The 143020-nt window shown below is 43.7% G+C and overlaps 6 protein-coding genes across 6 annotated transcripts in view; 5 read left to right on the top strand and 1 right to left on the bottom strand.

Annotated features, from left to right (window-relative positions):
• Window positions 1–2501: 2501 nt before the first annotated feature.
• CWF19L2 (CWF19 like cell cycle control factor 2) lies at window positions 2502–82253 on the top strand. Its single transcript, XM_081197625.1, has 18 exons — window positions 2502–2723; window positions 12391–12501; window positions 13966–14082; window positions 16552–16665; window positions 21772–21891; window positions 23344–23428; window positions 33424–33539; window positions 34622–35424; window positions 40920–41016; window positions 41380–41472; window positions 57914–58036; window positions 58802–58939; window positions 63834–64046; window positions 69162–69278; window positions 75609–75764; window positions 77705–77785; window positions 79705–79806; window positions 80463–82253. Exons 1-18 carry the CDS (start codon window positions 2640–2642, stop codon window positions 80601–80603), a joined length of 2811 nt encoding a protein of 936 aa, XP_081053751.1. The 5' UTR covers window positions 2502–2639; the 3' UTR covers window positions 80604–82253.
• An 18783-nt stretch (window positions 82254–101036) lies between these two features.
• On the top strand, window positions 101037–105543 carry LOC308588970 (vitelline membrane outer layer protein 1-like). Its single transcript, XM_081197729.1, has 3 exons — window positions 101037–101210; window positions 103170–103273; window positions 104460–105543. The coding sequence occupies exons 1-3, from the start codon at window positions 101040–101042 to the stop codon at window positions 104752–104754; spliced, it is 570 nt and encodes a 189-aa protein (XP_081053855.1). The 5' UTR covers window positions 101037–101039; the 3' UTR covers window positions 104755–105543.
• Window positions 105544–109483: 3940 nt separating this feature from the next.
• Window positions 109484–111911, bottom strand: LOC308589268 (vitelline membrane outer layer protein 1-like). The gene is made up of 3 exons (XM_081198175.1): window positions 111693–111911; window positions 110655–110749; window positions 109484–109843 (listed from the first exon to the last, which is right to left on the bottom strand). The coding sequence occupies exons 1-3, from the start codon at window positions 111861–111863 to the stop codon at window positions 109549–109551; spliced, it is 561 nt and encodes a 186-aa protein (XP_081054301.1). The 5' UTR covers window positions 111864–111911; the 3' UTR covers window positions 109484–109548.
• Window positions 111912–115368: 3457 nt separating this feature from the next.
• Window positions 115369–118881, top strand: LOC308588981 (vitelline membrane outer layer protein 1-like). The gene is made up of 3 exons (XM_081197740.1): window positions 115369–115552; window positions 117549–117652; window positions 118431–118881. The coding sequence occupies exons 1-3, from the start codon at window positions 115382–115384 to the stop codon at window positions 118723–118725; spliced, it is 570 nt and encodes a 189-aa protein (XP_081053866.1). The 5' UTR covers window positions 115369–115381; the 3' UTR covers window positions 118726–118881.
• Window positions 118882–130460: 11579 nt separating this feature from the next.
• Window positions 130461–135295, top strand: LOC308588968 (vitelline membrane outer layer protein 1-like). The gene is made up of 3 exons (XM_081197727.1): window positions 130461–130988; window positions 134011–134105; window positions 134924–135295. Exons 1-3 carry the CDS (start codon window positions 130779–130781, stop codon window positions 135216–135218), a joined length of 600 nt encoding a protein of 199 aa, XP_081053853.1. The 5' UTR covers window positions 130461–130778; the 3' UTR covers window positions 135219–135295.
• A 927-nt stretch (window positions 135296–136222) lies between these two features.
• LOC308588547 (uncharacterized protein) overlaps window positions 136223–143020 on the top strand; it is a 7770-nt gene continuing 972 nt past the window's right edge. Inside the window, exons 1-5 of the mRNA XM_081196957.1 lie at window positions 136223–136427; window positions 137065–137159; window positions 138018–138285; window positions 139893–140147; window positions 141732–141826. Of these exons, the coding sequence (XP_081053083.1) occupies window positions 136254–136427; window positions 137065–137159; window positions 138018–138285; window positions 139893–140147; window positions 141732–141826 (887 nt within the window). The 5' untranslated portion in view covers window positions 136223–136253. The remainder of the gene's footprint in view (window positions 136428–137064; window positions 137160–138017; window positions 138286–139892; window positions 140148–141731; window positions 141827–143020) is intronic.

Consider the following 143020-nt stretch of genomic DNA (forward strand, 5'->3'; position numbering starts at 1 on the left):
AGCAAAGGTGAGCAAAACGTCACCCTCTTGTAAACATGAATCTATACTTAGGCAAGATTTTTAAAGCAGGCAGTTGAAATAATGCCCTCTCCCTCCCCTTTATCTTTTTTTTATTATTAAAAATGCTTTTCCTATGGTTATTAGAGAGCCTGAGGGAGGACTTGCAGGACATTTTTCCCCTTCAAAAATGACATAAGTAGGATTAACCACCTCACACTTTGACAATGCCCTTTATATTGTTTTAGAAACGCAATAGGTGGGATAAATATTTGAGTGAGAGCAATCCTATTACAAGCCTGGGCCAGCTCCTCTTAAACCTTCATCATGTTGCTGATTATTGAGGCAACTACAGTATTTGTAATTACAAGAGGGCACTGCAACAAAATATGCTTCTGTTTTGGGCTCCTACCAGCCAGCTCTGCAGCCTTCATGTTTTTTTCTTTTCTATTCCCTGCCTCCATTTTTTTTGTCCCCCACTCCAACAGTTAGCTGGCATTCCATGACACTGAGCATGCACAGTCCTCATTGGGCTATTTGGGGGCTACCCCTTCCTTTTAGGATTTCCTCCATGTTGGAACTAAAGCATTATCCTGGAAAAAACTGACAAGTGGGGTGCTACAGGGTTCTGTCCTGGGCCCATTGTTGTTCAAGATCTTTGTAAATGTCTTGGATGAAGGAATTGAGGGGATGGTCATCAAATCTGCAGATGACACTGTTATACAGTGTCCAGTTCTGGGCACCACAATTTATGAAGGATGTTGACAAGCTGGAATGTATCCAAGCCTTATGAGGAACAGCTGAGTATGTTAAGCCTGGAAAAGAAGAGACTGAGGGGAGATATGATAGCCATCTTCAAATATCTGAAGGGCTGTCACAAGGACGATGGAACAAGCTTGTTTTCTCCTGCTCTGGAGGGTAGGACTCAAACCAATGGCTTCAAGTTACAAGGAAGGAGATTCTGACTAAACATCAGGAAGAACTTTCTGGTAATAAGAGCTGTTCCACGTTGGACTGGTCTCCCTCGGGAGGTTGTGGACTCTCCTTCATTGGACGCTTTTAAGCAGAGGTTGAGCAGCCATCTGTCATGTATGATCTATTTGAGATTCCTAGCATTGCAAGATATTGGACTACATGACTCTTGAGGTCCCTTCCAACTCTACAATTCAATGATTCCATGATCAATGCTTGCAATAAGTTACCTGAATCAGTGGAGGGCGATAGAAAGAAAACCTGGCCAACTCAGAACCACACCTCTAAGGAACAACTTGGATTTGAAAGTAAAGTATGTGTGGCTGCGATGGAATGGTATATAATTAGCCCTGTTACATTATCTGGGTCTCAGATGCCTAATCCAACTTCTGTGCCCACCCCCTTGTGATTAGGTGTCTAAGAGGAAATCGTTTTTAAAATATGCAGTGGGAAGCAACTTCAACGTGTAATGTTACGTGTCTAAGGGTGTTTGAAGAGAAGACAAGCATCACAAGAAAATGTCAAGGGGGAAACCTAGCTTAAATATCTTGAAAGTTAACCTTTAAGGACACACACTGTAGAAACTGCTACCCTTTCAGGGGGCACTCAAGGGCACACAGTACCGACACCTCTTTTGTTGTTGTTAAAAAGTTTGGCACTTACTGCAACAACTTCATGGTGAGTACTGGCATCTATTTTTCTAGAAAATCTTTCAAATTATTTAAGCTAGATTCCACCCACCCACCGACATTTTCTTGTGAAGCTTGTCTTCTCTTCAAACATCCTTATGTTAATAACAGCCCTGCAAGTTAGGTGAAGAGGGAGTAACAGGTCCAGTATCCCCTAGTGAGCTTCATGGTTGAAGTGGGGTTTTGAATCTACATCGCCTCAGTCTTGGTCCAACATTGGGTGGGATGTTTTCAATGCATTTCACTTCTCCTTGGCTTTATCGTACAGTGGTACCTCGGGTTAAGTACTTAATTCGTTCCGGAGGTCCGTTCTTAACCTGAAACTGTTCTTAACCTGAAGCACCACTTTAGCTAATGAGGCCTCCTGCTACTGCTGCGCCCCCGGAACACGATTTCTGTTCTCATCCTGAAGCAAAGTTCTTAACATGAAGCACTATTTCTGGATTAGTGGAGTCTGTAACCTGAAGCGTATGTAACCCGAGGTACCACTGTATTTATGTGAGGTTGGTTTTTTTGGGTTGCAAGTTGCTTTGGGTTTTGCCTTGTGCAAGAAAAAAAAGCGACTAACAAACGTAACAAATAGTAATGAGTAAATAATGCCGCTGAGATGATCTCCCTCTCTTTCTTTTTAAAGAGAAAGGAAAACAGTAACTCCCTAATGAAGCCTTGGGCTGTTTCCTTCATTTGACCAAGGCTGGTGGCGCCTCTGCATCCAGCTGCTGGACGGCATCAGTTCGAACGCTGCCCTTCAGGCAACCAGGAAAAAGGGGCTCCATGGCAACGCCTAGGAACACTGAGCACGCGCGAGAAGCAGGAGGAGGAGACCATTGACGTAACCTTTCGCTCCTCCCTCCGTCCCTCGCAGTTTTTTTTACGTCGCTTCTTTACATGCTTGCGCACGCGTACTAGCGCGGGGTGCAGGACCCGGAAAGAGGGGCCAGTTTGCTTTACGGCGGCGCTCGGCGTTTTCCCTTAACAAGCATGGCGTCCGGGTTTGAAAGCGAGAGGACTCTGGCGGCGCGCAAGGAAGAGAGGCGCCGCCACCGCGAGGCGCTGCTACAGCAGGTGACGGACCGGCTCGGCTTGTCAGCCCGTTGCTGGGCCCTGTTCTCACCCCACTTCCGAAGGAACCCTCCTTCTCCTCCTCTCTTTCTCTCTTCCCTCCGCCCCCATCCAAGCGTCGACGGGACGTTTTTCACCCCTTTTTGTCTTCATTGTGTAAATAACATGAGGTTCTCGCTCCCCTACCCCCCTTCAGCCCTTGTTTTGAATCGCGCCCCCCCCCCCCCCAGGTAATAGGGCCATTTCCCTATTTCGGAACAGCTGCTCTCTGCAACGGCAGGACATGTTTAAATTCCTCTGTGATTGCAGGAAGTATCCCCGAGAACTCTGGGAAATGTAGTTCTCGGAGTTGGGCTAAGGACCTCTGCGCGGTAGTTCTGAGCACCCTTCCCAGGAGTCCTTGGGTGAGGAGGTGGGAGAGGAGCAATTGCAGTTAAAACTAGTGACAAGCCAATGCGGGTTTATCTTTTTTGGGGGCTGCCCTCTTACATTTAGGACATCTTCATGAGGACGTTTGTCTCCATCTATGAATCCTTAGGTCTTATATTTTTTTAAGTTGAATTCAGGAAGCACCCTTCATCCGAAGATCACAGGGCCGGGATATACGTTTATCGCCTGCGCATTTATCAGCTGAACTTCTATGGTTTCTGTGTATGCATTTCCACCTAAAGTCATACCTCAGGTTGAAGTAGCTTCGGGATAAGTATTTTCGGGTTGCACGCTGCGGTGACCCGGAAGTAATGGAGCGTGTTACTTCAGGGTTTCGCCGCTCGCGCATGCGCAGACAATCAAAATGACGTCACGCGCATGCGTGGAAGCAGCAAATCACGACCTCCGGACGCAAGTTGCGTTCGCTTCTGCATGCGAACGGGGCTCTGGAACGTACTACTGTACTAGGGGTCAACCGGTCCTAAGAGTTGCTTTGTACATCACAAAGCTTTCCTACACAAAAGTTACTTGTGTGAAAGAAATTGTTTGTAAATCCCCCCCCCCCCGCTCATAATTTTGTCCAGTGTGGTGAATGCACGTGCACCAAATAGATGAATTGTGTGTTAAGGATTGTTAGGAAAGGGATTAAAAACAAAGCTACCGATGTCATAATGCCACCATGCACATCTATGTTGTGACTGAACTTGAAGTGCTGTGTACAGTACTAGTTTCCACACCTTAAAAAGGAAGCTGGAGGGCTGGAAAATGTTAAGAAAAGCACAAGTAATATGAGGATAGCTTTGGTTGATTGTCGGTTGGTTCTGTGGGATTTATCCTTTGGGGGAGATATTCAGTAGAGATTGATCTTGTCATACATTCTGTTTCACATCTATATGAAGCTGTTGGGAGGCGAATCTGGGGGTGATGACATCCAACTTCGTTATAATTATTTATATTTATTACTTGCTTTACTCATAAAAGTGACTCAAAATGACTTACAGCACAGTATTACTGCTAGAACCATTTAAAAGAAGCAAGCCAATGAAAAGGCTTTAAAAAATCTATTCCAATAAAAGAGAGGTCTTATGGAACCTGCCCCATTAAAAGAGGTCACAGGTTCTTGAGACCCTTCAAATAAGGGTGAAAAGTCCAGGTAAAAAGAAAAAGTTTTGCCAGGTGCCTAAAAATTAATCAAAATGGTGATCCTCCCTGAATCATAGAATCATAGAGTTGGAAGAGACCACAAGAGCCATTGAGTCCAACCCCCTGCCAAGCAGGAAACACCATCAGAGCACTCCTGACATATGGTTGTCAAGCCTCTGCTTAAAGACCTCCAAAGAAGGAGACTCCACCACACTCCTTGGCAGCAAATTCCACTGTCGAACAGCTCTTACTGTCAGGAAGTTCTTCCTAATGTTTAGGTGGAATCTTCTTTCTTGTAGTTTGGATCCATTGCTCCGTGTCCGCTTCTCTGGAGCAGCAGAAAACAACCTTTCTCCCTCCTCTATGTGACATCCTTTTATATATTTGAACATGGCTATCATATCACCCCTTAACCTCCTCTTCTCCAGGCTAAACATGCCCAGCTCCCTTAGCCGTTCCTCATAAGGCATCCCTGGGTGGAGCATTCCCCATAAGTGGGGAGCTACCACTGAAAAGGACCAGTCTTGTGTTTCCAGCTTCTGACCTCTTGTTGATGGGGACCATGGTGATGGGTCTCAGATGATAGTTGCAGATGACCTCTGTGGGGCACAAGCCTGGGCTGCCCATATGACAAGTCCCCACCCTTTCGGCCTTGGTGATGTGCAAAGGAAAGCAGAGCAATACATTTGGCTCTAGCTTGACTGCAGGAATTGTTGGAAGGAGGCATACAAGGCGCCATCCAACCATCTTAGGGACTCCACTCTGGAATTGTGTAGGGTTTACTTCTTAGCTTTTTCTTCTCCTGAAGATGTCCTGAAAGGCAGCAGCTACAGATTTTTCCTCAGGGTTTGCTCCCAAAGCCTTTCTCATGAATCGAGTTTAGCCGCAAAGCAGTGGAGTGTATAGGATTACAGTGGTAGAAAAGGCACTCCCAAGTTGAGTTCTCCTTCTCTTCCACAACATATTGGATTATTTACTCCATGTTGTGATAGCACATGTTTTCCCCATTCCTGCTAGTGGCAGCCCATGGCGTGAAGAGAAATAAAATATCATGATTTGGGATAAGTGATGCTACATGTTAGTGGGAAAACACGATGCAAGGATGCTGTCTTCAGAAAAGGTCCCCTGACTGCTGTAACCCATAGTTGTGCTCTTAAAAGCAACAGTTTTCTTGGTTTGTTTTTTCTCGTTTAAATGATGGCAGTATGCAAAACACACGATCCAAGCAGCTTTGTTCAAATGGCCTTCATACCTGATAAATGCAAGGTGGCATGGGGCTGAATACTGAAGTTTGCTAGGGATGTTGCAACATGGCAGATTAAAAAATCCTTTAGTGCAGATTGCCTTTCTGCCTTGGGGAAAGGCTATTTAGAACAGAGTTTCTACCCTGGAGAAGATCAGAATGTGTGAAAGAGAAAGTGACAATGCTTGGTTGTGTTTAGCTCATTGGTTTGGATTGGGGCATCAAAATAGAGACTGGTTTAGTAGAATTGCAATTACCAGAGTATTTTTTGAAAACAGTTGTGATGCCTGAGGGATGTCATCATGGGTGCATCAGCTGGTGCTGTCAGACACTTTCAGCACCTGTACTAGTATTTCTGAAGGCATCTGATTACTGTGGAAACAAATGCAATGACCAGGTTTAATTTTGAATTGACATTTCATACAAAAATAAAAAAATAGCTGTGTAGGATCTGCTTTAGCCTGTTAGACAGGAAATCATGAGATTAGTACTTGTGTGTATTTTCTTGGAGGTAATCTCCATAGAGCTCAGTCAACCTGACTCTCATGTATTGTGCATAATATTGTAGAATTTAACAAATAATTAAGTTATTAGTATTAAATATAAAAGTAACAAAACAGACTTAAAGCACCTGGGGTTTATTTATTAGAACTGAATTCCAATTATTCAGTAATTAAAAGGTTCCTGTTTGACAGTCCAAGTCACTATGTTTTCTCCTTCTGCCTATCCTTTGTAGATTTGCTTATGAATTCTATATATGATCTGTGTTTGAGAAGATGTGATGTATTTGCACTTAATTTTTATTTACATTGTAACTGAACTATGGTGTGAGCAGGCAATGGCTTAGATCTCAAGATCTATTAGTTATTTGTGGCTGAGAGGGATTTGACTTCTGTTTTGGCTTAAACGTTTCCCCCCCACCTGCCATGGCCTTACAGGATATACCATTTTTAAGAGCGAGAGGAGTTTTAAAAGCAGTTTGTTTGATATGGTGTGGCATCACAATAACCCTGTAAATCATTGTTTTTAAATGCTACTGGTCCTCTCGGAGCCCTTTGTATCTCAGCCAGTGTTGCAGCAGATAGAAATTGTAGTGTATTTTACTGTTCCTTCAAGTGCATTAGAAATTCTTTTTCTATCCTGCTTGTGAAAAATGTGAGGTTTAGCAATGCTTCTGAGAACTATGTCAACTCTCTCAGGAATATAGCTATAATTTTATGAAAAATGCCTCTCACTCCATAGAGATATTGGAGCTTTTGTGCAGGATTTAATAGACCATAATATTCCTTTGCCAAATGGTGGTGAAATGGTGATTTTCACTGAAATTTCATAGAGAAGGGGTTTTGAAAGCATTTTTAAAAGTGTCCTTTTGTCTCCATCTTTGTTAGATTCGTTCTGTTTACGCAAGAACTTTCTAGAGTGGCTTCTATATTCATTTGCAGAGGTGAACATAGTCAAATAGTTAACATTTTGTCCTCCAAATAATGGAATATAATGGTGTTCCATTTTCTGGGTTTTTTTGCTTTTAAAATGTACTAGTTTTTCCACCTGCCTGCACAGTGGGGTTTCTAGAGTCTCTTCTTCCTCCAGGAGAGGAGGACAGTGATTTATGGGCTTTGGCGCTGCCTGCAAGGCAGGGAGGGGGAAAAAGTATGGTCAGAGCCATCAGAGATGGAGATGAGCACACAGGACATGTCAGAGGAAAAAGGCTGTTCAGGTGAGTGACAGGCTAGTCAAATCCCTGCCATCCCTCTCACCTCTCTGTCTCCTAGAGCCAAGAGGGGCCTGAAGAGGGAAGAGCAGCGAGGGCTTCCATTTAGGAGAAGTCTCAGGTTGCTTGCGCGCACCCCGACAGATGAGAGTGCAGAAGTTGGAGGGGAATGTGGTCCCACTGTTGCAGCAACTGCTCTGTAGTTACCACTCACTATACCGAGAAGACATCTTATTCCCAACCCTCCAATTATTACAAAGCAAACTTTGGGTGTACAAAAATTCATAGGGTGGAATACAACATTGTACTCTTCTCATTGTTCTGTCTGCGCAAGCACTGCAGCTTGCCAGATGGAATGAGTCCTCTCTCTCCCTGCTTACGTGCTATTCTAGGGTTTCTCCAAGCCCCCACAAGCCAATTTTGGTGTGTGAGGGGAGGAAAGCCCCATTGCGCAAGTGGAAGTCCTTGCACAGAGCTTCCACTGATGTGGCTGGTTAGGTGAATCTCGCTCATGGCAGCAATTAAGCATAATTTATAGGCAGCCTATTTATCCACTTCCACCTAGGGCAATTTAGTATTAAACAAGTGTTAGCAATTTCACTCCTTCGATGCTGCAGATGAGATTGTTGTAAATCACATGCCTGTCTGGGACAAGTGTGGGAAACAGAAGACAGTCTTATGTCTTCCTCTGTAATGTACTTTCACTTTTATTTGTTCTGTTTGTTCTCTCGGAGCTGGAGAGAACGGACACTATTATGCTTTTGTCTGTACATAGTGTGTAAATAAACAGTAGATTAGCTCTATGATGTCTCACTCTTCTTGCTGAGGAAGTGCCAGAAGCTTAGTGTGCATATATCATTCTGATGTATGTTCTGATGTATGTCATTCTGAAGCACACTGGAAGAGAAGGGAGATGCCTTTTCCAGAGCTGCGGGTACCGGAGGACCACTCTCTTTCCATCTCTCACCCAGATAGGACTGCACAGAAAGCCCACAATTTACACACATTTAACTTGTGTACATTCAGCTTTACGTGCATGGTAAAAGATAAAATTAAAAAGGGGGTGGAAAATGGGATGTTCTGAGGAAAATGGCTTTGGCAGTCCCACCCACCATTGAACCCAGTGTGTTTTGACTATACACGATTTTGACTTTAGGCGCAATCCTTGGAATGTAACCCCTACGTAAACTGCTGGCTTCCTGTGATCTATACCTGTTCAGTTTCTCATGGAGTGGCATTCAGCATTATTGAAATACATTTTTTTTAAAGCTAGTAGTTGATCTTTTATCAGCATAAGTGACTGGATAGGTACTGAAATATACACTTTCGTAGCCAAAGCACGAAATATGGTTGGTTTATGCCAAAGGTTATATAGCTGATCATGGTTCTTGCAATGTGAGGTTGTGTTGTCATGAACTTTGAAGATTATGTTGTGAAAATAGTGAGTCAGGAGCTGGAATTCATTGACACATTCCAGACATGACCTTCTGTTATCTTGGTATGTCCTCTCAGAAAGTGTTTAAGAATCTCTAGAGGCCATTCCACTTATTCAACAGCAAACCTAGCTACTAGAAGTTCCTGTTGATACATTTGTGCATTTGTGTGCGCACATCTGTGAGGTGCATTTAAAGCTTTAGACTTCCTATTGTGCCTGGAACAATAGAAGTTAAATGCAGCCAGGCTCATGACATGAGGCAAAATTACTGGAAGGTATAAATTAATCTGTAAGGGCAAAAGGAAAATTGGCAGGTATTTCTGCGGTATTGGACAGCACTAATGAGCTCTGGCTTAGAATGAAAAGCTTGCACCGGGTGAGAGTTGAAAAATGTGAAGTAATTAGGCTTGGCTTTTGTACCACAGGAAAGAAACCAGCAACTAGCAGGGGGATTTAATTATAAAATACAGAAGGGAAGAAAGAGATTGATGTCAGTAAGCTTTGTGTGATTGTATTAGGCTAATGGAACAAGAGGTCACTGCCTGATTTTTGTTTCTGCTTTAGTCTGGACGAAAAAAGTTTTCAAGGGGCTAGTTTAAATGAAAGTGTAACAGACCTGGATGTGGGACTGATGGAATACTGTAATTTAGGAATGAAACATGTATAATGCAGCCATAAAAGGTAAAGGGACCCCTGACCATTAGGTCCAGTCGTGACCGACTCTGGGGTTGTGGCGCTCATATTGCTTTATTGGCCGAGGGAGCTGGCGTACAGCTTCCGGGTCATGTGGCCAGCAGGACTAAGCCGCTTCTGGCGAACCAGAGCAGTGCACGGAAACACCGTTTACCTTCCCGCCGGAGCGGTACCTATTTATCTACTTGCACTTTGATGTGCTTTCGAACTGCTAGGTGGGCAGGAGCTGGGACCGAGCAACGGGAGCTTACCCCGTTGCGGGGATTCGAACCGCTGGCCTTCTGATCGGCAAGTCCTAGGCTCTGTGGTTTAACCCACAATGCAGCCATAGTGGCCTCCAAATGTTGTTGGACTACAGCTGTCATCCTCCTTGACCATTGACCTTCTCGACTGGGCTGATGGGAGTAGGAGCCTAATATCATCTAGAGCAGTGTTTCCCAACCACTGTTCCACGGCACACTAGTGTGCCGCGAGATGTTGCCTGGTGTGCCGCGAGATGTTGCCTGGAGGGAGGCGGGCGAGGCGGGCGGCGAGAGGCGGGGCGGCGGCGGCGAGGAGAGGCTGCCCAGCGCGGGGCTCTCGCCGTCTGCCTGCCTGGCTGCCTGCGAGCTCGGCGGGCAGCGCCTCCGTCCGCAGCGCCCGCCTCGCGGCTCTCATTCCCTGCCCCTGCCAAAGCTCACCCAGCCAAGCCGCGCTCTCCTTCCTGCCTCGCTTTGCTGCCTCCTCCCCCCCCACCCCCAAAGCTTGGAGGTTCCCCGGCAAGGGGGAGGGAAAAAATTGAAACTTACACTTTCGTGCGTCCCTCCCGGCGTGACGCTGCGCGCTGACGTCACGGGGCTGTAATGGTGGTGTGCCTCGAGATTTTTTTCATCAAACAAGTGTGCCTTTGCCCAAAAAAGGTTGGGAAACACTGATCTAGAGGGCACTAGGTAGACAACATCAACATCCATCAACTACACCCACACTCACTTATGGACTCACTGTTAAGACCGTGTTCATGGAAGACAATCTTACTTGGCTACGAGTGATCGCCAAAGAAGAATAAAGATTCTATGATTCTATGATTCTATGATTCTATGATTCTATTCTATGATTCTATGATTCTATGATTCTATGATTCTATGATTCTATGAGTAGGTAGAGAAAGCGCTGTAGTACACAGTTCTGCGATTAACACCTGAACTATGTTTTTGGCCTGGCATTAATTTCAATGAAATATCCCTGAGTGACCAAGCTTGTAATTGGTAGCTCCCACATATCCTCCTCCCCACCCCCATCCCGGTTACTTCTAGTAATATAAACCACTTGGTCACACCATTGCTTTTTCCAGCCTGTGCTCAGCTAATTTAATGAGGCAGGGAGATTTGTAGTACAGTGATGTCGCCTCACATATTTTGCATTACTGGATATCTTTTGTGGGGTGGGGAGAGGAGGCAACAGCATAGGGCTGTTTGTTGGAGGAGGAGGAGCTATACATCACCAGTATCATCTAGTCTGGCCTGAAACCTGGTGACCAAATCTTTGCTAGCAAATCCTCCTGAGTCCTGAGGGTGTGTGTATTTGTGATGGGCACAGAGTTACTTGAGGTACAAGATTAGTTGGTGGCTTTAAGGATGGCACCTGATTTGATCAGGATGTCTGGTGTGATTTCCTTGTTGCCATTGTCCCACCACTGCCTTTCCTTACCCTTCTTCAGGAAGTCAGCCTGAAGACGTGATGGCAAAAATTGGGCAGGGCATGCCTCCATCCTTCTTGGGCGTGTCTGCTTCTAACCTTACCTTTCTGCTTTGGGTGAGAAAGTATGGGAGCGCTTCTAAATGCATCCTACTGATCATGCCTAGAAGTCCCTTTCCAACCTTTGTGCTAAAGATGTGAAGGTTGGGTGTGTCGGGGGTAGCATACACTGAGATGTTGTAGGTTTAGCTTGCCCTGAGCCCCCAACACACGCCTAGCCCTTGTGCATTCAGACTGAATCTCTAAAGAGGGCACTTGTATTGCGGCATGTATAACCCCTGCTATCCATTTGGTAAAGGTTTTGTAGATAGCAATAGTGCTGATTTACATTGCTGTTAGAAAGACCTAGATCAGCCTACAGCCCCAGTGCAGCACTGCAGGTTGTAATGTTGCACTGGTACAGTGGTACCTCGGTTTACAAACACCTCGGGTTACAAACACTTTGGGTTACAGACTCCGCTAACCTGGAAGTAGTACCTTGGGTTAAGAACTTTGTCCCAGGATGAGAACAGAAATCGTGCGGTGGCGGCACAGCGGCAGCAGGAGGCCCCATTAGCTAAAGTGGTACCTCAGGTTAAGAATGGTTTCAAGTTAAGAACGGACCTCCGGAACGAATTAAGTTCGTAACCAGAGGTACCACTGTACCTATAGTACCCCAGAGGTACTATAGCAGTGTCTGTACTCTGTTGTAGGCATTTATTTTTCAGTGCAGTAGCTCACAGGACCAGATAGCGAACTTTTGTGAAAGCTTTTGTAAAATGAGTGAGGAGGTAACGTGGTGGAAGTTAGTGCCATTTTATCATTCCTTGGTTGAGTGAGTGAAGTGATGACCCAATAAATCATTGTTCTTTGGCTGATAAGCCACCAGGTGCTCTGCTTGTTCCACTGCATCCACTCTCTAACACTTTGCTTATGTTGCAAAAAAAGAAAATGGGGAAATTTATACATATTTTGCACTTATGCTCAAACTCTGCTTTTAATATGGGCCCGGAATCTTTAAAGTGTTGCAGGATGACTTAATTATGTTTTTGTTATAATAGACTAGATTGGGAATTCAGTTTTTGCTTGTGTGGTCAGATATAACGTTACTTTTCAGATCTTAGTCCAGCTTTCAGTGAAGAAGCAATGACTGTAATTCTTCTATTTTTACAAAGCCGTTATCGCTATTCTGATGCACCAGTGGTCTGTCAAATTAAAGTAACAAAGTTGCATACTTGCCCAGAATTAGAGTACTGTATTTCACCAAAGTGAAGTTGATTTTTCTCCTTTTCTCTTAATTAAGGCAAAAGTAGATTATGAAAAAGAAGAGCGACGCAAAGAACTGAAGCGACTGCGAGGGGAGGATACATGGATGCTGTCTGATGTGAATGAACGTTTAGAGGAATTGGGAAAGGTGATGTTTGTCACACCAACTGATAAATACTTGTGATTAATGTGTAATGACTATGCTAAAGCAGCATCATATAAAATGATGCTGTTTTTGGCATTGCGGTTGTATTCATTTGTTCTGTAAAAAGGCTTTCACTTGTTCCTGTTGCAAAGGTATGCAGATAGGTAACAATGGTTTAAAGGCAAATATCAAACGTGCTTAACTGTCTGTTTCCTGATAGGTAACCAACTAAAACTAAAATATACCACCTGCTGAAATTCTCAGTGACTTCAGGATGAAAAAGAAAGTTTCACTAGATTTCAAATTAAAACACCAACAGTATAATAATAGTAAAAACAATGGATCAAAAAGTTCTTGGCTAATGCCAAAACAAGCATCACTTACATAAGAGGCTCTCTATTCATTATTGTCTATTATATCTCTGAAGCCAGAGGCAACTGGGGAAGGCCATCTGAAGAAGATATTAAGGACCATGTGATTCATATAGGAGAAGTTGGAGGCTTCTTTAACCAGTAGATTAATATTTTAAACAAATCTTCTGCAAGATCCTTTTCTGTGATCTTTGGGTATTTCCATTTACAGGATGTATGTAACTGTTTTTAAATGGGTTGCTTGTATATACCTGCATGAGCTTTAAGACTGACACCTGAACCCCCAAGATCTCCTGGATTGAAGTTTCCCGCTTCAACGGAACATGTGTATAATTTCTCACAGAAGGCAGCTGTGGACTCTCTTATAGCTTCTCGTTTAACTTTTCAAAACTGTGTTAATCTCTGCTAATCTAATCTGGGATACGATTCAGGAAATCTCATCATAACAATTTGAAGCTTCTGGAAAAATGGTTGCACAGCACTGGCTACAACTTATATCAACATACAGTGGGACCTTGGTTCTCAAACTTATTCTGTTCCGGAAGGCCGTTCCAAAACCAGAGCGTTCCAAAACCCAAGGCGCGCTTTCCCATAGAAGATAATGCAAGATGGATTAATCCGTTCCAGATTTTTAAGAACAACCCCTAAAACAGCAATTTAACATGAATTTTACTATCTAATGAGACCGTTGATCCATAAAACGAAAGCAATAAAGAATGTACTGCAGTCACACAGTCAGTCAATCAGTAGCTGAACTGGGTTCCACACAGTCACAAAAACAAAAAGAGCCGCAGAAATAAAAACGCAAAATAAATAGCAAAAACAGACAAATCCCAGTGTAACACTCAAAACGGAAGTGTGTAACTCAAAACGGAGCACATTCGGCTTCTGAAAAAAGTTCGCAAACTGGAACACTTACTTCCAGGTTTGCAGCGTTCAGGTTCCAAGTTATTTGAGTACCAAGGCGTTTGAGAACCAAGGTACCACTATGTATGTTTATTTCACATGTAGATTCATATTGCTATTTCATAAAATCAGGTGTGCCTTATTCCTTCAAGTCTTGTAGCCTGACGTGTTGATATCGGTGTTTCTTTAGGAACATTCTGTTACCAAAAAGAAGAAAAAGGAGAAGCGTTCAAAAAAACATAAAAAAGAAAAGAAGAGCAAGAAGCATAAAGTTGAAAAAAACAATGATTCATCGGATAGCACCTCTGTAAGTTTTAATAATCTGAGTCAGCAGTAGGTCGAAAGCTATTGCCACCAGTATTTGACATTGTCGCTCATATATTTTTTATGTACTTCTAAAGGACAAATATGTTGTAACTTTAAAGTACTATTGCCAGTACAATACAACATAAATCCCTTTTAAAACAAAGAGTGTCGATTCAGTCTCTGCAGTAACTGGATAGCATCTGAATTAAGGCGAGGGCCAGTACCGGTAGCATTTTGGTGTCTCCTAAAAATCTTAATCTCTTGGGCCTTTGCTGGGCATTGATACCAATTGGGTGCAATAAGCATATCTGTTTGGGCTTAAAGTTGGCTGCAATTTTTTATTTTGTAAGAAAGTTTTAATGCGATCTTAATGTATTTTTCTACACCAAGAGAGCACTTTCTCTGTTGTCATTATAAATCCTCTCAAACTCAACACTAGTGGCAGATACAATTTGTTCAGCGAATTGACAGAAAGTTGAGTTCACAGCAGTACATCATCAAGTTAGCACTCATTCCTGCTCACATTTGCGGGTGTTTCTGGAAGAAGCAGAAATAAGAGGCAAATTCCTCACTGTCTCTCTCATCACATCTCTGTAGTAGCCTCAGCACAGATGTCAGTTAGCCATTAGATATGTTGTCCTGCCAGGCAGAATGATGATGGTGGTGCTTTTAGTGGGATGCTTGGGGAAGGAAAATATTTTTTCAAATTTATTGCTTCTACCGATGCATTTTCAGTGGCTGTGATCTGTGCCATAGTGCTGCTCAGGGGAAACATCATACAAAATTAAAGCATGTGTTTTGCATGTGCAAGGTTCTAGGTTCAGTTCTTGGTATCTCTAGTTAATGAACCTCAAGTAAGCAGAAGACTATTGAAGAACTACTGCCAGTCAGACTCCATTATACTTGGCTAGTTTCACCACTGGTTTGACTTTGTGTAAGGCAACTCCTTATATCTGATGGCCAGGATGTTTTCTCTTAGTCTGTGAATTTACTTTGACCTGGTCTTATTTCAGTGTTTAGGTTCTTCTCATATAAAATCAGGGGTTGAATCAACAATGCGGTTATATTTGTAGTGTTTTAATTCAGTACTTCTGAATTAAATTTTCACAGTTTTTTTTTAAAGCCCATTAAATATAAAATGTAACATGAATCAGGAACTATGGAGAGACCTGGTCTTATTAGAGATATTGGATTCCTAGAATCATAGAATCATAGAGTTGGAATAGACCACAAGGGCCATCGAGTCCAACCCCCTGCCAAGCAGGAAACACCATCAGAGCACTCCTGACATATGGTTGTCAAGCCTCTGCTTAAAGACCTTCAAAGAAGGAGACTCCACCACACTCCTTGGCAGCAAATTCCACTGTCGAACAGCTCTTACTGTCAGGAAGTTCTTCCTAATGTTTAGGTGGAATCTTCTTTCTTGTAGTTTGGATCCATTGCTCCGTGTCCGCTTCTCTGGAGCAGCAGAAAACAACTGTCTCATTACATATGCTAATCATCTGCATACTATCCCTTGCTTTTTCCTGTAGCACTAATTTCAGTCGTCAGCAGGTTTACCATACCCATTGAGTCCATCACCCATCTTCTCCTACCCTCCTGAGAAAAACCCCACCCCACCCTCCCACTATATATAAGGGTCTGGTGACTTCTGTTTCAGTGTATCTGAAGAAGTGTGCATGCACACGAAAGCTCATACCAAGAACAAACTTAGTTGGTCTCTAAGGTGCTACTGGACATTTTTTAAAAAATGTATTTCGACATTTTAAAAAACATCAGTATAAAACTGTAGCATCAAAGATATGCAAAGCACAAAAACATGTTCTTAAAACTCGAAAGACTGAGAAAATTAAAAGGGCTTCACATGATAGCAAAAAGACTGCAGTGTAGGTTTCTCTCCTGAATGCCTTCTTAATTCTGCCCCATCTCATTTAAAAGAAAAGAATTGAAATGCAGTATTAATGTTGCCTTTTCTCTCCTCACCCCCATTCTATAGTGCTATAAACCCAGTTTTGTAAGAATCAAATGATGCTGGGAAAACCTGCCTCATTTTTAAGAGGTCATTTTAATACAGGGGAAATATACATACATCATTATTCTTTGAAACAGTGGGTTCAAGGTTCAACAGTCTGCAATCTTATTTAGCGTTGTATCAATAGTGATGGCATCCAAGCTAATAAATTGGTCCTGCTTTTCTTTTTGAAGAAAATTGCTTTAATGCATCTCAGCCATTCCTGACTCAGACACCTTTTATCTGCATGTCTCCTGCTCGTGAATGCATGTAATGCCACCCCAATTCTATTAATTTGAAATTTCTTTCTACTTCCCTTTTTCTTCATGACATAAGGTAGCCCTCTGAAAGTCTGTCACTATTTATTTTTTTTTAAACTGGACTGATTTTAAAGGCATAAGACCTTTCAGTCCTCTACTAATTTTCGATTTACTCCCCGCCTCCCCAATTTGTCTTTAGGATTCATCAGAGGAATGGGTGGAGGCTTCAGTTTCACAGTCTTCGAACACAGAAAAGGCCTGGAACGTGAGCAAGAAAAAATCAGATGATGCAGGAAGTCCCAAGGCAGTTCAGGTAAGCACCTGTGGTTAACTGTTCTGAAGTATTTAGGATTTCTTTTAAGACTTAAGGCTGAAACAGGTGGTGGTTTTCTTAACTTTCAGGGGAGTGGAGAGTTGTTTTGGATTGGAGAGTAGGGATTTTAATGCTTTTCTTCATGGCACTCATCCAGCTTATATTATCCATCCAGGAGCTGCACTCAAGGAATAAGGCAGGGAACCCACATACTTTTCGCTGCAGCTATGAGCAGGTTAGAAAGGTGATGGCTTAAATCAAGAAAACGTCGCGGGAGAGCAGACGGCTCAGTCCCTCCCTTTGGACTACCCCTGAGTTTCTTTCTTTATTAATTAAATTTCTATCCTGCCCTTTCTCTCAAAGCAGCCTATGGTTGGTATAATTAAAAATAAAATACAGACGTGTTTAAAGCATTTACAAACAGTTGCACATTGTCTCAGCTAGCTAGTAATTTCAAGCTAGCCGCCAAATGCCTGGTTAAACAAGAATCATAGAATTGTTGATTGGAAGGGATCCTGAATTAATAATGTAGGGGACAGGTGTACCTTACCAGGGTGGGTGTTCCACAAAGGGGGGGGGGGCTGCCATGCAAGTGTAAACTTTTTCTTAGCTGAATAATTTTCTGACCAGTTATATAATTATTAGAGTTATTTCTATGCAGTAGAAAAATATCTAGTAGACCGGCCTAATTGACTCGAATGAATTTACCGTATTTTTCGCCCTACTTTTTCCCCTCCAAAAATGAAGGGGAAATGTGTGTGCGTCCTATGGGGCGAATGCAGGCTTTCGCTGAAAGTTCCCACCGGGCGCCGCAGGCTTGCGGATAGCTGCCCTAAGCCCGGGGTGCACAGCGGGCTATAGCGTCGCGCTCCTCGGGCTTCAGATAGCAGCAAGCTCCAGGAGCGATGGCGAGGTTGAGCGGACTCGTTCTGGGGGCTGGGGTCGGGGGAAGCTCGGGCTTCCCCCGCCTCCACCCCGGCAAGCTCCGGGAGCGATGACGAGGTGGAGCGCAACCTTGCCTTCGCTCCCGGACCCCCAGCCCCGAGGCTAAAAACGAAGCCAAGACAGCTAGCGGGATCCATCCCGCTCGCTGTCATGGCTTCTTTGCTCTTTGAGGCTCGGGGGGGAAATAATTTTTTTTCTTTATTGCCCCCCCCAAATAACTGCGCCCTATGGGCCGGTGCGCCCTATAGGGCAAAAAATACGGTAATATTTCTGAAACAAAAATTTGTATCCTGTGCAAGTGTTTTGTTTATAGATTAATACTGATTGCATGGAAGTTTCATGCTCACTATGATAATGCTTTATTTTTAATCTGCAAGCTGCTCTGGGTGCATTTAGGGTGAAGAGGAGGGCAAAAATGCTTCAAATCTACAATATTTGAGCCTGTGTGGGTTTCCTAACTGTTGACTCCTATTCTAGCCCTCCTAATCATACTACGAATTAGGTATTCCATTTTGCTGACGTACCCTTGAGGAATTGAATATGAGATATGTCAAGAAATCAGTGAGACAGGAAGAGAACAGCTGAAAAATTCTGTGTGCCGGTCTAATTTAAAAAAGAATTTGGCTGGTTATAAAGCTACTTGAATGCTAATATGTGCTTTCTGGAATTCATATACACACGCAAACTTTATTTTTATGAAGTGAACGTTCTGTTTTCCTAAACCTGTATTACAGTTTTTTAGGTTGCTTGTTCATCTATTTGTCCACATTATAATAATTAGAACATGTTTTAAAGAAGTCAGTTTATTTATTACTTCATGGCGAGAGGAAAAAGATGTTGGGGAGAAACAAGTGGGCCTTATTCACTTATGCATTGGGATCGTGATAGCACCCGAGGCAGTACAACATTCTGCTCAGGCAGCCATGTGCTTCACCAAAGTTTAGAAAGAGGTGGATCTGTTTTCAAACGCTTTATTTCTGGTTGATTCAACAGAAGTGTGGCAGCATTTCTCCAGTGATTAGGACTGTGAATGCACTGTGGTTAAATGTCCACATGCTGTCTTGGTTTTCTTTCATGTCACATGCCTTTGCATGTGACATTGATTACATGCAATCCTTCATGGATCCAATCACATGGATCCTTCATGGATCATTGCCTTGTCGTGGTGAAGGGGCTTGAATAACTCAAGAGAAGCTCTGAGCTATACTGTGCAGGGCCACCCAAGACGGACAGGTCATAGTGGAGAGTTTTGACTAAACGTGAATCACCTGGATCAGGAACCGGCAAGCCACTCCAGTATCCCTGCCAAGAAAACTCCATGGACAAAAACAGTAAGGAAATCAGCCCTGAGTGCTCACTGGAAGGACAGATCCTGAAGCTGAGACTCCAGTACTTTGGCCACCTCATGAGAAGAGAAGACTCCCTGGAAAAGACCCTGATGTTGGGAAAGATTGAGGACACAAGGAGAAGGGGACGACAGAGGACGAGATGGTTGGATAGTGTTCTTGAAGCTACTAACATGAGTTTGACCAAACTGCGGGAGGCAGTGGAAGACAGGAGTGCCTGGCATGCTCTGGTCCATGGGGTCACGAAGAGTCGGACACAACTAAACGACCAAACAACCAACAAGAACTATCTGCTGTCCATTCTTGCTCCTGGGTCTTTTGGGGGACATAATTGCTCTCTAAGTTTCTCTGCTGCTTTATCATGTGAAGTTTTCACTCAAAGTTTGCTAATTTATATGAATTTTTATTCCCCTAGGCACTTGTGGCTAGTGGTTGATGATTCTCTTTCTATAATTTCAAATGCTCTTTCTGGCTTCACTGATCAGGACAGGCTGTAAAGGTTGAGTTTTGACAACTAAGCAAAAATCTTCAGTCCAGGGGTTCACCCAAGCACTTGTTGGTCTGCAAATTCACACCAAGCTGATTCTCTGCAATTAAATTGTGCAGTGCATCCTCAATAGTTCATAATTAATCAGTTGGTCTAGGATCTAGGGGTCTTAGTAGACCCCAAGCTTAACATGAGTCAACAGTGTGATGCAGCAGTAAAAGAAGCTAATGCTGTTCTAGGTTGCATCAACAGAAGTCTAGTGTCCAGATCAAGGGAAGTAATACCACTGTATTCTGCCGTGGTCAGACCACACCTGTAATACTGTGTCCAGTTCTGGGCACCACACTTTATGAAGGAGGTTGACAAGTTGGAATGTGTGCAGAGGAGGGCAAACAAGATGATGATCAAGGTTCTGGAAACCAAGGAATGGCTAAAAGAGCTGGGTATGTTTAGCCTGGAAAAGAGGATACTCAGAGGAGATATGATAGCTGTCTTCAAATATCTGAAGGGCTGTCACAAGGAAGAGGGAGCAAGCTGCTCCAGAGAGTAGGACTCAAACCAATGGCTTCAAGTTACAAGAAATAAGATTTTGACTAAACATCAGGAAGAACTTTCTGCTGTTAAGAGCTGTTTGACCATTGAACAGACTTCCTTGGGAGGTTGTGGATTATCCTTCCTTGGTGGTTTTGAAGCAGAGATTGGATGGCTGTCTGCGATCTAGTCCAGCCCCCCTGCAATGCAAGAATATCAGCTAAAGCATCCATGACAGATGGCATCCAGCCTCTGCTTCAAAACCTTTGAGAGAGGAAACTGGTTTCCATAAGAAACTGACACTGCCTTTTGGAGAAAAGAACAAATGCCTTGACTCAGCTGGGGAACATTCCTGCAGAGCTTGCAAGATTTTGGAACTCAAGTTAAAATATTTGTTTTGGCAAGTTTTAGAGCAGGCTAGGGTTATTTCATTCTGTAGTATGGTTTTTTGATTCTGGATTGATTGCTTTTATGCTTGTTGTGTTGTGATGCCAACCACACCAAGCTTTTGCAAAAATTGAAATGTTAATTACAGTAACAAGTGGGAGTAGGGGAAGTATAGATACTGAAACTCTATCTAAATGTAACATTTGCCTAAGGATGGAGACAGATCCAGGTTAGCAGCTGGATTTTATATTTTCAGAATTGGGCTCAATTGTTGATCCTCCATTTTTGAAAATGTAAATTCTAGTAACTAATTCAGATTTGTTGCCAGCAATCTTTGGGGCAGTTCTAGGTGAAATACCACACCTGCATAGCATCTAGTAGACTGTAATTTGAATGTCTCCTATCTCCTCTCATATTCCATCTTAAGGTGGCCACTAAATGCACCCTCCATGGTTTCAACATCAGCCAGCTTTTCTCCTCTTCCCTCTCACAACATCTTCTGAGAGTCCAAAAAGCTTGCACACAATTTTGTGACAAGAAGATTTTCCTAATAGAGGTATTGCCATAATGTGGATTTACATTTTATTGTAAATCCCAATGCATTCTTGCTGCACCTTCCCTGTTCTTCCTACTTGCTGCCCCCCTCTGTGTCAGGAGTGCATCATTTTGTCTGTCTGGTGTGGCAGGTGCTACTGTACAGCTGCCAGTATCATCCCATTCATTTTATTTTTGTCCTAGGCTTCTGAAATTGCTTTTCTTGAAAGGCCTTCAACCCGGCCCTTGACACTGTAGATACAATTTTGTGCTTCCAAATGAAGGCGCAGATAAATATGTACACTAATTGGAACCACTTAATGGTCCATCTGATGTCTGGGCACAGTTTTGAGTAGCTACGTGTCATGAGAGCTATGTAGTGCACCTGTGACCCATGATGGATGATGCATCTGCCAAATTGGCCTGGACACATACTGAAGCTGTGTGCAAAGAGAGCCATCTATTTTTCAGCACTCTTGGGTTTAGGGGTATGCAAATTCTCCTGGAGGAATGAGTCACAAAATATAAGACCCAAATGGAGGAAATGAAAAATCCATATTATTAATCTTGATAGGAATTTGCATATGTTCTCACTCCCACATGTACCACCACACAGAAACACACACACACACAATATGTTAAAAAGTATGAAAACAAAGAATATTAGAGGAATCTTGTCTATGAATTCTCATAAGACCTTTTAATGAAATTCCTATTTTACGTGTACCAAAAAAAAGTATTCAAAGTATCGACCGAGCATTCTGATTTCAACATCACTAAGTTTGGCTTTGACTCCCCCAAAAAAGTCTCAGACTAGGTCATTACTGAATTTGAGTTGGTCATAATGTGCAATAAATTATCTTGTTTTATTTACAGAGGGATGAGTGGATGTCCTTGGATTTTATGTCTGTGAAAACATTGTCTTCAGCAGCATTGAAGGCTGAAAAGCAAATGGAAAAATTACTGGAGAAACAGAAAGCACAAGAAGATCAACAGGTATGTTAGGTTCTTAACTAGTGTAGTGCTATGAGAAATTAGTAATTGTAGTAAGCTTACGGTACTTATTAGCTGCCTTAAACAAAAATTGGATTTCTTCAAGTAGCAGCCTTCTGTTTTGGGACTTTAGCTTTTTTTTATTGAACATCAGCATCAGGCATTGCTCTGCAAAATAAGTCATTGGTTCTTTGATTAACGTTCAGTAGACAATTTTGGCAGGCAACCTTTTTACTTCTTAATATGTTTAAAACAACTCCCCACGGGCCCTAAACAAACTTGTCCAACAATCCTGATTTGTTCTATATTGGGTTTCCATTTTGGTGTCTAAAACATATCAGTCATGTGGTAAGAATATTAGCAAAGCACTCTATCATTTATATCAAGATAGTTTAAGTAAACCAATTCTTCATTTACCTTTTATTTGAATCTTCGATACTGCAAAGAAGTGATTGGATCACCCCCACCCTTATTTAATGCATTACAAGTTTGATGAAGCTAAAGCACTCTCCATTTTCAGTTCAGTTAGGGAATTTTATATTTTTTAAATGCTATTGATATTTTTGAATAAATTAAGAATCTTTATTGTTTAAAGTCACAGGCTATCACAATATAAGTACAGCAAACAATCATTTCAACTCATTAAAAGAAAATGCAATAAATAAAGGTAACAAAACACACACACACAAAGGAAAAATAGAAAACAGAAAAATAGTATTCTCCCCAATATAGATCATATGTAGAGTAAGGTCTATAGGTATTTAAAAATGCCATCAAACAAAAGGACACCCCAGCTACCCACTTCCAGGGTTTTTGAATCCTGGTTCATATTTTTTTAGCTGCAAGAGCAAATTTTGTTTTTTTGGGTGGTAGTGAACACATATGTGCAGACAAGCAAAATACATATCTGGTCCAGGAGGGCTCAATATGACAGGCACCAAAGGACACAATTAAGGAATTTGTGCCTATGGTGCTCATATAAAAGACCACTTAGTAGCAGTAGTGGCTGGCAGGGTGGTGGGGTTGGGTGGGGGTCTCACAACTTCCAAACATGTTTTCCGCTTACTGGGAGTGTGAGGGGCAAGAGACCAGGAAGCTTGACACAGTTTGGGTATGGCAATGGAGCCTGTCTTCAGTTTCTTCTTACCACACATGCACCGCCTAACTTCTCCCCCTCTCCCTCCTGGTAAGCATCAGTGGTGCGTGGTGTTGAGAAGCCGGGAAGGCAACTGGTAGCTGCTGCTTAGTAAGTAATGGGAGGCATCCTCAACCTCGCTAGACTTCATATTTTTGCAGCCACATATTTTTAAAAGCCAAAGCACAGCATTTATTGAAAAAATCTGATGCTCCATACAGAATTATTTAAGATGCAGCTAGTATCGAAGTGTGCTTGGTATGGGGGTGAAGGGGGCTTCCACAAAGCTGCCGTTGATCTTGTTTCTGTTTTGTAAAAAGGCCATTCTTTCTGAAAGAGAGCTCAACCCCTACTGGAAAGATGGAGGCACAGGCTTGCCAACGCAAGAGAGCACATCAACAAAAGGTAACATCTTTTTATGCAAGTTATAGGGCAGCTCTGTTTCTCTTCTCTGCAACCTCTTATCCATGCTAAAAGAAAACCAAATATTTGCATGCAGATTCTACTACTACGATCTCTGGATTAAAATCTTAGCACATAGCCTTGCAGAATATATTTTTAAAACCTTGAGTGGCTTGACCTTCAGTTTGTACAGCGGAATTCTTCCTTGTGAACTAATTAAAACAGAAAACCTGATTGCGTTAGGACATGATGAACTGTTGTCATCTCATTTGGTCTTTCATTCCATTATACACATTGTAGCTTTAAAATATTCAGCCGCTGAACTCTGTGAGTCCCATTTTCAGTGAAGTGAAATTGGGATGCAGTTGGTGAAGAATATTATTTATGTAACCTTTCCCCCCACTTCACTTCTTCCTCAAGGGTTTGTGGTAAGAGCAGATGAGGGAAAAAATGTACTTTTCAACACATTGTATCCACTTTATAAAATTGTACAAACAGTTGTGTTTTGGATGTTAGAGATTGTCGTATGAAAGTTATTCCTCTGCCCTTTTAGAAAGACTTAAGAGGAACAAATCCCATCTACCTATTATACCATCAAGAGAAATGTTTCGATATTTCGGTTCTGTGTATGTCCTATTAAAGAGCCTTCTTTGCTTGGAGGTGAAGAGAGGTGGAATAAACTACCAAGGTATCCTTCTGGGGTGGCGGTCTGAGTTAGGGGAGGGTGGTTCCAGTCCTTTGCAGTGGTTCCAGTCCTACTTGGATAGTCGTTTCCAGAGGGTGATGCTTGGGGAGTGCTCTTCGACCTCGTGGAATCCTGAATGTGGAGTTCTTCCAGGTTCTATTTATCCCCCATGCTGTTTAACATCTACATGAAACCGCCGGGTGGGGTAACCTGGAGTTTTGGAGTGCATTGTCAGCAATATGCCAATGACACACAGCTCTGCTTCCCCTTTACACATCTGCAGGTGAGGCAGTGGATGTGCTGGACCGTTGTCTTGCCTTGGTAATGGACTAGATAAGAGGCACTAAACTCAAGCTCAATCTAGATAAGATTGAGGCACTGTTGGTGGGTGGTTGCCTAGACTGAATGAATAGGAGGTTGCCTGCTTTTGATGGGGTTACTCTCCCTCTGAAGGAGTGGGTACGTAATTTGGGGGTGCTTCTGGATCCTTGGCTGTTGCTTGAGGCTCAGGTGGTCTCAGGAGTGCAGAGTGCCTTCCATCAACTTTGGCTGATGGCCCAGCGGTGCCCCTATCTGGACAGGGATAGCTTAACTTCTGTTGTCAATGTTCTGGTAACCTCTAGGTTAGATTACCACAACATATACGTAGGGCTGCCTCTGAAGGTGGTTCAGAAATTTCAACTGGTGCATAATTTGGTGGCTGCAGTGTCTGACAGTTAGATTCTGGTCTGAATTCAAAGTGCTGATTTTGACCTATAAAGCCTTACGCAGTTCAGGACCGAAGTATCTCAAGGGCCACCTCTCTCCATATGAACTGATCTGGACTCTGCAATCATCATCAGAGATCGTTCCTTGCGTGCCTCCTCTATAAGAGGTCCGGAGGGTGGCAACACAAGAGGGGGGCCTTTTCTGTGGTGGCTCCCCGTTTGTGTAGCCCAAAACATTTGGAGGGCACCAGGTTGGCAAAGGCTGTGATAGAGCCAAATACTTCAGACTAAGAACTGCATTTGGGAAAGTAAGTAAGCAAGGGACATATTTTGGCAATTCAAGTTTAAATGGTTTAGATGTACATCTATAGAAAGAGGAATGTATGAAATAACCCTCATGCTTCCGAACCCAAAGGGTGCTCATCAATGGTTCCTCTTCATCCTGGAGAAGAGTGACTAGTGGGGTGCCACAGGGTTCTGTTTTGGGCCCGGTCTTATTCAACATCTTTATCAACGACTTGGATGATGGACTCAAGGGCATCCTGATCAAATTTGCAGATGACACCTGTCAGGGGTTTAGGTGCAGAGGCACGGGCAAGGGAGGAAACAGAGAGCGAAGGGGAGGAGACAGAGGAAAGGATGAGTGATGACGACGACCCGAGATCTCCCAGTCTTTCCAGTGAATCAGAGGATTCACAGAAAGGAGCACCAGTGGCCAGGGCAAGGGGGGCGTCTAGGGAGGCACCCCAGGAAGATAGAGCCAGAGGAGACTCAGGGGGGAGCAGCTGGAAATCGGGACCAGCGTCACCGCCAGGAAGCAGGGAAGAGGAAAGGAGCCAGGAGGGAAGCGCTGGCAGCTCACCACAGGAGGGAGGGCAGGAGTCAGGAGTGGCCACACCTCCATCGGGGAGCGAAGAAACGGTTAAGAGGAAAGTGGAAGGTTGGGCGCGCGCGCCAAGTTCAAATGCAGAGGAAGGCGGCGCAGTGAGCAGCCCCGAAAGGGAACCGGGTCCTAAAGCCCGGCGCAAGGAGGCAGAAGGGTCTGGGTCAGCGTCAGAAGAATCCCGGAAGGAAGAAGCCCCGGGGGGTAGAGGGACCCAGAGGAGGACAGTCAGGAGGAAAAGGTGGAGCAAGGCTAGGATATTAAGTTGGTGCGCACGGGGCGGAGACTCAGACGGAGCCTCGCCGATCTAGCTAGTAGACGTAGAGTTGCAGACAGCAGCGTGAGAATGGAAACTGTAATTCAATAAAGACTTTTACTTAATGACCGCTGGCTAGCGTGATCCTCTGTGAGCTAGGATCTTGAAGCAGCTCTGACAGTAGGCTCCGTCACTACATTGTGGGCATCTGCAGCCTCGAGGAGAGGAGAGAAACAGGCGCCCACTAGCGAGCTCACGAACGGCAGGAGACATGACGGCTGAGCAGCAGATAGAGGACCTCAGAAAAGCAGTGGCACAACTGAACGCCGAGGTTCTCGCATCCAGGAAGAGAGAGGACGAGGCAGCTGCCGCCTGCAGGGATCTCCAGGTCAGGTTAGACGTACTGGCAAAGCAACCACCCCGGCAGGAGGGAATTGGGTTGGCGAGACGGACAGGCGGGCTGCTCTCTCACTTCGATGGGAACCTGCAACGGTATCCCAACTTTAGAGCCGACGTACTGTGCGCACTGCAACTGTTGCATAAAGACTTTAGAGATGAACAGGAGAGAGTGGGGTTCATCATGTCCCATCTGCATGGGGAGGCGAAAGCATGGTTGCGCAATTTATGGAGAGATAACGATCCGGCGCTCCAGAATGCGGATGCCTTTATTAAAGCGATGGATGGGTGTTTCTTATCAAGTATTGACATTGATCTTGCACGGAAGGAGGTGCATGGGCTGAGACAAGGGAGGGCCAGCGTCAGACAGTATCATGCACGCTTTTTCGCCTTGGTCAGCGCCCTGGAATGGGACAGAGATTCGGCTCCTGTAAGAGACCTCTTTTGGGAGGGACTGCACAACTCGATTAAAGATGAGATAGCGAGGGGGGAGAGACCCCGAACCACCCAGGAGGTCGTTCAGAGGGCACTGGCCGTGGGGGTGAGGCTGGAAGGACGTCCGTGGAGCAAGGACGAAGGACGTGGAGGGCGCGAACCAGCCGGGGGCCCCTCCTTCTTTCCCAGAGAAGCAGCGCGAACGCAATCCACGCCTCCGCCAGGAGGAGGAGCCGAACCTATGGAGGTTGGAGGTGCAAGGGCTCAGTCAGCAACCAGAGCCCTAGCACCGGCAGCAGTGAAGGCGAAGCCTCCTAGAGGGACCAGGAAGTGTTACGTCTGTGAGCAGCCAGGGCATATGGCGAAAGAGTGTCCCCAGAGGCCCCACAAGCTTACTGCAGCCTCAGCAATGGTGACTGCAGCAACGCAGCAGGGAGGACCACAGCAGGGAAACGACAATGTCTGGCTGGAGGAAGAGGCACTGGGGCCCAGCCAGACGTGTTAGTGACGCAGTCCCCAGAAATTTTACAGCCAGTGAACCCCCTCCCGCCCAAACCAGTAGTGAGGCTCACAGCATCTCTCCAGCTGCCCAATGGAATCACCATGGACGTGCCAATCACCATCGACTCCGGCAGCAACGCGGACTTTATAGGGCAGGAATTTGTCGACAGGCACGCTGTGCAGTTGCTGCCGGCCACACTGCCCCTGCAGGTTGTCACAGTGGATGGCAGGGAGCTGCTAGGGGGGCAAGTGGTGAAGCAGACGCCACCAATGGTGATGCGACTTGGGAATCACAGGGAAGTCATCAGCTTCAACGTCACTCAACTGTCTGACACGCCCATTGTATTGGGTATGAGTTGGCTGGACAAGCACAGCCCAACGATGGCTTGGTTCCAGAGGCAGCTGGTCTTCGGCTCTTCCTTTTGTGCTGAACACTGCATCGTACCCAGGCAGGAAGGAGAGGAAGAGGAGTCACAGCTGCTGCTAGGCACGCTGCAAGCGATTCCCCACAAGTACGCAGAATTTCTGGAAGTTTTCTGCGAGAAGGAGGCGGACAGGCTACCCCCTCACAGACCATATGACTGCAAAATTGACCTGCTGCCGGGGGCGGCGCTGCCTAAAGGGAAGCTGTATTCCATGTCTGAGGACGAACTGCAGGAACTCAAAGACTTCATCGATCATAATTTGGAGCGCGGTTTCATCCGGGAGTCTAAGGCAGTGGGGGGCAGTCCTGTATTCTTTGTTAAGAAGCGAGACACGCCCCAAAAAAGACTCGTAGTGGATTACAGGATTTTGAACAGTGTGACCAAGCCGTCGGACTTCCCCATGCCCCGCATCGACGACCTCCTGGCGAAGGTACGGAAAGGAAAGGTGTTCACCAAGTTGGACCTGCGGGGGGCGTACAACCTCATTCGCATGCGGGAAGGTGATGAGTGGAAGACAGCCATGTTCACGCCACTGGGTACCTACGAATACAGAGTTATGCCTTTTGGACTACAAAATGGCGCTCACGTTTTTCAAGCATTTATGCATCACGTGTTGGCGGGACTTCTCTACAAGACGTGCGTCTGTTTCTTGGATGACATCCTGATCTTTTCGGAGTCGCAGCAAGAACATGACAAGCACGTCAAGGAAGTGCTGGGCAGGCTAAGGCAACACAGGCTCTACGCCAAGCTGGAGAAGTGCCAATTTGACGTGCCGGAGGTGGATTTTCTGGGCTACAAGCTGTCTGCCAAGGGGCTCGCCATGGACAGCGCCAAGGTTCGAGCGGTGTTGGATTGGAAGAGCCCACGCAACCGGAAGGAGGTCCAACGGTTTGTCGGCTTTGCGAACTTCTATCGCAAGTTTATCAAGGGCTTCGCGATGCAGACGGCGGCCATCACTGACACCCTTAGCTCCAAGAAGAAGAAGTTCATCTGGACAGAGCAGGCGGAGCAGTCCTTTCAGGCCCTCAAGCGTCTCTTCGCGTCGGAAGAGCAGCTGCTTCATGTCAACCCCAGCATGCCGATGAGGGTGGAGACAGACGCTTCGGACAGAGCAGTGGGGGCGGTCCTGCTGCAGAAGGACCCGCAGGGCGTGTGGCGGCCGGGAGCGTTTTACTCCAGGAAGCTCAGCAAGTCCGAGCAGAACTACACCATATGGGACAGGGAGTTGCTGGCCATTTATGCAGCGTTCAAGGCGTGGAGGCACTTTCTGATCGGCGCCAAGCACACGGTGCAGGTTTGCACGGACCACAAGAATCTGGAACACTGGCGCACGGCACAGTTCCTGAACCAGAGGCAGATACGTTGGGCTGAGTTCTTTGCGGACTTCGACTTCCGAATAGAGTATGTCCCGGGGGACACCAACATCATGGCAGACGCTCTCTCCCGCAAGCCACAGTATCTGGAGGACGCAACACCAGCGGCCGCCATGCACATCTTTGCACCGACAGTGTGGGCGTGCGCCGCGGCGACCGTGGACCTAGAGGCGGTGCGGCGAGCGTTGCAGGGGGACTCCTTCGCACAAACGAAGATGGCAGAGGTGCGAGAGGGCAAGGCAGCGGCCGACGGTTTCCAGCTACGAGATGGCTTGCTCATCCGTAAAGGGGCCATCTACGTGCCGGGTGACGAACTTCGAGCCAAGGTGCTACAGCAGCTGCACGACGCACCCACGGCCGGGCACTTTGGCAAGGAGAAGACGGTGGAATTAGTAGCCAGGGATTTCTGGTGGCCTGGAATGAGAGGGGAGGTCGCAGACTACGTAGCGAGGTGTGACACCTGCCAGAGGGCAAAGCCGGTGCACAAACCGCCGGCTGGACTGTTGGAGCCGCTGCAAACTCCGGTCGAACCTTGGGAAAGGGTGGCTCTGGACTTTGTCACGGATCTGCCCAGCTCAAGGGGCAAGACGGCAGTGTTGGTGGTGGTGGACCTGTTCTCCAAGATGGCGCATTTCATTCCGTGTGCTAAGGTGGCCACGGCGGAGCAAACCGCCAAACTGTTCATAGACCACGTGTTCAAGGTTCACGGTCTGCCACGGTCTATTCTGTCCGACCGCGGGCGGCAGTTCATCTCGAACTTCTGGCAGAAACTGATGGGCTTCCTAAACGTCAAGATCAATCTGGCGTCGGCGAGACACCCGCAGACCAACGGGCAAGCGGAGCGAGCCAATGCCATCATGCAGCAGTACCTGAGATGTTATGCAAACCAACAGCCTGCGACGTGGGTGGATTACCTGCCGCTTGCAGAGTTTGCCTACAACAACACGAAGCACGTATCCACGGGCGTCACGCCGTTCTTCGCCAACAACGGGCGGCACCCTAGAACCTTCCCGGGACTGGAATGCAGGGGAGAAGGGGAGCCGCAGTCAGCAGATGCGTTCGCGTCGGAGCTGCAGGAAGTCCACGATCAGCTGCGGCGCCACCTGGAGCTGGCTAAACACGCATACAAGGTACAAGCGGACAAACACAGAAGGGTTGGCGAAGAGCTCCACGTGGGAGACTGGGTCTGGTTAGCAGCCCACGCAGTGCCGGCCAGGTCGTTGGCCAAGAAGAAACTAGGGCATAAACAACTGGGGCCCTACCAAGTCGAAGAGCAGGTCAACCCGGTGGCTTTCAGGCTGGCGCTTCCGGAGGGTTCCAGAATGCATCCGGTGTTCCACAGATCGGTGCTCACTCCCTACAAGGCACCGCACAGGTTCCAGGAACCCGGAACGGCGCCGAGTCCGCTCAGAGAAGGAACGGGGCACGCGGGAGTGGCACAGGAGGAGCGCATCAACGAAGTCACGGAGATTTTGGACTCCAGATGGGGGGAAGAGGGAGTAGAATACTTTCTCGCCAGGGAGGGCACCCCGGCCAGTGCGAACAGCTGGGTGCCGGGCTACGCTTTAGACGAACCTCTGCTCAAAGACGAGTTTCATGCCCTCTTCCCACATAGACCTATGCCAGCAGACTTTTTCGACGACTGGCTTTTCACGCCCACGCTTTCGGACAGCACGTTCAGGGGGTTCGACTCGGACGAGGAACCAACACGAGACGTCCGTTCCCCGGAGGGGTCACCCTCGGGATCTGTCTCAGAACCCTCGTATTGGTGGGACGATAGGCCGGAGGAGCAGTTCCGCAGGAAGTGGCTGGACTGTTCCGGCCGAGCAACGCCGCCTGGAGGAAGTGCGGGAGAGACGGACATGGACATTTTCGGGGACGACCCTGGTTTCGAGCACGGCGGCACAGAGATGGAAGAGGAGGTGACTGTCGTCAACGAGAGCAGAGAGGAAGACCTGGAAGAGTTCCGCTGGAGGCCTGCCACGGGAAGCGACCGATATCCGACGTTCGTCCCTTTGCAACAGCAGCCCCCAGCTCCAGCACCGGAAGGAGGGGAGGGGGGACTGGGGGGCTTCGAGGGGGGGATGGATGTCAGGGGTTTAGGTGCAGAGGCACGGGCAAGGGAGGAAACAGAGAGCGAAGGGGAGGAGACAGAGGAAAGGATGAGTGATGACGACGACCCGAGATCTCCCAGTCTTTCCAGTGAATCAGAGGATTCACAGAAAGGAGCACCAGTGGCCAGGGCAAGGGGGGCGTCTAGGGAGGCACCCCAGGAAGATAGAGCCAGAGGAGACTCAGGGGGGAGCAGCTGGAAATCGGGACCAGCGTCACCGCCAGGAAGCAGGGAAGAGGAAAGGAGCCAGGAGGGAAGCGCTGGCAGCTCACCACAGGAGGGAGGGCAGGAGTCAGGAGTGGCCACACCTCCATCGGGGAGCGAAGAAACGGTTAAGAGGAAAGTGGAAGGTTGGGCGCGCGCGCCAAGTTCAAATGCAGAGGAAGGCGGCGCAGTGAGCAGCCCCGAAAGGGAACCGGGTCCTAAAGCCCGGCGCAAGGAGGCAGAAGGGTCTGGGTCAGCGTCAGAAGAATCCCGGAAGGAAGAAGCCCCGGGGGGTAGAGGGACCCAGAGGAGGACAGTCAGGAGGAAAAGGTGGAGCAAGGCTAGGATATTAAGTTGGTGCGCACGGGGCGGAGACTCAGACGGAGCCTCGCCGATCTAGCTAGTAGACGTAGAGTTGCAGACAGCAGCGTGAGAATGGAAACTGTAATTCAATAAAGACTTTTACTTAATGACCGCTGGCTAGCGTGATCCTCTGTGAGCTAGGATCTTGAAGCAGCTCTGACATACTCTTATTCAACATCTTTATCAACGACTTGGATGATGGACTCAAGGGCATCCTGATCAAATTTGCAGATGACACCAAACTGGGAGGGGTGGCTAACACCCCAGAGGACAGGATCACACTTCAAAATGACCTTGACAGATTAGAGAACTGGGCCAAAACAAACAAGATGAATTTTAACAGGGAGAAATGTAAAGTATTGCACTTGGGCAAAAAAAATGAGAGGCACAAATACAAGATGGGTGACACCTGGCTTGAGAGCAGTACATGTGAAAAGGATCTAGGAGTCTTGGTTGACCACAAACTTGACATGAGCCAACAGTGTGACGCGGCAGCTAAAAAAGCCAATGCAATTCTGGGCTGCATCAATAGGAGTATAGCATCTAGATCAAGGGAAGTAATAGTGCCACTGTATTCTGCTCTGGTCAGACCTCACCTGGAGTACTGTGTCCAGTTCTGGGCACCACAGTTCAAGAAGGACACTGACAAACTGGAACGTGTCCAGAGGAGGGCAACCAAAATGGTCAAAGGCCTGGAAACGATGCCTTATGAGGAACGGCTAAGGGAGCTGGGCATGTTCAGCCTGGAGAAGAGGAGGTTAAGGGGTGATATGATAGCCATGTTCAAATATATAAAAGGATGTCACATAGAGGAGGGAGAAAGGTTGTTTTCTGCTGCCCCAGAGAAGCGGACACGGAGCAATGGATCCAAACTACAAGAAAGAAGATTCCACCTAAACATTAGGAAGAACTTCCTGACAGTAAGAGCTGTTCGCAGTGGTGTAGCGTGGGGGGTGCAGGGGGGCCCGGCCGCACCGGGCGCAACATCTGGGGTTAGGGCAAATCCACGGGTTAGGGGGCGCAAATCCACGGGTTAGGGGGCGCAAATTACTTGCCTTGCCCCGGGTGCTGACAACCCACGCTACGCCACTGGCTGTTCGACATTGGAATTTGCTGCCAAGGAGTGTGGTGGAGTCTCCTTCTTTGGGGGTCTTTAAGCAGAGGCTTGACAACCATGTCAGGAGTGCTCTGATGGTGTTTCCTGCTTGGCAGGGGGTTGGACTCGATGGCCCTTGTGGTCTATTCCAACTCTGATTCTATGATTCCTTTATGAATGCTGCTTTATCTGTGATAATGAGTTTGCTTTCTATAGATTCCCTTTCCACATTCCCAGTTTCTCAAGCAGAAACTGAATAACAATCTTCTTTCGGAGCCTGTTCTCTGAATTTGCTAGAATAATGATTGGCAAGAAGATGGGGAGCCTGTTAATTCTGCTCTCGACACATTTGAAATAGGACTAATATTAAAGCGAGTTGGGCTGTGTTTCCAAATAAGTGTAAGAACATGAGCTCAGAATGGAGTCGTGCCAGTGTGAAGTATATTTCTGGCAGAGCTAGCATATGTTACGTCTATGACGCACGACATATGTAGTTAGTGATAAGGTTATGATGTTAACTTGTAGTATGCAAATATCCCAATTAATTGCTTTCTTTTGTAGTGACAGCAGTCGAAGATGGTGGGTTAAGTTGGCTGAAGAAATCCTACCAAAGAATGAAGGAGCAGTCTGAGAGAGAGAAACGGGATTTGGAAGATATTGTGGCTGAAAGATATGGTGTAAGTTCTGGAAGCGTACTATTTCCCCCTACCATAAAATATTAGTGCAGTGGAAAAACGTTGTTCCCTCGTAAAGCAGCAATAAGTAAATCTACCTTGTCTCAAGCAAAAAAGAAGGAAAGAAAGAAAGAAAGGACCAATGCAATCCAATCTTAATTCATATGGTTTCAGTAGATATTGATGTAGATATAAAATTATAATTTATAATTGGACTCACAGGTATAGGTCCAATTCTATAAAAGTAAGTAAACACTTGGTTTGTGATAACATATAGTTTATGTTTGGTAGTGTTCACTTCATGGCTGCTGTCCAGCTGTGCGTGCATTAGTCAGAGCTGTGCAAGTGTAATCCTGTGCACAGAGTAGTCTATCTGTATTGGGCCACACATTTCCTCCAGTATCTCTAAATGGTTTCCAGTGTATCAAGATCAGTACATTGAAAACCAACACTTAGGATTGAATCCAGTGCGGCACTAAGTAACCATCCCATTAGTGCAAGGATTTGTGCTTGTGCAATGAGACCTGCCCCCGCTCCCCAACACTCAGCCAGCTCGCCTGTGTCTGCCCAAATTTGCTTCCGAGGATTAGGCAAACGCTCATATTAGAGAAACAACCACATCTGGTGCTGGTGGGTGGAATAGAGGGAGTGGAAGTCCTATTGTGCAAGTGTACATCCTTTCAGTGATGGGACAATTACTTAGTGCTGCCTTGGATGCAAGTCTTAGCATTGTAGAGGCAGCTCACAGATATGGCTAGGAGTGATAGAGAGACCAAGACGTGAATCCAGACTTAGAATGGACCCATTGAAATTGATGGGGTATAAGTTAGTCATGACCTAGTCCTATTGATTTCAGCTGGGTTTTTTGTAAGCATAACAAAGTCTGGATTCAGCCCCATGGAGTTAGCTTTGGAATATCTCCTGTTAAAACCAGTGGGGGGGATTGTTAGCAGACTTATATAGCTTGTGTGTCCATTTCAAACATAGTTTGTTTAAGAATGGACCACGCTCTTTTCATCATGCAGTTATGTTCTCAATTGCTGCTTTATGCTAAAATGTCATATGCTTTCCCTTCTTTCTTGCAGTCAATGGAGCTATTTCAGTCAAGACTTGAAGAAGCCGAAAAAGCAGTAGCCCCCCAGAAAGCTTATTATAGGAGAGGCTGGCAGAAATGTAAATATTCTAGAAATGAATGTAGTACAAGACAGGAGGAGGAAAAAGGGGAGCAAGAGCAAAGCAGTATAGAAAAACGTGCAGTGAAAGAACAACTGGAGGAGAGATTTAATAAAGAATATTCTCCAGAACAGAGAAGTTACAGGAGAGACAGACCAACAGAAGATAGAGAACCGAGGCATAGCAATAAAGCCTTTCCCTATAGAACTGCAAAGGAGTCTTATCAGATAAGAAATTATGATAAACCTTTTTCAAGCCCTTTCAAAGCTGCATTCTTGAAACCTAATGATGATGGGGACCAAGGCAGCAGGCTGCAGAGTCCTGCATCCCAATTACTTACTCCTAGTTCGATGAGTCGTGGTTTCAGAAAGCCTGGCTATAGCGATGATGCTACCCCAAGATGGCGCAAAGCACAGCCCAAGGAAGAGGATGCAAGAGCCACCCTGGATGAAAACCCACTAAAAACTGAAATGGCTGTTACCCATAGAGAGAAAGATTCAAGAAATAAACAAGAAGAGATACCAAAAGGTGCCGTTCCAAGATGGCGCAAAGCACAACCCAAGGAAGAAGAAGCAAGACCCACCCTTGATGAAAACTTGTTAAATACTGAAATGGCTGTTACCAGTAGGGAGAAAGATTCAAGAGAGAAACAGGAGGAGATCCCCAGAGGTGCTGTACCAAAAAAGGAGCCATTGGACAGCAAATCGTCTATCGGGTATTTAATTTAATTTTATTTTGTATTGGCTATTTTTGCTTGAGGTTTACTTTTTAGGATTGCAACCTTTTCGTTGCTGTTGATCATCACTTTCCTGCCTACATCCTGGTTAAGTACATGCCACGAGGCTTGTGTAATTTTAAAGAAAATAAACATTTTTTTAAAAAAGCTGGTGCTCAAATCAGCCTGAAAACAACTTCCCGTTTATCTGGAAGCCCTTCCCTCTAATTCATGGAGCTCTGTAGTTACTCAGTGGCAAGAGAAACATGCACTGCATTTGCTCAGGGGAACTTTAATCTATTTTTCAAATTCTGTAAGTTGAGAGCTGGCCTCGAAAGCAAATGAAGCCTTGCAATTAAACAAAAGGGTATCTGAAATTATGCTCTGTGTGCCTGGTGGGATTAGGCTTCCATCTCGGCCCACCTACCATCCACACATATGTCAATATTTGTTGCAGAGACTATCACTGTTATATACCACCCTTCATCCGATGATCACAGGGTATCTTACAGTATAAAGCCTAAACTCATAAAGGTGCCTGGTTACTTGAATAGAAAGGATGGGGGAGAGGAAACGTCAAAGGGGGCACCGGAAATAGTTCATTTAGTCCAACGTGTCCCTGAAGAATCACTTGACTTAATCTGAATGGGTTTAAACCACTACCCTCTTAATATGTGTTGCAAGACTTGAAACACATTGGACTAAATCCTGTTTGGTGCTCTTTGGAGCTCTTTTCTGTCTCCTGCCCCCTGGTCCTTGGATAAAACATAAGAGATGTAAAAAGTTGTAGGAGGCACAAAACAAATACCGAGGGTATGATGCTAGTGGGTGCTGTTTAGCTCTGAACTTTTTCTTTGGGAAAAATCCACAGAATCTTTTAAGTTAAAAAGCTATTAGCCTTGGTATAAACTTTATCTCTTAGTAGTATGTTGATTTCATTTGTATGCAGACAACATGCTTTTCTTTTCAGCTTGGATGGCAATTGAGTGTGTCTGTACATTGCGAAATAGTTTTTGGTTTTTTTAGTATTCTGCCCAAGAGAAGGGATGTGGAGCAAAGTGTTTCTGATTCTTCAGGGTGAATGGCACTACCTAGATGCGAAGTTGATGATACCACTTACTTGAAATACTTGGAAGACTGAAACACTTTGTGCTACATTTACGATGCACATTTAGACAAACCTGAGTTGAGTGGATTCACTTTCTAACCTCTTTCTCCCAAGCATTTGCATTTCCTGTACAAAGAACTTTTAAGTCTGGAGAAACACGAACTTCCTAGAATCATAGAATCTTAGAGTTGGAAGGGACCACGAGGGTCATCTAGTCCAACCTCCTGCAATGCAGGAATCTCAGCTAAAGCATCCATGACAGATGGCCATCCAACCTCTGCTTAAGAAGCTCCAAGGAAGAAGAGTCCACCACTTCTTATGGGAGTCTCTTCCACTGCTGAACAGCTCTTACTCTCAGAAAGTTTTGCAACTTGAAGCCATTGGTTCAAGTCCTACCCTCCAGAGCAGAAGAAAACAAGCATGCTCCCTCTTCCATGTGGCAGCCCTTAAGATATTTGAAGACAGCTATCATACCTCCTCTCAGTCTCTTTTTTTCCAGGCTAAACATACACAGCTCCTTCAACCGCTCCTCATAAGGCTTAGTTTCCAGACTCTTGATCATCTTGGTTGCCCTCCTCTGCACATGTTCCAGCTTGTCAACATCCTTCTTAAATTGTGGTGCCCAGCATTGGACCCAGTATTCCAAGTGTGGTTTGACCAAAGCAGAATAGATCTGGACACTATACTTCTGTTGATGCAGCTTAGAATTGCTGCTGCATCACACTGTTGACTCATCTTAAGCTTGTGGTCCACCAAAACCCCTAGATCTTTTTCACATGTACTGTGCTAGTAACCCAGATGTCCTCCACCCTATATTTGTGCATCTGGTTCTTCCTGCCTAGGTGCAAAACCTTACATTTGTCCCTATTGAAATTCATTTTGTTAGTTTGCGCCCAGTTCTCCAGTCTGTTAAGGTCATTCTGAATTCTGATTCTGCCTTCTGTAGCATTAGCTACCCCTCCCAGTTTGGTGTCATCTGCAAATTTGATGAGCATCCCCTCAATTCCTTCATCCAATTTATTTATAAAGACATTGAACAGCAATGGGCCTAGGACAACCCTGCGGCACCCCACTTGTCACTTTTTTCTGGGATGATGAGGGACCATTTATGACTACTCTTTGGGTTTGGTCAGTCAACCAGCTACAAATCCACCTAACAGTTACCTCGTTCAACCCACATTTTATCAGCTTCCTCGCGAGAATATCATGGGGGACTTTGTCAAAAGCCTTACTGAAATCAAGATACACTATGGCCACAGCATTTCTCTGATCTACCAAGTTTGTAATTCCATCAAAAAAATAAATCAGATTGGTCTGGCATGACTTATTTTTGAGAGACTCATGCTGGATCTTAGTAATCACAGCATCCTTTTCTAAATGCTCTCAGACCAACTGTTGGATTATCTATTTTAGGACCTTCCCTGGTATCAATGTCAAGCTCACCGATCACTAGTTACCTGGGTTTTCCTTGAAGATGGGGACAACATTTGCCTGCCTCCAGTCTGTAGGAACCTCACCTGTTCTCCAAGAATTCTCAAAGATAATAGACAAAGGCTCTGAAATTACATCTGCAAGCTCCTAGAATCATAGAATCATAGAGTTGGAAGAGACCACAAGGGCCATCGAGTCCAACCCCCTGCCAAGCAGGAAACACCATCAGAGCACTCCTGACATATGGTTGTCAAGCCTCTGCTTAAAGACCTCCAAAGAAGAAGATTCCACCACACTCCTTGGCAGCAAATTCCACTGTCGAACAGCTCTTACTGTCAGGAAGTTCTTCCTAATGTTTAGGTGGAATCTTCTTTCTTGTAGTTTGGATCCATTGCTCCGTGTCCGCTTCTCTGGAGCAGCAGAAAACAACCTTTCTCCCTCCTCTATGTGACATCCTTTTATATATTTGAACATGGCTATCATATCACCCCTTAACCTCCTCTTCTCCAGGCTAAACATGCCCAGCTCCCTTAGCCGTTCCTCATAAGGCATCGTTTCCAGGCCTTTGACCATTTTGGTTGCCCTCCTCTGGACACGTTCCAGTTTGTCAGTGTCCTTCTTGAACTGTGGTGCCCAGAACTGGACACAGTACTCCAGGTGAGGTCTGACCAGAGCAGAATACAGTGGCACTATTACTTCCCTTGATCTAGATGCTATATTCCTATTGATGCAGCCCAGAATTGCATTGGCTTTTTTAGCTGCCGCGTCACACTGTTGGCTCATGTCAAGTTTGTGGTCAACCAAGACTCCTAGATCCTTTTCACACGTACTGCTCTCAAGCCAGGTGTCCCCCATCTTGTATTTGTGCCTCTCATTTTTTTTTGCCCAGGTGCAATACTTTACATTTCTCCCTGTTAAAATTCATCTTGTTTGTTTCTGCCCAGTTCTCTAATCTGTCAAGGTCGTTTTGAAGTGTGATCCTGTCCTCTGGGGTGTTAGCCACCCCTCCCAGTTTGGTGTCATCTGCAAATTTGATCAGGATGCCCTTGAGTCCATCATCCAAGTCGTTGATAAAGATGGTGAATAAGACCGGGCCCAAGACAACCCTGTGGCACCCCACTACTCCTTTATTACCCTTGGATTCAGCTCATCAGGCCCTTGAGATTTCAATTCATTTAAAGTAGCTAGATGTTCCCTTACTACATCTTCTATCTTGGGCTGCAGCTCCCTATTTACATCATTTATTCTTTTGTCCTAGCTCCTCTGGTCTACTCCTCCTCCCAGAATCAGTGTCCAAGGTTGAGAGCATGGAAGCAATTTTGCAACTCTAATGACAAAGTGTGTTTTGTGACTGTCTTACTTCTGTGCATCACATTCCTCCAGGGTTAGACTCTTGCAATGGGCAATCTTTATCCACCCGGGGGGGGGGGGCACCCAAACTATCTTGGTGCTCAGTCTCAGCCAACTCAGCTCTCTATCAAGTAACTCTGCATGTTGTCCTGGTGCTTGAGGTGTGGCTAGGCAGGACTCAAGTTGCTGCACCCTCACTTCCAGCAAGACAACCAGCTTCCACTTGCTACAATTGTGTTGTTGCTTGTTCTCTGGCAGAAGGACAAACATGGCACAAGGGTTACAGGTCACTTCAGCAGCTCCCTCACCCTCCATGTCTCTGGTCCTATGCACACCAAGAGACAGTACTCTGGGCCTCCCCCACTAAACGCCCTTGCAAACGCCCCTGTTTGCGAGGTCTGTTTGTGAGCTCCCAGGATCTGCACTGAGCTAAGTTTGCTGCTGGTTGCTAACTCCTCCCTTAGCCTGGGAGTTAGGAGTACAACTTGCAATGTACTGGGTAACCCACTAGAAATGCATTGGACTTGGCCTCGAGGCGTTGGCAAAAATGATGTGTCCTTGCTTAAATTTAATTACAGAATTAAGTTTAAGGTGCTACCCAGTAGACTTTTTCATGTGCTATTTTGAGGCTAGGGCAAGGAGAAGGTTATAATACAGTGGAAATAAAAGGCATGGTTAAAAAAATAACAAGCCACCGTAGAGCCATTAACTAGAGCCAGTTAGCAATTCTTCTAAAGAAAGAATTTCTTTAGTCTCAAATAGCTGTGGAATTGTAATTGAAGGGGTCGGATTTGGAAGAGAAACCCTAAAGATGTTTCTCCCATGACTTGGAGCTACTAAAATGTGCATTAAATGTGCTCATTAAGTTCATCTTTGAACAAAGTGGCCTCTCTTTATAATGCGGAGGAGAGACAAATATTGATTCAGTTGTCTTTAAGTTTCAATTAAATATTTAGAAGCCTTAATTAGCTGCCCATTAATTTTCTTCTTAAAGCTGCTTTCATCTTTATGAAGTCCTGCAGCCAAAAACATTAAGAAAAGGGGAGTGGGGTGGGGGGAATGGGAAGAAAAAGTCATGAGCTTGGTGCTCTAATGTGTGCAGATATCAACCACACATGTTTCTGTAATACTGCAAGAGTATAAAAATCTGATACAGTAACACATCACGCAATGATTACTTTATTAATGAATTGTGATAAGGGGGTGGCTTACATTGTTAAGGGCTTATAAAATCCACTTCTTTTCTAAATAATGTTTTACATCTGGAGAAGCAGTTCTTTCTAAACTTGAATAAAATACCAAGTCAGAATTGCTTTACTAGGGGATGACTCGTTTACTTTGTGATTCTTCACTGCTGTCATGGGTCAAACAGATATTTAGCAGATCTTTCTTATCAATTAATTTACAGAATTTTATGATAGCATTGTAAACAAATAAAGATCAACTATGTAGGTATAGTAATAGAAGAAAAGAAAAGAAAGGTACTTTGTCTATAACAACATCCTCAACTTTGCATTGGCCTTAGTGAATGGGGGTGCTTGTGTTGATTATGTTTTCTCTATTTCTCCTCTTCTGTATGCTGAATGGCTTATGTGTGTTTGACCAGGTCTGTTTCAGAGGATGAAAAGCCCCAAATTCTTAGTGATGAGGAGATGAACAAATTGGGAGCCAAGATTGTAAAAGCAGAATTGATGGGAAACAAGGTATGTAGAACAAGAGTATTGAGTGTGCTTAATGTATTGCTATATGTTCAGACTGAAGCACTGAGAGTTGAAACGTATACTAATAAAGAGAGATCTTTGTTCAAAGCATCTGGGAGCCCTGAAGCCTTCAGATAATTAAGCCCATTTACCAAAATGTACATTTAATTCCTTCAGTGGGTTTCACTGATTTGCCTTTGGTACACATAGCAGCCAGAAGTGAAAGCTCTTGATGCTTGTAGTAAGGATTGTTGACTGCTGCAAGGTGTTTCTTGAAAAGTGGCATATATAAAAATGAAAATCTGTATATGATGCATTTGGTATTGCTAGTGAAACAAAATTCAACAATATTTGTTCTCTTTAAAGGATTTAGCAGGAAAGCTTCAGACCCAGCTTGACAATGCACGCAGGTTGAAAGAAAGCGGAGCACAGACTCAAGCTAGAAAGTTTGAGAAGGAGGTAAGGAAACCATGTCCTGTATGTGTTTTGGAGTCTGGAACAAAAGCAGCAGTGACAGAATTGCAGCACCTAGAGCTGTGGTGTCGTCGAATATGGTTTGTTAGCATTGGGAGAGAGTACCTACAAAACAATCAGTAACCAATGCTGTGTGCTAACATATTATCTTCTGGTGTGAAGCTGTGAAAATCTTTAAGACACAGTTGAGCACAGCAAATGCCATGTTCAACTAAGTTTATACATTCAGTGGAGAAGGGTTGTGGCTCAGCGGTAGAGCCTCTGCTTTGCATACCAAAGGTCCCAGGTTCAATCCCTGGCGTCTCCAGGTAGGGCTGGGAAAGGCTTCCTCTCTGAAACCCTGGGGAGCCACTGCCAGTCAGTGTAGACAACTCTGAGATGGACCCAAGAATCTGAATTGGTATACTATACGCCTAATCTGCATAAGTGTTTGCATATCTTGTACATTGGGGGATAAATGTTGCTGCTGCAACTATGCCATTAGTGTATATGGAGCTCCACAGAGTAGCATAAGCCAAAGACAAGTTCCTGTCTGAGGAGCTTACAGTCTAAATGTAGGCAGTGGTGGGAAGGAAGAGGTAGGATAATGAAGCGAAGGATGAATGTGAGCAAGTACGGTTTCACATACAGTACTTAGGCTTCATGCCAGCTGATGAGGAGGACTAAAGAGGTTAAGCCAAAAGGCCTTAGCTAAATAAGTGGCTTTTATGCTGAAGTCTGAAGGAGGAGAGATAGAGAGGTAGCACCACCTTAGTATTATGAGTTCAAGGTTTGGGAATATCCAGCTGCAAGAAGATTTGATGGAGTCTTCTAAAAGATCAAGAGACCAATTTCTCTCTGGGAATCTGAGAGATTTGTGGCTTACGGCTTGGATACAAAGAGCTACACTAGTAACACAGTCGTTGACTCCTCCACTCTCTGATGCCTTGCTTTGCAGCCGCATTTTAAAAATTTTACTTTTGTCTTCTATACCGTATTTTTCGCCCTATAAGACGCACTTTTCCCCCTCCAAAAATGAAGGGGAAATGTGGGTGCGTCTTATGGGGCGAATGCAGGCTTTCGCGGAAGCCTGGAGAGCGAGAGCGGTAGGTGCGCACCGACCCCTCTCGCTCTCCAGGCTTCGCGGACCTCTCCTCAAGCAGCGGGAACGTTCCCGCTGCTTGGGGAGAGTTGCCAGCATCCCGAAGCCTGCGCGCGCTGATCTCAGCGCGTCCAGGCTTCGCGGATCTCTCCCCAAGCAGCGGGAACGTTCCCGCTGCTTGGGGAGAGTTGCCGGCATCCCGAAGCCTGCGCGCGCTGATCTCAGTGCGTCCAGGCTTCGCGGATCTCTCCCCAAGCAGCGGGAACGTTCCCGCTGCTTGGGGAGAGTTGCCGGCATCCCAAAGCCTGCGCGCGCTGATCTCAGCGCGTCCAGGCTTCGCGGATCTCTCCTCAAGCAGTGGGAGCCACCGCTGGGCTCCCATGGCTTGCAGAGAGCTGCCTGTTTGGGGGCTGGGGTTGGGGGAAGCTCGGGCTGCCCCAGCCCCGTGCCTGGGGGGGAAATAATTTTTTTCCCTTTATTCCCCCCAAAAAAAACTAGATGCGTCTTATGGGGCGGTGCGTCCTATAGGGCGAAAAATACGGTAATTGCTGTGTGTCAAATTTTCTTTAGAAGAAGATTTGTAACTATTTGAAGTTAATTTGAGGATTCTAATGTTAAGTCAGGGAGCGTAATTCAACCTCTTTGGTATCGCTGGATATTTGTGCAACATTGTGATTCGTAATTAACAGTTCACAAACTTGGGCATTTATAATTCGCAAAAATCTTTCTTTGTCCCAGTTCTGTTACACGAATGCTTAACTAACGCCAGTGTTAAGTAAATTAGGGACAATCTTAGGGAAAATGCATTTTTCTCCTTCTTCTGTAAGCATTAAGGCCTGGAGATTGCATCTTGCAGGCAGGTTGCTTATCTCAGTATCCAGAGCTCAATTTGATGACTCCTGGATGCACCCCCAGGGAATGGTGATATTCTGCAACAGCCCTGGCCTACTGGCTCTCTGTTTAATAGCAAACATTCATCCCACGTCCCATTTAAAACCACCGCTATCTTGATTTTTTTCGATTGTGGCATATTGTGGTCTTTGGTTAGGAAGAGCTGTAGGCTGATGATACATGTAGTGGAATTAATAATATTCTACAGTGCCTTTGCTTCCATTATTTCAGTAGTCATAGAGATGGATCAAGTCTTGCGTTGGAGAGGAGTGATTGTATCAGGCTTGATTAATTTGTTTATATGCTCAGCTATGATATGTTTGTTTTAATAAATATACTTGATAGAGGAGTGTGATCCACGGTTTGTAATAGCTCTTTCTCATTCTTTGTCCCCAACATGCTTCTTGTTGTTGTCGTTTAGTCGTTTAGTCATGTCCGCCTCTTGTGACCCCATGGACCAGAGCACGCCAGGCACTCCTGTCTTCCACTGCCTCCTGCAGTTTGGTCAAACTCATGCTGGTAGCTTCGAGGACACTGTCCACCCATCTCGTCCTCTGTCGTCCCCTTCTCCTTGTGCCCTCCATCATTCCCAACATCAGGGTCTTTTCCAGGGAGTCTTCTCTTCTCATGAGGTGGCCAAAGTATTGGAGCCTCAGCTTCAGGATCTGTCCTTCCAGTGAGCACTCAGGGCTGATTTCCTTCAGAATGGAGAGGTTTGATCTTCTTGCAGTCCATGGGACTCTCAAGAGTCTCCTCCAGCACCATAATTCAAAAGCATCAATTCTTTGGCGATCAGCCTTCTTTATGGTCCTGCTCTCACTTCCATACATCACTACTGGGAAAACCATAGCTTTAACTTTATGGACCTTTGTTGGCAAGGTGGTATCTCTGCTTTTTAAGATGCTGTCTAGGTTCCAAACGTGATCCACCTGGAGCAGGAACCGGCAAGCCACTCCAGTATCCCTGCCAAGAAAACTCCATGGACAAAAACAACATGCTTCTTAGAAGTGCACTATTTGGTTGACATAATTTTTTTCAAAGGAGCTTTAACCTTCCCACCTCCAAAGATTTCAGGTAGTTTTATGGTAGATTAAGCTTTTAAATACTTTTCTGTATTGGTAAGGTGCCTAAGCTTTTCCTTGTTATGATGTTCCCTGTCAAAAGTAAGCATTTTAAAATTGTTGAATCTTCAAAGAAGCATTAGGAAGCAAACTGAACTAAATAAATGTCCATGCGTAAGCTAGAAGGAAAAACTAATTGGCAATCTAGGACACCTTGATCAAATTTCCTGCATTCACACCTAAAGTATGTCAGTATCTGACATCAACCTAAACTTCACATTGTAGACCTGTAACCATAAATCAACATCCTGGTTTCAGTGTTGTTAGCTCAAGAGCTTTAAGGCAAGAAATACTAATTTTGCTTTCAAAACTGCTGGATCGACTGGAATTCATTTGTTATGCAAAAGTTCTCCTTAGGATAGCACATAAATGCACACATGCAAAAAAATCAAATTAGTTAAATAAAAGTCCAAAAGTAGCTTTTGACCTCTCAAGTCTACACAGTTATAATACAGAAATTCCTGTGACAATTCTTCTGTAGTTTTTTTAAAGCTGGCTACTTCAGTGATGTATAGTTTTAAACAGCCAGCCTTTCCTTTTATTTTTGGCATTCAAATAACAAAAGCAAATCTCTTTACTCCAATGTGATTGTTTCAGATAGTTCTTTAATAATGATGCATGAGCCGTAAGAAGGAAATTAACTGAATGCAAGCCAAAAACAGAATTTCCGGTAAAGTTTCCTTGGAATCCTTAAGAGAATATTTATTTATTTTCCCCATTTTTGTTTAAAAATATATGCTTATTTGCAAGTAAGAACACTCAGAGCTTGCAGTAGCTGTTTCAGAGTGTATATGCTCTGAGATCTTAACAGGATTAGTAATTCGACTATGGCATTGACAGTTTTGTAAAATTCTGGGTATGTTTTGAAAGTTGATTGTACACAATAAGTATTTGAAGTTTACCTTCAAGACTGAAATCATCTGCTGCCCCTTGAGCATGGTACCAAATTGAAAAATCAACTTAATGCAGATTTGTGGTGTTCCAAGGCTGAATTACAGTTTCAAAATTTCTGTTGATTGTTCTCTCTGAATCTGTGCAGTTCTCCTCTTCTTTAGGGACCACTGTAGATGTAATGATTTGAGCATTACCTCCCTGGAATGAATTCACTTCCTCCCACGTTAAGAGAAGCTAAGGGACAGGCTGCCACACACATTAATCACAGTTAATTAAAATGCAGTTCTGTGCATGCTTTCAATAATAGTTCTTATTGAATCCAGTAGGGCTTACTTGGTAAATATGCATAGGCTTGACTAGTTAACCGACTTCAAATGCTGGTTAATTGGGGGACTTGGTTAGATTTAACCAGTGCTATTTTTCTAGAAAAAGAGGTGCTGGAACTCACCATGAACACCTCCCTTGTTCTCTTTGAATGGCAATGGTGTCTACCTGAGAGGTGCCGGAACTGAGTTCCTGTGAGTTGCTTCTGAAAATCCCTGGATTTAACACTGGTTAATATAACCCTTCCAGTGTTTAACGGGGGGCAGGGGAGATGGCAGTCCTGCAGCACACTCCTAATTTCTTAAATATGCTGATAAGATCCTTCCTTCTTATGTCTGCAACAGCCCTAAGTGTCCTTTGTGCCTCCCTGAGCAGTTAAACTTCTGCCTCTTCTACTTTTAGAAGCTACTAATGCAGCAAAAATAATAATGAGCATGTCCTACCCCCCCCCACCGCCGCCCCAATGTTCATGTTGTCAAGGACAATGTCACCTTGTGAAACGTGGACATTTAATTTCAAGACACAATAAATGACTTCCTCCAGGCTAAGGCCGGAATCAACAACAGGAGATGCAACTATTATAGCTAAATGGGGCGCAGGTTCTGATCCAAATAATGTTGTAATTAGTGTGGTTTTATATTCAATATCCTGTTGACATTGGAAGGAAATGACAGGAGCAATTACAAAATTAAACATCCTAGAAGGTGCACAAAGTTGATACAGGCACTGTAATAGAGGCTCGGGTTAAATACACAGCACAAACTGAAAAAGTCAAGCTGTCGAGTAGAGGCATAGGGGAAGAAAGCTTGCTTAAAATGGAAGAAGCAAAAGCAGGTGAGCTGTGCCTGCAAGCATGACAAAATGCATAATAAGGCAGGCAAACTCTGCAATTTGACAAGTGACATGTCAGAGATATACTAGTAAGAATACAGTTCGTTTTATGAATCTGCCAGAGACTTCTGGGGACTAAGCCATCTTAGGAAAAGATAAAATACATCATATATATTTGTACCATGGCAGAGAATACGCTGTTCAGGTTCTTCATAGCAACAATGTGTTCTTATTGCAGACATTAACAAGAAAAATTTATGCCAGGGATTTTATTACAGGTGATTAAATCTTGAATGTTTTTCAAAAATTGCACCACAAATATAAGAAACGACATTGTGAACAGTTTGTCAGTAGTACTGGTAGTTAATGGCAGAGGCAGAATTGGTCAGATTCTCTTTCTTTCCATGTCTCTAAATTTTGGGTTGCTTTTAGACAATCCCTTCTTGTAGTTGTGCCTCCAAATGGACTGCCAGCCAGATCTTTTATGAACTTACCCAGTCAAGATTATTGTCCGAACCTATGCTCAGAATAATGCCAGCACCTTCACAGGTGAGATGAATAGAGACAGGACAGGGGCTTTCAGGACCTAAAGCACCATCATGGAACTTTCTGCCAGATTACTAGACTCAGTTGGCATAGACAACCAATAACATTGTTCGTTTTAATGGGGCTTGCTGCAGCTGTTTCGTCGACACGTTGGTTGAGTTTAATCTGCTTAATTTTGTTGCATTTTCATATTTGTGTTTTTTATGTTGGGAATCTTTGAAGCAGAGAGGAAGGATGCCAATATTTTACATAGATAATATGGTTGAAAGGAGAGATTATTATAATGCCATTTTTACTCCTCTGGAGGCACATCTTGAAACTATGGGTTGTATGCAAAACAATGTCAGTGGAGTTCCCCTGGGAACTTGCGTTTCCTCTTCTCCCCCTGCTTGCCCACCAAACTTTCTCCAGTGGGTTCCCCATCCCCTCATCTGATTTTAAGGGTATGCGAGGGACTGCAATGGAGAGGAGAAGAGGGGAAAGTTCTGTTCCATTAGTGAAAGCCTCTTCCCTTTGAGGTTGTTCTCAGCCCTCCTGGTCTTCCAGTGCTGTGTGTAAACTTCTCTTTTTATTTGTCTCAAATGGATTTTGTTTGTTTTGCTTGCTGCTGTCGGTTTTCCTGATACGTTTGCCTCTCTGCTGTTCTAGCCATTTTTTAACACCATCTTTAATTGCCCACCCCCCAGCTGTTTTGGATATTTGTTTTGAACACGAACGTAAGACATAAGGATTTTGAAATAAAGATGGTTTGGATGTGGTCAAGAGCTTAAGCATACCCAGTGGAATTGTATTGTATTGTATTGTATTGTACAGTATTGTATTGTATTTTTCCTGGTAGATCTCTTCCTTCTGCACTGCCCCTGTTGTATGGCATACTCCTTTTAAGACTATCCTAAAAGAGGTTTGATGTACACCATGGGGCATTGCTGGGAGAATAATAGCCCAAAGTTCCCTTGGGCATGTGAAACAAGTCAGAGGGTTCTTTGGATCCTGACTACACTTGAAATATAACAGCATGATGTGCTAAGCCATGACACTCTGCCCTTAACATTTCTTGAGAAGTAGGAGCCGGATTCGCCCAATAACCCCACCAGTAGAAGGCCTTTGCAAAGACTTCTGCTTGGGCAGTGGGCATTGATTGCTGTCCTGCCCCTGCACCCTCCCAAATTGGCTCTGGACAGGGTCAGGGGAACCCCCAGAACAGCATTGGGGGAGAAGAGGGGTTCTCATTCCATCTGTCAGGCTGCAAGGCTTGCGAAGACAGAACATTCATTGAAGCGCAAAGTTCGACCCCCCCCCCAGGTTTTTTAACCACTTTAATCAAAGATAAATTGGAAACATTTCTAAATATTATACCCAGGAAAATAGTATTGTTTGTCAGAACTAATGAGATTTTACATCCTTGGGGTTTAGTAATGAGATAAGTGCATGTAATGCAGGCAGCCTCCTACAGAAACTTGGATGATAGCATGCATTTAGTAACAGATGGGCTGTGGTCTGAATACCCAGTTGCAAATGTTTTCCAGCTCTTCATAATTTTTAATACCTGCCAGTTCTTTTGCTTGAATTTTTCAACTGAAAAATGCATTTCTCCCCAAAAGTCCTTTAGCCTTTGCTTTCCACACTGCTATTTCGTTCTCTTATTTATGCAGAGTGAGCTTAAAGAATGTGCATTTACGAAAACCAGAAATAATTGTCAGCTACAATGCGAGTTGCTCAGCTAAGTGATCTGTACCAAGGACAAGATAAGACAGATAAAACTCGCCTCTGGAAAATACACCAGCCAGCCATTCAACAAGAACAGTCTTGTTTCTTAGTTAAGCAACACATTTGGTGAATTACCACTGTGTTTGTGCACATACAGATTTTTCACTAATGTTTATTTGGGTTTTTTTAAGGGCAGTATTAGGGGAAGAACAATACTTTTCTTTTAGAAAATGAGAAGAGAGGGGGAGTAGACACAGCATCAGTTTCTGTCTTATGCTGCCACCATTAGAAGCAGATGGCTTGTAATGTTTGGCTTCTGATAGCTGTATTTTTTGTTTATTTGGCACCTCTCTGCGTTGGGGGCATTGCTTCCCTCTGATCTGCAGGCAGCCCAATTTGCCTAGCGTTGGCTGTGGCCAATACAACCATTTATTTAAAAAGCTCACTTACCTGTGAGTAAGCCCCGCTCAGCTCAATGACACTTATGTAGGAGTAAACATATACATGGACTTGATCAGTTAGATTATAAGCCTGCTATCTTTCAAAAAGTGAGAGCAGGCTAAGTATGAAATAAAAAATTACCGACAACACACAGTTCATGGATATTATAGAGTGGTAGAACTAGAAACTCACTGTTAGGTGCCCTTTAAGGTTTTAGTTTTCTGTAGCTCAGCAGTTCCCTCCATTGAGTTGCAAGTTGAGCTATGGAATAAGTCAGCTGCTGGTATCTAGAAATGGGTTGCTTCGCTAATCATTCTCAAAACTGATCTTGACTACAACAGTAAGTTTGGGGGTTTTTTTGGGGGGGGGACATCTCCAAGGAGCCTGAGTTGCTCACAGCCAATATTGGAGGGCTCCAACCCACTCTGCCTTTCACTTCTGGGGTCCTAAAAAGATTAAGTGCTGCCCTAGACATTATATTAAATGCAATGAAAGGCTTAATACTCCCATTCGTCACAGTCCTCACCACCTCTTGGCTGTTACTTAGAAGAACAAAACTAGACACGTTAAATTAAATCACATGTTAAATATCACGCCAGCTTTAGACCTAAGAACGGCCTACCTTCAGAGTATATATATTTCACAGTTACTGCATGAGTCACTGTTCTGAGCATGCTTCCTAAGGGGAAGGTGTTAAGTTCAGAGTTCATGTAGAAAAGCAAAGAGCATCATCTGCCCTTGTGTCCTGCAAATCTGTATTGGGAATGATTCTGCCATTTAAATCTTACTTGATGCACAGAGGCTGCTGAATTACCTGATCCCAGTGGAGGTTGATTGGAACGAGGGCAAGGCCAGGGCAGTGAGTCATGCAGGAATGTAGTAGGCAATCTTCTCTGGGTGTGTGGTTCTTCAGTTCTACAGGCTGACAGCCTTATTTAACCATATGACAGGTTGGCTGTGTTTCAGTGAACAAAAGCAAAATGTTGTAGAACACGATTACATTTTATGAACCACAGGAAGGGCTTGTTCAAGAGTGTGGTTCCTAGACAATAATAATATCATACTACTCTTGAAAATAATTGCAAAGTCTTAAAAAGTTATTAAAGTAGATGATTTCCACAATATTACTTTTTGGTTTTGTACAGAAGCTCTGAGCAAAACTTTAGTGTGTTCATCCTGTCTAAATGAGCACCATTAAATGTGGCAGGTTGAACGCTCATAACCCAAAATTAGATTATTTCATAAAAGGCATCAGTTTTTCACTGCTTGTTTCCCTCATTTCAGAGACTGCAAATATTTGAGGGGCTACAAAACCATGTGTGGCCCATTTTCAAAATCTAAACTATATGTTAACTAAACATTAATTTGGTACATCCCTGTTTCTGTGTTGATAAAATTGGAGATGCTTGAGTTTTGAAAATCCATTAAGAAGGAAGCTCATCAGTATAACAGTATGTGTAATTGGTGTTCTAAGGTTCATTAGTCAGTAGTCTCCAAAACGTAAGGAAAACACTTTCATGAAACTAATTACACAGTTTAAGATGAGTAATTAAGCTATATTCCTTAGATGAAGATGTTTGGCTTTTAGCCAATGCATCTGGGGTGTGTGGAAGTTCTTTCAATTAACTGCACAGTTTGTAATATGTGCATATTTAAGTACATTTAGCTGATGGGAGCCTGACAGCTGAGGTTGCCTATCTGGGTAGCAACTACTCCTGTTCTCTTTCACCATTCAGACATTTGGTCTTGATGCTGTTGATATTACTATTATTACTGAACTGGTGGGTTTACGTCTTTGGCCATTAATGTTTTATGTTCTTTCGTATGGTGATTACTATTGACTTCCCCTCTACTTCTTTAACTGACGGCTAGATTGTTAATTGTGCTATTTCAGATTTTGTAAGTTTCTCGAAGGCTGTAGAAATCTTTTCTACAAAATGTCTGACCTAAGGAAAGACTTCAGTGCCTAGTGGTAATTCCTACTCACCAAATGAACCCAGACCAGCAACTATTTCTAAGGCTGCTTTTGAAGTAGGATGGTGCCCCACAATGCAGAGTTTTGGTCAAGCGTTTCAGACACCATAGATTTGGTTGAGAAAAAGAGAGAAGGGCTTAAACTAAACCAACAAAAGTGAAAAGTAGCTTAAATTAGTGGAATTGCTGTAGCTGCAATTCCAACCAGAGGTTGTAAAGCTAGTACTGAGATCCTAGACTATTTTTGCCACAACCTGACTGACTGCAGATATCATTGATAAAGGCCGGTTGTTACCCATTTGTAGGCATGAAACTGCCTAATTTATTTATTTATAAATTTTATCTGTAAGCCGCCATGAGTCCCTGTCTGGTTAAAAAGGGTATATAAATAAGTATATAATAATAAATGTATTTATATATGCTAAATCACACAACATATCGAAGTGGCTCACAACATTATAATGATAACCGTAGGCCTGCAGAGGCCTGGCAGAATAAAAAAGATTTTGAACAGGCATTTAGATGTTGGCACAGAAGGTGCCAACTGATCAGCAAAAGTTGCCCTGTAGTCTCAGCCCGTAGCAGGAATGGTCCAGCTAGTCAGGATCAGGCTCTTTGTAGGGATCGTAGAGGGGGGAGACTTTTCAGGAGGGAGGGAAGAGAAAAGAAACCACCTTTTCACCTCCCTGCAATATTCCACAAGTATCTTACATAGCGCAAAAGTGAATGTGTTTATATTTTGCACCTCTCTGAAATGTTTTATTGCTGTATAGCTTGGAGGGGAGTATTCTGGAGAGTGGGAAAAGGAAAAGGTACCCCTTCCCCATCTCCTCCATTATATATCTTCCACTTAAAGTACAGGTAGGAGAAGCTTTTTTTAAAATAAAAAAAAAAAACTCTCAGTGGCACATATTCCTCTCCCTCCTCTGTGAATCTCATCCCTGTCTCCAGCACTCTGTGAGTTTCAGGGGCTCAGAGCAGGCCCCCTCTTTTTCCAGCAAACAGTTGGCATTCATATTTTCTGGAAATAAGTGACTATAGATCTTCCTGGTACCCTATGTTTGGGTGTCCCTGTTTTGCCTACAAATTGAGAGACACGGGATCACTCAAGTTAGATATTAATGGGAGTGAATCTTTGAAGAGAAGTTGTGCATGTTGTTTTAAGATTTAGTCTCTATCTAAACATTATATATCATCTATAATGCCTTTGTGATATCATGCCTGGATTAATTTTGTTTAACACTTGGTGTAGAACCGCAGTTATCCTTGCATCATCTTGAGCACATGCAATATGCATCTGCTCATTAACACACACACACACACACACACACACACACACACACACCTTTCTTTTTGAGCAGTGGTCTTTTCCTTCCTGTCCCTGTGATATAGGGACTCCTGAAATTTTTATCATTTTCTTTAGCTGCTAAACATTGAGAAGCAGTTCCAGTTTAATAGTTGGTGACTTCAAGTTATCAGTCCTCTGTCAACTTCCTTTGCTTGGCTGCTCAGAGTCAACTGGCTGTTCTGCAAATTAAACTGTGTGCATTGTGAGCCTTTTTCATTTTCTGCTCTTAAATTATGGAACAGTCTCCCTCTCAAGAGGCCACACAAATAAGTCCCTAAGATTGTATTTCACTTAAGACGCCATCCTTTGAGATTTTTGTTTTGGCCTTCCTGGATTGTAATGCATTAATTGGTGAGAGTCTCTTCCACACAGTCTCAATAATTCAACTGACCTGGGGGGGATATGCACAACACTTGAATAAACAGCTATCTGAGTAATCAAATACTCTATTTACATAAGTTTACATTGATGTGGGCAACGCTCAATGAATGTAGATAACCTAAACTTGAATGTAGGTAACCTAAACTTAAATAATTTATTCTAGTGCCCCAGAAAGCAGGACTAGATCAGAAATTACTGTTTTGAATCCTTGCAATCCTTATTTAAAAATGTAAATATATTTAAACTGTCCACTATTATGGATCATTTACTTTGGACAAGTTTAGTCTGAATGCTAAATCTCTGTAGGTCATGATTTACAAATCAGAAGCTGTCCTTAGGGGATGAGTTCTGTTCTTCCATACAATTCTTGCCTTGCTAGCTTCCATTCCTGGTGCTAATTATAGTTTCATATTCAGTGTATACCATTGCAAACCACAGTGCAATCCAAACCAAGATACATAAATTCAGTCCCCATTTTATGAGGGGAAACTCGTTTGCATTGGTGCACATGTAACATGAAACCCTGGTTAACACTAGGAAAGCAGGAAAATTGCTGGCTTCCAATTTACAAACCATGGTTTAGGGAAGTTTTTAATGTTTGAAGTTTTATTCTGTTTTTCTGTTGAAAGCTGCACAGAGTGGCTGGGGAAACCCAGCCAGATGGGCGGGATGGAAGTAGTAGTACAGTGGTACCTCGGATTACATACGCTTCAGGTTACAGACTCCGCTAACCCAGAAATATTGCTTCAGGTTAAGAACTTTGCTTCAGGATGAGATCAGAAATTGTGCTCCGGCGGCACAGCAGCAACAGGAGGCCCCATTAGCTAAAGTGGTGCTTCAGGTTAAGAACAATTTCAGGTTAAGAACGGACCTCCAAAACGAATTAAGTACGTAATCAGAGGTACCACTGTAGTAGTAGTTGTAACAACAACAACAGTAATAATATGCTTCATGATTACTTTCCTTATAATTGCTTTAAGGATAGTTCAGTACCACTCTTAACAATCAATCATTAGTGTAGAAAGGTTTTGTGACATTCATTCATGCTCCCTCACACACTCTCACTTCTGTTTCAGGCCAAATCTTGAGATCGCTTATGGCCTTATGGGCCATTCCTCTTATAGTCCCTCCTGTTTCCTGAGATCTTCATTGTGTTCAGGTCTCGGGTGTTCTTTCTGGTATGGAGACTGGAAGCAGTCAATTTTCTGGCCATTGACTGGGACCAGAATATGCCTCTCTTTGCCACTGGATACTTCCATGTAGTACATCCTCCTAGTGGTCTTTGTTCCTCTAGCTCAGCCTTTCCTAACCTTCGATTCCCAGATGTTGTTGAACCCCCATCATTCCTGACTGCTGCTCCTGCTGGCTATGGATAATGGGGAGCAAAGGTTGGCAGAGGCAGAGGCCAGGGTGTTGTTCTCCTTACTTCTGCAGCCCCCAGGGCAGCTAATTGTAATTATACCCCAACTATGATTCTGTAGGTGGTGTGGGTAGCATGGCAGGTAGATTATGCTTCTAGGTTTTCTAACGGCTCTATCTCATTGAAAACCAAATGTTTCCATGGCTCTTTTAACCATTTAGTATGAATTCTTGTTCCTTTTCAATAGCTTTCTTCCTGGTCTAAATCATGGGTACCCTGATGGTAAAGGTAAAGGGACCCCTGACTGTTAGGTCCAGTTGTGAATGACTCTCGGGTTGTGGCGCTCATCTCACTTTACTGGCTGAGGGAACCAGTATACAGCTTCCAGGTCATGTGGCCAGCATGACTAAGCCACTTCTGGCGAACCAGAGCAGCGCATGGAAATGCTGTTTACCTTCCCGCCAGAGCGGTACCTATTTATCTACTTGCACTTTGACGTACTTTTGAACTGCTAGGTTGGCAGGAGCGGGGACAAGCAACGTGAGCGCACCCTGTCGCAGGGATTTGAACCGCCAACCTTCTGATCGGCAAGCCCTAGGCTCTGTGGTTTAGACCACAGCGCCACCCGCGTCCCATACCCTGATGGTGGTGCTTTCCAAATGTTGTTGAACTCCAACTGCCTCTATGACTAGTGGTTGTAGCCCAACAACACCTGGCAGCCACTTGGTTAGCTACCCCTGGTCTAAATACTTTTGATTTAAAACCAGTTCACTTAAATTATTCAATCATTGTACAGTAGACAGGTCAGTATCAATCCTGCATTTCAGAGAAAAGTCTGAGTGTGGTTGTAGAAGGTGGGTCTTGACTTCAAAAGAAGCCAGGGCTTCTTGCGTCATTGTTAAGGCTGAAATCCTGAGCACACTTTCCTGGGAGTAAGCCCCCATCCAACTGAATAGTACTTCTGGAAAGCCTTGTGTGGGATTCACTGTAAGACTCCAAGGTGCAATGCTATGCACACTTATCTGGGGCGAGCCCCTTAGAACACAACGTGACTTACTTCCTGAGTAAGCTTGCATAGGATTTCGCTGCTCTTCACTAGCTATGGTACTGCATTCTTGATAAGTGTAAGACAATTTTGGAGAGCTTTTTATGGAATTCCATTCTTAAAATCGCTTCTATACCCTTGCCTCTTTTGGTATCGATAATGCTTTTTTCTTATAGTTTTCTTCATGTATTTGTACCCTAATTGTAAGCCACCCCAGGTTATTTTATAGAATTTCAGGATATGTATCCAGCTGAAGAAGGTATAGGTGACTTACAGTGGGTCTTTGTGGAGAAAAAGTTTAACAGGGCTATAGGAAGCATATCTTTAGAACCTGTATGCATAGAGGTTTGGATCTGAAGTTTTTTAAAACACTGGGAAATAAATCAAAACTACTACAGTATATGACATATAAAACATCTGGTGAGCATGAGAGGTCTGTTGCATTGCACTCCTCAAATGTTCCAGTGAAATTCTGTTACATGCCAATGTGTGACTGATGAAAAAATACTGACCTTTCCTCAGACAGATACATGAACGGTCTTGACATGACTTATTATTTCTTCTTCTGTGTTAAACAATTTGCAGAATTTTTATTTGAGGTTGTTTAGTAACTGGAGGTTGCCCAGTAGCTGGGAATAGCCCAGAGTATTGCTTTGGACCCTTGTGAGCAGAGGTTTAATGTATAAATAAATCTTATTAAGTTAAAATCTATGCTTATTTTTTCTGGATAAAGAAAGAGCAAGATCATTTGCTGATGAAAATGTAGTAAAGGGCAGTTGCGTTTCTCTTTCCCACCTTTTTTCAGCCTTTATCCAGTATTTCTGTGTAGGTTCACCTGAAGTCTATAATTAAGCCCTTAGAGCCCTGGTGCTTTCATAACCACAGAACTTTCTTACTCTCGCAGAGCTGTCAGGGATAAGCTGTCATTATTGGTAAGGAGAACAGATGTGAGGTAGACACATAGTTGATTTGTCTGAAAATGACTTGGATAGAGATTTATATAGGCATTTATTAAACTTGACAAAGCTGGATTTTAATGAGCCCAATTTTGATGACATCCCCCTTATTAGAGCTAATTTAATCAATTAACATACAATGAGCTGCTGCTTTCTAATTACTGAGCGAGAAGCTTATATTCTGTCCTCTAATTTCCCCCTCTTTAAATTTAAAAATACTTTCCCAACTCTTTGACATCAGACTAAGATCTGATACAGATATAATGCTTTTGTTGTTGTTTAGTCATTTAGTCGTGTCATTTGTCCATGGACAAAGACAACAGATATAATGCTAGATACTTGCAAATCATGGTTTGCAAATCCAGAATCCAGTCTCGAGAACTATGCCTCTTACCTTCTCTAGATCAAATTTGCTCTTGCCTTCCCTTGTTGGTATTAATGATGGTTTAGAGCAGGGTTTCCCATTGGGCCTCCAGCTGTTTTAGACTACAGTTCCTACTATCTCTGACCACTGGCCCTGCTAGGTAGGGAGTGTAGCGTTCATACGGAGCCCCTGGTCGTCTCACGGACTATTGACCCGTACACCACTAATCCGCTGCCACCAACCAGGTCCTCCCTGGTAAAATCACTTCAGTCTCAGTCAGCTTTTCAATTAATAAAGAAGAGTGTATTTTATTTCAGACATAAAACAAAACTTTTACAGCATTCCAAACGGTGTTCCTCTTTACTTTCTTAATCATATGTTCCTCTCTCTGTCTCTGCTACCTCCTCACACTAAAGGACCAACTGCCCTAACTGTCTCTATATTACCAACTGCCTTTCCCAACCAGCCAACCCATGAGACCCAACCAACTGCCCACCAACAACTCCCAACGAACTACTCCCAGAACTCCTCTCAGAACTAGTTTTATAGACTCGCTGACTCCACCCCCCTGGGTCAGGTCTGAGCATCCTATTTAACTATTTCTCCTCCAGCATTCTCTCATATATGTTAACGTCACAGGGAGTTGTAGTCCAAAAACAGCTGGAGACCCAAGTTTGGGAAACTCTGGTTTAGAGTATAGCTTGCTTGTTCCTTTTATCTGTGTTTGCCAACCACTTGAAACCAGGGTTACAAGTTCTCGGGTAAGTGGAGGTCACAGTATCACTTTGCTTCCTTTGTTGCCTTCATGAAAGACCAAAGCAGGCATCCTAAAGGATGCTTTATATGTAGGATAGCTGTGTATTAGGCATGTAATTATTTAAAATATTTCATACCTCCAACTGAAAGTTTTTGAGGGCTGTTTACAGCTCAGGTTGTTCTGAAGTGGATAATTCCAGGCAAACTGTTTATCTACATCTGATAGTGGCTAAACCATGTTTAATGAAACACTCTCAGTTATAAGGTTCTTACACTGAAAAATTGCATTTTGGATAGCTTCTTTTCTTTGGCTTTGTTATAAGTGCCATTTTTAGGCATAATATGACAACTGTTTTAAATGACCCCCATTTCAATTTATGTCCTCTATTTTTGCACCTTCGTACAGACAGCAGGCTTCAAAGAAGATAATGAAGTGGTTCTTGTCAGAACTGATCAGTCTGGTGGAGCATGGCCTGTTAACACTCCAGGAGAACTGCTGGAACCAAGTGGCAGAAAAAGGAAGCAGAAGGTATGTGTAATAAAGATGCTTATTTCACATCTTTTGTTATAATAAATATTACTACTACTATTATTACTTTCTTAAATGTAGTGTATAGGACAAGGGTTTGGGCGGGAGGATGTGAGGAAACTCCAAATACCATATAAGAAAGCTACCAGACTATTTACAGAATTTACTTGTATAAATTTGGGGCATTTGTATCCTGCCCAGTCAACAATGTCCTCTGGGCTGTTCACAACAATAAAATACAAGTACAGTCCAAAACTAGAATGGTCAGTGCATAAGCAGATCAACACAGAAAACTAGCATAAAACCATGACGATATTGCCATGAAATAGTCAAAAGTCAATAACTTCCCCATCTCCACATCCTTCTCTCATGTGAAAGACATGAAGCCACAGACATGAAGTTGGTATCTGTTTTCCTCCCATCTGGAGTGGCAATAATAAATCTTATGTAGTCCTATTTGTAATAAATGCTTATCAGTGCTTTCCCCACAAGTGTAAGAGCACCTGCCTTTGATGTACATCTTCCAATAATTTGAATAGGCTTTTTCCGAACATTGTTGTGTTGACAGCGTCTAATGAGAAATCCTACGAATTCCCTGTTGTATCAGTTTGGGCATACTTTGCTGAGATTAGGTATGCTTTGTAAAATTTAAGTGCTGAATTGCATTCAATTACTTTTATAAAGTTGTTTGTAGATTGGATTTGTTTTAGCATAACCAGACAGTGGCACCAAATGACTATCCGTGTACTTGTTATTCATTTTCAGGTCACTACTCACGTGGAGAAGGAAAGGGTCCGCTATTTTCAGGATGATGATAATCTGAGCCTGAATGATTTGGTCAGAAATGAAAAGATGAGGACAGCAGAGGATCAGAATAAGCTGTTCATGAGAATGGCATCAAAGGTAAGGCCCAATGTGTCTGAACTTATATTGAAACCTAATGAGCGCTTCCAATATATTAAAAACCGTTACTTTCAACTTTTTTAAACATTCTGTTTGGAATAACATACTCTAAGATGTATCAAGATCTTCATATGAGTGCTTCAAGTTTGAGGAAACAATGTGATTTGTTCCAGTACTTTATATTTGTTTTATGAATGTAATTTTACTGTTTGTATGCTGTTCATAAGATCATGGTATCATTTTCTTAATGTTGGTGGCTTAGACATTTTTGCAAATAGTAAATAAATAACGATAACTGGGGTTCTGGGGCAGGAGAAGAGAGAGAAAAGGAAGCATTTGCAGTTACTTCACAGGCAGCGGCATCTGGGCTGCCCTCCAACTTATATCTGAGCCCTGATTTTCCTGGACTGGCCCCAGTACACCATGTTTGCTACCATACTGACTTTCAGTGTATATAGAATCATAATACCTTGGTGCAAAACCTCATATAAAAATCTCATGTATATGAACTCTGTAGATAAACTTAAACTGAAAGGTAGCAATTTTAATTTTTTGCTGTAAGAGCACCATCTGAAGCCATTTTGTCATCTGTATTAATGAAGTGCACAGAACTGACACCCATATAATGACTTTCTCTTTCATGCTTTCATTTGTGAGGAAAACGGGAGGGGGGGGGATACAGTTGAAATGGATCTTCTTGATATTGCTGAAAGTCTAAAAATGATACTGTGACTAGTGTGTGAGAAAGTGGCCCTTCAATACTGCAGAGGATTTTCATTCATCTTTTTGACTGAGATATTGGCTTTGGTGTGTCTGCATTATTTTAAATCAACGGCTGTTCCTCAGTTCTGTTGCAACCAGCAAAATAAAGAAATGTGATTTCTAATGTGCAGTAAGGAAGCAAGGGTATCTTCTATTTTTCAGTTTGCCTTGATATATCCTTTAAACAAACTTTTTGAACTTGAAAACTTGATGGTAAAATCACATTGAGATCAGTCTCAGTGCCTTTGCTGTCAACATGAAAGTCGACTAGATTTCACTTGTGTGTAAAGCTGTCCAACTAGATGGTTTTCAAGCAGCATTATGTTCAGTAGAAATTACTGGTAGAAATAGAGATTTGTGAAGGAGGAAGGCACCTTGGAGTAAATAAAATAATCGATTCCAAGAAACGGAAAGAGTAAGAGTAGCAAAACAAGAAGTGTTAAATTTTAGGGAAGAGACATTTTTTTGACACCTTTGAAAATTAAGAACCAGGTACTGTTGGGAAGAGTTACTGAATAGGGATTCAGAAGGGGATGGAGTTGGATGAATTTAAAATTGCTTGCAAGTAGCTCAGTGGTTGACTACATGCTTTGCAAATAGAAGGTCCCCTGTGTCACTTCCTGGCATCTCTAGCTAAAAAGGCCAGGAAGCACGTGATGGAAAAGATACCCCTCTGTTTGAGGTCATGGAGAAATGCTGCCAATCAGAAAACATAATCCTAAGGCAGATTCCTAGGTTCCAAATGTAAGGACTTACAAGTTTCACAAGCTGGACAGGGAAATAGACGTCTGCCTTGAGTGTGAGAGGGGAAGCACAGAGCCCTACCACTACCAGCTCCTCTCCCTTATTCTTCCAGCCACTGAATATATCTCTCACCTGCCCATACCACCTCTTGGCTCCGGAAAGCTGCTTTGAATTGTAGACAAGGGCAATCCAGACACAGTGGGAGACATTGTCTGGAGCAAGGGTAGGAAATTGGATCTATCCAGCAGGCAGGGTCTGGATGTCCCACAACCTCCACAAGCCACTTAGGTTGCTGGGGCTGCCCACCTGTCAAGCATCTGACATCACCAAGATGCAGGACAACATGTTTCCTTTGCTGGCATGTTTTGATTTCCAACTCTGTGGCGAAAGGACATGCGTCTCTGTGGGGCTTGCTGTAAGCGCCAGCCAGCCTTGTGCAAGAAAAGTAAAAATAATTTTGCAGGTGTGTAAGAGAAGACATCTTAAGTTCTATGGAACTCGCCTAATCATAGTACCATGTCAACTATTGCACGAACGCTTGTGAAACAAGTAGTGGCTGTTTTCCACTATTGTTTATGGGGAGCCAGACCTGTGTAGTTGATAGACAATTGTGCAAGACAAGTATCATTGTTTTGTTTCAGTAGGAAGAAGCTGTTGGCAGACATTCTAGTAATGTTCGGATTAGTTGGCAAACCTAGGCTTCAACAGTCATAGTAGGACTTAAACTAGTAATAAGGAAAATTTGCATAATGAATCCTCAATATTTAATTAACACCTGGATAAAAGCTCCCTTCGTTTTACTGCGTTAGAGCTGAGCCCTAAATACATTATATATATATATATAATTCACAGCCCTTTCAGCTGAAACCTATTGTTTTTCCTAACACCAGCAGAGTTCTGTCCCCCCCCCCCCCCAGCTTCCTGTCATGTATTTGGAGTATAACATTCCTGAAATCTAAATGCTTCCATTTAAAATGGGTGATGTCAGTGTTACCATGGCAATTGAAAATCGCACAGATCCAATTTATACAATCTATACACCTTTTCCCTTTCTGGCAGATTTTCAGAGCAGCAGTAACGCTTCTTGCATTCATGTAGAAGGTGTATCTTGAATTGCGATTGCGTTAGTGTTATTATGGGAGAAACGAATGTTCAGTGGGTGAAGGCAAGGGAGAAGCGTATCAGCTTACGAAAGACGGTGAATGGAAAACTAGTTGCACAACCGTAGTAATAAATAGAGCCCAAATACGCAAGCATGTGTTAACAGGACTTTATATAACAGAAGGTGGGATTTTTTAAAATGTAATTTTTTTTTTTTTTTGCTTTTCTCCACTATACTTTGAGATGGCATTCTTAGGCAAAGTATACGTTTTTATGTTGGTTTTTGTGTTTGGCCCTGCTGCCATTTTCATAAAAGCCACCCCCATAACTGTGGAAACTGAAGAAAGAGAGAAAATTAGTCAACTTCCTTAGCGTCCTAGCCAGCAGTGCACATTCTGGGGCAAGCCAAGCCTGTACTAAAGGGAAGGACTCCACTTGAACCGGGATGGAAACCGACTGTTGGCGCTGAAAACAGAAAAGGTGGCAGAGCAGCTGTTAAACTGAAGGGAGGGGGTAAAACTGGCAAGAGCTGAGGAGGTGCCATTCGGAATGAATCTCTCCCCCGGGGATGAATTTTGAATGCGGGTGGCATAGAACTAGGCTTGTGAGTGCAGGACCACAGCCTAGCAATTCAGAGAGGCCAAAGCACCGCACTTGAAGAGAGAGGATGGTCTTCAAGGGTTTATATGCTAATGCCTCTGAGCCGGGGTGAGTGAACTGGACTGCTTGGTATTAGAGGCTGGCATTGATAGAATAGAGATGATGGATACTTGGTGGAACAGAGAGAACCAATGGGACATATCGTAGTTATCTCTGGATATAAACTCTGTAGGAAAAATAGAGACGCACTTGCCAGAGCTGGTGTCGTTCTGGATGTCCAAGAGACCGTTGAATCCAGCAAGCAAGGAAACCCCAAAGGGGCAGAATTCTGATAATCAAAAGATAGCTGAGAGATAGCAGTCCTGCTGCTTAAGAGGAAGAGATTTCTGCTTCAGCATTGTAGATGGGGATCACATCGTTCAAATAACATGCCTTTCTTAAAAGACCCCCTTTGGCCTGTGGTTGTAGCGTATGTACTAATACACTTAAGTGCTCTATGCGGCAGCCATCTTGTTTAATAAAAATGGCTTCAATTAGTCATATATGTCCGACCAGGGTAGTTTGTATGCCAGGAATATCTGACTGGCGTGTATGGTTACACTTCCATGGGAAGCTTATGTAAGTTCCTTGCCTATGGTCATCTTCACCATCATGTTTTAATGGGGCCTCACAGTGTTATGGATCAGTTTTACCAGTTTCATAAGAAGTTGCTAAAAAACGGCGCATTGCTGGGGCAGGATCATTTTGCTTTTGTTCACTTTCTCGCTTGCCTTTTGATTTTAAACAAGATTAGATGAGCTCTCCTATAGTGGTGTACTGCAAGAGAGTGCAGAACTGGGGATGGTAACAATACCTTTTATTTTTGAATTTTATTTCAAAATTGAGAATAGTAGAGCATATATATTAATAAGCACTTGTTATAATGAATAGGAATGAGGAAGTGATACTGGATTGTGGGAAACTTTATGGCCACACTTCTGTAGTCAGTATGTCAAAAATTATGGGAGGAATTCAACGTCACACTGTTAGAACCAACTACCCTATCCCTCCTCATTTGCTGTTCAGAATGTTCTCTTGCAACCCCCACTCCAGCCAATTTAATGCAGAATTGAAGTACTCCAGTTGTGTATGGACCTTGCCACATGCTGTATATCATATTCCATACGGATGTTGCCTAAATAATCAAACAGCATGATAACATAATAAGAATACAGTGGTACCTTGGAAGTCGAACGTTGTGGAAGTCTGTTCGACTTCCAAAATGTTTGGGAACCAAGGTGCGGCTTCTGATTGGCTGCAGGAAGCTCCTGCAGCCAATTGGAAGCTGTGGAAGTCGCATCGGTCATTCGTGTTCCAAAGAACGTTTGCAAACCGGAACACTCACTTCCAGTTTTTGAGCATTCAGGAGCCAAAGCGTTTGACTCCCAAGGCGTTTGAAAACCAAGATAAGGCTGTAATGTGCCTCATCTTTATGCATTTTTTGTTCTTGTCAACTATTTTCATATGTGTACCCTGCCCTTCCACCCAGCAAGGCAGTGTTACCTGTGATCACCCACAACAACCCTGAGAGATTGGGCTGAGAGTTGGTGATTTGCTGAAGGTCATCAAGGAAACTTCATAGCCAAGGAGGAATCCCTGATCAAAGTCCATCTTTGTCCACATTGACTAAATCTTCCTTTTGCTTCAGTTTTCAGAAAAAACGGATAGAGAGTACTACACTCTGGATGATATGTTTGTTTCCAAAGCAGCAAAAGGCGAGCGAAGCGGCGAGGAAGAGGGAAGGCAAAGGAAACAAGCAATCCGTGAGCATCAGCATCTTGCTGCACGCATGGAGAAGTGCCCTTACTGCTTTGGTAGCCCTGAACTTCCAAAACACCTGATTATTGCAATTGGTAACAAGGTAAGGAAGCAGCACAGCCTGTTCTGCGATGCAAAAGGGAAGAAATAAAAGAGGGCTGTTTTCCATTCCATGGTTTTATGAGATTAAAAGTGAGATTGCTTCTTGTGACATGAGTTATTGCCTTTGAATGTTCCCGGCCCTTCCAATTAGGAGGAAAGAGCCACTTCCTCAAGGGTGCGACTAAAATGATACGACTCTTGTCTTGAATGATCAAGTTAATCATCTTCAGTACTTCAGATTTGCAGGTGACCTTGCTGCAATGATATGCAAGAGCTGAATATTTAGGTTGCATAAGGTGGGTAAATAATTTGGAGGCCAAATCATGGTAAGAGAAAAAGGGTCATAGAGGGGATGTTGAAATTAGAAGCCAGAAAACATAATAAGGTCCACAAAGGCAAAGCAAAGTCATCCAGATTTCAGCAGCACTACAGACAGCAGTCACTGCCTTTTAAAATAAATTTTGGGTTAGTTCAAAGTGCATATGGAAGTTTTTACTTGAGACCAACTTGCTGCAGTCCAGATGACACTGAACTACAGCTCCCATCATCATGGCAATTGGCTGTGTTGACTGAGGCTGATGGGAGTTAGGAGGACACTCTGTGCGGTGTAGTGGTTAAGAGCGGTAGATTCATAATCTGGGGAACTGGGTTCGAGTCTCCACTCCTCCACATGCAGCTGTTGGGTGACCTTGGGCTAGTCACACTTCTCTGAAGTCTCTCAGCCCCACTCACCTCACAGAGTATTTGTTGTGGGGGAGGAAGGGAAAGGAGAATGTTAGCCGCTTTGAGACTCCTGAAGGGGAGTGATAAAGTGGAATATCAAATCCAAACTCCTCCTCCTCTTCTTCTTCTTCTTCTGTTTTAGACTTTGCCCCACCCACCTCAAAAAATGTGCTAGAAGTATGTGTTTACTTCAACATCGTCATAGTTCAACAAGAATCATATTTCCTCAAGTTTATTGCCCCCCAAAAGTATTCTGACTTTGACCCATCTAGACTCTCTGGATGACCAAACATTAAGCTAAAATACATGCACAAGTCAACAAAATGTAGATAAAAATAACCAGAAACAGACCACAGGATGAATGCTTAGCTCTGACCTCAGTAATGACTGGGCTAAAACTTAAAACACAAGAAAAGGAACAGTCTATATTCTGCTAATTTGGGCTCTTTAGCTTCCTCTCAGATATTCACATAGCCATTATCCTTCACCATGTATCCCACAATATTCCCTTACTCATCTTCCTCTCCCCATCACTCCAGTTTTTAAATAGGTTACATAATTTGATGTCCATGTTTCATAATGTTGTAAAACTGTTTTTTTTTAGTCAGCCAAATGCCTCCTTAAGCAGATGGCCATATGAACATTTTAGACCGAGTTTATTTCAGCAGGAACAGCCGTCAGCCTTACCTCTAAATGCAGAGGTTTTAGAGCCTTGAGGATCTCAAAACCTCGGAGGGAACATATGAGAGAAGACGTATCTTGTACAGAAACCTCTTTACAGTGGTGCCTCGCAAGACGAAAAGAATCCGTTCTGTGATTCTCTTCGTCTAGCGGTTTTTTCGTCTTGCAAAGCAAGCCCATTGAAGGATTAGCGGATTAGCGCTATTAGCGGTTTTTAGCGGCTTATCTGCTGATCGGATCAGCTGATAAGCGGCTTAGCGGCTTAGAAAAAGGGGGGGGAAGGGAAAAAACCAGCAGGAACTCGCAAGACATTGTCGTCTTGCAAAGCAAGCCCATAGGAAATTCGTTTTGTGAAGCACCTCCAAAACGGAAAACTCTTTCGTCTAGTGAGTTTTCCGTCTTGCGAGGCATTCGTCTTGTGGGGCACCACTGTATTTGTTAGGTGTACTGGCTGTTGTTATTGTGCCTGGTTTCTGACTCGGGGTTTTAAAGAGTAAAGGGGAACTAATCTGTACCCAATGTTGTGATGTATGTGGCTGACTAAGGGTGCATTCCTGGCCACTGCTCTGCAAGGCTTCCTGGGGTGGTAGGGCCACCATCACATCTGCAACCTTGCTGAGCAAGTGGGCTGGGTGGAAGGGGGCAGGCAGATTTCTGCACCAGCCTGGGGGCAGCATAGCGACTGGGACTGAATTGGGCTGACTCAGCCCCACCTGCTCCTGTCTGGGGGCTTTCTGGTGGCTTCTGTCAGCAGGGAACCTGCACATTCGGTGGGTTGAAGGGAGAGCTCTGCCTGTGGAGTGATACTGGACTCACTCTGCAGGTGGAGGTCAGCAGGGCTGCCCAATCCAACCCTGTTCCCCCCTGCCCCACAGAGGGAGTTTGGATTGTTCCATAGGTCTTTTCATGGAAACAAACACGCAGAGACAGGCAAGCAGACAGGCAAGGAACTTTCGGATGCAGTGCATGGCCTAGAACGGCAAGATTTTGGAGTTGGTAGACTCAGTGGAGGAACTGAAATGTGTAAAATACAAAATAAAAAAATTCCTTCCAGTAGCACCTTAAAGACCAACTAAGTTAGTTCTTGGTATGAGCTTTCGTGTGCATGCACACTTCTTCAGATACACTGAAACAGAAGTTGCCAGATCCTTCTATATAGTGAGAAGGTGGGGAGGGGTATTACTCAGAGGGGTGGTGGGAATGGGAGATTGGCAGATAGCTGAGATGAGCCTGTTGACGACTCTTAACGACTGCAATAGGTCTTACAGGAAAAGGCAAGGGGTGAGAAGGTGAAAAATGGCTTAGTCATGTATAATGAGATAAGAATCCAATGTCTCTGTTCAGACCAGGTCTCTCCATGGTTTTAAGTTTGGTAATGAGTTGCAATTCAGCAGCTTCTCTTTCCAGTCTATTTCTGAAATTCCTTTGTAGTAAAACAGCTACTTTGAGATCTTGTATAGAATGTCCTGGGAGATTGAAGTGTTCTCCTACTGGTTTCTCTGTTTTGTGATTCTTGATGTCAGATTTATGTCCGTTTATTCTTTGGCGTAAGGTTTGGCCTGTTTGTCCAATATAGAGAGCTGAAGGACACTGTTGGCATTTGATGGCATACACAATGTTAGACGATGAGCAATTAAATAGTCCCGAGATGGTATGTGTGATGTTGTTGGGGCCAGTAATGGTGTTGTCCGGGTGTATGTGGCAGCAAAGTTGGCATCTGGGTTTATTGCAGGCTCTGGTGCCAGTGTCCGTGTTAAGTCTGGTTGTAGTATTATTAAAATACAATTAGTGTTCTGCATTGCTCTGTGCAGTGTATGTCAGAAAGAGATTCGTCTTCACAGGCATATCTCTGTTCAGCAAAGAGATCTGGGCATTCTGCCAGTGACTTAAGATGAGGATGATTAACCTTTTTGGCTCCAAGGGCCACATTGCATTGCCACAAAACCTCTGAGGGGTGCATGTCATGCTCAGAACACAACATAGGAAATTTCCCTATGCTTATTAATTTTATGTGCTTGGAACTACCTACAGTAACTATATACTTTGTACTGGTTCAGAGTATATAGTTACATAATGACCTCATGCTCTCCTCCCCCCACCCCAATTCTCTACTTCTCTAATATAGTTGTGTGGAGGAGATAAGAACCTTAAATATTTCAATTAGTCACAGTTAGAAACTGGGTTAATCTTAACCAGGCATAGGCAAACTCTGGCCCTTCAGAGGTTTGGGACTACAATTCCCACCATCCCTGACCACTGGTCCTGTTAGCTAGGGATGATGGGAATTGTAGTCCGAAACATCTGGAGGGCCAGAGTGTGCCTATGTCTGATGAACTATGGGTTAGTTGAACCAATCCTGCTTCATAAACTTTGCTTTGAAGTTGACTTTCCCCCCAAATCAACTATAGTTAAGACTAAACACAGTTTGTCCTGGTTCAGATATAATACTTGGCTGCAGTTAGTCTAAAACAAAAGTGCACATATCTGACCTCTTCCCTGCTATGCCAGAGGACAAGGGAAGGGAGGATCACGCAGAGGCAAGGCTCATTGCACTCCTTCCTAAGATGTGGTTTATTGCTTTGTCCAAATGAGGAAAAAGACAAGTATAACCACTCATAGGAGAAGCATACACTGACTCAGGGTTGCATGAAATTGTGTTTGCGATTTTCTGTATGTGGTATAACGTCTTAGGTGGCATCTCTTTGATAATACAGTATCTGACATAGCATTTACTTTTTTTAAATTCCCTGCATCATAGAATAAAAGTGTTTCTACAGTATGTTTTAGCATATAATTGCTATAACAAAAGATTTTTATTTTTTTTGTACAGCAGAATAGACTAAGACTAAATACTGTCAGTGAGGATAAAGGCTTAAGCATTGAAGTGAGCTGTCTTAACAAATTGAGTTGCCTTGAATTTCTTGTATGAAATGCTGCTGGAGAATGATTATTTCGAGAGGCTTGCGTTGATTATGATGATTTTTTCAGTAACAAACTTACTGAGAATAAAAGGCTTGCTCTGGAGGGCTTGCGATCTGTAAAGAGACCAGAGCAGCAGGGAGCATAAAAGAGAGTAATTAATGTGATTATTTCAGTTATGTATACTGAGGTTTATAAATAGCATTGTTGGATCCATAAGAGAATATTCCAGAATCTACCATGGGCAATACATTTATGAGGACCAACCAAAACGTCACCCAAAAGTGGCGTGCCCTTCAGGTCTCTGGAGTTCTTAACCGTGGAAATTGTTAAACAAGGGTGGGGCTGGGGAGGCAAGGGAGGGAGAGTACAAAAATTAGGCTGAATTTGTAGCCATGAATTTGGTAGGTTGTAGACTCTGTTCCAAAGTGGAAATTGCAGGAATAAGTCTCTACTAGGTGTTACAGGCATCAGGTTGCACACTGATTCTGCAATAAAGAAGAAATGGCTACTGTTTTTTAAGAGCACAAAATCTAACTTGTAACCCAGATCTGGCTTAGGTAGTGCAGGGTGTGGGACTAGGGGATTTTTGCCAGAGGCTTTGTGGGGGAAAAATGGGGTTTAAAGTAAAAATCTTTCCCATTCTGCATCTGTACTGGAATTATTTTCAGGTGTTTCACTTGTTGTATCTTACACACATTTGCCTCTCTGGGCTCCTTCAGGAGGGTGGGCGGAACATAAAATAAATAAATAGAAGCTTCAACCATCTTGTATTCCACCCCCCTCTCTCTAGGTCTACCTGTCATTGCCAAACTACCAATCTCTTACTGAAGGCCATTGCTTGATAGTTCCTATGCAGCACCACATTGCAGCCACTCTTCTAGATGAAGACATCTGGGAAGAAATCCAGGTGAGCAAAGTCTTAGGCTTGATGTGATCTGTTGTGCGGATTCATATCTAAACACTGTCGATATGAACCAGCCAAACATGGCACTTGTAGTCCTCTTAATTTCAGTGGGAAACATTTAAGCATTTGTTTGCTCCTTCATTGTGACTGGTGGGAATTAGTGTTTTCTTTTTGGTGGCATTGTCCCTTTTGCTGTGAGAAGGGCAGGCTGCCGCTTGGGGGTGAGTGGAGAGGGAACCGTTATATGCAGCATGCTCCTTGCAGCCGTGATACAGTAGATGTATTCAGAGATGAGTCGCCTTCTCCATCATCTGTTGGAATAATACACAAGGGGCTTCTGAGTGCTTTGTTTGAAGACTGTGAATAGATGGTTTTTTTTTAAAAAAAACAAACTGAGATCATTAAGAGAGTTATGGGAAGTTCATAGCCAAATCTTAACTTTCTGCAACTGAGACTTTTCTTTAGTCTACAAATCAGCATTCTGAATAAATGTTGTGAAGTATAAAAATAACACACAGTGGGTGTATAAAGGTTAGCGACATTTAACATGTCAGCTTATCCGACCCAAATAACCTGATTTGAAAGTAGAGAAACTTCAATACAGTGGTACCTCGGGTTAAGTACTTAATTCATTCCGGAGGTCCGTTCTTAACCTGAAACTGTTCTTAACTTGAAGCACCGCTTTAGCTAATGGGGCCTCCTGCTGCCGCCGTGCCGCCGGAGCCCGATTTCTGTTCTTATCCTGAAGCAAAGTTCTTAACCTGAAGCACTATTTCTGGGTTAGCGGAGTCTGTAAACCCGAAGCGTATGTAACCTGAAGCATATGTAACCCAAGGTACCACTGTACTGTTTGTTTGAATGAGTGTAGTACTTGCACATCTTTGCCAAGCACCGGCCACATTAAATGTCTAGTAAATCTGCAGATTGGCATAAAAGAATATGGGGCCAGTTTATATTGAACAAGCTTGTGTACTTCGGACATAGAACAATCTCGAAGTGGGTCAAGTTGGGATGTGTCTGTGATGGTTTGGTCAGGTTAGACCAGTGTTTCCCAAACGTTTTTGGGCAACGGCACACCTGTTTACCGGAAAAAAATCTCGCGGCACACCACCATTAAAGCCCCGCCCCGTGACGTCAGCGCGCAGCGTCACGCCGGGAGGGACGCACAAAAGTGAAAGTTTTTTCCCTCCCCCTTGCCGGGGTGGGAGGAGGCAGCAAAGCGAGGGACTGAGGGACGGCGGCAGCTGAGGCGGCGGCGGCTGTTGTGGTGGTGGCGGCGATAGCGGGCGGAGGAGGGGGCGGCGGCGGGGCTTGAGGAGCCGTCGCCGGGAGTTGCTGCTGCTGCTGTTGCTGCTGCTGCCCGGACATGCCGGCCTCCTCCTCCTCCGCTGTCTCGCGCCCCTCCCTTTTGCGCGCGCTGCCCCGCCGCTCGGCACCACCACCGCGGAGCCGCCCCCGGCTCGACGCGGATCCTCGCCGCCGCCGCCTCTCGCCGCCCGACTCGCCCGCCTCCCTCCCACGGCACACCAGCCGATGTCTCACGGCACACTAGTGTGCCGCGGAACACCGGTTGGGAAACACTGGGTTAGACACCAAGCAAAAAAGAAAGAGGTTTGCATTTTCCAGAGTTCTCATGCTGGTTCGCATACCTGGTGCGAGTCTCTCTCACTGATCAGTCTGAAGTTGAGGTTAGTAAATTCAGACTACAACTTTGCCCTTGGTGCATCGAGAGTCTCTTTAATATACTACATGGAGATTTCTGGAGTCAAGCATACTTAAAACAACAGTAAGCTGAGCTCCTTGGTAACAATTTATTCTCAAACCAGACATTAATGTTATTAAACTGAAAGCACATGGACAGTTTACATTTGAGGATAATGTTTATTTGGGAGGATTAAATGAGTGAGCAAGAGGTCATTCAAGTTTCTAGGATTTGGTCTCATGTAGGAGGCAAATGAAATTCAACCAAGAACTAAATATAAACTCTTGGAATATCAATATAATGGGAAAGTGTAATTAAATATGCCTGGGAAATTCCGCAAAAATGCTTAGAAGATACCTTTATTCCACAAAGAGCATGTCTCCAGAGTAGCTTGGCTAATTATGGACCCACTAAATAAATAAAAGTCTTAATAGAGCTTTTATAATCACTGAGAAGATTCAGAGCTCTTTTAAATTTGTTTTCTGTTAACAGAATCTCTTTCATGCTCCCTTTCCCTTGCAACATGTTGAGGCATTTGTCATATCACATCTGTTTCTGCTCTCTATCCTTAAGACTGGTAGTGCATGGCTTAATTATTCCAGTTCAGGCTAAAAACGTATAGGAATAAGCATGAAAAACAAGCAAACAAAAAATAATGCACTAAGTTTCAGTCACCCTCAATATTCCAGTAATACTCTGTAAATACCAAGTTAACAGTGTTGATAGCAAGCCTAGACTGGCAAGGACCTCTTAAAACAAGCATAGTAAGTTTTGTTTTGTTTCTGAATTGCGTGAACATTATCTACCATGCCCATTCTAAGGAACTATAGGGAGCCATTATGTTTTCTAATAGATTTAAATTAGTCTGGTTACATCAGAAGTGTACGTGGGATTTTTTTTTTACCTTATATTATACAATTTGTGTATTTCTTACAGCCAGCCAGCCAAAAATACAAAATGCAGAATCGCACCCTCAATAAAAACCAGTCAAAATAAAATAAAACAAAACGATATGCTAAGAACTGACAACCATAAGAAGTCTTAAAGATAGGTTTTCAAATTTTCACCATCTGTGAAGATGTTTGTTCTGCCAAAAATACTAAAGAGGCTCTCTAAAGACAAACCTGGAAACAGTCTCATAAGAGGATGATTTATATATTATTTGATCCCCCTGATAAAAAAACTTAAGGTAAAATAACACATGAAGGTGATTGATTACAGGGGCAACACCTGTTTTTAAAAGGAACACTGGCAAATCTGCCATTCAAATGCTGATCAGTAAGATAGCTTAGGTATTGATTTTATAAAAAGCAAACAGAGTTTAGGGGCAGACAGATGCAGACCCTGAGGCCATGGGCCCTGTAATCCCCCAGGCTAGCACATGTAGCTCTCATACATCTTAAATGGCTTTAAAAGGTTGTTAGATAAATTGATGGGGAAGAAGTCTACCAATGGTTGGTAGCCATTGCATCCAGTATTAGAGGCAATATGAACGCCAAATGCTGGTGGTCATAAGCAGGAGAGTGATGGCTCATGTCCTCCTTGCCGGCTTTCCATGGTCATCTAGTTGGTGACTGCATGGACATAATACTGATCTAGTAGATGGGCCTTTGGTCTGGTCCAGCAGGGCTGTTCTTACGTTCTTAAGTCTGTATATTTTGTTTTCTGTTGTCTTATAAATTGAAAAGTAACATCACAGTTTCCCCACCATTAACTCTTTCTTGCTCTGTGCGTGTATGTATGAAATGATTCCCTTGAAACACCAAGGCTTATTGACTCGCTTAACACCAAACTACTATGGCCAGATAGAGGTCCAGATTTGATGAAGTGAGCATGCGTAAGGGCCGACCAGAGTTGTTGAGCTTTTTTTAGGATTTCACCCCAGGACATAACATATACTGCTACAGGGGCTGGATTAAATTGACCGGCGAGCTGGATTAGGCCCCCAAAATGTATTTTGGACACGCCTGTACTATGGGATATAAAAACTCATGTTAATATCTTGACGTAAGCTCAGTTGATTGCTTAAAATGAGAGGCCGTTTTGCTTAGGATCAAGTGTATCTCCATAGGCCATGCTTGGCACAAGCGTGCTGATCTCAAGGGAAATGGGAGGAATACAGGAAAATGGAAGATTGCAGCACCAATCCTGCTTGAGGACCTCTTACCTAGTTGTGAAAATGCACAGGGGTCTCTCAGCATCTTCCGGCTATAAAATTTTGTCAAGATATGGCACTTCTATTTAAAAAAATATATGTAGCAAGTTAATTATGTATTGCACAGGGAAGGGGAGATGTTGTTTAGACCAACTAGAATTTGAAAAGCAAATTTAGGTTGTTTATCAAAAGCTTACAAGTTTAGAGACAACCACCTAGTAAGTTGCCTTATTTTTTTTAGTAAGACTGTTGGTCCATTTAGTTCAGTGCTGACTGGCAGTAGCTCTCCAGAGCTTCAGATGCCAGGTATTGAATCTAGAGCCTTGTGCACTCAAAGCAAGTGCTCTACCACTGATTTACTGCCTTCTTGAAGCTTTTTAAATTACCTTAGTAGCTGCAGTGGCGGCAGCGGCAAAAGAGCATTTCCGCATTTAATTTGCTTTGAAAATCTCCAAAATATCATTGGTAGAATGGGTGCTAGTGGAAGTGACAGGCAGTAATGTGTCAGCTGTTGAATTAATTCTTAGTTTCCACAACTAGAACAGGATAATGAACAGTTCTGCTTACTGATGTGTGATTCTTGAAAATGCTGGCCAGGGGGTTGTTTCAATTTAATTTGCATTTAAATGTCATGGCTTCTTGGACATCCTGGTGCCAATATTTTTGCTTGACAGCTGTTAGCCTGCCTTCACAGCCTTTGCTTGGCTGCTTCATAGCAATCTTGAGGCAGATGTGCTTTTTCGGGGAGAAATGTAAACTGTAAAGCAAAGTCAGAGATGGGAACTTCATGTGCCCTTCCTTCAGATATTCTCTAAATAAATTTTGCAGAGAACTTCCTTTGACCTCACAAGTGCTATGAACTTTGCCCCCACCCCAGCTATTGTTTTAAACGTGCACCACTGCATGACAGAACCAAGTGCTATTTGGCAAGAGAGTTGGGAAATACCATTCTAGTTTGGGAAATGTTTCCATAACTTGACCCTGTGGCTCTGAAAGACCTAGTATCTCTAAAGTCTCATTTTTAAAATGATGCAAAAGCTCGACCCTGACAATAAATGTCTATGCTATTCTACTGGAGTACCAACGGTCAGAAGCACAGGATTCCTAGCATGCCAGAAGATGACCACAAGCTAGTATTTCTGTGCCATTGAGGACCCCAATCTCCCATGTGCCATGGTGGTTTCTGGTGCTGCATGAATGTGCTGGATAACTCATTTGGTTGCCCATCCCCACTGAAGCAGGTGAAATGAAAGATTTTTCTTCGAGACCCTGGAGGACTCTTACCAGTCAGAGTCACTTAGTATAAAGCACCATAATGTGTTCATTATCGTTTTTAGGGAGAGGGCTGTGCAACCATCCTCAATTGTCAAATGTGTGAATTAGGCAACAACTTTGATTTCTCCAGGAAAGAAGAGCATATTTCTTTTGATTTATGGATGTGTGCATTGGTGTGCATCATTTGGTCTTGTGATGAACGAATGCCATTGCTTTCACATGTTTTCCACGAATGTTTAGAACGACAAAACATCAAAAGCAAATATGCAGTTTTGTTTGGAAATGTAGCACAAGGGAGTTTATTTCCAGTGTGGCCCATGAAGATAATGAGGTTGTAAAATGAAATGTGAATTCTGTGATTTATGGCCCTGGCACATTTCAAATGCTCAGTCAGCTTAAGTTACGTCAGGCTTGTGGTTTCCAACTTGTTATAATTTCATATGAGCTCAATTTGAAACAAGTTCTTGGCACCTGCCTCCTCTTGCCGGATGCCGTCACACCATTTCAGGTTTGGGTACCAAAATCATCTCTCATTTATTGGAAATCTAGACTGTGATTTCTACCTTATCTGTTTGTTTTAAAACATGCCAGATTCTAGGCACCACTCAAGATAGAAACTGATCTACTCCATGATCAGTTGTGACATTCTATCCTACAGAGGAAAATGAGTCAAGTCTGTTACAGTAACAGGTTGGGTAAACTTCTGCACAATGGAGATGAGAGACCCAAGATTGCTTTTCTTTAAGGAAATATTAGTATCTGGCTTAAAGGTCAATCATCCCTGATGAAAATGTCACTTTTTGATGAATTGTGTAATTGGAAGGAAGAGTGGAAGGATGGTGGCATTTGGAGTCTATGCAAGTCAAGGTATTAACTTTTGAGGAAATGAAACTCTCAGGCCTCCCATGGTTTCTGCCTCCATTTATGATGCCCTCCAATTTTTTGAACTTCAGTGCGCCTTTCATTTGACAGAAAACAACACCTACAGTTGCCATTATGCATGTAGTATAAATATTTAAAATTATTCATCATGTTCCAGTGTTGAGCTCATTTTATTTTGAATGCAATGTGACATTAACCTATGAAAGTTTGACTTCTCAATAATGCCAGATACTTAACCGCAGCTGTTGCCTAACATTTCTGTGATTGAAAACTATATGTATTTTGACTCCTCTTACTCCACACCCTCTCTTTTTTACAGATATTCAGGAAAGCTTTGGTGAAGATGTTTGAAGCTCAAGAGTTGGATTGTGTCTTCCTTGAGACAAACTTAAATTTAAAGAAGCGATACCACATGGTATATGAATGCATCCCCCTCCCAAAGGAAGTGGGTGATATGGCTCCCATCTACTTCAAGGTATCTACAAACTCTCCAGTTTCCTCAGTTTTGCGTTTTGATCATACCACTTTTGGTTTTTTTAAACTGAACTAAATTGGCAGTTTTGTTTTTTTAAAACTGAACTAAAGTTGGCTGTGTGAAGCTGAAGAAAGTAAATAGATTCCCTAAAATACATCAGATTATCTTAACTCCCCTTCTTCAAGTGAAATTTATTTCACCTCTTCAGGTTTCCCAAACTATTTGTTTGAGCAAAACTGGAAGTACAGAAAATAGGCTTCTGAAGGAAACAGGTATTGTTGTATCAAATTAATCCTGCTGTGCAGATTGGATAGCTCACTATGGCCCCTGAGTTGGCAGCATGAACAGGCCAGGGTTTTTTAAAAACCAGATTTTCCAACTGCACAAACTCCCTACCGAACACCCCACACTAAAAATAACGGAGCTGAACGAACACAAAGCATGCTTTGCTCCTTACTTACGCCCTGTCTCAGTGGCACTTCCTCCATGGGAGCCAGGAGCTAATTCTTTCATGAATCTGCCTGAATTCAGTAACTGACTGGTGCAAAACCAGGCATACTTTTGAGAGCATTTATATGGATGCGATAAAGCATCTCCTGCCCAAAGATGAACATGAAGGAAAAGAAGTTCTGGTCAAAAAGACAAAGGTATTTTCATATGGTTTGGGCAGTTTGCTTTAAGTAACGGGGGCTGAGCACATTCTGCCCTTAGATCATTTGTGAACTTCGAGTGAAGGGTAGTTTATAAATTACATTAATAATAACCATCTGTGTACATGCTGTCTCTGACACCGTCTGCCATTTTAAGTGCTTAATAAACACAGGCACTAAATGTGTCTAATTCACCGCTGCTCCAGAGGCAAGGATAGAAGTTGCCAATGTAAGTGATCTGTATGTGCTGGATGTGTAGTTACATTCTCTCTCTCTCTCTCTCTCTCTGTGTGTGTGTGTGTGTGTGTGTGTTTGTGTGTCTTATTTTTTTTTTCTTCAAATGGCTGAGGAGCTGTGCTGTTAACCTGACAAGATTGTTTTCAACAGGGCTGTTTTGGATGCAGCTTCTGCTCACAGCTCTATATGGGTATAATGAGGCTGGGCCTCAGTCTAATAGGTTTTCTCCTCAACAATTAAAGTGAGCAGTCAACATGGGATCTCCTTTGCTGTTCCGCTTGCAGCAGAACAAGGCAGGCAGAGAAGAGGGAAGAGGGAAGGGCCATGTCCGAGTTGTAGAGCAGGTGTTTTGCATCCAGAAGATCCCATGCTCAATCTTGGCATCTCCTGGGAATTGATCCTGCCTGGAATCCTGGAGAGCTGATACCAGTCAGTGTAGACCGTTTTGAGCTGGATATAGCAATAAGCTGACTCAATACAAGGCAGCTTCCATTATTTCACTGCTAGAGGAGTATAGGGCAGCACTCTTAACATACAAGCTCTGCTGAGTGTCTGAACATGGTTTAGACTTGGAACTATTTAGATAGTGTTTTGTGGCAGTAGCAACTCAAAATACATGTATGCTAGATTTTAATTAACATTGGCAACAAAAGCATGACCTTTACCTTTGGTTTTTCTTATGTACAAAAAAGAGCCAATATAACTTAATTAATTCCTGTGGCCTTTTTAATTTGGCAAACTGAAAATTCTCATTTCAAGGTAATTGTATCAGGCCCAAGTTAGACCGCAGTTGTAAAGCTATAAAAAGTGAAAGGCACTGAATAAAATTAGTATAAAATCAGTCTTCATTATGCATTAATGCATGTAAATTGAATTCTACAAATTGGAGAAATGTCACGAAGTTAGTTTCTGGCATTATAAAATTAATATTCGTTCTTGAAATTACACAGTATTCTAACTGCTTTTTATTTATTTATTACAAATCAAGTTCTACTTTATGGCATATGGTGTCATTCTGAAAGTGTTTCATATGTTGTTGCAATATTTTTTCAGAAAGCCATAATGGAGTCTGATGAAGAATGGTCCATGAATAAAAAGCTGATTGATCTATCTTCAAAAGATGTTCGCAAGTCGGTATGTATTGAAGCTTGTCCCTTATAACATGTGGGCAGTTGTTGTTTTTTGTTCTCATTTTCAAAAAAAAGTGGGCCAGGTTTTAAAAGACCCAGAACAGTAAAATGAGAAAAGACAATAAAAATACAGTTTATGTAAGACGTGAGGCTTTAATTCACAAGTCAAATACCATTGCAGTGATGTTAATACAAAGATCTTTTGCTGGAGTTCTGAAAGTTAAAATGGATAAATTGACGCCAGTAACGCAAACCTTTTAAATATTACTCCTGGTTTTTCAAGGCACTAGCTGTCATGGCTGAGGGTTTCGTATTAATGTTTCGACTCAAGTATCAGAATGTCTAGGGCTGCAATCCTAAACACACTTGCTAGGGTATAAGCCCCGCTGTCTCAGCAGGAATTACTTTGGAATAAGCGTGTATAGGATCACACTGCATAGCCTGCCCTTATGTAACAATGGCTTACGGAAATGGTTGTCTTTGCTTGGCGTCAATGCAGCCTCCTTTCCAATCAACAAGATGGTTTATATCCTTCTCAAGGGCTGGGGCAAGAGGCAAAGCTCTGAAATCTGTAGACTTCTTTTCACAAGGACGGCTGCTGAATATAGTTTGTCGTGCAGAAAGGCTGCTGGAAGTTGTAGTTCAGGCATAGGCAAACTCCGGCCCTCCAGATGTTTGGGACTACAATTCCCATCATCCTTAGCTAACAGGACCAGTGGTCAGGGATGATGGGAATCGTACTGTTTATCTTGCTGTTGCTCCCGGTTTTCTGCCTATTTCCTGGTCCTTATTCAGGGCATCTGATGGTTCATTGCCTCCCAAAATTAGTCTCCACGTGTCCTTTTCAGTGACAGTGTGGACCGTATTCACATTTTCAGAGTAAGAAGGGTCATAATCACTTGATGCTTCCCCAGAGGGAATTCTAGTGTATAGAGTTTTATTTACTGCTACTCTTTTGTTTACATTTATCCTTTTTTAAATTGGACCTTTTCTCAGCAGAAGAAAACTGTGTGCGCTACGACGGCATATTTAAAATCCATAAAAATGCACGAGGAATTGTTAGTAAATTATTATTATTCCTGTTCAGGGAAGTTTTTAATGTTTGATGTTTTATTTTATCTTTAATATTTTGTTGGAAGCTGCCCAGAGTGGCTGGGGAAACCCAGCCAGATGGGCGGGGTATAAATAATAAAGTACAGTGGAACCTCTACCTGCTACCATAATCCATTCCGGAGGTCCGTCCGGAGGTGGAAATGGGTTGCTGGGAGAGGCGCCGTTGTGCACAGGCACGGTTGGTGATTGCTCGCTTCTGCGCATGTGCAAACGGCGATCGCCACTCCTATGCATGCGCGAACGGTGACAAACCCACCAGTTACTTCCGAGTTTGCTGCGGATATTGGGCGAAATGGACGCAAGCGGAGGTGGACGTAAGAAGAGGTCTGACTGTATTATTAGTAGTAGTAAAGGGACATTGTTTTTGTGTCCAGTTTGCACATCGTGGTAAGCCAAACTATGGCTTATTGGGACAGCAAGACAAACTTGCTGTCTCCTGGGGGAAGATCATGCAGCCGTTTTGCTCCTTCTTACTCCTTCTTACTCCAACGCTCTGTGGCTCTGACCTAAGCCAAAGTGTGCCTTGGTGTGTTTTCCAAACGCGAGCTGTAGCCAAGGTTTGTAGTTAGTGAGGAGGGAACTTAACCATGAGTTCCTGACCCTGACATCTTATTGACATGTTTCTGCCCTTCATAGTTCAGTTCCTTGCAGTTCAGGGTTTAAGAATTGTGTGTGTATGTGTTTTTTGCTTCATCAGCCTCCAAGATATGTCTAAATGAGCTGGTTGTCAGTTTTTTAAGCTTCAAAAGACAGCCCCATGAACGGTCTTTCCTTTGCATGAAATAATGAATGGCCTCTCTGTCTTTTTAGGTTCCGAAAGGTTTGCCTTATTTCTCCGTAGACTTCGGCCTACAAGGGGGCTTTGCTCACGTCGTTGAAGATCATCGCAAGTTCCCCCTTTATTTTGGAAAGGTATTTATTATGTCACCTGTTCAAAGAGGCTGATGTGGGAGACCCTCCTGCACGCTCCATTCTGAGAAGCTCACTGCGTACATTAGCAAAGTTGAATATACATGGCAGTTTTATTACTGTGTGCTAGTTTAGAACATCCCAGGGACATGAAGAATGTTTGTTATCTCAGGGTTTGAGTTGTGTAATTAGCCATTCTATATGATGTTGAGATCTTACCATTCAAAGCGAGAGTTGTAATAAATGTTTGCCTGGAGGTAAAGGACTAATTTTTTTAGCAGGATCAATATTGTGAGGAGAGAGAGAGAGAGAGAGAGAGAGAGAGAGAGAGAGAGAGAGAGAGAGAGACTCAATAATGGATTTAGGGAATAACTTAATCTTCTTTCCCCCCACAAACAGAATCTCTAATGCTGTGGGTAGATTTGCAGGGGATGTGGCTGTCAGTTTAAATCTCCTGTTCCCACTCCACCCCCGTAGTCCTTAAAGGAAGTAGTTTGCATAGAGCACATGTGGGTGAGTCACTTGTTAAAATGCAGAGCTGGAATGACCCCCCCCCAACCAATCCAATTGTACTTTGTAGTCCTTGTTTTGAACAGGTGTGAATTTCCAAGGTTAATTAAGAGCAGTAATATTCTTCTCTGTCTGTCCTGCTTTAAAAGGAAATAATTGGTGGCATGCTGGATTTGGAGCCCAGGCTGTGGAGAAAGGGACTGCGAGAAAACTTTGAGGACCAGAGGAAGAAGGTGTTGCATTTTGCTCAGAGGTGGAAACCGTACGATTTCACCAAAAGCAAAGAGTGAAGCTTTGACGATGCAGTACCTGCCAACAGACCATCAAGATCCATAAAATCAATCCATTTTATAGAAAGGCATGTGTTAAGGATGACAGGATGTTTTCTATATTCCTAGTGAACACTTTTAGGGGGGGAATATATTTTAAAATAACGCAGTCCATACATTTAATGTGCGTTATTTACAAGGCAAATTGATTTCAACACAATGTCATTTATTTATATTTAATGCCTCATATTTTCTGCTGTGTGCTCTTTTTATTAAAGCCCTTTTCATAATACCTTGTTTAAATCATGGCCTCTGGGAGGTGCTGTCAGATGCACACTGTGCACTTAAAAAGAAAATTGATTTATTGACATTTAAACGTCAAAGAGCGAAAATATCTCTAAAACTGGCTCAACAGCATTAAAGACTACTTAGGCAAATACCTTTCTCAACAGCCTTGTGAAAATGGAAATGCCAGTATTCTCCCAAAGAGAGAGTGACTAGGTAGAGAGAGAATTGAGCTTGGCAGGAATCTTGAGACAAGATGATTCACTCTCCTGTTAAAGTCCAGTAACTAACAGTTTTTCAGTGAAGCAACAAAATAAAGGTTTGCAACAAAGTAAACTGGAAAGGGTAAAGCATGACTTAGGTCATTTCTGCAGGAAGGGAATTTTTGCCTCGCAACTGGATTAATATTTCAAATGGCACAGTGGCATGGAGGAATCCCAGGAAAGGTACATAGATGGTCCAGAAATCTGTGTTTGATAGTATTCAGATAGTGGAAATTGAATAGAGGATGTGGGTTGCGCTGTGGTCTAAACCACTGAGCCTCTTGGGCTTGCTGATCGGAAGGTGGGCAGTTCGAATCTGCGCGATGGGATAAGCTCCCGCTGCTCTGTCCCAGCTTCTGCCAACCTAACAGTTTGAAAGCACACCAGTGCAAGTAGATAAATAGGTACCGCTGTGGCGGAAAGGTAAACGGTGTAGGGTACTTTTGTTACATGGGCACACAGTATATTAGCTCTCCTCTCATGATGGAAATGCATTTGCAGGTCATGTCAAAACAAGAATCTGAACCTGTTTTGTTTATGGTTTTGGCTGTAACACATTCCCTTCCCTGTGCAGTAGAATGGCTTGTTCAGATTTGGGTGGTTAAAGGAAAGTACTTGTAAAGTTTACAGGAATGTAAGCTGGGTTGGGGAAACTACTTGGGGAAGTCACAACACTGCCAAAACCTGAATTACACTTGTGCTTAGAATACCTTGGTTATTCTTCTGCAAACCACAGTGGACTATAGCTATAGTTCACATGTGCACTGCACACAAGTTACTACTTCAAGATTCTTGGGATCCCAGAAAACTGGATCAGCTACTTTGAAAGTGCCCAGTCTCTAAATTCATGCCATGGACTGGTTGGACGTAGAGGAATGGGGGGAGGAACCAGCTGGGAAACCACCAAGGGAGAGGTTGGCTGCACACAGGCAAAGTCTCCTCTACTTGGAAAAAGCCCTGGAGAGGGGGGAACTTAGATGGCTGTGGGGAGGTGGGGACTTTCAGTCTTGGCAACTGATTCATGGGTCCAGACCTACCAGGGATGAGCTGCTGTGCTCATTGGGCCTGACACTGCATCAAGTCTGTGAAGATGGTGATTTTGCTAATAAAGAGTTAACTCAAACTTTGAATGGTGTGATTTACTTCTGGCTCGCTCTTTGACAATGACACATCCATGTGATGATTTCTTTTTTTCATGGAGAATAGTGCATGGAGCCAAGTACTGTATTCTAAATTGATGACTTGACGTTAGCCAACATGATGCCTTTGAGATGTTGTGAGCTACGACATTCATCATCCCTGACCATGGTGGCTGAGGCCGATGGGAATTCTAGTCCACCTGGAGGGCACTATGTGGACTATCCCTGTGTTATATGGAAGTCCCCATTACTTTGGGAGCTACAGCAGCAGGAGACCCAGCAGACAACATACCTATTCAGGAATCTGAACCTATGAAGAATGGTCCTCTCCTGTCTTAAGCAGAGATAACCAATGCCTGCAGGTCTAACAGATTAATTACTAGACATTCCTTCTCGGTCTGCCAGGGGAAAGTGAAGTTCAAAGGACAAGAAAGGAGATTTCAGCCTTTGGAGAAACTTCTTGATAGTGCAAGCTGCTCAACAGTGGAATATACTGGGGTGGGTTTGCCATAATAGATAAGGAGAAAGAAAAAGAAGGCACCTTTTATCATATGTGGTGGATGTGTCCTAAGGTTAAGGACTTCTGGGAAAAGATTTCTAATGAGTTGGAAAAAATGTTGAAAAATACATTTGTTAAGAAACCAGAAGCCTTTTTACTTGGAATAATAGGATTGGAATTTCCCTAAAAGATGTTAGATAATTTTTGTATGCCACTACAGCGGCAAGACTGCTATTAGGAAAAAATTGGAAATCCCAAGAAATACCAACGGTAGAAGAATGGCAGATGAAGATGTTGGAGTTTTTGGAGTTGTATTAGAAAGAGGATTTTGGAGAACTGTTACGAAGGTGTTACAATGAAATTCAGTTAGGGGGGAATCAAGGAAGTCAGACTACAATGAAAGTTAACTTGGATTATAGAAGTAATGACTTTTAGTGTTGTAAGATGTTTTGTGTTTTTTACATGTTATATTTGTTATAAATGTGGAAAATCAATAAAAAAATTTGAAAGAGGAAAACATAATAGATAAGGAGAAGTTGTGTGACCATCTGTCAGAGATGTCATAGTGCAGGATTTCTTGCATCAGCAGCGTTGTACAAGATTACCTTTGAGGTTCCTTCCCATTCTAAGCCTAAACTTTCATCACAGCACTCCATCATGCACACCATAAATGCTCTCTCCTTGGCTGTATCTGCATCAAACGATCATCTGGGCTCAAATACAGTTCAACACCCACTTGCATTAAGTTTGCCAACTATCCGACTTCCGTCTTCCTGGTGGCTTACTGGGTGGCTCCAGAGGTTAAAGGAGAAAGGCATCTCCTTTTGTTTGCTTTGTTAGACAATGCAAAATACATTTCATTTATATGGTGAGAATGTTAAAGTATGCACTTGACTAGGAGAGCCTTGGCTGCTGTTAAGGGGCGAGAGTCCAGCCAAAGCTAATATAAACTTTCCAAGTCGTGCTATACTGGGAGTCACTTGGCCTGGTCATTTAAAAACCCTGGGATTTCCAGCTGAAATGAAAAGCTGAAACTAGAGCATTGCCCCCGAGGGAGAAACTCTGGGATGATTTTTTTTTTTTTAAGTGACCAAGATAAGTATCAGAAACTGGTCAGACCAAAAGAGGCAGCTCCTTGGATATTTGCAATGTTAGTTGTCCTATGCAAGGGAAAAGAACTGCAGCCGTTATCCCCATGATAGTCTTTGTGGCACCTTCTGCAGTACTGAAGGAGGCAAGCAGTATTGTTAGTTCGCTTCTCTTCACAATCGGGCTTGTAAGAAGCTCCTGCAAATAGCATGCTTGATGTCTTGGGAGATGGCGTGGAATTTATTTCAAGGTTTTCAAAGAACACATTAAGCTGACTTGCCTGAAGCAGACCTGCGCTTGTGTACTCCAGCAGTAGTTCTCTGGCAAAGATGCTTTTCCCAGTCCTGCAGCTGGATTCGCACCCCACCCCCCTTGGCAGGAGAAGCTGATGTTTGAACCCTACACTTGCTTGCAAACTCTGCTCTCCCACTGTGCTGTGGCCTCCACTTTCGGAGGCTTTGCGTCTTACTTGGATAGGCTTCTCATTCTGAAACTGCACAGACTTTTGACTCTATATTAAATTAGTCCTTTGTGGGGTGTATAACTGCATCTTGTCACACATGATCTGTACATATACGCAGCACATACACATTCTCGTAGCATTTCTCTCTTCAGACCCAGACAACAGCACGTTGAATTTCTGCATTGAGACTTCTGCGTCTGTTGTGGCAACCTAGTAGAGAATGCATTACCGAGGAGTAAATGGGCATTTCTGGAAAACTGCCTGGTGGTTACAACTCGCACAGGATGTGGCAGCCAAGGCACTAGCAGGTGCTCCTCCTACTCACTTGCAAATATGGCCAGCATGACTAAGCCACTTCTGGTGAAACCACAGCAGTGCACGGAAACGCCATTTACCTTCCCGCCGGAGCGGTACCTATTTATCTACTTGCACTTTGACGTGTTTTCAAACTGCTAGGTTGGCAGGAACTGGGACCGAGCAATGGGAGCTCACCCTGTTGCAGGGATTTGAACCGCTGACCTTCCGATTGGCAAGCCCAAGGCTCAGTGATTTATACCACAGCGCCACCCGCGTCCCTAGCAGTAAACACACCTACAATTTGAAAACCCACTCTTATGTAAAACTAAACAGTAAATATACAATCTGCATTCTTCTTTCGGAATATTGGAATCCTCCTGTTTTTTCCAGGAAGTATGGGAGATTTACAAGAATAAAATAATGAGATGTTGGCTATACTTTTCATTTTGTTTCTTCAAGAAGCTTTCTGTTTTCTCAACTGTTCTTTCAAGAGCTTTCTGATCTTTTCTTCGTATCTTTTATTTCTCAAGGGAGCCATGTTTTGTACAGTACAGAAGCAACAGATTGTTTAACTTGTCATCTGACACCTGTATGAATAAATATATCTTGACCCTGGATACAACTGGATGCTGAGTTGTGTGTGAAAAGCAAATGTTCTCCCTTCCCATTCAAAAAAGGAAAAGAAAAAAAAAGCTAAAAGTAGAAGTTAATACTTAGGGGGGTTATGAGTGAACGAGTGAGTGTGTTTAAACCCTTACAACATACCTAAGTCACCAGTATTTTTGTAGGTATTAAAGTGATGAGCATGTCTTGCTCATGTTTACTCAGATCACTTTTCTCTATCAATGGTGGGAAATCTGTGGCCTGCCAAATGCTGTGGACTACAACTCCCATCAGCATCAGCTAGCATGGTCCAATGGGAAGAGATGATAGGAATTGTAGTCCAAAACATTGGAGGGTGCAAAGTTGGGAAAGACTGGTCTGGAGAGTTCTGGTGTTTGAACCTGAATTATCTTCCTGCTGCTCTGTGCCTCCTTTGTTCTGTGAAGGATGTGGTGTTTTCCTCTTTTAAGAAATCTAAACAAGGGATTATTTACTGAGCCAAGTACTTGAGGACTTCCTGGTCAAATAATGTCACAGGGCAGGTATTGCGAAAAGCTTACATTGTTCTTGCATTTTCCCATTCTGCTGCAAACTTCGTTTTTCTCCTGCAATTCTGAAGGCCATATAAATTCCCTCTTCCTTCAGTTGAACATTAACACTTATAAACTCTATGCCTGAGATTCCCCCCCCCCTCTTCTCAGTCCTACTTTTGTCTGAACCTTGATAATGGTAATGCATGAAAAAGCTATGGCAGAAGCTTTCCAAATCTTCGTTAACACTCAATCAAGCAGCTGTTCCTACCTGGTCATATGGCTCATTTCTACCTCTTAACCCGAAGTGGTCAGAACATCAGTGAGGCAAGAGGGGTGTTTTCCTCCCCCTCTCATAATGTCAGAGGGAAAAAAGAAGAAACGCCATGGTGCATCTGCAACAGCACAACCAGACGCCTTCATCTGCCCCAGCTGCAACAAACCATGTCTCTCTTGTATTGGTCTCTACAGCCACAGCAGGCACTGCAGCTCTCCAACGGTTTGACTTCACCCCTGAAGGCACACTCTTCCATTGTCTCCTAGCCCTCCTAACCCTATTCCTCTTGAACAGAAGGGTGGAAGATTTGGGACAGACAAAATAAAATACTTCTTCACACTGCACACAGATAAATCATGGTGCTTGCTGTTCAAAGATGTGGTAACCTGAGCAGCTTTAAAATGGGGCTTATCAATGGCTACTAGGATTCCTTTGAATATCACATACTGGGGGGCAGCAGCAGGAGACGGCTATTGCCTTTATCTCCTGAGAGCCTTTATCTCACTGATAGCCAGTGTGGTGTAGTGTTTAAAAGTGGTAGTCTCGTAATCTGGTGAACCGGGTTTGCGTCCCCGCTCCTCCACATGCAGCTGCTGGGTGACCTTGGGCTAGTCACACTTCTCTGAAGTCTCTCAGCCTCACTCACCTCACAGAGTGTTTGTGTTTGTTGTGGGGGAGGAAGGGAAAGGAGAATGAGACTCCTTAGGGTAGTGATAAAGCGGGAAATCAAATCCAAACTCTTCTCTTCTTCTCCTGCTTGAAAGCTTCCCATAGGCACCTGGTTGGTCACTATAGAAAACAGGGTGATGGGCTAGATAAACCAGGTGTGGAGAACCTCCAGCCCTCTAGCTATTTTTGAACTACACATCCCATCATTGGCCATGCTTGCTGGGGTTGATGGGAGTTGTAGTTCAGCAACAGATTGAGGGCCAAAGGTTCCCCACACCTGAGATAAGCCTTTGGTATGAACCAGCAAGACTTACCCTCTAATTTTAATTGTTACCTCAAGTCAGGTTACCCAAGGCTTCCCCTAGAGAAGGGCTGGGGATCCATTTTCAGGTTGGACCACATTCTGTGGACCACATGCCAGTAGTGACAGGGGCCAGGGGCAAAAGTGGGTGGAACAACTGGTGTGAATTTTACGTTTGTAACAGGTGAGTCTGTGGCTGGATCTAGACACATAAAAAAAACGTTTCAGGAAAACGCTTTGTAAAGCTCATAATGCAAAATCGCATTGCCAAAGAATCGAACACTACAGCACTATCTGGTGTCGTAGTGTTATAACACATTTATAACGCTTTTTTTTTCTAATGTAGCTGCGTCGTATGTATACTCATACACCCTTCTCAATCCTCCATCCAGGCAAACAAGAAGCAAGATCAGTATTCAAAGGCACATTCCAGGCAAGTGAAAATACTCATGGAGCAGAAAAGGCAGGGCCAGTGAGGAATGGGGGCCTGCAGGGAGCGTGTGGGGAGAGCCCTGAGGGTCAGCTAGAGATGGCTGGGGCCCCCACATTTAGTCCCCTGAGGTTCCCCATCTCTGCACCAGAGATTTGGCCATGTCCAAGCATGATAAACAAAATGAAAGAAATCATGATTGTGCACACAGATATTGGGATGCATCTTTGCAGCGCCAGAATGCTCCACAGAAGGACATACAGCGCCACAACCTGTATCTATAATTACACCGTGTATTTTTTTAGAAACATGGCAAGAGGCTGGTCCATTAACCTCTTTTCAGAAAATGGCAGCAGCGAGAACTTAGTCATGAGAATACAATTCTTGGTTATATATCTCAGCTGCCGATCATGGAGGAAAATGTGTTATGGCTTGAATAAGTGCTAAATTCCATTTTGGCTGATAATTCTAAAATCTTGATTTGATTTTTCTAGCTTCTGGAAAATGTTCACAGCAAAACTTAAATCAGAGGAGTTTCTTATTGAGTCTTTGCAAGTTCTTTTAATTTGGACAGGCTTTATAGATTCAGGGTTTTTGTTTTGTTTTTTTGCTGCCAATGGACTGAAAATGTTAGCACTCATTGTGTCATACTTATTTTAACTGTGGTTTTATGTCTTTTTTATTTTTTAAAATCAGTTTCTTAATCTGCTATTATCCACTCAGTCTTCAGTAAAGTATAGGAGACAAAAAACAATGGAAATTTTCTCCATCTCAACAGAGTGCCCAAATATGACGATCTTCTTCTTCTTCTTCTTCTTCTTCTTCTTCTTCTTCTTCTTCTTCTTCTTCTTCTTCTTCTTCTTCTTCTTCTTCTTCTTCCTGTTTAGACTCTCCATGACCCCATGAACCAGAGCATGCCTTGGAAATTCTCACTTTCTTCTCAAAGCTTCTCCTTTTTTATGTCCATGGAGTTTTCTTGGCAAAATACTAGAGTGGTCTGCCAGTTCCTTCTCCAGGTGGATCACGTTTAGTCTAAACTCTCGGCTATGACCTGTCGGTCTTGGATGGCCCTGCACGGCATAGCTAAGAGCTTCTTGGAGTTATTCAAGCCCCTTCGCCACGACAAGGCAGTGATCCATGAAGGGGCCAAATATGACTTAGGAAGGTCCTTAACTGGCTTGTTTCATGGATACGCTGTTGGTACCACTGGGACTTCTTTAGTCTTGCTGGGAAGTTGCTAGACTAGAAATAGAAGAACCACAAACAGGTCGTTGGACTGGCTACTTCAAAAGTCCCCCCTGTCTGTAGGGAAAGCAAACGGGAGCTCCATCCTACTGGTTACTTTTGTCTTGAGTGCAAAAGCCTCGCCAAGGAAATAATCTGAGAAGTAATTTTCAGAGGAGGCGCTGGACGGTGCAGAGTCTAACTTCATCTTGGTCATGCTGCCAAAATAATTGCTTGCCCTTGATGCCCGTCACATCAGGAATACCCGATGTAAAGTGTCCCACACATCCTAGAATATCTCACTTTTCCTTAGGATGTCCCTATCTTCATTGGAGAAATATTGGAGGGCATGGAGTTATGCAACCCCCCAGCCAAGGAGATAAGTAACTATACAACCTCTAGAAGACATCTGAAGGCAGCCATGTATAGGGAAGTTTGTTGATGTTTTATTTTATGGTTTTATATATGTTGGAAGCCACTCAGAGTGGCTGGGGCAACCAAGTCAGATTAGTGGAGTATAAACAATAAAATTGTTGTTGTTGAATAGGACGTCCCCATTTTCATCAGAGAAATGTTGGAGAGTATGTACTCATGGATAGTTAATAGGACGGTGAATATTTCTACATTGTGAGATTACTAAATTTCAGCACCTTCGTGATCTTATCAGCGAAGGCTCTATAGCAGTGGGGGCTAACCTACAACTTGTAGGCCATATTTGACCCCTAAGAGTCCACCACCCCCACCAGAAGTTGAGTGCTGAAGACTGGAACCATCCCAAACTCATTTTAAACTCCCACCTGCCGCCTCAGGAATTACCTTGTAAATATTCTGGGAAACTGATTTCTATACAGAATAGGCTCTAACAGAAAGAATGCTGTGATAATGGCAGCAATTTAGGTAGAGGATCAGATGTAGAAGCAATGAGATGACACACAAGTAATTTTAAGGCCTATTACCTCATTACAAATGACAGAACCGTATTTAGGCAATTCTGTTCAAAGCAGACAAGCAACATTTAGAAAAAGTTAGCACGTCAGGCATCCAGACAGGAGTTGTTTTGTGACAGGCTTTCATGAAAAGTTGCGCGTGAGGCAATAGTAGTTGTGATTAGGGGTATGGCTCATGCATGAATTCAGCCTGATTTCAGGTTTCTGAGGGCCGCTGGGCCTTTAACACACTGGGCAGTGACTCTGAAACTACCCTGTGCTTTTCTATGCTATGCATTTTTGTATTTCTATATTGTAAACCACCCTGTGATCCTTGGATAATGGGCAGTATAGAAATTTTATAAATAATAATAATAATAATAATTGAGAAATAATGATATAAGCTTACTAAGGTGATGCTTCAACAGACCTGAGAATCTCATGCAAGATTGCTAAGACTCGATATAGAGCCCGAAACTGACAACAATATCTCCAAGATGGCAGTTGAGGGGAAGCTGTCAAAATGGTGCACGGCACTCCTATGGTACTGTGAGGCATGAAATTGAGTAATGCTCTGACCGAGAACAATTACGTTGCTAAAATGAGGGAAGCTTTTCAGGGTGACTGGATGGCTGAACTCCAGATACTCATCACTCAGTTGGCAGGCATTACAAAAACTGGTAGTGAGGGTATGACCTTAGTGATAGGTAATCAGACTGAGCTTGCGCTATTAAAAATGGTGACCGCTGTTACTGAAGCTTGAGGAATATTCAAACCATGAGATTAGGAAGATTTTTTGAGTGGCACTGGGGGGGGGGGCACATCACAGAAGAAAAGTAAAGGCAGACATGGCCATCTTTTTACAGGTTTAATGGCTTGGATCTGAACATTTCTCTCTCCTTTGACGATTTTGAAAGGGCACATAGAGCCCTGGGCCAGCGATCTCACTCTGATGACCTCCCCTGCAGTACCACCATCCATTTTGAATGTTACTGCTTGAAGGACTCAGTGTTTAGGACACTTCACAACTTCAGGGAGCTCAAATACGAGGAGCTAACTGTGGTTGTCTTCCAAGATATCTGATTGGGGTCTTGAAGCAGGGGCAATTTCTAAACTACTAGCAATGAGCCGAACAGCTCCTGAAATAGCTAAAAATCTCCTACTTTACCGCAGATTCCTTTGCAAAGGAAGATTCCCTCCAGAACAGCAACAACCACTATTTGCTTGCTTAAGCTGAAAAAACTGCCCAGTTACTGAGTGCACAGTTACATTTTATGCTAATGTCCCATGGGAGGAGAGAGTATGGGGTCACAAATGAAGTCTTTGCCTACATCCCATTCTCTGGGTGATCCGAGACAGACCCCCAACAGTCTCTCTCTCTCTCTCTCTCTCTCTCTCTCTCTCTCTCTCTCTCTCTCACACACACACACACACACACACACACACACACACTGTTTGCAAATGGAAACATCTAGGTACAGTTACATTGATGTTGGCTATTTGTGCCTGTGTGATCTCAGTTTGGATTGTGGAGCAGGGGCACTTTGTCACATTGCTGGGCTAGGATTGGGCATTGACACGCAGGAGAAGGCTTACAGAGCTCCCTAGAATGGCAGATTTCTTTCAAAATGGCAAACCTTTAACTAAAGAACAACTGTGGAGAGCTAGTCATGATTTAACTATGTCTGATTTTAACTCTACTAATTCTACATTCAGTGAAGGACCCGTCTATGTGTGCCAAAGCTACTCAACTTCTCAGTCAAATAGAGGATATACAATTTATATATAAAACATTCAAAAATAGTTAAAATCAACAATAAGCTAAACGCCTGTTAAAAACACATGGGTGCTGCCACACTAAAAAATTAATTTGCAGTCTATAGAATAGGTTGGGGGGCCCAAGGAGCTTTGCAATCCTTATCCTATGAGAAAGCTGCACTTTCCCTCCCTAGGTCTGCCACTCTTAGGACCTTTTTTGGCAATGATTACTCCTAACCCTCCTGAAGTGACTGGTCTTCTGCAAAGGGCATTTCCACAGCCCAATCCCAAGCACCTTGACTGAATAAGTTTGAAAGCCTTTCATATTATAAAAGTAATTTTTTCACATTTCAGTCATGTTGTCACTCAAACTATAATCAGGTGTATTTCCATCTAGATTGCCTTGAAAATGAATATTAACATCTATATTTCACGTTAATATTCATTTCCAAGGCAATCTACATGGAAATATGCCTGATTTTGGCTTGAGTGACAACTAGACGAATCTATTAATTCCACTTAGGTTTTTATATATGCATGTGTGGACTGCTCTCACTAGTAGCAATTATTAAAGTTTCTGTTATGAGGAACCAATACGAGGAGTGAGACCTAGACATTTTTGCTGTTATCCTGCAATTTGACTTTTCCTTATGGATTCCTGAAAAACTGTTTTTGTATTATTATTTTTAAAGAGGGAGCTTTGCATAATCCAGATCTAAGCATGCTGTGCTGAAGGAGATGGACAAGATTAGAACCTTCAAGCGCCAGTGATTTTCTAATGCATTTCTTTGGCACATTTATCAGTTTCAGTTGGCATATTATTTTTTTTTTTCCCCTGGCATGGTTCACATAGAAATTGCTAATGTTAAATGTACTAGACCTTAATCTGTGGTTATTTTTTATGAGTTTTTTTTTAAGACTGCGTTCTATGCTGATTTGAAAAGTTTACATTTTTATCCATTACCGTTGTCTAGTTGGCTTCTATTTTTTTTAACCTATGATGTGCCATGTATTAGTGTTTCATGTGCTGGTAGGAAGAGCCTAATAGTTTCTGTGTTTGTTCTAGAATATCTGAGGACGAGATGAGTGCAGGGATTGAGAACTTTTGCCCCTCATATGTTGTGGAACTACAGCTCCCATGCTGTTGACCATGCTGGCTGAGGCTGATGGGAGTTGGAGTCTAGCAACATCTGGAGGGCCGCAGATTCCCCACTGCTAGGTAAAGGTAAAGGGACCCCTGACCATTAGGTCCAGTCATGACTGACTCTGGCGAACCAGAGCAGCACACAGAAACACTGTTTATCGTCCCGCCAGAGCGGTACCTATTTATCTACTTGCATTTTGACGTGCTTTCAAACTGCTAGGTTGGCAGGAGCAGGGACCGAGCAACGGGAGCTCACCTCGTCGTGGGGATTCGAACCGCCGACCTTCTGATCGGCAAGTCCTAAGCTCTGTGGTTTAACCCACAGCGCCACCCGCATCCCCTCCTCACTGCTACTTGGTCTCAAATTCTCCTCCCTCGTATCATCCTTATCTCATCACACATTGTACCAATGTTGTCAGTGATGCACCAAGACTTATGTGGAAGCCCCCATATGGAGGGTTATGCTGCAGAACAGCCACAAAGTGTGCAGAATGTTCTTCTGCCTGCAGAATTAAGCATCTCAAGAGTCTTGGGTCTTTCTTTCCAAGCAAGGTTGCAAAGATTTCACCTCTAGCCTGGTGAAATCGCCAAAGCTTACTGTGTCTAGCCGAAGAGGGTTTGCAGGATTTTGAAGCGCTGTGCAAAATTGTGTACAGAGACAATAATGGAAGGCATATGAACATTAATTAATTAAAGTTGCAGGGGAACTTTGCTCAATGGGAACTTGCATCTCAGTAAAGGATCTTCGCCATGAAGCTAGCAGAGCATCATACAAAATCCTTTGTTGAGCCCGCATTTAGCTCTGCTTCCAGCTGATTGCAGAAAGCGATGCTTCCGCAGCACCGAAGAGACCTAGCATTTCACAGTGTAATCTGCATATCACTGAAATTAAGTTAACATCTGTATTTTCAAAGCAGCCATTTGTTAAAATATGTGGCTTATCAAAGATGCTGCAGAATCAGATTTAAATCTCCTATTTAGCTTTCCTCGAAAGAGATGTCTTTCAGCTTACACACTGGAAACAGTTTCTCTAATTCCTGGAACAAAATGGGGGAGAGAGGTCCAGTTTTTTATTTTGCTAGGGTGTGATGTGCGTGTAAAATAAGAGCTCCCCCTGCCCCTTCACAACAGAAAACAAAGGAGGAAGCAGGTGGCAGCAAAACAGCTGGCAGCTGGTGCTCTAATGCGATACATGAGTTTCTAATGCCATTACCATTTACATTCCTAATGGCATAGCAGAGCGAGTGTTAAATGTGACATTTAATTGCAACGCTGATATCATTTGCTGTCAGGTTAGTTTTAGCAAATAGCAGGGCAGGCAGCACTGGATGGCGCAGGCCCCTTCTCACATTACGTTTACAATTCAGAAGATGTTTCAGTGCAGGTATCCCACACATTGCTCAGGTAATGTGAGAAGCCCCAGGTCATGCAGAAAGTGTTCAGGCTGCAGCTGTTCCCTTCAGAGGGAGGTGATTCTGTCAATTTTACTTTCCTTTCCTTTTTCCAATGTTAAGTTCAGATCTCCACATTCGCATATCAATTTCAGAATTTTTTTTTTTAATGTCCCCAAGAAAATTTATCAACAGTTTAGTGTGAATTTCTCCTAAAAGGCATGTTTTTATACAGCCACTTCTCTAAATATAAGACATTTCTGCATGCTATTTCCACCCATATATGCATTTTCGTGCACATCCCTTGACACATTGCATTAATTGCAAAATTCTGAGAACTGCGTATTTTGAATGGTGGTTGTACTGCGGTTCTTGGAGTGCTTTGGAAAATGCAATTCAGGTAGGTTCACCTGTTGAATGTGAGCAGAATTGATTTTCTCCCGGTCTCTAGTTCCCTATGCTGCCACCACCACCACTCTGAGGATTTATTTATTTGATTTAAAATTTTGATGGAGAATTTACAAGGCAGCTTGCGCAGCAAAGGGTCATCAATAAAACACCAGGAATCCAGTAGAAATAGGTTGCCAGGCTAGACAAACCTGATCTCTGGCTCAGCAAGACAATTCCTAAATATGTATGTACATATAAAGCTGCCTTAACATAATAAGAAATTGAAGGAGGAATGGCTTATGGACTATGTGGAAATGGCAAAGCTGACAGAAATAATAAGAGATCAAAATAATGAACTTTTTTTGGACTATTTGAAAAAGCCCTACAGTCAAATGAAATCGCGGGCAGGATTCAAGACAGGAGTAGTGGTAGAAAAATGACAAGTATTAGATGGATTTCTGCAATAGATAATAGTTTAATATATAATGCAGTAGAAAACAGTAGGGGCAAAAACACTGTGGGTGGAAAGTCAATATATGAAATAATGTAACTATTCAATTTGAAGTCAATTCGTAAAAAATAAAAAATGAAATAAAAAATTGCATTATAAAAAAGCACATGCATAAGAAATGGGTGCCTTTCAGTAAAAGATGAAAAAGTGACACTTATCATAGAAGGCTGATTTCCAAAACACATATTAGTGAGAAGCAATCTAGATTAACAGGACCAGGTAAACCCTTTCTATTTTTTGTTTTGCGTTGCATGCTTGGAGGAATTTAGGTGGTCAGCTATACAGATACCAAAAGGAATGGAAGGTGGCTAAGGCAATTTGTTATTTTGTGATGAATGACCTAGTAGGTGACCTTAACTCTTTCTGCGAAGAATTGGCCTTTGCTCACTCCACTCCCTAATCCTGCCAAATGCTCTTTTGACTACTCTTTCCCCCTTCTTTATAATGTGTGTGTTATTCCCCACAAAAAATAATAATAATGAAATCTAAAGGTCACTGGGGGGGGGACCTTTGGGGGACACGGGTGGCACTGTGGGTTAAACCACTGAGCCTAGGACTTTCCAATCAGAAGGTCGGCGGTTCGAATCCCCGCAACGGGGAGAGCTCCTGTTGCTCGGTCCCTGCTCCTGCCAACCTAGCAGTTCGAAAGCACGTCAAAGTGCAAGTAGATAAATAGGTACCGCCCTGGCGGAACGTAAACGGCGTTTCCATGTGCTGCTCTGGTTCGCCAGAAGCGGCTTAGTCATGCTGGCCACATGACCCGGAAGCTGTACGCCGGCTCCATCGGTCAATAAAGCGAGATGAGTGCCGCAACCCCAGAGTCGGTCACGACTGGACCTAATGGTCAGGGGTCCCTTTACCTTTACCTTAAAGGTCACTGAGTGGTGCAGTGGAAGCGGCAGCGATCTCATGCACTGCCTACCATTCCCGGTGTAGATCATCCACCAAGGCCATTTCAGTCTGTTTGTGGGACTAAAAACCAGTATAATTCAGAAATCCCTGGAGTTGAGTCTTCACCTCTTGCTTGAATGCCTTCTTCCAAAGTGATACATTGCAGACTGGCCCTTCATCAGCCATGGCAGCAGTTCTAGCAGTAGAAGAACAAATGGCATGATAATGGTCAATTCTGGAGTCAATTTGGGTGTACCATGGATTCTGTAAAAAGAGCATCTACTTTCTCTCCTCCACACCCTTCCCTCTGGTTGCCAGGAGCTGCAGAGCAGATGTCATTAGATGTGTCATGCCAGCTGAATTTACAGGTTTCTGCTTGGTGTGCTAGCAGAGATCCCGCTGAAGCAGAAAGGATCAAGGAACTGAGGTTACTGGGAAGAGACACTAAGAGCAAAATCTATGTGCTGTGCAGCCAACCTGAGAATGAGTGAGTGATGGTGACACAGAACAAGATGATGTGATATATATATATATATATATATATATATATATATATATATATATATATGCTTTCGTAGATTTTCACGGGTACAGGAATGCAGGTTTTGGTGTCTTCGGGTGTCTTCCCGTGTAAGAGTTGGGGTGTCTAGGCGACGTTTCGACGAGGTCTCACTCGTCATCTTCAGGCTGGTGCTTTCGGCTTCTTGTTACTGGAACAGAGCAGGATCTCAGTGTTTGAGTTCCTATAAATACTGTTGAGGGGGTGTGGTGTATAGCCTCCAACGTTCTGGGCAGAGAGGAAGTTCCCAGGTTAGTGTGTCTTTTCTTCTTTTGTTCATTAATTACTTGAGGGATATCTTGAGTGATTTCTTGAGTGATATTCTGAGTACCACTTAGGAGGGTCAAAGATAAAATCCAGTTAGAAAACCAAGGGGTCTATGAAATACCCTGCAAAGTCTGCCCAGCCACGTACATTGGACAAACAAACAGACGAATAAATGCACGTATCGCAGAACACAAGAATGCCGTCAAAAAAGAAGAAAAAACTTCCTCTCTTTACCAACACATGAAAGAAACAGGACACGAAATTAATTTTTCAGATTCCAAATTGCTCTTTAACATGGAACACCACCACAAGAGAATAATCATGGAAGCCATCGAGATAGAGAAACACCCTCACAACATGAACAAGCGTGACGATACGTCCCGCCTGCCAGACATCTGGAAAATAGCCCTCCCCACAAAAACCGACACCAGAACCAGAGGCACACAAAACGCCATCTCCAATCAACCACACCAGACCCAAACCCAGACCCTCTCCACAGATAAATTACAGACACCATCCAGTAGCCAAACCATAGTGGCACCTCCGGATGCTGCACCCCCCTGCAATCCCTACACAGATCTGGCTGGCACAGGGCACAAAACCACAGCTCGCCCCTATACACGAAGCCAAGCCAGAGCACAACTAAGTGCAGTACAGCCATCTTCTCAGAAAAAACTCTTCACAAGGTCAAGAGGTCAAGACACGAAAGCTTTAGCAACTAATCCACACCTAATGACCCTCCTAAGTGGTACTCAGAATATCACTCAAGAAATCACTCAAGATATCCCTCAAGTAATTAATGAACAAAAGAAGAAAAGACACACTAACCTGGGAACTTCCTCTCTGCCCAGAACGTTGGAGGCTATACACCACACCCCCTCAACAGTATTTATAGGAACTCAAACACTGAGATCCTGCTCTGTTCCAGTAACAAGAAGCCGAAAGCACCAGCCTGAAGATGACGAGTGAGACCTCGTCGAAACGTCGCCTAGACACCCCAACTCTTACACGGGAAGACACCCGAAGACACCAAAACCTGCATATATATATATATATATATATGCGCACTACTGAAATACAAGAAAAAGAAGGGGAAAGATTTCTGAAGATCAGGAATTAGAAGATTAGAATAGGCCTGGCAAGTGCAACATAGCACCCATTTTTAAGCCCATTTCAGGGATGTAATCATTGCAAAACAGACTGCTGCTAGATAAAAGATTCTAGAGTATGGTTCCATCTTTGGAAGGTTCCACACTGAAGTGGAGCTGAGAAGGGCTAGACCAGGAATGGAGAATCTGTAGCCCTCCACACGTTGTTGGTCTCCAGTGCTATCACCTCTGACCACTGACCATGCCAGCTGTGGCTGTTGGGAGTTGTAATCCACAATATCTGGAAGGCCACATACCCTATCCATGGTTTAGAACTTGAATTTATTTTCAGTGCCAGGACCGGGCCCTAGAAAAGATGAAACCAAGAAGAGAAGGGTGCCTCTGGTCACTGTGATAATTCTGTGTACTTGAATTGTCACAGATGGTGCTTTTTCCATTTCATTGCCATTAACCCCAATGATTACTCCAGCAGCCTTTATTATTGCATGTTTATAGATCTGATAAATGAGACTAACACTTCATGAATGGAACAAAGTAGACTCTGGTACGTGAAAGCTTATGCCAAAATAAATTTGGTAGTCTTTGAGAGAACACTGTGTGCTTTAAGTGTATGGTGCAGATGTAACCATAGTGAATTTTCCTCCCATTGTAACTAATGAGAGGGTGGTGGCAATATCACCCCACCGACTCGGCTCTTAAAACTGGTTGTGTTCACAGTTGTTATTGCAGACGATGCAACTTACTTTGTATATCCTATATCAGACACCTGACCCCAAGGAGCTATTTGCTCCAGCGATATCTCTGAAGGGTCTTACTGGATCTCCTGCAGAGGATGGTTTACTGCTTACTGTGGCATCTAAGGCAGGAACTGGTTTGGGGAATCAATAAAGATAAGTAGATTTATAGAGGGTGGATGTGCAATTTCTTAACCGAAAAACCGGGTATGCTTGCTTTTACTACAAATACTACAAATAGTCCAAATTTGCTTAAGAAACTATTTACTATCCACCTTTACCCCCTTTTCTCTGGGTCCTGGGAGCAAAACCACACGCAGTGTATAACTGTAGGCTGATAACCAATTTATTACAAGTTTTTTTAAAAATCACCCAGCTTTCGAAATATACAGTGGTACCTTGGGTTACAGACGCTTCAGGTTACAGATGCTTCAGGTTACAGACTCTGCTAACCCAGAAATAGTACCTCGGGTTAAGAACTTTGCTTCAGGATGAGAACAGAAATTGTGCGGTGGCACAGCGGCAGCAGGAGGCCCCATTAGCTAAAGTGGTACCTCAGGTTAAGAACAGTTTCAGGTTAAGAACGGACCTCCAGAACGAATTGAGTTCTTAACCTGAGGTACCACTGTAAATGCTTCCAGGCAGGGCAACTAGGTCAGGCACTGGCTGTAAGGCCCAGTGACTCAGAAAGACCTCTTACTGGTCTGACCCAACTGTGCCACCTTACTGTTCTCTCAGGGCCAGACTAGTACATTCTGGCACTTGAGGTGAACTACAGAATCATGCCCTATTCCCTGCCACCACTTAGAAATATAAGACTAGTATGTTGGATCAGGCGATTGGCCTATCTAGTCCAGCATTTGCTTCTCACAGTGGCCAACCAGATATCTGTGGGAAACAAGAGAGCAGAACATGAGCTTTCCAGCAACTGGTATTTGGAAACATGGCTGCCTCCAGCTGTTGGAAGAAATTTAGTGAGATGTAGGTGATGGTGTGGAAGCAATTCTACATGCTATTAGGCTTCCAATTCTTATACCAAGAAGAAGAAGAAGAAGAAGAAGAAGAAGAAGAAGAAGAAGAAGAAGAAGAGTTGTTTGGATTTGATATCCCGCCTTTCACTCCCTTTAAGGAGTCTCAAAGCGGCTAACATTCTCCTTTCCCTTCCTCCTCCACAACAAACACTCTGTGTGGTGAGTGGGGCTGAGAGACTTCAAAGAAGTGTGACTGGCCCAAGGTCACCCAGCAGCTGCATGTGGAGGAGCGGAGACGCGAACCCGGTTCACCAGATTATGAGTCCACCGCTCTTAACCACTACACCACACTGGCTCTTATACCAAGAAGAAGAAGCTCTTATACCAAGAATCCCAGCTTTCCCATAAAGCTCGCATGGCCAGCTTGAGCAAATTATAACTGCTCATCCTAACCTACCCTACTGAACTGAGTGGGACTTACTTCTGAGTAGACATGTAGACAGTATAAGGCACAATTTACAATAAAGGAATAAACACTCCACATGTTCCCTACAAAACCACCAGCTGCTGAACCATTGCAATTAAATAATTTAAAGTGATTGGTTATTTTTCCCTTCAAAATTAAAGGGAAGAGTAAATACAAAGTGCTTCGTACATCAGATTCACAATTTCCCTTCATTTGGTGCAAGTATTTTGTTTTCAGTATAAACAGGACTCCATTTTTGTAGCTGATTGTATGCAGCAATGCCCTCTTTGTGTACTCACATTGTGTAAACATTTCTGTTGTTTGTTAGATCCCAGCTTTAGGCATGTGCATGCATGCAAACACACACACACACACACACCCCTACACATACAAACACAACACACCTAAGCATCAGGGAGAAAGTGGGGAGCATCTCCCGACATTGCGCAGGCCGGTGTGGCAGGCACTAGCCTGCATGGTGTTGGGAGATGCGTGTGACATCATAAAACCTGCAGTGTCTCCTGACACTGAGGGGGCCAGACACCCTACAAGCAAAGAAACCTCAGCCCCCTAGAGTCAGTGAGCCTGCTGTGCAGCCACATTGCAGGCAGCAGATTCCAAAGGCACACTGGCCAGCAACAGTCTTTGTAGTCGTACAGCAGCTTAGTCAGTCAGGGACATGGCAGTGGTGATGGTACAGGGTGGCCCTGAGAGCAGCAGATGGGGGGTGGGGTGGGGTGGCACATGATTCACATGACTCACCCTAACCCTCACCATCTTCCATCTAATAATTGTAGGTCAGTATGGTTCACGAGGGGACGCGGGTGGCGCTGTGGGTTAAACCACAGAGCCTAGGACTTGCTGATCAGAAGGTTGGCGGTTCGAATCCCCGTGACGGGGTGAGTTCCCATTGCTCGGTCCCTGCTCCTGCCAACCTAGCAGTTCGAAAGCACGTCAAAGTGCAAGTAGATAAATAGGTACTGCTCTGGTGGGAAGGTAAACAGCATTTCCGTGCGCTGCTCTGGTTCGCCAGAAGCGGCTTAGTCATGCTGGCCGCATGATCCGGAAGCTGTACGCCAGCTCCCCTTAACGCCGTAGTTGCTATTGACACGTATTGCACATTCAATGCAAATAAACCTACTAGTGGTCTTCCTTTACCTTTTACAAGTTTGGAAAATATTTCATTGTCTCAGGATATGACCTGGCTCAGACCTCTGGGCTATAAATTCCCAAGGCTGCTTTCCTTCAGCTAGCTTCAGAGCAGAGATACCATGGATCTCACTGCCTCACCTGCGTTCTTCTTGATCCTCTGCTGCTGCCTTGGGCTTGTGGAAGCCCGAGACTTTAATTCCGTCCTTTCTGTGACAAATGGAGGACCTTGGGGTACCTGGGGGCTAATCCAGTTTTGCCCTCAGGGATATGCTCATGGCTTCTCACTGAAGGTAAGGTTTCCTCCAGGGTTGCTGTCACCATTGGCTCACTTTGAAGTTTCTTTCTTTCTTTTTTTCTTTCTGAACACCTTCTGAAGATGGGAAAACAATAGGGAACTGATGGACTCTTAAGTCTATTAGTCCAGAGGACTAATATGGGCAATAAGGGCCTCTTCTTGCCCTAATATGGGCAATAAGAGGTTGAGTAGCCAGATGGTAATTTGGGCCACCAAGTGAAATATATTAGCAACTTATAGAATCATAGAATCATAGAATCATAGAATCATAGAATCATAGAGTTGGAAGAGACCACAAGGGCCATCGAGTCCAACCCCCTGCCAAGCAGGAAACACCATCAGAGCACTCCTGACATATGGTTGTCAAGCCTCTGCTTAAAGACCTCCAAAGAAGGAGACTCCACCACACTCTTTGGCAGCAAATTATGCAGCAGTGCTATTTTTCTAGAAAAAGAGGTGTCTTGTTCTCTTAGAATGGCAATAGTGCCCACTTGAGAGCTGCCGGAACTGAGTTCTGGTGAGTTCTGGCTGGGGAAAAAAAAGCCCTGGTATGCGGGCAGATTATTTGGTGGTGGGGCAGTGCATCCTGTTTCACTGCTTGAGGCAAAAGGGGAAGATCCACTTCGTCCAACTGCTGCTGTCACTACTACCATGACCTAACTACTCCAGCCGACACCATCTGCTCTGCTTCCACTGTGCTCCCAGCCATTGGGCTATGGGGGCAAGATTATGCCAATTTGGGGTGAGATCTTGCCCCAAATGTATGTGGTCTTGCTCAAAATCAGTGCCAATGGTGCTTCTCTGCCAATAGTGGAGACAGCAAGGGATGTGGGGCTCCCTTGGACATGCTACATTGGTGGTTTCTGGCACCTGAAGCAGCAGCCTCACCCTGCCTAATGACTGGGCCAGCTCTGTTTGGTGGGACTGCTTACATGTAGAATGTTTTCCAACATATCTCCAGATATGTTGGACTCCATCTCCCATCAACTCCAGCCAGCAAGACAAATGATCTGGGATGATGGGTGTTATCATCCAAAACATCTGAGAGGGATCAAAGTTGGGAAGCCTGCAGTATTGGAAGTGATTGCCAGTCTTAAAAAAAGAATCACTCAAGGTTTATAATTACGGCTGAATGCAGTGTGTCTCATCACTCACCCACAAAGAATTGGATTGTGCAATTCAAAAATAAACAACAAAAATACATACACTCACACTCATACAAAACAATTGTTTTGCAGCAATGTCATGTTTTGGTTTGCATGGTACGCTTATCTTTTAGATCTACTAGCATGATTCTCATCCAAGGTGAAGGAGATCCCGATTGAATTCCCTGGCAAGCAGTGAAAAAGTTGTAAAGAAGAGCACAGGACCTTTAACTAATTTTGGCTGTGGGGGAAAGGCAGTGCTTGGAATGAACTAATTTGGTTTAACCTAGCTGATTGAGTTAATGCAAAAATCTGCACATGAAAGTGATCCCCATAATTGCCAGGAGAACGAAACATGAATTAAACTATTTACATCCCAGTGTGTGTTTTTTAAATGTCTTCAAAGATTCCTGAAGTATGTTTTATACTTCAGGACAGCAGCTTGCAACATTCTGAATGCTTATTTTTTTTCTTTTCTGACGATCATTTCAAGGAATGAGTTTCACATGGGCTGTTATGGCTGGTGTGATAGCTCAGTTGGTTGGGCATGAGACTCTTAATCTTAGGGTTGTGGGTTAAAGCACCATGTTGGGCAAATAATTGCTGCATCGCAGGGGGTTGGACTAGATGACCCTTGTGTCTTAAGAGACTTAAGAGAATGGATAATTCTAGCTGAAAACTGTTGCATCCATGTCACGTTAATTGAACTTAGATCTCATTGAATTCATGATTTACTTTTGACTTTGATTTTTGCAATCTTTGGTTTATCCTCAGATTTAACCCAGTCTCTTCGTCTCTCTTCCCACTAGGTAGAGCCACACCAAGGTAGTGGTTTCAGGGAGGATGATACAGCCCTAAATGGAATTCGCCTGCACTGCACTGACAGTTCAGTAATTGAGTCTGCAACTGGACCGTGAGCATCTCTCTGGATTTCATTTCTTTTTGGTTGCAATTTTTGGGAAGGTGTTGGTGGGAGGGGCTGAACTGAAATTTGTTATGCTAGGTTAGACCAGCACAAAGAAACCATAGGGTTCACCTTGCTTTTTCTGACCTCTCAAAGGGCACCAACTCTAGCTTTTTGCTGGCTTCCAACTCAACTTTGCAGGACCCCAAAATTGATAGCAGGCCTGGTTTTAGAGGTTGGCACTGTTGGTCACTTGCCAATCCCTGTATCCTACCTTGAGCTTCCTTTCTTAGTTGCAACTCTTGCTCTCTTTACAAGTTCACTGAATCTCTTTGAGCGAGGGACAGGAGGAAGGACAGAGAGCAGCAGCTTCTGGCTATCTTGCCCTCTCCCTCTTGGTCTGCCATAGGTGTTGGACTCAGAGAAGCAGCTAAGTGAGAGGGCAGTGATGGGAATTAAGGAGGCAAACATTTTACCCAAGACTAAACCTGGATCTGTCTCTGCCTCATGGAAGCCAAGAAACAAATAGAGATAAATGGAAATTCCAAGTCTGTTCAAGAGAACAAGGATTTTATTCAGAAAACACCATATTCCAGTCGGGAGTGATCAGATATTTGTTTATTTAATATTTACAATCCCCAACATTTAAAAAAAGTTCTATGCAGTATACAGTCTAAAACGCCAAACAATATATCATTAAAACATAAAACAAAACCAAAAACCAAAAACCAATAAAAGAGGAAGGCACTATGCCTCAGAAGAGTTCTCTAGCTCAAAAGAAGTTGAGCCCCAATAAATGGATAATTGTGTGCTTTTTGAGACTCTCTCCTCTTTTCCAGTAAACAAATAATTGTTCTGGACCATTTCAGGCCCAGAGGATCTTAGGCTGTGTTGAGCAATACTTATTGGAAATGATACATTAAAGTGACAATTAACTGTTTCACAGACTCAGACAGCAACAATACCTGCTTCTGGGTTCCTGGAGAATTGCTTCTGCCCTCACCAGGAGCAGGGAGTGTTGGGGCAGAAAGGAGGGGCAGAGGCAATTGCTTTGTGATACTTTGGATGCAACAATGCAGAGCCCTTGAGACATTGGGGGCATCCTCTTGGTATATTCACATGGAGCTGATCCATTTAGATGTAAGCAGAAGGCTCCCCATGTTTTAATAATTAACACCAGTGTCTTCTCTGACAGGTGGGGAACCTGGACAGGGATTCAGTATTGCCCTCAAAGCAATCTGATCTCTTTCTCTCTGAGAGTGGAAGAAAACCAGGGTAATGGTGACGATACGGCCGCCAACAACATCCAGTTCACCTGTCAAGACGGAACTGGGCTGATGGGCCAGGGACTTACCTGGGGTAGTTTTGGCCCATGGAGCAATCGCTGCTCCTCTGGTTATATCTGTGGGATCCAGACAAAGGTGGAGTCTCACCAAGGTGATGGCGATGACACAGCACTTAATGATGTGAAGTTCTTCTGCTGTGATTGAACCCAATGTACCTCCGCCCCTTACGGCATATCTCTGGTACTATTCGGTATTTGTGAAGGTTAACAACAATTAAATATTGTCTTCAGAATTGTGTGTGATTCTTTTGAACAGAATTCTGCACCTATCACTTCTGGATGAGAAGCAATGAAAAATATTAAAGAAGGGGCATAACTATGCAGGTGTTGATTAACAAACAAAGACACAGTGTGCTGAATCGCAGTCTGAATCCTTTCTGTTGGCCCCGAGACTTGACTCAAAAAGAGGCCACAGACATAACTGGTTATCCTCCAAATCAAGAGCCAAAACCTGGGTCAATAAAAATGCTTTTGCCTAGCACCAAGAGGGCTTCCTTAGCCCCACATCGACATTTTGGGGTTTCTTTTTTTTGGCCTAGAACTGAGCTTGTTTTTTTGTGGGAGGGGAAAGCAGTGTCATGGCTCTGCCAAGGCTTCGGGAAAGCTATTCCTCCCCTGGTTGCAACAAGAGCAGAGGAAACAAGGTAGAGTCCTTTTTAAATGAGTTTTAGTCCATGCTAATAGTGAGAGACAAAAGAAAGCAGCAAGCCTCAATATGGCATTACTCCAAACTGGGCTCCTCCTCCCACCTCCCTTACTGTGGCTACTCGTGGTCAAATGTCTCTGATTCCATTGTTCCTGCACTTTTAACAAACATCGTGTTCTGGGAGAAGGGGGATCAGAAATACTCTCCAGTGACAGCATGTCATCTGGCTGCCCTGCTACAGTCTTCTTCTTCTAACACTGCCCAACTCTTTTGTTTGTCTGAGTTGTGATTTCCCTCAAACTCCCCAAAGCCCTGCTGTAATTCAGTGCTGCCTCCCCCTTCTCCTGACTCTGCAGGAGAAAGGTGCGTGTGTGGTCTCCACCACTCCTCCCTCTTGCCCTCTTGAGTCTAATCCCTGACAAGCAGGGAATCACAATGCCTCTGTTTCAGATTTGAAAATCACCTGTTAGAGGATGCTTTTAAAGATGGCTTAGAAATGTCAGCTGGCAGAATGCAGCCGCCTGCTGGGAGCCAAGATGTTGGCACACGTAATATCAGTGCTGTATTTGCTGCGTTGGCATGCCCTCCAACATTCCTCAGATGAAAATAGAGACAGTTTTTTCTACATCAGTGTGCCCCCCTCTCCCAATGGAATATGGGGAAAGAGCAGGGATGGCTGAGCTGCCCAAACGGCTGTTACCAAGAGGTGTATGTCACAATACCGTACTGGCAAATGTCTTGGTTATATGATATATGGTAAAACAACATGGTAAAATCAACCAGCTTTGGGTGTCAGAAGAGGCTTCTGCACCAGATGTTTCAAGGCAGCAATTTCTGCACCAGCAACATAGTCTCTATGGTCAGCAGCTATGACCCCTGCGCACCTGCGTGAGCCAGGCACACTTAGGCCTGTTGGCTAATTGCAGATTAGTTGCACTGCAGAAGGCATGCTGGGGAGACCACACATTCAAGAAACGCAAAATAACTTTTGCTAGGTTTTAATAGCAAAAACAAAAACTCCTTTTACACTAAATTAAAATATAAAAATAAGCATGACCCATCCACTAGGGTACTGGGAGAGCTCCATACTGCTCTTTATATACCATACCCAACAGCTTAATTACCAAAACTTAACAGCACCTGCTATACTGCTTCGCAGCTGTAAAACTAGGTCACGTGATTTGCTCTGGCCTTAAAAGAAATACACATCTTGTGAAACAATAAGGAACCCTCAAGTTTAAAGAGATCGTTCAACAAGGCCGCTCCTGCCACTACCATCACCCTGATCAGATGCGTTGAGCGGTACCAACTGGTGGAGCTGAGAAGTGGAGCAGCAACAACAACAGCTGGTGCCCAACCCCCTCTCCTCCCTGCAGGTCCCAGTGAATCACTGTGAGGGGTTGGGCCATCTCCTTCCCACACACTCGCCCTTCCTCACTCCCTTTCCCTGTTTGTAGAATTTGGGACTCTGCACAAGGCTGGATTAAGCTTTAGACAAAATCAAGAAAAGGGGGGCACCACAGAAATTTTCCATTGCCATGGACCATATATTGCAGCTGAGGGCAAAAGGCTCCAACAATAAATGGAAGAATTACAGGGATATATACTACCACAACAGCAGTAAATAATAATAAATAATAATAAAATAGTTATAATAGAGATTAATCAATACAACAAAATTAGACTCTGGTAACTGGTAAAATGCCACTCGTTCCACCGAGGCTCACATGTTAATATTTTGATTGAGATATATATGGGGGCACTCAAATCTTTTAAGTGTTTAGGGCAGAGCTTTCCAAACTTTTCATGTGGGTGACAAACTTTTGAGACATGCATCGTTTCACAACACAATAATTCATTTTTACTAGCAAAGTAGCCCCTTTCCAGCCCTGGGAGGAGCGCGGGGAGCATTTGCGTGACACACCTACTGTTATGCGTCCAGGTTCCTGGCTTGATAGCACAGTAAGCGTTGTTAATTAAAAAGGAGGAAATATTGCAAAAACAAACAGATAGCTCCGGACGCCTGTAACATAGCCTCTGGCATCATCAATCAAGATGACCCTTCTGAAGTCTGTTTCTGGGTTTTACAGAAGATATTGAATCTTTGGACCTTGCATCGTTTGTTTTGTTTCCTTTGTAATAGCCTGCCCCTTAGGAGAGATTGGGTCAGCTCTAACCTCTTCCCGGTTGACAGACTACTTCCTTCTCTGTTTCTGCCTGATTGACTTTGGCTGGGTTCCAGCACTCTCGCAGTTGTCCCCTTATCAACCGGCATTCCAAGGGGCACAGGAGATAGTTCTTCCTCCTGCATGAGAGTTAACCCTCTCTGTTCCTGGCTGCTTTCCTCAGCTGGCTGCAAATCTTCACTGGGAGCTGGCTTGTTCCTGACACCTACACACTGCGGCTGACAAACAAACACATCACGACACAAAGTTTGGAAAGCTCTTGTTTAGGGCTTCTAAAGGTCTTAATCTGGCCCTGACCCTGCATGACATAATGAAAAGCTGTGATGGCTTAAGGGTTTTTGTGGTGGTCTCGGCATTTTCAGGGCAGTTGGTGTCAGGGAATTGGAGACAGAGAAGGGGGAGAGAATGGGGACTTACAGAGATAAGCCTCCGTTAATTAGCAGCTGTTCTTCCTCGGACGAGGAAGGTGAAGAAGGGCTGTCAGGAGGCAATGAATCTGAGAGGGGGGAGCCACTTCCGGGGCCCAGCCATTCTCGTAACAGAGGAAGGAAGGGGGTTGGGCTCAGAAAGTGGATATGCTGGGGGAAACCGAAAGCTTTTTCAGTCGAGACAACTGACGCACCATGATGGAGGCTGACTTTTCAGAGGTCTTGTAAATAGGGTCAAGAAACCAATAAATCTTGTAAATATGGCTGGATTCCCGGACTCTTATCTCTGCTAGCACTCACCAATCATTCCTGACAGTTGGAGACTGTGCATTGGTGATCTATTCATTTCTAGACCCCATTTAAAGAGCAGGACATTGGTTTAAAGCTTAGTAGGTTTGGGACCAGGTTACCTAAAGGACTGCCTGTAGCCATTTGAATGTGTCTAGCCCTAGAGATAGGTTTCTCCCATTGAGATATATTGCATCCATGGGCCCATGCCTGTGGGATTCTCTCACTAGGCACCTAACTAGTGGCCCTAGACAAATTATTTATAATCCGGGGGGAGGGGGAGAATTATACAGTGTCAGCTAAATTCTACATATCTTGTGTACACTTGAAAGAATGTTTGGCGAATTGTATTGAATAGACTTGTCTTTGATTTGTATTTCTTTTCTTTTTTCAGAATACCATATATAATAATGTAATGTTGTCAAGCAAATTTAATAAAATAAATAAACAAAAAACAAAAACAAAAAGCAAAACAAAAAATGGCTTCCTAAGACTATTGCCAGGCAATAAAATCTAAGACAGAAGAGAAGTCAAAACCTCATAGAAGGCTCATGAGGCTCTTTAAGGGAAGCACTCTTTTCACATTTAGAAATGGAAAACAAATGAATCAATAAATGTCATTCATTGAGGCCCATATTTACGTTTCAGGACAAAATGGCTTCAAATAAACAAATAAAATCAGCCCATGAGTACTGAAAACTGATCCCGCTTCCCCTTGGTTTTTATTGTTAGAGGGTATGCTACAATAGTTTCATAATCTGTATTATATTATACACAATATTCACACGCAAGCAGGAAGTACCTTCTGCAGACAATTTGTGTGTTCCTCTATTATTTATTGTCTCTGTGGCTTGCTCATCCAAACGCCAATCTGTGACTTTACTCACTGGCTAAAAATGCTGAAAATTGGAAGCAGGCTTATTTCTCACTAAGTAGTTGGACAGAATAGTGCCTCCACTTTCCCCCTCATATCTTGTCTTCTGGAGATGCTAGATATGCTAGATCGGAATCCAGACTAGCTAATGGTCTAGAAAGGAAGTCAGTATGGCAATTGTATCAGATCTTTCCACTAAGCCATGATGCTCACACCATGACCTTTGGCCAGTCACTCCCTCTCAGCCTAACCTACCTCACAGGGTTGTTGTGAGGATAAAATGGGAGGAGAGAAAAATGTCTGTGCCCCCTTGAGGTACATGGAGGAAAGCTTAGAATTGGAGATAGTGTGTGTGTGTGTGTGTGTGTGTGTGTGTGTGTGTTTCATTGCTTCCCACCCAGAAGTGATAGGTGCAAAATTAAGTAATTAAAATGAAAAGAATCACACACTACTTTCATGCCAATATTTAATTGTGGTTAACATTCACGACTGCTGAAAAGCAGCAGAGATACTTGGTTCAGCCACTGCAAAAGAACACCACATCATTGAGTGCTGTGTCATCGCCCTTGCCTTGGGGAGACTCCACCCTTGTCTGAATGCCATCAATGAATCCGGAGTAGCAGCGACTGCTCCATGGACCAAAATTACCCCAGGAAAGTCCATGGCCCATCAGCCCAGTACCATCTTGGCAGGTGAACTGGATGTTGTTGGCTGCAGTATCGTCACCTTTGCCCTGAGGTTTTTCCACCCTCAGAGAGAAAGAGACTAGATTGCCACGGGGGCAATACTGAATCCCTGTCCAGGATCCCCACCTGCCAAAGAAGACACTGACCGTTAATTAGAAATGGGACAGGAATCTGCTTGCTCCAAAAGGGATCAGGCCATTACTAGCATTGCAAGAGGAGGCTCTTAGTGTCTCAAAGGCTTTGCATTGTATTCAAAAGGTACCTGCTGCTCCTTCCTTCCCTTCTACCTTCCACTCCTAGTGAAGGTAGAGAAACCCATGATCACAGAATCAGGTATTATCGGTGTGTGAGTCTATGAAACTGTTAAATTTCGCAGTCTGCAATAAATATTGTTTGACACAACCTAAGATCTTCTGGGTCTGAGATGACCCAGAATAATTATGTGTTTACGGGAAAAGAGTCGGGAAACCTGAAATGGGGAGAAGCATCAGTTTATTGGGGCTTAACTTGTTTTGAGCTAGGTAGCTCTTCTGAGGCAACAGAACCCTGAGAGGATGTTAATAGGACATCAGAAGATGTAATGTGGGGCATGGGACTTTGGCCCTCCACTTCTTTCTCAAGAAGAATGAGAAACCAGCAACTAGGGACTGGGCCAGAGGGAGCAGTTGGTCAAATTCAAGGTTCTCCTATCAACAGGATCTTGGAGAGGTATGGAATGGTGGGTAAGCGATACTATCTTAGAAGAGAGGTGGTAGACACTTGACGTTGGTTGCTACTGCTCAACCACCCCCCAAAAGAGAACTGGGTAGCCATGTTGACTTGCCCTCCTATCTGGTGCTGATCTAACCCAGCCTAACAAATTTCACTTCAGCCCCTTCAACCATTATCTTACAACGAATTGAACCAAAGCGGAGAGGAATGCAAGAAAGCCACTCACGGTCCAACTGAAGACTCAATAACTGAACCATCCGTGCAGTGCAGGCGGATTCCGTTGAGGGCTGTGTCATCACCACGACCTTGACCTGGCTCTACCTAGAGGGAAAAGAAATGCAGAAAGTGTGATGAATTTTAACTGCTGAACTACTGACATCAATCTAGTTTATATTTTGGGAAATGGTTTTTCCACTTGTATGCTCTCTATGAGTATGGCCACCTCTTGAGATAGTGTCACCAGACCTGGCCCTAATGGTTCCTGAAGTGAGGGTCTTTGTGGAATTTTGGGTGCCAAGTGCCATTTTGAATCTAAATGGCAGACCAAAACATGACTTGATAATACTACATTACATTTTTTCCGTTGTCCAAAATTTTAATGATTTCCATTCCATTCCATTGAGTTAAAATAACCCCTTATATAACAGCTACAATCTTGTGATTTCAATTAGTGTTGATATAATAGGTAATTTATAAAGTTTCAAGTGAGGAACTTTAGCTATAATCCTTATTCTTTCCTGCCTGTGACAATTTTTTTCCATGATGCTTTCCCATCCATATATGGTGTTGTAACCTTTATTCCTCCAACTGTTGGTTGTTCTGTAATGTCTCGGGAGAAGCTCTTATCTTACAGTTTCCAAAACTCACTGCATCGCTTTGTCCCGTGATTCAGCTTCCAATAAACAAGCCGTCTTTGCTGTTTTTCCAGCCTAGGAAGAACAGTCTGAATCCAGACTGCAGATAGTTAATCCAAAAACTTCTCTTCTTGCAGCTGGCAGACTCCTTTCCTCCCTGCCGCTTATTTATGGCCATTCATCCTTATCTCCTTAACACATTCCTTTGTGGATAATCGAGGTTAGGGAGCATTTGATAGCAATTCTGGCCATTAGGCCTAGCATCTCCTTAGTTAAGAGTCCATCCCTGTCCTCTTGCTTCCCCACATTTCTTGTTGAGTTCAAAAACTGTGTTCTGGGGAGTGTTCAGAAAAAAACAAAGGAAGGAGAGAGAGATCTGATTGTGACAGCAACCCAACAGCAAACCTTACCTTCAGTGAGAAGCCATGAGCATATCCCCGTGGACAAAATTGGATCGTCCCCCAAGTGCCCCATGGTCCTCCATTTGTCACTGTGAGGATAGAATTATAGTTCTTGTCTTCTGCATGGGCAAGGCAGCTGAAGAGGATCAAGAAGAGCATAGTAGTGATGGTGAAGTCCATGGAAAGCAATCTATTCTGAATCAAGGTGGAAAGAGTCAAAGAATAGCAGCCTTGAGAATTTATAGCCCAGAGACTTGGGCTGGGTAACATCTGGAAAACGCGGAAAATATCTCAGAAATAATAAACAAGGCGGCACCACTTGTAGATAGATTTGCATGAAATACCTATTGTGTGTCAATATTGGCTACGGAGTTAAGGAAATAGTTTGATTCTGATAAGCTTCTCAGAGTAGCAGGGTATTTGAGTTGGAACCTCTTCAAGCCAAAATAAACATGCAAAAAGTAAACTATTCTGTCTTGATGACGTCCTGCAACTCGCTTGGGTACTATATCCATTCCCTTAGAACAGCTACAATGAGACAGAGGAACTGTCACTAAATGCTGAAGTTAGGAGGTGTGAACGTTCAGTGGAGACAACCAGGAGTGGCCCCATCTTCAGTCACTTAGATGGTGGCAGACTGAATGGCCAGCCAGCCAGCGGATCATGGGGCCACTGTTGTTGCTGGCCAGTGTGTCTTCTCAATCTGCTGCTTGCAAAGTGGCAGTGCAGGTCTCCTTCAGGTCCTTCCACCCCATAATTACAATGAGAAATCAGGTAGGGGAGCAGTAGGTTGTCCCAGACTAGCAACCTTTCTTAACTTCTTACATGCTTATATAATGCAGCCATTCCTAGCCATTGTATATAAACACTTGCATAAAATGGTAACACAGGCATTCTTCAGGGCGCCCTCACCCACAATGCCTCACTCTGAGGAAGGACCTGATGGAAACCTGCACTGCCACTTTGCAGGCAGATTGAGAAGGCACACTGGCCTACTCTTTCCCCCTTCTAAAGGTAGCACTGAGTGGTGCAGCGGAAGCGGCAGGGATCTCATGCACCGTTCCTGGTGTAGATCATCCACCAAGGCCATTTCAGTCTGTTTGCGGGACTGAAAACCAGTATAATTCAGGAATCCCTGGAGTTGAGTCTTCACCTCTTGCTTGAACGCCTTCTCCCAAAGTGATATATTGAAGACTGGCCCTTCATCAGCCATGGCAGCAGTTCTAGCAGTAGAAGAACAAATGGCATGAAAATGGTCAATTCTGGAGTCAGTTTGGGTGTACCATGGATTCTGTAAAAAGAGCATCTACTTTCTCTCCTCCACACCCTTCCCTCTGGCTGCCAGGAGCTGCAGAGCAGATGTCATTAGATGTGTCGTGCCAGCTGAATTTACAGGTTTCTGCTTGGTGTGCTAGCAGAGATCCCGCTGAAGCACAAAGGATCAGGGAACCAGGGAGCAGAACATGAGCAAAAGAGCATGCTCCTCTTCCGTGGTTTCCAGCAACTGGTATTTGGAAACATGGCTGCTTCCAGCTGTGGATCAAATTTAGTGATATGGAGGTGATGGTGTGGAAGCGATTTTGCTTTATTTGAAAAAAGAAAATGAAAACCAGACTTCTTCTACTTCTTCTTTTAAACGTTTTATTGATTATACAAATACCATGTACAAATAAACACAAATTAGTAAAAACATATCTGTATGAGGAGATTCTCCGAATCTCGAGACTTCCCCCCCATCCCATCCATGGAGTCTTATTTTAAGCATTTACAACTGCATATTCATCCGCCATGAATCCTAAAGACTAACTGACATAAAACAACTTTTACAGTGGATAGTACTAGTTTAATATTTGAACAACATCCTCAACAGGAGAGAAGGAGAAATATTATCAATTTCTGGAAAGATAAAAGTATTGCACCATTTTCAGCTCTTGTGAAATATGTTTGCAGAACTTCCTTCTCCATTGAAGGGGGAAAATAACCTTATCAGCAGGATTGCTAAATATTTTTATTACTTTTTGAGTTTTGTAAGCCATAGTGACTTTTCATTTTGGAGCAAGCCTCTTAAAACGGGAAACCATGAGCATGATCAGGCAAATAGGGTAAAGTTAAAGGGTAAAGGGACCCCTGACCATTAGGTCCAGTAGTGGCCGACTCTGGGGTTGTGGTGCTCATCTCGCTTTACTGGCCAAGGGAGCCAGTATACAGCTTCTGGGTCATGTGGCCAGCATGACTAAGCCGCTTCTGGCGAACAAGAGCAGCGCACGGAAACGTCGTTTACCTTCCCACCGGAGCGGGACCTATTTATCTACTTGTACTTTGACGTGCTTTTGAACTGCTAGGTTGGCAGGAGCAGGGACCGAGCAACGCTGGCTCACCCCGTCACGGGGATTCGAACCACCAACCTTCTGATCAGCAAGTCCTAGGCTCTGTGGTTTAACCCACAGCGCCACCTGTGTCCCTTGATCAGGCACATACCAGAGAGTAAATGCTATCAAACTCAGTGGGACCTACTTCTGAGTAGGCATGTAGATAGTATAAGGCACAATTTAAAATAAAGGAACAAACACTCCACATATTCCCTACATAACCACTAGCTGCCGAACCATTGCAATTAAATAATTTAAATAATTTGCCCTTCAAAATGATAGGGAAGGGTAAATACAAAGTGTTTGTATGTCAGCTTCACCATTTTCCTTCGTTTGGTGTAGGCATTTTATTTTCAGTATAAAACAGGATTCTGTTTTCATAGCTGATTGCATGCAGCAATGCCTTCTTTGTGTACTTACATTGTGTAAAGATCTCTGTTGTTCACTAGATCCTAGCTTTAGGCAGGTGTGTGTGTGCAAACACACACACACATCCCTACACATACAAACACATCAGGGAGAAGCTGGGGAATGAAGGGTTGCGTGACGTCATGTACGTCTCTCGACACTGCACAGGCCAGTGCACCTAGTGGAAGGCTGCACTGGCCTGCGTGGTGTTGGGAGATGCGTGTGACACCACTAAACCTGCGGTGTCTCCTGACACTGAGGGGGCCAGGCCCCCTCCCAAAAAATATTGAGAGGGCCAAAGAAACCTCAGCCCCCTAGAATCAGTGAGCCTGATGTGCAGTCATACTGCGGGCAGCAGATTCTGAAGGCACACTGGGCCAGGAACAGTCTATGTGGTCATATGGCTGCTTAGTCCGTCAGGGTCATGGCAGTGGAGATGGAACAGGGCGGCTCTAAGAGCACCATCTGCCATCGAAGAAGTGTAGGTCAGTATGGTTCACGACAGGGCCAGGCCCGGCAGTCACTACTTGAGGTTCACACATCGTGTCCTCAGCTTTTAGTGACAGTTTCTTCCTCCTTTCACTTATTATAGCCGCCCTAAGGAATAATAATGCCCAAGTGAGCAACACGATGTCACCAAGAGGTCATTTTCTTCTGGTTTACTTTGCCTCAGACCAGTTCCAGCCAAAAAAACCCCTTGCAGCTCCAAGAGGTTTAGCAGAATCAAACTGCTTCCTTAATGCCATAGTCACTATTGACACGTAATGCACATTCAATGCAAATACACCTACTGGTAGTCTTCTTTTACCTTTTGCAAGTTTCGAAAGTATTTCCTTGTCTCAGGATACGACCTGGCTCAGACCTCTGGGCTATAAATTCCCAAGGCTGCTTTCCTTCAGCTAGCTTCAGAGCAGAGATACCATGGATCTCACTGCCTCACCTGCGTTCTTCTTGATCCTCTGCTGCTGCCTTGGGCTTGTGGAAGCCCGAGACTTTAATTCCGTCCTTTCTGTGACAAATGGAGGACCTTGGGGTAGCTGGGGGGTAATCCAGTTTTGCCCTCAGGGATATGCTCATGGCTTCTCACTGAAGGTAAGGTTTCCTCCAGGGTTGCTGTCACCATCGGCTCACTTTGAAGTTTCTTTCTTTCTTTCTTTCTTTCTTTCTTTCTTTCTTTCTTTCTTTCTTTCTTTCTTTCTTTCTTTCTTTCTTTCTTTCTTTCTTTCCGCCTTCTGAATGCAGATCTAAAACTCAACAAAAAAGATGGGGAAACAAAAGGGAACTGACAAACTCTTAAGTCTATTAGTCCTCTGCTTTATCTAAATTATGGACAATAAGAGGTTGAGTAGCCAGGTGGTAATTTGGGCCACCAAGTGAAATATATTAGCAACTTATGCAGCAGTGCTATTTTTCTAGAAAAAGAGGTGTCTTGTTCTCTTAGAATGGCAATAGTGCCCACTTGAGAGCTGCCGGAACTGAGTTCTGGCAAGTTCTGGCTGGGAAAAAAGCCCTGGTATGCAGGCAGATTATTTGGTGGTGGATCCTGTTTCACTGCTTGAGGCAAAAGGAGAAGATCCACTTTCCCCTACTGCTGCCGCCACTACCTCAACCACCTACCTTGCCCAAAATCAGTGCTAATGGTGGAGGTGCTTCTCCGCCAATGGTGGAGGCAGCCAGACAGATGGGGTACCCGTGGGCATGCCACCTGGGGGGCTTCTGGCGCCCAAAGCAGCAGTCTCACCCTGCCTAATGACTGGGCCGGCTCTGTTTGGTGGGACTCCTTACATGTAGGAGTTGTTCTACATATCTCCAGATATGTTGGACTCCAGCTCTCATCACCCAGCCAGCATGACAAATGGCCTGGGATGATGGGTGTTATCATCCAGAACGTCTGAGAGGGATGAAAGTTGGGACGTCTGCAGTGTTGGAAGTGATTGCCAGTCTTCAAAAACAATTCACTCAAGGTTGATAATTACGGCTGAACGCAGTGTGTTTCATCACCCACCCACAAAGAATGGCTGGTGTGATAGCTCAGTTGGTTGGCCATGAGACTCTTAATCTCAGGGTTGTGGGTTCAAGCCCTATGTTGGGCAAATAATTCCTGCATCGCAGAGGGTTGGACTAGATGACCCTTGTTTTCCCTTCCAACTCCGATTCTTTAAAAAAACTATGAACGGAACACAGTAATCAGGTTTTACTTGGTGTAGAATTCTTGAAATTAACACACCTGAGTCGTGTTATTACTATCAATGGGACTGCTCTGTACAAATTTTAATGGAATGCTACCCTTTATTTTAAGCCTACGCCCTCCCTCTTAGTCATCTGCCCAGGGAAAGAGCTTTATCTCTATTGCTGCATGGTTAGAAAGGGGTTGCATTTCTATCTCAGGCATGGAAAATCTACACTGGCCATGGTAATAGTATCCAGGTGAGGCTGCAGACTTAAGAGCATGGATAATTCCAGCTGAAAACTGTTGCATCCATGTCAAGTTAATTGAACTTAGATTTCATTGAACTCATGATTTTGTCAGGCTTTGGGGAATCGGATCCCTCCCCTGGTGGCAGTAAATAAGCAGATCAAACGAAAGGAGCGTTCTTACCAAATAAGTTCTTTAATAATCACAGTGAGAAGCAAAGGGCTGTATATCTCTCTAAATATTGGCGTTGCTCCCAGTAAAGGTTCACCCCCTCCGTCAGCATTAATCTACGCCACTCCTACATTGAGTAATCTGAGTTTGTTGCTGTTGCACTTTCTTTTTTATCACTTTCCAAGCCTTAGGCGAAGTAGGGTCAGTAATGCTGTTCAAGGACACCGAATCTGCCAGCTGTCTCTTTCCTGGTGTTTCCTATTCTAGCTGTTCCTCACCCAGTATTTCAAAGCTTTTCCCGTCTGGGCTATGCCCCTCTGCAAACCACTGTTCTAAATCAATACTGTCCTCCTGCCCTTGGGGGCGGACAGATAAATGGGGGGGGGTCTCCCACCATTCCTCCTCAGTCCAGTCCCTGACAGATTTACTTTGACTTTGATTTTTGCACTCCTTGGTTTATCTTCAGATTTAACCCAGTCTCTTTGTCTCTTCTCCCACCAGGTAGAGCCAAACCAAGGTGGTGGTGTCAAGGATGATGATACAGCCCTAAATGGAATTCGCCTGCACTGCACCGACAGTTCAGTAATTGAGTCTGCAAGCGGACCGTGAGCATCTCTCTTGATTTCATTTCCTTTTGCTTGCAATTTTGGGGAAGGTGTTGGTGGGAGGGGCTGAACTGAAATTTGCTATGCTAGGTTAGACCAGCACGAAGAAACCATAGGGTTCACCTCTCAAAGGGAACCAACTCTAGCCTTTTGCTGGCTTCCAACTCAACTTTGCAGGACCCCAAAATTGATAGCAGGCCTGGTTTAAGAGGTTGGCACTGTTGGTCACTTGCCAATCCCTGTATCCCACCTTGAGCTTCCTTTCTTAGCTGCAACTCTTGCTCTCTTTACAAGTTCACTGAATCTCTTTGAGCAAGGGACAGGAGGAAGGACAGGGAGCAGCAGCCTCTGGTTATCTTGCCCTTTCCCTCTTGGTTTGCCATAGATGTTGGCCTCAGAGAAGGAGCTAAGTGAGAAGGCAGTGATGAGACTTAAGGAGGCAAACATCTCATGCCCAGATGATCTTAGGTTGTGTTAAGCAATAATTATGGGAAATGATACATTAAAGTGATAATTAACTGTTTCACAGACTCAGACAGCTACAATACCTGCTTCTGGGTTCCTGGAGAACTGCTTCTGCTCTCACCGGGAGCAGGGAGTGTTGGGGCAGAAAGGAGGGGCAGAGGCAGCTGTTTTGTGAAATTTTGGGCACAACAGTACAGAGCCCTTGAGACTTTGGGTGCATCCTCTTGGAATATTCACATGGACCTGATCTGTTTAGGTGTAAGCAGAAGGCTCCCCATGTGTTACTAATTAACACCAGTGTCTTCTTTGGCAGGTGGGGAAGCTGGACAGGGATTAACTATTGCCCCCAAAGCAATCTGATCTCTTTCTCTCTGAGAGTGGAAGCACCCAAGGGCAAGGGTGACGATACGGCTGCCAACAACATCCAGTTCACCTGTCAAGATGGAACTGGGCTGATGGGCCAGGGACTTACCTGGGGAAATTTTGGCGCATGGAGCAATCGCTGCTCCTCTGGTTATATCTGTGGGATCCAGACAAAGGTGGAGGGTCTCCAAGGCAAGGACGATGATACAACACTTAATGATGTGAAGTTCTTCTGCTGTGACTGAACTCTATGTGCCTGCGCCCTTTACAGCGTATCTCTGCTACTTTTCGGTATTTGTGAAGGTTAACAACAATTAAATATTGTCCTGAGAATTGTGTGTGATTCTTTTGAACAGAATTCTGTACCTATCACTTCTGGATGAGAAGCAATGAAAAATATTAAAGAACTATTCTTAACCTGAAGCACCACTTTAGCTAATGGTGCCTCCTGCTGCCGCTGCGCCCCCGGAGAATGATTTCTGTTCTCATCCTGAAGCAAAGTTCCTAACCTGAGGTACTATTTCTGGGTTAGTGGAGTCTGTAACCTGAAGCGTTGTAACCTGAAGCATATGTAACCTGAGGTACCAATGTATTGATTGATATTATCCTTCCTCACACTAGCAAATTTCTTCATATAGCAGAGTACTGTACATTCCCGTATCACACAGCAGAAAGTTGGCTGCAGACTCGTTAGAATCTCTTAAAATAATAAGCAATTCAATCTGGCTTGCCCAGATTGGGATATGTTCCTGGTAAGACCCCTTTAATCCCCCCTAAAAGAATAAAGACACAACAGTCTTATTCATAAGTAACAAAAAGAAGTTTACTCATGATCGGACAGAGCACTGTGTGATTCCTGAAGGAAGGCTTTAGGCTTAAAGTTACAGATACATAGAAATAGGTTTACCCCATATGGGAGATATCCCAGGGACTGCTGGCTGAGAGCCAGCAGTGCAGTCCAGGTGAAGCAGGAAGCAGGCAGGACGAAAAAGAAGGGAGGTGGCTACATGACTTGGCCTTTTACCAGGTCTGGAAAGGTCATGCCCACCTACTGGTCATATGCAAAGGAAAGGATGCCCCAGCCAGGTGTAACAGGATGTTTAAACTGGCTGGACCAACATTCCCTTGCATGTCCACTCTAGCCAAACAGGTAATGTTGTACTTGACTGCTCCAGTGGATTACATCCCCCTCCACCCCACATTGGAATATGGAGAAAGAGCAGGGCTGGCTGAGTTGCCCAAACGGCTGTTACCAAGAGGTGTATGTCACAATACTGTACTGGTAAATGTCCTGGTTATATATAGCAGCCTTTTATGATATATGGTAAAACCACATGGTAAAATCAACCAGCCTTGAGTGTCAGAAGAGGCTCCCACACCAGAAGTTTCAAGGCAGCCCTTCTGCACCAGTAACATAGTATCTATGGTCAGTGGCTATGACCTCTGTTCACCTCTGTGAGCCAGGCACCCATAGACCGCTCCTGCTACTACCATCACCCTGGTCGGATGCGTTGAGCGGTACCAATTGGTGGAACTGAGAAGTGGAGCCGCAACAGCAGCACCTGGTGCCCAACCCCCTCTCCTCCCTGCAGGTCCCAGTGCATCACTGTGAGGGGTCGGGCCATCTCCTTCCCACACACTCGCCCTTCCCCACTCCCTTTCCCTGGTTGTAGAATTTGGGACATTGCACAAGGCTGGATTAAGCTTTAGGCAAAATAAACACACACTTATCAAGAGAAGGGGGGCACCACAGAAATTTTCCTTTGCCAGATTTACCATGGACCATATATTGCAGCTGAGGAGAAAAGGCTCCCACAATAAATGGAAGAATTACAGGCATATATACTACCACAAGAGCAGTAAATAACAATAAACTAGTAATAATAGAGATTAATGATATACATCAATACAACAAAATTAGATTCTGGTAATTGGTAAAATGCTACTCGGTCCACCAAGGAAGCATTTGCATGACACACCTACACACTGCAGCTGACAAACTAATGCATCATGACACAAAGTTTGGAAAGCTCTCATTTAGGGCTTCTAATGGTCTTAATCCGGCCTTGACCCTGCATGACATGATGAAAAGCGGTGATGGCTTAAGGGTTTTTGTGGTGGTCCCGGTATTTTCTGGGCAGACTATGAATAATAATAATAATAATAATAATAATAATAATAATAATAATAATAATAATTTATACCCCGCCCATCTGGCTGGGTTTCCCCAGCCACTCTGGGCAGCTTCCAACAAAATACTAAAATACCATAACCTATTAAACATTAAAAACTTCCCTAAACAGGGCTGCCTTCAGATGTCTTCTAAAAGTTTGGTAGTTATTTTTCTCTGGTGGGAGGGCGTACCACAGGGCGGGTGGTGGGACATCTGGTGGGAGGGCGTACCACAGGGCGGGTGGTAGGACATCTGGTGGGAGGGCGTACCACAGGGCGGGTGTCACTACCAAGAAGGCCCTCTGCCTGGTTCCCTGTAACTTGTCTTCTTGCAGTGAGGGAACTGCCAGAAGGCCCTTGGCACTGGACCTCAGTGTCCGGGCAGAATGATAGAGGCAGAGACGCTCCTTCAGGTATACTGGACCAAGGCCGTTTAGGGCTTTAAAGGTCAGCACCAACACTTTGAATTGTGCTCGGAAACATACTGGGAGCCAATGTAGGTCTTTCATTGGTTACCTATTCATTTCTAGACCCCATTTGAAGAGCAGGACATTAGGCTTAAAGCTCTAGTAGGTTTGGGACCAGGCTATTTGAAGGATTGCCTGTAGCCATTTGAATGTGTCTAGCCCTAGAGATAGGTTTCTCCCATTGAGATATATTGTATCTGTGGGCCCATGCCTGTGGGATTCTCTCATTAGGCACTGAACTAGCGGCCCTAGATAATTGGGGGGTGGGGTGGGGTGGGGTGGGGAATTATACAGTGAGTCAGTCCCGGACTAGCAACCTTTCTTAACTTCTTACATGCTTATATAATGCAGCCATTTCGAGCCATGGTATATAAACACTTACATAAAGTGGTGACACAGGCATTCTTCAGGGCGCCCTCACCCACAATGCCTCACTCTGAAGAAGGACCTGAAGGAGACCTGCACTGCCGCTTTGCAGGCAGCAGATTGAGAAGGCACACTGGCCAGCAACAACAATGGCCCCATGATCCGCTGGCTGGCTGGCCATTCAGTCTGCCACCATCCAAGTGACTGAAGATGGGGCCACTCCTGGCTGTCTCCACTGAACATTCACACCTCCTTTAAAAAAAAAATATAATTTTTATTAACAGGCCAATCAAATCACATTAATTCCAAATCACATTAGTTCCAAATTATACAGCCAGATTTTTAAAATTTTGTTGGGGGTACCCATACTTCAAGCTCCGAAAGGATCCAAACTTCACTCTTGCTGCTGCTTTAATTAAACAGTTCTATCCAGTTCTGTCCAGATAGTCTCTTTGTTATTTTCCTCATCTTGTTGTTGTTATCATATATTCCTTTCTTTGTGATCTCTGATAATCTTCACAAGTGGGTTGAAAACAAACATATCCTGTGTGGGTTTTGCACTCTCCAAGAGTCATATCACATAAAGGACAGATGCCATTTCCACACCTCCGTAAAGAACATTCCCACAGTCTGTCCGCTGATTTCCACAGGCTTGCCAATCTATATCTCAGGGGGCCCTGCCAGGTCAAGATCACATTCTGATAACCATACATTCACATTCCGATGACCCTGGTCCTCCTCCCCCTCGTCCTCCTATGGGCAAGCCTGTCTTAACGAAACTCCATTTATAACTGCGTCATAAAACTTTCTTTCCATTCCCCGATGTTTCCACCAGTCCTCTCTTTGATCAGTAATTCATTTCCACACAGTTCTTAACTCCTGCTTGTGATTAGTAATTTGCAACGATTCTTCTCTCTGGAGGGGACGGTTATTAGTACTCACATAAGACAAAAAAAGAAAAGTTTTTTCCTCCCCCCCTTTCCGTTTCACTCCAACATACCAATCTTTTAATGATGATTCTTCACTTGATTTATTTGTCCAGCCCGTCGCTCCGCTCACAGAGATCCCATTAATCAGCAGTCTTTACTCCTGATCTTCACATGATGAATGTGCATTAGCTTCTTTCCAATTATATATTTCCAATTATATATTTCGAGCTAATGCGAGCCAGTGCACGATTAGAGACAGCGTCAGGGAGAGCCGACCTCACCCGAGGGCTTTGTGCCAAGTGTCCTCACCCCCTTCTTTCAACTCCGGGGGTGAATTATGGACACAGCTGGCAAGGCAGTCCCCCCCCCCATTCCCTTGGGGGGGCAAGGGAGGCTGCATACTCCCATATCAGCCTCTTAATTACCTCGTGTGGGTCGGAGAGATGTTATTGTCAGCCATCTTCCAATGCGCCCCTGGTGGCCCCCCCGAACATTCACACCTCCTATCTTCAGTATTTGGTGACAGGTCCTCTGTCCTGAATTCTCATTGTAGCTGTGCTTTTTATTATTATTAATTATTTTTATTAAGATTTTGCAACAACTTTTAACATAATCAAAAATTCAAATTACATTTTACATTTTCAATTACGCCCCCCTGACTCCCCACAACGTCCCTTTCTGGTTTATTGCAAATTTACTTCTTCTGCTTATAATTTTGTATGCCTTATGTATTAAAATTAAAGTTGTACCTTGTCAGTCAGTTCTTCACATTTTAACCTCATACTTATGTTTTCTATTTGTATTTGTCCATTGTAAGCGTATTACTCAAATCCTGCAAGTGAGTTCATTTCAGTGCATTGTTTCTGTATATACATCATAAGAGGTTCCCAATCTTTTTAAAAAGTCCGTATTGCCCTTATCTGTAAGTCTCTCAGTTAGCTTCGCCATTTCAGTGTATTCTATCAACTTTTCTTGCCATTGTTCTTTTGTTGGTATTTCATCGCTTTTCTGTCTTTGAGCTAGTAGAATTCTGGCCGCTGTTGTTGCATACATAAATAAATTCTTGTCTTTTGGTAAATCTTGTCCTATAATACCTAATAAAAAGGCTTCTGGTCTTTTAACAAAGGTTATCTTGAACATTTTTTCCCCAATTCATTATAAACCATATCCCAATAGTTTCTAATTATTTTACAATTCCACCACATATGAAAAAATGTACCTTCCTTTTCTTTGCATTTCCAGCATTTGTTGGAGCTTGTTCTATGCATTTTGGCCATTTTCACCGGTGTAATATACCATATACCGCATTTTTCGCCCTATAAGACGCACTTTCCCCCCTCCAAAAATGAAGGGGAAATGTGGGTGCGTCTTATGGGGCGAATGCAGACTCCTTGGCTTCAGCGATAGCAACACAAAGCCTCCGAAGCCTGCGCTCCGGAGGCTTCGCGTTGCTTCCGCTGAAGCCAGGAGAGTCTGCTGTTTGAGGCTGGCGGTGGGGGAAAGCAGCGCTTCCCCCATCGCCAGCCCCAGAGGATGGGGGGCAGCGGGAAGGTGCGCAACGCCTTGCCGCTACTCTCCAACCCCCCTTTGGGCTTTTGCGGGAGATGGGTAAATTCCCCCACCTCCCGCAAAAGCAGGCAAAAGCCGCGCGCTCTTTAAAGGGGCTCTGCGGCTTCTGCTGGCTTTTCTATGAGGCGGGGAATTCCCCACCTCCTAGAAAAGCCTGCAGGAGCCGTGCACCCTTTAAAAAGCGCGCCGCTCTTGGGGGCTTTTCCTCAAGGAGGGAGAAGGGACTGACTGGCCGAATCAGTCCCTTCTCCCTCCTTTGGGCTTTTGCGGGAGATGGGGGAATTCCCCCACCTCCCGCAAAAGCCCGCAAAAGCCGTGCGCTCTTTAAAGGGGCTCCCCGGCTTTTCTACGAGGGGGAAATTCCCCCACCTCCTAGAAAAGCCTGCAGGAGCCGTGCACCCTTTAAAGAGCAAGCGGCTCTTGGGGGCTTTTCCCCAAGGAGGGAGAAGGGACTGACTGGCCGAATCAGTCCCTTCTCCCTCCTAGTCGAAAAGCCCGCAGGAGTCAAGTGGGGCTCCTGTGGGCTTTTGCGGGAGGTGGGGGAATTCCACCACCTCCTGCAAAAGCAGGAAGAAGGTCTTGGAGTAGCGCACAGGCTGCTTGCAGCCTGTCTGCTGCTCCCAGAGCTGCGGGGGGGGGGGAATCATATTTTTTTCCTTGATTTCCCCCCCTGAAAACTAGGTGCGTCCTATGGGCCGGTGCGTCTTATAGGGCGAAAAATACGGTATACATCATTTTCATATAATTCTCTATCAACAGTATGCAGTCTGTAAATTTTAAATTACTTCGCCATAACTTTCCCCAATCTTCCATGTGTATATTATGTCCTATATCTTGTGCCCATTTAATCATTACTGATTTTACCTCCTCATCTTTTGTCTCCCATTCTAACAATAAACTATAAGTTTACTTTAATAATTTACCATTCTCTTCTATTATTTCTCTTTAGAATCTAGATGTGGTATAACTAAATCATTTCTTATTGTCTTCATTAAAAACATCATTTAATTGTCAATGTTGCAGCCAGTTGTAAACCAAATCTTTTATTTTATCATAAACTTTAAGCCTTAGTTTCCCTTCTCTTTCTGCCAATAAATCTCTATATGTTGGGCATTTTGCCTCCATATTTATTCTTTTGATTGACATCGCCTCTGTTGGGGCTACCTACCAGGGTGTTTTTTGCTCTAATAAGTCTTTATATTTTCCCCATACTTTTATTAATGCTTTCCTAATTATATGATTGTAAAGTCCTTTATGTATCTTCCCTTTATTATACCATAAATACGCATGCCAACCAAATATGTTATCATGTCCCTCCAAATCTAATAAATCAGTATTTTCTAACTTAACCCAATCCCGAATTCAAGTAATGCGGCTTGCCTCATAATACAATTTTAAATCTGGAAGAGAGAAACCTCCTCAGTCCTTAACACCTGTTAATATTTTATATTTTATTCTCGGCTTCTTTCCTTTCCAGATAAATTTGGATATATCTTTTTGCCACTTCTTAAAGAAAACTGCATCACTTATTACCGGTGTTGTTTGTATTTGGAAAACATTCATTTTGATTGCTGCAATTCTTCCTAATAAGGAAAGATTTGTCCCCCCTCCATATTTCTAGATTCCTTTTTACCTCATTCCAGCATTTTTCATAATTGTCTTTATAGATATTAATATTCCTGGTTGTGAGACAAATTCCCAAATATTTAACTTTTTAATGAGTTTCTATTCCTATGATTTGAGACAATTCTTTTTTATCTGCTTCTTTTAAATTTTTAACTAATAATTCAGTCTTGTTTTTATTTAATTTAAATCCTGCTACTTGGCCAGACTCCTGATTTTTTCCTATAACTTTTGGGAGAGAGTCTTTAGGTTCTTCTACCATAATTACAAGATATTCTGCATAGGCTTTTAATATATATGTTTTTTTGCCTATTTTAATTCCTTTAATATTTTCATCTGCTCTGATATTTCTAGCAAGTACCTCCAACACTAATATAAATAATAAAGGTGATAATGGACATCCTTGTCTTGTGTCTTTTTGAATTTTGCATTCCTCTGTTATCACCTAATTTACAATTAATTTTGCTTTTTGGTCTGAATATATGGCTTGAATTCCTTTCCTAAATTTATCTCCAAATTTCGTTTCTTGAAAAATTTCCCCATGAATTCCCAAGAGACATTGTCGAAGGATTTTTCCGCATCTATGAACATCAGTGCTGCTTCCTTTTCATTTCTCAATTCCAGGTATTCTATGATGTCAATAATATTCCTAATATTATCCTTCATTTGTCTTCCTGGAAGGAATCCGGCCTGATCTTGATGTATATAATCTTTCAGTACTAATTTCATCCTATAGGCCATTATGTTAGCAAATAGTTTATAATCATTATTTAATAATGAAATCAGTCTATAATTATTAACTGCTAACACATCAGCCTCTTGTTTTGGAGTTAAAGTTATATATGCCTCTTTCTATGTCTCTGGGGCTTTCCCTGAAGTTAAAATTTCATTCATTATCTCCTGTAATGGTTTCAACAATTGATTGTTCAATTTCTTATATTATTTTGCTTTTAATCCGTCTGGTCCTGTCGATTTCTCTATTTTTGCTAAGTTGATTGCATCTAGTATTTCCTGTATTGTTATGTTGGCATTTAAAATTGTTAATTTCTCTTCTGCTATCCTTGGCAGAGTACTACCCTTCAGGTATCGATCTATATCTTTACTTTTTTCTCTTCCTTTTCTATATAGTTCTGTAAAATATTTAATAAAAACCTTCCTAATTAGGGGTTGTCTATAATTTTGTCATTTAATTTAATTTTCTTTATAATTTTTTTTGCTCATTTTTGTTTAACTGCCATGCTAATAATTTCCCTGGTTTGTTTGCATACTCAAAATATTTCTAGTTACAGATAGGTAGCCGTGTTGGTCTGCCATAGTCAAAATAAAAAAATTCCTTCCAGTAGCACCTTAAAGACCAACTAAGTTAGTTCTTGGTATGAGCTTTCGTGTGCATGCACACTTCTTCAGATACCAATCTGAAGAAGTGTGCATGCACACGAAAGCTCATACCAAGAACTAACTTAGTTGGTCTTTAAGGTGCTACTGGAAGGAATTTTTTTATTTTCAAAATATTTCTGTTTCATTCTTTTTATCTTCCACTCTATTTCTTGGTTAATAATCATTGAATATTGTGTTTGTAACAATTTTATTGCTTGTTTTATGGACTCTTTATTTGGTCTGTTTATTAGCTATCTTTCATTTTTCATTAATGCCTCTAAAATCTCCCTTTTCTTTTTCTCTCCCTGTTTTCTTCTGTACGTGTTTTGCTGAATAAATAGACCATTCACGATCGCTTTACTGGCATCCCATACTACTTGATTTTTTATATATAATAATATTTATTCCTTTTACAACAATTTAAACACTTACAAAAGAAAAAAGAAAAAACAGTACATCACAATACAAAAACACTACATAAAAATTAACAAAACAAGACAAAAACAATTTAAAAACACATCAAAAACAAAAAAGGAAAAAACTTCCAATAACTTATCTTTCTTTCACATATTTCCACGGCCTCCTCACACCTCCCTTTTTGTATTCCACTTCTATTAATTATTTCAGCAATTCCTTTCCACCTCCCCCTGTTTTCTATCCTATAATTATCTTAACACATTTTAACCTTATTTTCCTTTAATACTCTACTAATCTATTTATACTTAATTCCTTATAACATTTCTACTGAAGCCATATAACTTCATTCCAACATTCTTCTAACATTCTTTAATTTTACAATATTTCTATAAATAATCTTAAAACTTTTCCCAGTCTTCTTCCACCGACTCTTCTCCCTGGTCTCAGATCTTGCCAGTCTTTCCCGCCAATTCCATCTAGTCCATCAACTTCATCTGCCATTATCCAACACTTCAGTGCTTCCAAGAGACAACCATTCTCTCAGCCAGCAAGAAGCAGATGGTTCACAACAAAGTTTAGGGGTGTGGCAGGGCAGGTCCACCTCCTTCTTTGGCATCCGTCAATATCTTAAATTTTACTCGAGGCTTCCTGCCCTGCCAAACCAATCCAGAAACATCCCTCTGCCACCTCCTGAAACAATCCATCCCATCCAAAACTTGCACTGTTTGGAACAAAAGCAACATCCCCGGCAACACAGCAACCCTCATCCCCACCCCAACAGCTCGGCCCAACAATAGCAACTTCAGATTTGTCCATATTTCCCAATCCCCCTTCTCTTCAATCCAATGTCCTTCACAGTTACCCTTAAATAAATTCACATTTTTGGCGGTCATACTGACCCCCAAAAGCCTCTCTTTCTCAACCGATGTTAGTCCTATCTCCTCCTGAAGCTCTGTCAAGCTTTCCTTTCCCAATTCAGGTAGGGTTTCTTTAAGTTCCATCATATCAGATGTCAACTTATGTTCATCGAGTTGCCTTTGAATGGATGGGGCTCTCTCACACTCCAGTTGTATTGTTTTACATTCAGCAGCAGGGGTTTTCTCCCTGACTTCATCCGCAGTTTGCCGTATCAAGGTAAATTCCTGTATCAGTCTCTGGATGGTTTCTGTGTTGGTGTTCACCTCTTGTCCCAAATTGTCTGTTTTCCTGTGAAGCTGTTCCAGCGAATCGTTTATTTTCACTAATACGACCACTAAGGCCTCTTCTGTCGACATTTCGTCTGTTTTTTCCTTTCCATCTGCCATAACACTTGAAAGATTCAAGGTCAATCCCAGAGTCTCACAATTCTTATCTTGCAGCTGGAAATCCCCCTAGCCCAGCTCTTATAAAGTAACCAATTTCAGAGACTTCCACTAGGAGGAAACAGTTTCTATTTATAATAGTCAACAATCTCCCCTTTAAACGCAACTCATACAATCCAAAGTTATTTTCAGTTTTCAGTTACTTTTTACTCCTTTTTAGAAGCAGCCGGAGACAATAGAAACAATGTATTTCTCTTACTTTGCTAGCTGTCAAGGAACGTTCTAAGTGCTGTCAATGAACATTCCAAAACGTCAGTCCTACTGGCAGCCCGTTTCCAGGGTCAGAGCGGTGGTATTTTAATTCCCTTCACTCTCTCCTGCAGGCATACTCAGTCCACAACTTCCCCCCTTCTTCTCCTGCCTCCAAGGGGGGTTTTATGCTCTTTACCGATGAAAATTTAGTCTTTTACAAAAGGCTTTCCAAGACTTCAGCCTACAGCCTCCTTGCCTCAGTCTGTTTACAAATAGGGAAGGCGGACTTCCTGTTTCGAACCTCCCCGTTTCGATGCCAAATTAAACATTTAAAATCCGATTCTCCCGTTTCAGCTCTACTCATGGGTAATTACTTTGGAGTCAAATTGTCCACAGGAAAAAGTCAATGCTCTCCGGCAACAGCTATGCGGCTTTGCTCCGTGGAAGAAGCAAACGATTTGAAGCACCGTGCCGCTCACCCCACGTCGCTCCGGATCCCCGAACCCGGGTTTCCCCGTGAGTAGAGGAGGCGCAAAAGGTGCCCGCCGAATCCCATGTTCACAGGCTTCTCCCGCCTGTGATTTTTATGGGTCTCCGCCTTCGCCGTGGCAGCCAGACCCAAATTTCCACGGAGCAGATTCCTCCCGATCAGAGGAAATCCGCCATTGCCGGAGGCACCAACCCGGAAGTCTCCCCCATACTACTTGAATTTTGGTGTCTTTGTTAAGATTTAGATCAAAATAATCTTCTAAGGTTTTTTGTGCTTTTTAAAAAAAATTTAGATCCTCTAACAAGTCCTCATTTTATCTCCAACTAAAAGTGGATTGAATTTCATCTTGCATTTCCAAAAATTCAGGGCTATGATCTGATATTGTTCTTGGGATAATCTGTATTTTCCTTACCCTCAACTCTAATTCTTTAGACACCCATATCACAGTGATTCTTGCACTTTCCCCATGTACATTAAAGTGAAATGTGAATTCTCATTGTATCTGTTCTAAGGGTGTGGATATAGCACCCAAGTGAGTTGCAGGACTTCATCAAGACAGAATAGTTTACTTTTTGCAGGTTTATTTTGGCTTGAAGAGGTTCCAACTCAAATACCCTGCTACTCTGAGAAGCTTATCAGAATCAAACGATTTCCTTAACCCCCAGCCAATATTGATACACCTTAGGTATTTAATGCAAATATATCTACAGGTGGTGCTTTCTTGTAGTGGCACTTTCTCTTGTCTTTCACCTTTCCTGAATTATCATTGTATCTGTTAGGGTGCTCACTGGAAGGACAGATCCTGAAGCTGAGGCTCCAATACTTTGGGCACCTCATGAGAAGAGAAGACTCCCTGGAAAAGACCCTGATGTTGGGAAAGATGGAGGGCACAAGGAGAAGGGGATGACAGAGGACGAGATGGTTGGACAGTGTTCTTGAAGCTACCAGCATGAGTTTGACCAAACTGCGGGAGGCAGTGGAAGACAGGAGTGCTGGGCATGCTCTGGTCCATGGGGTCACAAAGAGTCAGACACAACTAGATGACTAAACGACAACAACAGAATACCCAAGTGTGTTGCTGTACACAGTAGAGGCAGAGGGGATTAATTTTTGCAAGATTAATTCCCCTTGGTTGAGTTCAAGATCAGATTGCAGTAACTCTGGGTAGTTCAGTGGAATCAACCTGTTTCACAACGTTCCTTGCCACTGCTGAAATGATGTGGTTTTAACGAAACTTTGTCTACAGGTGGTGTTACCTAATCTCTTACTGTGTTCTGAAATAAGTGACACAGCTGAAATTTCTGGGCTATATATTCTCAAGGCTGCTATTCTTTGATGGACTATTTCCACATTATTCAGAATAGATTGCTTTCCATGGACTTCACCATCACTACTATGCTCTTCTTGATCCTCTTCAGCTGCCTTGCCCATGCAGAAGACAAGAACTATAATTCTATCCTCACAGTGACAAATGGAGGACCATGGGGCACTTGGGGGACGATCCAATTTTGTCCATGGGGATATGCTCATGGCTTCTCACTGAAGGTAAGGTTTGCTGTTGGGTTGCTGTCACAATCAGATCTCTCTCTCCTTCCTTTGTTTTTTTCTGAACACTCCCCAGAACACAGTTTTTGAACTCAACAAGAAATGTGGGGAAGCAAGAGGACAGGGATGGCCTCTTAACTAAGGAGATGCTAGGCCAAATGGCCAGAATTGCTATCAAATGCTCCCTAACCTCCATTATCCACAAAGGAATGTGTTAAGGAGATAAGGATAAATGGTCATAAATAAGCGGCAGGGAGGAAAGGAGTCTGCCAGCTGCAAGAAGAGAAGTTTTTGGATTAACTCAGTGTTTCCCAACCTTTTTTGGGCAAAGGCACACTTGTTTCATGAAAAAAATCTCGAGGCACACCACCATTACAGCCCCGTGACGTCAGCGCGCAGCGTCACGCCGGGAGGGACATGAATTGCTAGCAAATTACATAATCACCTCCTTGAGGGCTGGCTCATCTTCTCCGAAGGCAGAACCCCATTAATTAACAGGACAGACTCACACCATAGCCAAGACGAGGGGGGAAAACCTCAGTCATGCACAGTCATGCACATGTGGGGGCTAAATGAGGACGAAGACCGGGCAGAGAGCAGGGTTCAAATCACCCCACCTGGCCAGGACAATCCCTGGGTGCTCCCTTGGGCCACTCGCCTGACCCACCTCGCAGGGCTGTTGTTGCGAGGATAACACGGGGAGAACCACGCGCGCCCCCGGGAGCTCCTTGGAGGAGAAAGCGGGCGATGAATGCAATTCACGAAATATATGAGAGGCGACCAGGTTTTGCAGGTGAGGGGCCCCCGCCAGCCTCCGCTTCCAACACCCGGCGCAACGACGCCGAAGTTTCCCCCCTGGCTCGGCTCGGGGAGCAGCGCTGCTCCCCCCGGCTCCCCTTCACCCTCCCGGCTCTCTCTGCCGCCCACTGGGGACCCCCCTCACCTGCCAAGTCCGGAGCGCCGGTGGAAGTTGCATGCATGCATGCAGGGCGCCGCGTTGCCATTGCATTGCACTGCACTCCATGCAACGCCTGCACGCATGCATTGCCTTGCACGCCCTCCAAGGGGTCTCCCCGCGGTCCGATGCGTCCCCTCCGGCGCGGATGCAGCATTGCAAAAATAAACCCCCCCGACACAGCCCTACCTGGGGGGCAGCCTCCGCCTCCGCCGCTCCGCCTCCGCGGGGATCCCCGGGCTCCATCCTGCCGCCCGATCTCCGCGGGGGCGCAGGCAGGCTGCGCGGGGTCTGCGCGGAAGAGCCCCTGCCCGCCCAGCCGCCGCCGCCGCGCTCATTCCATGGCCGGGAGAAGAGCGCTTCAAACAAAACGCCCGGCCCACCAGGCCACGCTTGGAAACTTAGCTCGCGCACCCTGCGCGGGCGCGGAGCCCAAAGGCGAGGGGACTACGGATCCCGGCAGCCCCCGCGCCGGGGACGGAGGGGGAGAGGCCGGGTGCAGGGATGGAGGGACGGGTGGGCGAGCGAGTGAGTGAGTGGCAGCCGCCAAGCCTTGGCCGAGAGCCAGGAAGGGCCTCCCCGGAGGAGGAGGAGGAGGGAGGCGCAGAGTGGGAGGGAGGGAGCGAACCCCAGGGGTCATCTAGTGACGGCGCCCCAATCGAAAATGTGACTTAAAAAAAAAATCTTTCGAATTTTTTAATTTTTCCCGCGGCACACCAGGCAACATCTCGCGGCACACTAGTGTGCCGCGGAACAGTGGTTGGGAAACACTGGATTAACTATCTGCAGTCTGGATTCAGACTGTTCTTCCGAGGCTGGAAAAACAGCAAAGATGGCTTGTTTACTGGAAGCTGAATCACGGGACAAAGCGATGCAGTGAGTTTTGGAAACTGTAAGATAACAGCTTCTCCCGAGACATTACAGAACAACCAACAGTTGCAGGAATAAAGGATACAACACCATATAGTGTTGTATCATTGTATATAACACCATATTGTATACAACACCATATAGTGAGAAGTGAGGTTACAGAGAACCAGGCAGAGGGCCTTCTTGGTAGTGGTGCCTGCCCTGTGGAACACCCTCCCATCAGATGTCAAGGCAATAAGTATCTGCCTTACTTTTAAAAGACATCTGAAGGAAGCCCTGTTTAGGCAAGTTTTTAATGTTTAATGCTGTATTATGTTTTAATATTCAGTTGGGAGCCGCCCAGAGTGACTGGGAAACCCAGCCAGGGGGGTGGGCAGTGCCGGATTTACGTATAAGCTAAACAAGCTATAGCTTAGGGCCCCCACTCTCTTGGGGGCCCCTCAAAAAATTAAATGGAAAAAAACCTGGATGTACATTTCCAAAATATAAGTTAAGTTCAACAACTACTTTGATAAAATACATATTTTGTTATGTGCAAATGGCTTTAGATACGTTTAAGTTCCATAAATGACCATATAGCAGATATTCAACGCAAAAAAAGTGACAATTTGTTGTTGACAACAACAACAGGACATATAAAGGGCCCCATTACCTTCAGTAGCTTACGGCGTCATCAAACCTAAATCAGGCCCTGTGGGCGGGGTGTAAATTATAAATTATTATTGCAATATTATATGGATGGGAAAGCATCATGGGGAAAAATTATCACAGGCAGGAAAGAATAAGGATTACAGCTAAAGTTCCTCACTTGAAACTTTATAAATTACCTATTATATCAACACTAATTGAAATCACAAGATTGTAGCTGTTATATAAGAGATTATTTTTACTCAGTGGAATGGAATGGAATGGAAATTATTAAAATTTTGGAACTCAGAAAAAAATGTAATGCAGTATTGCCAAGTCATGTTTTGGTTTGCGATTTAGATTCAAAACGGCGCCTGGTACCCGAAATTCCACAAAGACCCTCACCTCAGGAATCATTAGGGCCAGGTCTGGTGACACTATCTCAAGAGGTGGCCATACTCATAGAGAGCATACAAATGGAAAAACCATTTCCCAAAATATAAACTAGATTGATGTCAGTAGTTCAGCAGTTAAAATTTATCACACTCTCTGCATCTCTTTTCCCTCTAGGTAGAGCCAGGTCAAGGTCGTGGTGATGACACAGCCCTCAACGGAATCCGCCTGCACTGCACGGATGGTTCAGTTATTGAGTCTTCAGTTGGACCGTGAGTGGCTTTCTTGCTTTCTTCTCCACTTTGGTTCAATTCTTTGGAAGATAATGGTTGAAGGGGCTGAAGTGAAATTTGTTAGGCTGGGTTAGATCAGCACCAGATAGGAGGGCAAGTCAACATGGCTACCCAGTTCTCTTTTGGGGGGGGGGTGATTGAGCAGTCGCAACCAACATCAAGTGTCTACCACCTCTCTTCTAAGATAGTATCGCTTACCCATCATTCCATATCTCTTCAAGATCCTGTTGATAGGAGATCCCTGAATTTGACCAACTGCTCCCTCTGGCCCAGTCCCTAGTTGCTGGTTTCTCATTCTTCTTGAGGAAGAAGTGGAGGGCCAAAGTCCCATGCCCCACATTGCATCTTCTGATGTCCTATTAACATCCTCTCAGGGTTTTGTTGCCTCAGAAGAGCTACCTAGCTCAAAACAAGTTAAGCCCCAATAAACTGATGCTTCTCCCCATTTAAGGTTTCCCACCTCTTCCAGTAAACAGATAATTATTCTGGGTCATCTCAGACCCAGAAGATCTTAGGTTGTGTCATACAATATTTATTGCAGATATCAATGTGTAATTTAACAGTTTCATAGACTCACACACCAATAATACCTGATTCTGTGATCATGGGTTTCTTTGCCTTCACCAGGAGTGGAGGGTAGAGGGGAAGGAAGGAGCAGCAGGCACTTTCTGAATACAATGCAAAGCCTTTGAGACACTATGAGGATCCTTCTGTAATGCTAGTAATGACCTGATCCCTTTTGGAGCAAGCAGATTCCTGTCCCATTTCTAATTAACGGTCAGTGTCTTCTTTGGCAGGTGGGGATTCTGGACAGAGATTCAGTATTGCCCCCGTGGCAATCTAGTCTCTTTCTCTCTGAAGGTGGAAGAACAGCAGGGCGAAGGCGATGATACAGCAGCCAACAACATCCAGTTCACCTGCCAAGATGGTACTGGGCTGATGGGCCATGGACTTGCCTGGGGTAGTTTTGGTCCATGGAGCAGTCGCTGCTACTCCGGATTCATTGATGGCATTCAGACAAGGGTGGAGTCTCCCCAAGGCAAGGGCGATGACACAGCACTCAATGATGTGGTGTTCTTTTGCACTGGCTGAACCCCAAGTACCTCCCTGTATCTCTGTTGCTTTTCAGTAGTTATGAGCGTTAACCACAATTAAATACTTGCTTGAAAGTAGTGTGTGATTCTTTTCATTTTAATTACCTAATTTTGCACCTATCTCTTCTGGAGGAGAAGCATATCTCTTTCTCTCATCTATCTATCTATCTATCTATCTATCTATCTATCTATCTATCTATCTATCTATCTATCTATCTATCTATCATCTATCTCTATCTATCTATCTATCATCTATCTATCTATCTATCTATCTATCTATCTATCTATCTATCTATCTATCATCTATCATCTATCTATCATCTATCTATCTATCTATCTATCTATCTATCTATCTATCTATCTATCTATCTATCATCTATCTATCATCTATCTATCTATCATCTATCTATCTATCTATCTATCTATCTATCTATCTATCTATCTATCTATCTATCTATCTATCTATATCATCTATCTATCTATCTATCATCTATCTATCTATCATCTATCATCTATCTATCTATCTATCATCTATCTATCTATCTATCTATCTATCTATCTATCATCTATCTATCTATCTATCATCTATCTATCTATCTATCTATCTATCTATCTATCTATCTATATCATCTACTATCTATCTATCTATCTATCTATCTATCTATCTATCTATCATCTATCTATCTATCTATCTATATCTATGGAGTGTCTGGCCAAAGGTCACGCTGTGAGCATCATGGCCAAGTGGGAAGATCTGATACAATGGCCATACTGTACTTACTCCCTGTTAGATCATTAGCTCGTCTGGATTCTGATCTAGCATATCTAACATATCCAGAATACAAGATATGAGGGGAAGTGTGGAGGCACTATTCTGTCCATGTCCATCCTGCTTGCTTTGAACACACATGCACCCCAATGCATCCCAAATGCATCAGAAACATGAATACTAATCCAAGACCAGTCTTCCCATATGTACAGCACTATTCTCCAGCCAGCCTTCTGCATCTTAATTCGGAGCAGATTATTTTCCATGGATATCACCATCCCTGCTGTGGTCTTCTTGACCCTCTCCTGCTGCCTTGCACCTGCAGAAGCCCAATTCACTGCTTCTCTTCTCACTGTGTCAAATGGAGGAAAGTGGGGTACCTGGGGGCCGCTGAAATTTTGTCCACAAGGATATTTTGCTCATGGCTTCTCATTGAAGGTAAGGTTTGCTCCTGTGTTGTTGTCACATCTAGCTCTATCTAAATTTAGTTCTCTCCTTTCTTTCTGAACACTCCACAGAACATAGTTCTAGACCCAGTGTTTTTTCTCTCTAAAAATGTTTAGGGGTACTCTCATTTTGACTCAAGAAAATAACCATTTTGTGGTTCAAATTGGGAAAAATAAATACAGTAAATGGAACCTGTGTGTTAGGTAGGGAGGTCTTGAGCCATTGGCACCAATGACCTTTGGGCCAAATATGGCCAATGAAGTCCTCAGTTTGACTCAGAGAAGCCTTATTGAAATTAATATTCATTAGCAGAGTTCTTTAACATCAGTGTAAAACTTAGCTGAATAACACCCCCTATTTTCAGCAACCCCCCCACTGTAATGGTCTGAGCTAGAAGACAGGGCATGGATAATTCCAGCTGAAAACTGTTGGATCCACACCATGTTAATTGCATTTGTTAACCATGAGTTCAATGAGATCTGTTTGACTCTGATTTCAGCGGGACTAAGCATAACTAACTTGGTGTGGATTCAACCCTGTGTCCCTTAGCCATTATTTATGTGAGCAGTACTACAATCCTAGCTTTATCTTCACATTTATTAAATCTCTTTCTGTCTTCTCTCACTAGGTGGAGTCAGACGAAGTTCCTGGTGATCAAACAGGCCTGAATGGAATCCGCTTGCACTGCACTGATGGTTCAACAATTGAGTCTAAAGTTGGACCGTGAGTAGCTTTCTTGCTTTCTTTTTGGTGTAATTGTTTGGAAGGTGGTGGTGGTGGGAAAGGCTGAGATGAAATTATTTATGCTGGGTTAGATAAGCAGCACGAAAAGGTAAATGTCGGGATTCATCTTGCTTGTTCTATGCTCTCAAAGGGTATTAACTCTACAATTTTGCTGTTTCATCTATGGCCCAGACAATGTTAAATTTAACCATGTAATACGTATTGCAAATGAAATACCAAAGCAATATTTTACCGTTTGATATACCCATGTAAGGGACGCGGGTGGCAATGTGGGTTAAACCACAGAGCCTAGGACTTGCCGATCAGAAGGTCGGCGGTTCGAATCCCCGCAACGGGGTGCATTCCTGTTGCTTGGTCCCTGCTCCTGCCAACCTAGCAGTTCGAAAGCACACCGGTGCAAGTAGATAAATAGGTACCGCTCCGGCAGGAAGGTAAACGGCGTTTCCATGTGCTGCTCTGGTTCGCCAGAAGCAGCTTAGTCATGCTGGCCACATGACCCAGAAGCTGTATGCCAGCTCCCTCAACCAATAAAGCGAGATGAGCGCCGCAACCCCAGAGTCGGCCACGACTGGACCGAATGGTCAGGGGTCCCTTTACCTTTACCTATACCCATGTACCAGTGATACCTAATTCTGTGCTCCTGGCCAAGGGCCACTACCTTCACTGGGAGGAGAGAGTGTTGGGAAAGGAAGGATAGGCAGAGGCAGGTACAGTGTGAACACATGAATGAGACTTTTGGAGCATCCAGTTGGAATGCTCACAAAGGCTTCATCCTGTTTTGAGCAAGCAGAGGGATGTTTGCGCATTTCTAATTAGCATTGATGTCATCTTTGACAGGTGGGGATCCTGGACACAGGCCCAATATTGTTCCAGAGGCAATCTGGTCTCTTTCCCTCTGAGAGTGGAAGAAGGCCGGGGCATAGATGATGATACAGCAGCCAACAACATCATGTTCATCTGCAAAGATGGAGAGGTGCTGAAGGGTCATGGACTTGACAGGGGTCATTTTGGCTCACCGAGTCGTCGTTGCACTGGTTCTATCTGTGGGATACAGACAAAGGTGGAGGATGAACAAGGCCTGAGTGATGACACAGCACTTAATGATGTACACCTCTACTGCTGTTTCTGAACCTTCTGCATCTCCACATCTTACCATGTTTCTCTGCTATTTTCAGTAGCCGTGGATGTTAACTATCATTAAATATCAGCTGGAGAATGGTGTGTGTCGATCTGAATTGTGTAACTCTGCACATTTCCCTTCTGAATGAGAGGAAATGGAAAAAAAAATTAAACAAGGGGCACAACTGTGCAGGTGATGGTTAACCAACATACAGATATTGTGCAGAGTCACAGTCTGAATTCATCTTGCTGGTCCTGAAATCAAGCATAGCACACTCTGGCGTTTCCAACCTAGAACTGAAATTATTTTGGTGGGTGGGGAAACATATTTAAATCCAAATTTAGAAAGTAAAATAGCTTGCATTGCCTGTGGGGCTGCTTTTAAAGGTGTCAGCTGGTACAGAGTGCATCTGCTTAGTTGCTGGTGGGGGACAGGAGTAGCTATACTGACTGTTTGGAGGCAATATGCCTCTGAATAACACTTGCTGTGAATCACCAATGGGGAAAGCACTGGTTTTTGATTTTCCATAGGCACTTGGTTGCCCACTGTGAGAACAGGATGTCAGATGAGATGGCTGGTGGACAGATCCAGCAAAACTCTTCTTATGTTAAAAGATCAGAGCACATAATATCTATGCTTTATCAGTGCCATTGCTTACCTGTTCATTTCTGGACTCAGTATAAAATGCTGCAGATTACCTGTAAAGCAGCAAGTGGTTTGGGGCCAGGTTATCTGAAGGACCTCCTGCACCAAAATTTATATGCCCGGGCCTTGAGTTTAGCTTCTGAGGCCCTGCAGATGCATCTGTCATTCATATCTATTTGATTAGTCAGCCCAAAAGGGGGTGTGTGTGTGTGTCTATGTAGGACCTGCATACTTGTGAAATTCCCTCACTAGGCAACTATCTTGTGACTCCAGGGATGTTTCTTATACAGTGGAACCTTGGGTTAAGAACTTAATTCGTTCTGGAGGTTCGTTCTTAACCTGAAGGTACCACTTTAGCTAATGGGTCCTCCCGCTGCCGCCTCGCCGCTGGAGCATGATTTCTGTTCTCATCCTGAAGCAAAGTTCTTAACCCGAGGTAATATTTCTGGGTTAGCAGAGTCTGTAACCTGAAGTGTATGTAACCTGAAGCGTATGTAACCCGAGGTACCACTTATATGTTACCCCTCATTCCACTGGAATTTTCTTTCTTTCTGGTAGTGGTTTTTTCCATTATCTGCAGCCTGTGAACTGTAGGTCAGAATGGCTCATTATGGGGCCATCCTGTGCCCCACCATGTATAATTTACAAATCTAGACTCAGCATTTAGTGACGTTTCTCCCTTCTTTCACATCTCCTGAATTCTCATTGTTGCAGTTCCAAGGATGTGGATATAATACCCAAGTGTGTTGCGGGACATTGCAAAGATAGAGAAGAGGTTAAATTTTTGCAGGATTATTTTGCCTTGGATGAGTTCCAGCAACTCTGAGAGGGTTTGGGGAATCCAACTCTTTTGTAAACTTCCTGGCCACTTTTTGACATGATGTGCATTTAATGCAACTCTGTCTTCTGGTGGTATTGTCTGACTTCTTACTGAGTTCTGGAAATAGCAGCACAGCTCAAAGTCCTGGGCTATAAATTCCCAACTTTCTTTAACTTTCTGCACCTCGATTCAGAGCAGATTACTTTCCATGGATTTTACCATCCCAGCTGTGGTCTTCTTGACCCTCTCCTGCTCCCTTGCGCCTGCAGAAGCCCGAAACTATAATTCTATCCTCACAGTGTCAAATGGAGGACCGTGGGGTATTTGGGGTGCAATCCAGTTTTGTCCAGCAGGATCTTATGCTCATGGCTTCTCACTGAAGGTAAGGTTTGCTCCTGAGATGTTGTCACATTCAGCTCTCTCTAAAGTTCTTCCCCTCCTTTCTTTCTGAATGCTTCCCAGAACATAGTTTTAGACCTCCGTGAGGAGGGGGGGAGCATAGGCAATGGCTGTACTCTTAAGTCTATTATTCTTCCCCTTTGTCTAAAAGGTGGAGAAGTGTTAAGGAATGATGGGAAAGATATCAGCAACCAGGTGATGGGCTGGTTTCCTCTTCGCCTACCCTGAGGTTGATCAGGAGAGATTCTGTTAAATTCATTTCTTTACTGGGAAAGTATTCTAGCATGGTTTGTTTCCGTGTGTGTGTGTGTGTGTGTGTGTGTGTGTGTGTGTGTTTAGGGGTGCAAGTCCCCCTCAATGCCACAGGTTGTATGTAAGTGGTTGCATCCTGTTGGCGGCTGGGACCAGTGACCTTTGGGCCAGGTATGGTCAATGAAGCCCTTCCAACTGTCTCACAAGGCAATATCTTTTGGAGGTACTGTATTCAGCTCAGCTTTACTCAAGAGAAGCCTGATGCAATTAATAGACTTTAGTAGTGTTCATTAATGGGACAAATCTGTGTAAAGCTTAGTTGAATACCATCCCTATTTCCCCCACCCCTCACCCCCAGTGATCTGTGCAGGGAATAAGAGCTTTTTCTCAATGGTAAGATTGTTTTCTTTCTGTGCTATGTGGTTAGAATGGGACTCCATGATATTATTGAATGCCACCCCAGTCTCTGAGTGGTGCACGATTCCAGAGTTTCCAGGCATCTAGCTGGGGTTCATGTTTTCTTTAGAGTGAGGCTGCTCCTCCTGCTCCGCTGGCACACATGGAGTAAAGAGATCTATTAGCAGCCGCTCTTCATCTCCATCCTGCAGTTTGTCCTCCACTGAGGCACTTTTCTCCTGCATCCCATTTTCCACATCAGGCTCCCAGGGGGTAGAGAAATCAGTCATCATCAGCTCCTCAGGTAGCTGGTCTCACTGCTGCACTAACTGCTGCTGGAGCATCTACCTGACCTACTCCAGGGAAGTTGCTGTTCCTCCCTTCATTTTGGTATGGGCACACCTTCCTCACAGGTCCACCTCCAGGAAACACAAATCTCACCTTCTGACACCACTGTTGCATACCAGCCCAATTTCCAAGTGGTGCGAGATTCCAGGAGTTCCAAGTGCTTACCCAGGGTTCGGGTTTCATTTTAGAATAAGGCACAGTGGAGACTGTGGTGTCTTTATGATCTATGGTTTAATTTGCACATATATACAACCTGAGCCTACAATGGAGAGGTTTACAGCATTACCTACAAAAGGGTTTTGCTTCTCTCATAGCCACAGCCTTGGATACAAACAGAAATCAAGCATTATTCTCTGGCCCTCTGCTTGCTGCTGTTCTTCTACCTCACATCACCAAAAACTCTTGCTCTAAAACCCAGGCTTGTCTTTCTAACTATCTAGAAAGGAGTTGAAGGATGGGTCCCACCCATTTGGTGTCTGGCACAGAGCCCCTTTTCCTTTGTTCTCTGAATGGGCCATCACCCAGATAATCACCTCATGAGGAAGCTAGCCTGGCATATTTTTCCCAATAGGTAGAGCCAGTTCAAGGCCTTGGGGACGATACAGCCCTGAATGGAGTCCGTCTCCACTGCACTGATGGATCAATAATTGAGTCTTCAGTTGGACCGTAAGTAACTTTCTTGCTTTCATTTATTCTTTGGTGTAATTGTTTGGAAGACGGGAGGGGCTGACAGGAAATTACTTACGCTGGGTTAAATCAGCACCATCAAAAGGTGAACATCAGGATTCATACTGCCTGTTCAAAACTCTCAAGTGGTATCAACTCTAGCATTTTCCTGGTTTCGAACACTACTTTGCAAGACCACAGAATTCATGGCAAATCCAGCCTGAGGGGCTGGCACTGTTGGACACTTGCTGAGGCCTGTCCTCCAGTAGGGGACCCTGTACCAACCTCTGGCTCTTCCTTGCTTAGCTGCCGCTCCTCCTTGCATGTTCACTTAACCTCTCTGAGCAAGTGAGTAGTGCAAGGAGGAAGGAGGACGAGCAAATTATGCTCTTCCTGCCCTCCTCTTTTGCCATATGTGTTGGACTCAGAGAAGAAGGCAAATGAAGGGGAAGTGATGACACTTAAGGAGGGAAACATTAAGGCAGAGCTTTCCAAACTGTGTGTCACAACACATTTGTGTGTTAGCTTCAGTGTGTAGGTGTGTCACGTGAACTCTCCCCACACTCCTTCATGAAAAGTTCGGAAAGCTCTGTATTAAGGGGATCTTGCTCAAGGCCAAATCTGGATCTGGCTCTGCCTCATGGAAGCCAAGAAATGAATAGAGACAGACTCCAATTCTATTCTGTTCTTAGAAAACACCATATTACTGTCAGGGATTAAATAACTGGAAGGACTAAGTGAAGTTATTTGTTTGGGAGTTGCACTGAGTTCAGTGAGACTTACTTCTAGGTAAAGTGTTTGTCACTGGAAGGACAGATTGTGAAGCTGAGGCTCCAATACTTTGGCCACCTCAAGAGAAGAAAAGACTCCCTGGAAAAGACCCTGGTGTTGGGAAAGATGGAGGGCACAAGGAGAAGGGGACGACAGAGGACGAGATGGTTGGATAGTGTTCTCGAAGCTACAAACATGAGTCTGACCAAACTGCGGGAGGCAGTGGAAGACAGGAGTGCCTGGCGTGCTCTGGTCCATGGGGTCACAAAGAGTCGGACACGACTAAATGACTAAACAGCAACAAAGTGTTTGTAGGATTGCAGCCCAAGTCAGTTATTGTTTTTCCTTACAGGACCACTAATTATTAAAGTACTAGCCCACATTTCCTCCCAAAGAAGTACTTTATTTTAAAAGTACTGTTAA

The sequence above is a fragment of the Podarcis bocagei genome, assembly GCF_964188305.1.
Source record: "Podarcis bocagei genome assembly, chromosome: 6".
Lineage (NCBI taxonomy): Eukaryota > Metazoa > Chordata > Lepidosauria > Squamata > Lacertidae > Podarcis > Podarcis bocagei.

Coding starts and splice junctions, on each gene's coding strand:
- LOC308589268 (XM_081198175.1), bottom strand. CDS start 111,863: ATGGACTTCACCATCACTACTATGCTCTTCTTGATCCTCTTCAGCTGC. Junction 110,750..111,692: donor CTCATGGCTTCTCACTGAAG/GTAAGGTTTGCT, acceptor TTTTCCCTCTAG/GTAGAGCCAGGTCAAGGTCG. Junction 109,844..110,654: donor ATTGAGTCTTCAGTTGGACC/GTGAGTGGCTTT, acceptor CTTCTTTGGCAG/GTGGGGATCCTGGACAGGGA.
- LOC308588981 (XM_081197740.1), top strand. CDS start 115,382: ATGGATCTCACTGCCTCACCTGCGTTCTTCTTGATCCTCTGCTGCTGC. Junction 115,553..117,548: donor CTCATGGCTTCTCACTGAAG/GTAAGGTTTCCT, acceptor TTCTCCCACCAG/GTAGAGCCAAACCAAGGTGG. Junction 117,653..118,430: donor ATTGAGTCTGCAAGCGGACC/GTGAGCATCTCT, acceptor CTTCTTTGGCAG/GTGGGGAAGCTGGACAGGGA.
- CWF19L2 (XM_081197625.1), top strand. CDS start 2,640: ATGGCGTCCGGGTTTGAAAGCGAGAGGACTCTGGCGGCGCGCAAGGAA. Junction 41,473..57,913: donor CTAGAAAGTTTGAGAAGGAG/GTAAGGAAACCA, acceptor ACCTTCGTACAG/ACAGCAGGCTTCAAAGAAGA. Junction 79,807..80,462: donor TCCCCCTTTATTTTGGAAAG/GTATTTATTATG, acceptor CTGCTTTAAAAG/GAAATAATTGGTGGCATGCT.
- LOC308588970 (XM_081197729.1), top strand. CDS start 101,040: ATGGATCTCACTGCCTCACCTGCGTTCTTCTTGATCCTCTGCTGCTGC. Junction 101,211..103,169: donor CTCATGGCTTCTCACTGAAG/GTAAGGTTTCCT, acceptor TCTTCCCACTAG/GTAGAGCCACACCAAGGTAG. Junction 103,274..104,459: donor ATTGAGTCTGCAACTGGACC/GTGAGCATCTCT, acceptor CTTCTCTGACAG/GTGGGGAACCTGGACAGGGA.
- LOC308588968 (XM_081197727.1), top strand. CDS start 130,779: ATGGACTATTTCCACATTATTCAGAATAGATTGCTTTCCATGGACTTC. Junction 130,989..134,010: donor CTCATGGCTTCTCACTGAAG/GTAAGGTTTGCT, acceptor TTTTCCCTCTAG/GTAGAGCCAGGTCAAGGTCG. Junction 134,106..134,923: donor ATTGAGTCTTCAGTTGGACC/GTGAGTGGCTTT, acceptor CTTCTTTGGCAG/GTGGGGATTCTGGACAGAGA.